This window comes from Camelus dromedarius, chromosome X (genome assembly GCF_036321535.1).
Source record: "Camelus dromedarius isolate mCamDro1 chromosome X, mCamDro1.pat, whole genome shotgun sequence".
NCBI lineage: Eukaryota > Metazoa > Chordata > Mammalia > Artiodactyla > Camelidae > Camelus > Camelus dromedarius.
In genome coordinates, this window is record NC_087472.1 from 726,851 (window position 1) to 870,250 (window position 143,400).

The 143,400-nt window shown below is 44.0% G+C and overlaps 4 protein-coding genes and 1 non-coding gene across 11 annotated transcripts in view; 2 read left to right on the top strand and 3 right to left on the bottom strand.

Annotated features, from left to right (window-relative positions):
* The first annotated feature begins 14,747 nt into the window (after positions 1–14,747).
* On the top strand, positions 14,748–99,150 carry GAB3 (GRB2 associated binding protein 3). Of its 7 annotated transcripts, none has more exons than XR_010379348.1 (11): positions 14,769–14,868; positions 46,275–46,956; positions 49,351–49,540; positions 49,968–50,422; positions 68,820–68,875; positions 69,309–69,528; positions 71,411–71,492; positions 72,601–72,703; positions 80,163–80,264; positions 81,706–82,835; positions 98,870–99,150. XR_010379348.1 is itself a non-coding variant. In XM_064482764.1 (10 exons), exons 1-10 carry the CDS (start codon positions 14,797–14,799, stop codon positions 81,820–81,822), a joined length of 1,701 nt encoding a protein of 566 aa, XP_064338834.1. In that variant the 5' UTR covers positions 14,748–14,796; the 3' UTR covers positions 81,823–84,689. The 7 variants fall into 7 exon arrangements, 3 of the variants coding, with proteins under 3 accessions (XP_064338834.1, XP_064338833.1, XP_031302046.2); XR_010379347.1 differs by lacking the exon at positions 98,870–99,150 and adding an exon at positions 83,517–84,689; XM_064482764.1 differs by lacking the exon at positions 98,870–99,150 and having other exon boundaries at positions 14,748–14,868; positions 46,653–46,956; positions 81,706–84,689.
* Positions 89,313–90,811, bottom strand: LOC135318493 (EKC/KEOPS complex subunit LAGE3-like). Its single transcript, XM_064482823.1, has 3 exons — positions 90,579–90,811; positions 90,135–90,263; positions 89,313–89,884 (listed from the first exon to the last, which is right to left on the bottom strand). The coding sequence occupies exons 1-3, from the start codon at positions 90,791–90,793 to the stop codon at positions 89,770–89,772; spliced, it is 459 nt and encodes a 152-aa protein (XP_064338893.1). The 5' UTR covers positions 90,794–90,811; the 3' UTR covers positions 89,313–89,769.
* A 14,896-nt stretch (positions 99,151–114,046) lies between the features above and the next one.
* LOC116150752 (uncharacterized) lies at positions 114,047–115,094 on the top strand. Its single transcript, XR_010379471.1, has 3 exons — positions 114,047–114,376; positions 114,685–114,810; positions 115,008–115,094. It is a non-coding gene; the product is annotated as an uncharacterized LOC116150752 (transcript).
* A 19,694-nt stretch (positions 115,095–134,788) lies between these two features.
* LOC105106570 (cancer/testis antigen 1) lies at positions 134,789–136,227 on the bottom strand. The gene is made up of 3 exons (XM_031446192.2): positions 135,786–136,227; positions 135,313–135,441; positions 134,789–135,116 (listed from the first exon to the last, which is right to left on the bottom strand). Exons 1-3 carry the CDS (start codon positions 136,175–136,177, stop codon positions 134,978–134,980), a joined length of 660 nt encoding a protein of 219 aa, XP_031302052.2. The 5' UTR covers positions 136,178–136,227; the 3' UTR covers positions 134,789–134,977.
* A 6,866-nt stretch (positions 136,228–143,093) lies between these two features.
* The window catches only part of LOC105106412 (olfactory receptor 10V1), a 936-nt gene continuing 629 nt past the window's right edge, over positions 143,094–143,400 (bottom strand). The window contains exon 1 of the mRNA XM_011000224.1: positions 143,094–143,400. This exon is cut by the window's right edge and continues 629 nt beyond it. Within this exon, the coding sequence (XP_010998526.1) occupies positions 143,094–143,400 (307 nt within the window).

Sequence of the window (143,400 nt, forward strand, 5' to 3'; positions counted from 1 at the left end):
GAGACATACTTGGGTGAATGCTCTGGAAAACTACTCTGGGAAAGGAGGTGGGCGCTGTTGCCATGGAACGGGCTTGCGCTCTCATGAGGTCCTAGAGCAGCAGAATCTAAGTGGTGTCACTAAGTCTCATACAGACAGGATGCGGATCACAGCTGGCAGCTGGAACCAGAATGCTTTCGCCCCACGGATCTTTGCTGGTGGCTAATCGATCATAGATAGTATTCCAGTAGTAGACATGCTCTGTATAACCCTGTCAACTGAAATAAATGCACAACCTTAAAGTTAAGAGTTACGTTTTATTCAGTGGACAATTATGAGGACTCAGCCCTGGATGACAGCCCCTCAGATGGCTCTGAGGGACTGCTCCGAAGAGGTAGGGGAGGAGCCAGGATACATAGGAACTTTACAACAAAGACCAGGTAGTTGGAACAATGAAAGATTACTTGTTATCTAAAGAAAACCAGGCATCTCAAGTTAAAGAATTTAGCGCTTTTCTATGTATGGGAGGAAGCAAACATTTGGGCTCATTGAATTCATTCCTTTGACAAGCACCTAGCTAGCTAGGGCCAGTATCCTGTCCTTTCTTATTCTGAGTCCCCTCAGAGGGCACCATTGTGAGTGGCTGCAGAGGCCTGGCTGCAGGCTTGTCTCCACTGGGGGGTGGCAGCAGCCACTGATGACTTGATGACTTCAGCACTCTGTTTACCGATATGGTTTGCAGTATTTTTCGTTCACAGTGCTCTCTCCCTTGGTCCTAAATTCGACCAATATTTTGGGAGACATTTCATGACCAATTTTGTCCCACGATACTAGGAAGGCTCATTCCTAGATCGGGCAGAAGATTCTGTCGACATGTCACTCAAAAGTGTTAACAGATATCAAGCCCTGTTGATACTCAAAAATTCTCTGGACCACCTGTCTTACTAGTCTGTCATGATCCAGGAGAATATTCCCTCTTGTTGCTTCTTCCCATATCTAGAGTTGCACTATTAGAATTATTGGTCTCACACAGAAGTATATATCTGACCTACTGTTTCAAGTTGTCTAGTCATTATTTTATCAGAGGCTCAGTCACACAATTGGTAATGCAAGAAACAATTTTGTAAAACAGGCAAAATATAAATAGTATAGTTAGCAGTATTGGTAAGGTCAAAAGTAAGAATTTAAGCCAAAAACTTCATTAGGTGCCCCTCAGTGTATCCCCAGGTCATCTGACTCAGTCTGTTCTGTACTGATCCTTATCTTTAAGGAAGATGTTATATACGCATTGTTCATAAGACTCCCAGCCAAATTTCCTAGTGTTATTACATTGGTTATCTTTAATATAGTTTGACTTTTTTCCAACTTAAGACAGCCTTTAAATGTAAATGTCCATACCCTGGTGTTAACCATATAAGTCCTTTCCATAATTGAGGGAGGTTATATCCTTTGGCTGAAATTTTGCTTGTTGCCTTGATTGAGCTCAAGTGATTCTTATATGAAAATTCATATTCATGGTCAGGCTCAGAGCAGGTATTATTAATTGGCCAGGTGAGGTCTCCCACCTTGTAATGTCAATAGTGGCCTAAACAGAACTATAATTTCTTTTTAGAATAAATTTTCTGAGGGCTATCTAGTTAGAGCCTTGGAGTAGGGAAACCCACCAAGATAACACAGAAGTACTAGATATGGGTAATTTACCATAAACCTAACAATTGGATTAGTTCATAAGCAAAGGTGTGAGCAATTATCAAAGTCATTGGTATACAGGCCTGGTCCGGTGTCTCGGGTCAGCTGTCTACCTCAGATGTCATCTTCCTCTCATCCTGGCCTGGTAGCTTCTTCTCCATTTGAGCATTGTTTTTAGGTGAGCAGTCCTCTATAGGCCAGTCCACTGCAGGGGCACTTTCAGACTGGAAATTAATCCAAAAGTCAGCTTAATTCAGCTTTGCTGTGTATGGTCTAGTTAAGAGTACCTGGTAAAGGGTCCTTCCATTCAGGTTGGAGATAATTCTTTTAGTCATACCTGTTCCAGTATGTATAATCCCCTGGTTGCAGGTGATGGGGCATCGGTCCTTCACCCAAGGAAAGATTACTGAGCTTCAGAAACAAACCTAGAGTGTCCTGTTAATAATTCAGTTAAACTTTGCAGCAATGTAACATAACAGCAAGGAATGATCTGGTGAGTCTTAGTAAATACAGACCTCCAGCTAAATCTGGGATGCCTCAGAGGGCCTGAAACATCCCAAAGAGAGATTTAGAACTAGAATTTAATATCCACTGAAATTTAGTCTTTTTCTCTCTAAGGTTACCCTCATTTTATCAAATATAGCCAAATGAAGATTAATTTGTCCGCAAGTCTGATTATTTGATCACAGAGGCTCTTTTAAATTGGCTGTGCTGGAACTTTTTATAAGGAGTCTCAAGCTGAAATTTTAACAAGGTCTCCTAAGGCCAGGAAAGCCACATTAAGGGCTTGTCATAGATTTTTGCCTTACCGATTTAGGTGAATTATTTTCTCTTTAAGGCCCTCAAAATACCTTGAGATTCCTACACCTGTTAGGAGGTGATTTTCCTAATTTATCTGATAGAGCCACTGGGGACCTAAGAATTTCCAGTCTCTGCAGGGATCAGATAGAGAGAAAAGATAACTGTTCCAAGTCTGCTTACATAGGTATAATTTATCAAATTTCTGTGAGTCATAATCAGCTTAAGGAGAAGGGTTTCTTTATATCTGGGACACACAGATTAAAAGGCAGTAATATTTCAGACAAAATAAAAAATTATAACCATATTCATCAATTTACTCAGTCCCATGTAACTAATCCTTTTTTGTTGTTGTTGTTAAGTTTTATGAAATCAGAGGCTCCATCAGACTTTTAAAATCTCTTACCCAGTTCAGTTCAGCGCTATAATCTGAAACTTATCAGAAAATAGTAAATCTCCTTGAAGAGAATGCATTATGCAAAGGCATCAGAATAAAACAATAACTGTCTATAAATGACAAAAGCCTTAAAGCATGGTTAGTTACACTGTAATCGATAAAGAAATCTGGTTACAATAACCAGAATTATGACTGGTAACGTTTCAGACATACCAGATTTTTAGGGACTTTATATAATTTCTAGAATATCTATGTTAATGACATTTTTTCATACAATATAACCTAAGAAGATTTATTATTCATTTGGCAATACTTCCCTAGTGATTTAACGTACCAAATGAAACTTATTAGTTTAAAATCTCTCTTTGGGATGTTTCAGGCCCTCTGAAGCATCCCAGATTTAGCTGGAGATCAAAAGAATTCTGATTAAAATTTGATATTCGGGAAGCTTGTTAAAAATTTTTCAAAATACTTGGTCAGATAAAAGCATAGATCATTGTGGAACAGTACTCATTCATTAACAAGAAAATATTTCAAAGATAAATGCACAACAGATCACTTAAGGGGTAAAAGAAACTTTACAATCTGTTACTAAAGGTGGATTTAACATTTTAAGAAAACTTTGTCCTCTTAACAGAGAGAAAATCAAATATAGCCTTGTACCAGCTTACCTCTAAGATTCATTTACTTCAACTAAATTTTTTCTAAACTTAGCCAACCCTGACCATATACAAACTCTTTCCTCAGGGTTCCTCTTTCACAAACCTTCCACCACTTTCTGTACCCATATTATTTTGTCCCTTATTTTCTCTTCAATTCAGAAGTAACCAGACTCAGGATGAAGTCACTATTTTTCCATTAACAAAATATAATTCCATTCCTCATGCCTTCTTTTATACGCTTGTCTTACTTTCCTAGCATACTGAGATGTTTCCCTTAATAGTAGAAAATATTTCAGGGTGGCACCAACCATTTATTAATATTTCTAAACACCTTTAGTTTCTCTGTAAGAGGAAGTCAATGTTCAGTAATTAATGTTTCAATCTTATTTTATCTGAAAATGGCATAGCCACTTAATAAATTCCCATCATTTAAGTTAATTTAGCACAACTCTAGAATTTTAAGATACCAAATATTTACAGAGATTATCTTAAGCATACATTTCTAAAAATATACTTATTTTTTAAATATTTACCCAAAAGCTCTTATCTCATTTGTGTTTAGTTTACTTATAAGAATTTTATCACATCAAATTACTATTATTTTTCTTTTGATAAATCTGCAACAGATATAACAAGATCTTATCTGACTTTCATTAAACCTAGGTATAGTAAAGGTATTAATATCAATGACTCTAAAGATGTCTAGATTAATTAGAACAAACTTAAACTAAACTTAATACCAGGTATTAACTTAATATTGAATATTTTCCAGTTCACGTGAACCTGAAAGTCAATTTGGCCAGTTTTTATTTTAGAAATATTTAACTTGTAAGCGCTTACTTTTAAGTCAATTAGAGCTCTTTTATAAATTTAATTTTGATATATTTTAGCAGTAGAGACATTTCACATCTATAATGTGTACACAGACTTATAAACAGACAAAACTAGAGATCTCATAGCTTCACTTTAAAACTTAGTTGAGAGTTAGGGGTTACAATATAAATTTACTGCTTGTAAATAACAGTTGGGATCCCAACTGTTTGCTTACTATTTATGGAAAAGACTTTCAAGATTTGTATTTATCCTTGACAAAGTCTGAAGGACCCATCAGAGTTCTGAGTTCTAAAATGCCAAAAATTTCCTTGGCCTTAAGTTTTACCTCATTGAGCTAATTAGGCTCAGTCTCAGGTCATTGTTTGCTGTATTTACATTTTTGATCTGCAAGACAAAGACAGTTGCTTCCAATTCCAGTTCCCCAAAGAACTGGTCTGTCACGTAGGTCCAATGGCAATGGCAATTTCCCCTCCAAACAAAGAATTCCATGTTTTAAAACTTTAGCGTTTACTTTACCGTGTCTTCAAAGGCTTGCATGAGGCATTTAGTAAGATCCCTCTTCCTTGAGTTCCAAGTTAAACCCAGGGAAATCTCATTATTTTTATTAGCCCCTGAATATTAGTTTTTAGTTTTACTTTGCATTGTATGGCTCAGGTAACTCTACTGGTTTCCTTTAGCATGTTTAATATTTCCTGAGGAGCACATTTATGTGCCCAGTCTTATAATACCAAGCAAGAGAAGCGTTCCCCATCGAAACATAGCTGTCCCACAAGATAACTAAGCAAAACAGGTTTACATAAAGTCCACTTAAATATAGCAATTTTTATAAACTTTTATCTCAATATTATCAACTCATACCTTTAATGTTAGTTTTTATTAAGTTTAATCAATAAGTCTCATTTTTAGAAGGAATCTTCAAAGCCTTTTTCTTTTATCTCTTGTCCATTTTATCTAATTTTATATGAAAGTCTCTGGGATCCCCAGAAGAGTTTGAGCCAAAGGACTTAGGCCCTTGTCAATCTTTAAATTTGATTAATTAATCTGTTGCCCCAATTGTTGATCAAGTATCTCAGTGTATATTTTTTCCAGCCCTATAATTATATATTTTTTAAACTAGGGTAAATAGAATGAACTTGTTTGAATGTTAATGTTGGGGACCAGTAGGTGGCCCCTTTGGCCTTTTTAATCTTACATAGTGTCGTATCAAAACCTTGTATCTTAATCCATAAATGTCCATTTTATTTATCCCATTTTAAATAACCATCTGAAAAATATTTATCCATTTGGGGTAAGCCCCTTATCTTTTTTCCCTTGTTAAGAAAAAAATGTTTTAAACATTTTCTACATCCCTTTTTCCAGTTACTCAACCTAATTAACACGAATTATTCTTATGTCTTTATTAGCACCTCTCAAACCCATTGAGGGGAAAGGGAAAGCACAAGTGTAGCCTTCCAGACCGGTTTTTGTTGTTGTTGTTGTTGTTATTGTTGTTGTTGTTTTAAACTAAGGGAGTTCTTAGGTTACCCATTAGATATATATTTTTCCACCTTTAAATTTGATTGGTTCTTATAGGTACCAATAAAACAGCTGTTTATAATGAGAGCTCTCTCAAGTTTTACCAATTAGAAGTTTCTCCAATTTAAAGGATCCATCATCTGGCCATCAATGAAATATATTAGTAATGATTTTAAACCAATAAGACAAAGAGACTTCCCCACAAGAGAGTGGGCGGTGCTGCCTAAAATAAAATTCAAAAGTTTACTCCCCCAAAAAGTAAAGGCCTTTGTGGTCCAGGCTGATGCAACAAAAGTTAAGATGGTGAAATGCCTGAGAATTGGTGCTATCAAAGGAGTGCTCAGAACCCCAGTCTATTTGCTTGGCTGCCATGTGTACACCATACTTGTACTTTTGGATGGCAGAGACCAAGTATTTTTTTTAAAACGCACACATAAACACATACACATAAAACGCCCAGAGAAAGACAAAACATTTACATTTCAAGGGCACAGGAAGAGAAATGCAAGTTCCTCCTAAAAGGGCTTTTGTTTTTGTAAGGTCAGAATTCTGAAAAAAAGGTTGTTATCAGGCCAGCATTTTTTTTTTTTTTTACATTTAACTGCGCACACAATAAAAGAGCCGTGGCTTAATTATTTTCAGGGTAAGATTTTCTTTAATTCCTAATTAAGTTGTAAGTACATAAACCTGGCTAGGGTATTAGTTGGAGGCTGGCAATCTGTGTTCCTTTTTCTTTTGTTCCGGAAGTTATATTCCCCATTTAAGGTCCGTTTGTCAGAGTGAAATCGCTAAGGGCTTTCCCTACAGGGACAGCTGCACAGCATGAGGTCTTCGCCTCCACCGCTCCTGCAAGTCTCTCAGTCACCTTAGAAAGTCATTGCCAGCCAGGAGGGTTCCGTCTTTGGAGCCAAATGGCTCTCACAAGATTTCACTTTTATCTGGACAAACTCTACTAAGGTAGCCAATTCAAGGAAAGATGACAGGCCAGTTGTCCTCCTTAATTACCCAGTCCAACACTACTTAGTGTTCTCTTAACTGAACAAAGTCTTCCCAGTCTTTCAACTGAGGATAAAACCACTCAGTGGCTAAAGTGAGCAAAAATCTCCCCAGTGGCTTTCACTGAGGATAACCCAGGTACCTCTTCTTGAAACTAAAAGCTTCAAGGATAACCTACTCCTCCAGAGAGTAGTGTAACAGCACCGAATAAAACTCAGGGTCATCGACCAATAACGGCAGATCCTAGAACCAGGAGAGACTCACCCAAATTCGTCTGGACTCTCCGAGGAGGCGGGTGAGCACAAAGGGCCTCTGCTCATACCGAGGCTCTGGATCCTCGGAGAGTTCATGTGAAGGAGCGGAGTCTGCTCTGGGTCCCTTTGTAGTGGTTGCCAAAACTGTCAACTGAAATAAATGCACAACCTAAAAGTTGAGAGTTATGGTTTATTCGGTGGACAATTCTGACGATGACAGCCCCTCAGATGGCACTGAGGGACAGCTCCGAAGGGGTAGCGGAGGAGCTAGGATGTATAGGAACTTTACAACAAAGACCAGGTAGTTGGAACAATGAAAGATTACTTGTTATCTAAAGAAAACCAGGCATCTCAAGTTAAAGAATTTAGCGCTTTTCTATGTATGGGAGGAAGCAAACATTTGGGCTCACTGAATTCTTTCCTTTGACAAGCACCTAGCTAGCTAGGGCCAGTATCCTGTCCTTTCTTATTCTGAGTCCCCTCAGAGGGCACCACTGTGAGTGGCTGCAGGTGAGTGGCTGCAGAGGCCTGGCTGCAGGCTTGTCTCCACTGGGGGGGTGGCGGCAGCCGCTTATGACTTGATGGCTTCAGCACTCTTTGTTTACTGATACGGTTTGCAGTGTTTTTCGTCCACAACCCCAACAACAAAGACTCTAGGTCTGGTGAATGGCAGCCTGCCTTGAATCACCACAATGGAAAATCATGGCCCCTCATTTAATTCCCAGACCCAGTCCATTCACAGACTCAGAGCCCTCAAGTGAAGGTGAGGCCAGGTCCATGGAACACTACTTTCCCCTGACACCACAGAATGCCACTGTGGTCCACTGGTCAGAAATGAAGTGTTAGTCTGTATCTCTCTCCCTGTACTCGCCTCCACCCTATGGCTGTTTCTCCAGTTCCCGATTGCCTAATTGGAATAAACACAATGGCAGCTGGAAAAATTCCCACAGGGGCTTCCTGATTAAAGGACTGAGGACCATTAAAAAAAGAATGGTCAAAAGGAAGCCCCAGACACTGTCCCTTCAATTATCTGGCACATTATCATAATGAAGTCCCAGGGGACTGACTTGATCATCTCATTGTCCCCCAAGACATGCTTCTCAACTACTTGAATGGCACCGGGCTGATGCGACCTGATGCACAGGAAACAGCAAATATTTCATCACGGAGTGAGAAATAAGCCCCCTGAGAATTCAGGGGCCCAAGACCTTCCGGAAGTTTCTGGGCACCAGTGGACTGAGGCATATTGAGATGGTCCCCTCCAAAGAGAAAAACAAGTTGCTGTACCTCAAACCCACTGTCCCTAGGAAAGAAGTACAATGCTTGGTGGGCCTCTTTCTAGAGGTGGCACACCCCATTCAGCTGCTACACCGAGGCTTTTCCAAGTCTTGATAACAGATTCACAGCTGAGGCCTCTGGAATTTGGGATAAGACCTACACACACACACACACACACACACACACACACACACACACACACACACACACACACACACACACACACACACACACACACACACACACACACACACACACACACAAATTTGCTGGAAGGAAAAGCCCCTGACTTGCTTTTTAGTCCTTGATTGAAACTGAGTGAATGTGTGATACAAGTGACCTGAACTACACATGACGAACTGGGGATTGTTTGACCAACCAAGTCTTGAAGTTAGGCGTGAGCAGCAACACTCCACCAGCAAGCATAGCGGTGCGGCTGCTGGGGAAAATCGTCTGGCAGTTCCTTAAAAGATGAAATATACAGTTGCCATATGACTCAGCAATTCCACACCTAAGTGTATATGCCCCAAAGAATTGCAAATAGGTGTTGAAACAGATGCTTGTACTTGTATATTCGCAGCAGCATTATTCACAATAGCCAAAAGGTGGAAACAACTCCATTGTCCCTCTACAGATGAGTAGATAAACAGAAGTGGCCTATCCAGAGAGCAGAATATTACTCATCATGAAAAGGAATGGGGCACCATTACCTGCTATAACCTGGATGAACCTCAAAATCATCATGCAAAAGGAAACAAGCCAGACACACAGGGACAGAGGATCTATGATTCCACTCACATGAAGTAGCCAGAATAGGTTTTCTAGCAAGACAACAGGTAAGTAAATGATGAAGCTTCTGGAAGATTATAGCTCCAGCCATCTCATCTCTTCCATCCATCCTCATCTCAGCTGAAGCCGCAGACATGATGGGGCAGAGAGAAGAATCCCCACTGTGCCCCGTCCACTATTTTTCCTTCTGTCAGAGTATAATCAATGTGTCGATTTCTGGTGTATAGCACAATAGTTCAGTCATACATGAACATAAATATATTTGTTTTCATATTCCTTTTCATTATAGGTTACTACAAGATATTGAATATATTTCCCTGTGCTGTGCAGTATAAACTTGTTTATTTATTTTATGTATACTAGTTAGTATCTGCAAATCTCGAGCTCCCAATTTATCCCTTCCCATCCCTTTCCCCCGCTGGTAACCACATATTTGTTCTCTATGTCTGTGAGTCTGTTTCTATGTTGTAAATAAGTTCATTTGTCTTTTTTTTATATTCCACATATGATTGATATCATATGGTATTTTTCTTTCTCTTTCTGGCTTACTTCACTTAGAATGACAATCTCCAGGTCCATCCATGTTGCTGCAAATGGCATTATTTTATTCTTTTTTATGACTCAGTAGTACTCCATTGTATAACTAACCTGCATTTTAAAAGTTTCTGATGATGAAGCTAATTCCTGACATTTTTCCCTAAGTATGTGATATTTCTTCTGCCTTATACATATAGTATAGTAGGAAGGTGAAGTTCGGGTGTTTCCACTTGGGTCTTTCCCCCATGACTGCCTCATTCCATGATTCAGGAAACTGACATGGGGATTCTGCCAATTTTGCATATTTTAGCCATTCTGATAGGTATGCTGTGTTCTCTCATTGGAGTGGTAACATGCATTGCCCTAGTGGCTAGTGATTTTGAACATATTCCCATATGCTTATTTACCATTTGTACATCCTCTTCAGTGAAATATCTCTTCCTATCTTTTATCTATTTTCTAATTGGATTATTAGTGAGTTTTGTTTGTTTGTTTTGTTTTTTACTATTGAGTTTTGAGAGTTCTTTACATATTCCTGATATGAGTCCTTTGATAGATATGTGGTTGGCAAACAGTTTCTCCCAGTCTGTAGCTTGTCTTTTTATACTTTTAACATGGTATTTTCTAGACCTAAAGTTTTACTTTTGATGAAGTCCAATTTATCGATTTTTTTTTTTCTTTTATGGATTGTGCTTTTGGTGTCATGTCTAAGAACTCAGCATCGGGTCCAAGGTCTCAAATATTTTCTTCTATGTTGTCTTCTACAAGTTACATGTATGGTCAACTTTGAGTTAATTTTTGTATGAGTTGTGCGGTTGTGAGGTTTTGGTTAAAGGGTTTTGTTTTGTTTTTGGCCAATGGATGTCCAGTTGTTCCAGCACTATTTCTAGAAGAGACTATGCTTCCTCCATTGAATTGCTTTTTATTGATTGATTGATTGATTGATTGAATTGCTTTTATACTTTTGTCAAGAACCAGTTGGGCAAATTTATGTGGGTCTATTTCTGGTTTGTCTGTTCCATTCTACTTATCTACATGTCTATTTCTCTACCAGTACTACACAATCTTGATTACTGTAGCTATATAATAAGCCTTGAAATTGTGTAAAGAAATTTATGTGTTGATTTTGTATCCTATAGCCTTGTAAAACTCACTTATTAGTTATGGGAGTTTTTCCTATAGATTCCTTTGGATTTTCTACAAAGACAAGTATATCATCTGCAAATCAAGACAGTTTTATCTTTTCTCCCCAATCCCTGTGCCTTTTGTTTGTTTCTTTCTTTCTTTGTTTCTTTCTTTCTTTTCTTATTGTATTGGCTAGAACTTTCAGTACTATGTTGAATAAGAGTAGTGAGAGTGGGTAACCTTGCCTTGTTCCCAGTCATAAGGGAAAGTGCCCAGTTTTTCCCCAGTATGTGTGATGTTAGTCATATGTCTTCCATAGATGTTCTTTAACAAGTTGAGGAAATTCCCCCTCTACTCCAAGTTTTATGAGAATTTTTATCATGACTTGGCATTGGGTTTGTCAAATGTTTCTTCTGTCTCAATTGATATAATCATATGACTTTTCTTCTTTTGCTTGTTAACACGGTGGATATCATTGAATGATTTTCATATCCTGAATGAGCCTTGCATTTCTGGGATAAACCCAACTTGGTCATGGTGTATAATTCTTTTTATGTGTTTGTGAATTTTACATCATTGGCTTTTCACACACATGTATCACTGTCTCCTCGTGTTTTCTCCCTTATCCAGAAATTGGAGAAGCATTTTCTTTTCCAATATTCTCTCTTTTCACAGAGAATAAGTTAGATGCATGGCCAGGTGCTAAAAAAAAACACTTGCTATTCAGACACTTATATAGTAAACAATTTTATGGTTACTGGGGGAAAGGGATAAATTTGGGAGTTTGAGATTTGCAAATGTTAACCACTATATATAAAAATAGATAAAGAAACAAATTTCTTCTGTATAGCACAGGGAACTATATTCAATAACTCATAATAACCTTTAATGAAAAAGCATATGAAAATGAATATATGTATGTATATGCATGACTGGGACATGATGCTGCATACCAGAAATTGACACATTGTAACTGACTGTACTTCAATTAAAAAAAATTTTTTTAAGACACATGTATGCCAGAGTGCAGGAGATAAAGCCTATGGAAACTCAAGAGACTACCCTTAATGATGTTTTGAAATTGTCCGGACCATGCTGGATAGTCACTAAGTTGCTGCACCTCATACCCCCTACCACTCAGAAAGAGTCACAGCAGTCGGCCGGGACTCCTTCGATTCTGTAGGCAACATGTACTACACCGAATTGTGCCAAAGCAAGGCATTCAGCAAGTAATCTGTGACATACATGTTTCCAGTGGGACCCAGCACAAGGCACAGGCCATGTGACCAACTGCAAGGCTACAGGGACTTCTAGAGTGTTTTTAAAAATTATTTTAAAATTTAAAAAAATTTTATATTTTATTGAATTGTAGTCGATTTACAATGTTAGTTTCAGGTGTACAGCAAAGCGCTTCAGTTATACATATACGTATATACATGTATTTTTTTTCAGATGGATTCCTAGAGTTCTGAAGCAAATCATGCCTTTCAATTAACAGCTTCTGGCTTGCTCTTGGGCTGTGGGCAAGGCTGAATGCCCGACCCCGTGGCACCAAGGAGCCATGTACTTTCACCTGCCCCTGATAAATTGGGTGCTAACTGATCAGGCTCTGGGAGTGGAATATTTGACACCAGACTCAAGCAAGTCCAGAAGTCACCTTAAAGTTGCTCGAGCAGGTGACTCACATCTCTACGGCCCCTGCTGCTGCATGCCACCCTTGCCCTTGACTCACACGTAGATCCTCACAAGTATACGGCCAAGGTCTCAGAAGGAAGCAAAGGGTAGACTCAATTGGTTGAACTGATGAGAGTATAATAAGGCGATTTTTTTTTTTACAAAGGTGGGAACAAGGTTAAAGGAATCAGCAATGAGCGGTGAGGTGCCCTGGGACTGACATCATCAGTTGATGTGGTCCCAGCCACTGCTGCGGCCACAGCATTTTGATGGCTCTTCCCAGCTGCTGTGTTGTGAAGACAGTATAGCTGGAAAAAGCAGAAGTAGGGGGAACTGCAGGAGGCGACTGGAAAAAATCTAGGAGAGGGATAATGATGGAATGGACTACAGTGAGAGCATTGAGACCAACCCTGAGCCGCTAGTAAGGTAGCATTCCCAGGAGGGACTAGCCCGCCACCTGGTGGCAGATTGATGAAATCAGCCCACATCCATCTGGCAATTTGTCCTCGCTTGAATAGGTACCTATTGTAATCCATCTTTCTGCCGACATTCCCACCCATAGACTGACGGTCCCTTATTCGCTTCCACAGTATTTCACATAACAGTGCTTCCGATCGAGGAAATCATTATAAGACAGAAGACCTGGGCCATGTGCTCTCGCGGAAGGATTGCACTAATATTACCGGGTGCCGCATGGCCCTGGAGTACCGGCCTGCTGGGATGGTGGATGGTCAGTCTATTGAAAACTCAGTTACCACACTAGTTGGGTGAAAATACACTGAGGGGGCGGTGCTATCTTACAGGGGGTAGATGCTTCGAGTTGGCGCTGGCTCTAAGGTGCTGTTTCTCCACAGCAGGGACCTCTGGGTCTAGGAATCCAGCGTGGAAGTGGGAATGAGTCCTCTCACTATCACACCTGACAATCTCCTCTCAAGGTGTTTCCTCCGCAGCCTTGAGCTCTGTTGGTTCCCAAGGGAGGAATGCTTCAACCAGGACCAGAATGCTGGTTCCAGCATATTGCAAGTTGGGACTGCTATCTGGCCATGGAGGGGTCTTTATGTCACTGGACCAACAGGCAAACCAGAGGTCTACTGAGCAGGCTTGGATGGTTGAAATGAGGTGACAGTGGGATTGGGAAGGACTGTGTCTTGAATCCAAGGGATAGTCTGGGGCACCTCCTGGTACTACCACATGCAGGCAGGACCGCTGAGGATTCAAACTCAGTGGGAATAAAGGTATGGGTCACTCATCAGGTAAAGAATTCTGACCTACTGAGGTCCTGGCTGGAAAGCAAAAGAAGGACAGGGAGGGCAGTGGAAGAAGGAAGTTGTAAAGACCAGCTATGGTCTCAAGACCAGTTACAGATGTGGGAATTGCACTAGCTGTGTGTGTGTGTGTGTGTGTGTGCGCGCGCGTGCGTGTGTGTGTGTGTGTGCGCGCGTGCGTGTGTGTGTGTGTGTGTATGAGAGCAAATTCTGTTCCCGCCATTGAACCCTGCCTGATTTGAACAGAAGCAATGAACCCTACGGGACAAGAGCTGGCCAGAAGGCACCCGACGTCGCATGGGTCAGCATTCTGGGCGATGCCCCTAACTTTGGTATCAGTGCTTTTCTGGTTACAACGTATGTTCACAAAGGGAGGAGTGTGCTTAGAAGAGTTGGTGCGCAGTCATTCTTGGACCCAGCTTTTGAAGCCTGAGTATTCGGGTGATTCGGGTTCCTGGGGACTTTTTCGCCGTTTTCAGCAGAGCTTATCACTGCCTACAGGGATCTCTGGGGGAAGGGCACTAAAGAACCATTAGTTTGCAAAACAGCCGGTGGAACAGGGAAGTCACAGAGCAGTCAGGCTTTTCTTTGTCCCTAAGTATGCACATCGCAGGTGCGGGCTCTGGTTTTCGGCTGTCGTGACCCTGGGGCCTGGGCACTCGGCTGGTCCGGGACTGGGTCGGGGCTCCGCGGGACGGTGGCGCGCAGCGCTGGCGCCGGGACGCCGGGCTCGGGCCCCCCGGCTTAGGGGCGGGGCGCCGCGCCTTCCGCAGCCCCCGGGGCCCCGCGCGGGAGCCCGGCTCCGGCTCCAGGGCTTACCTCGGGCCTCTCCTCGCGCCGGGGTGACGCCCGTCCCCTCCCGGGCGGGGGGTCGCAGCGGGCGCACGGGGCGGCGCTGGGCGGGCGGGCGGGCGGGCGCTGGGCCCGCCCCGCCGGCATCCCCGGCCGACTTCCTCCCGCCGCGGGCGGCCGAGCAGCTGGAGGAAGCGGCGGCGGCGGCCACGATGAGCGCGGGCGATGCCGTGTGCACGGGCTGGCTGGTCAAGTCGCCCCCTGAGAGGAAGCTGCAGCGCTACGTGAGTAGGGGCACCGCCCGGCCGGCCCTCGCAGCCCGGGGCCCCTCTCTCCGCGCTCGGGGCGGCGGGCCAGGCCGGCGGACGGAAAGCGACGTCGCCCGTCGGGCCGGACCGCCCGAGACCTGAGAGGAGCGGGCAGGCGGGGGCTCCTGCAGGCGGCGGGCGCGGCCGCGGCCGCGGAAGCGTCTCGAAATTCGAGCGCCCGGTCCCTGGCGGGGACTGGCCCCGAGTCCCACTGCCTGCAAGGGTGACACGGCCTGGGACAGGGAGAGGGACCGCGGGACGGGGCTGTCCTGGCCGGGCGCGCCAGAGGCTCCGCGTTCCCCTCGGACCTCGAGGAGTGTTCTTCTGGGTGGCTGTCGGGCTGGAGCCTCATTTTCTCGTGGTGTCGCCTCAGCTTTTTCTTTCTCCGGACACCCGACTTTTCTAGTGCCGGGCGGACCCCTGGACTTGGGCTAGGATGCAACAAGGGGCGCTCGGGGGAGCACAGCTCCCTACACAGGTCATTCCCGTTTGAAGTGTACTAGCGACCGCCGAACAGTCATTGTCTCCATCAACGTCCTCAGGACATGGGCTTTAAAACTTAGTACAGTTGCTCAGAGCCCTTTCTCCACTGACCCGGGACAAGACTAGTGTCACTCTCTCAGGAATCTTTAGGAAGTTTTTTAGACGAGTGTTCTACTTAGCACTAGATGCCATAGATCTATACATACCTACATTTTTCTGATTCACGACCAGTGTGCCCCCTTCATCATGCTTTTTGAGTCCTCAAGTCTAGAAACACCAGCTCCAATATTTCTCAGCCTCTGAATCACCCAACTGCTTCGCTCATAGTGCAGCTGCTTTGAGGACTAACTGATACTCAAAGGAGGCAAAAGGAGGAAACCTGCTCCTCAGGAGCTACATGGGCAGGTGAGGATTTGCCCCAGAGCAATACTGGCAAAGCCAACTTCACGTAGGTTTCCTTGTTGCCCTTTGGAATGTGAGACATTTTCAGTCTTCACTGGATATTGTCAGAGGGCGCTCACTTTTGAGCAGACCATTTAGAAACCAAGAAGGTGAGGTTTATGGCAGTTGTGTTTTTTTTTTTTTCCAGTTGTTTTGTATCTTGTCCCGAGCAGACTGGCTTAGGGAAATTTATTAGTATTTCATCAACTTTGCAAAGGCATGGCTCTATATATCTATCATCTCACATGTCTCATTCTTTCGAGGTGGAGTGGAGGTGTGGCGGGTTGTGGACTTTGCACAGCTTACAGGCATGTGGCATGTGTGATGGTGGGGGCGATGACGGACACTTAGATGTCATCTTACCAACACTCCAAGACACAAACCCTGACATCCTAGCCCACGGTTGGGGACTTTTTCTAATGAGGAGCATAGTCTTTTAAACAGTGAATGCTGATTGCTTGGAAGGCGTGCCTGGAACACACCTCAAAAAGTCAGTTTTCTCTTTTCTCTAAGTCCTGCAGGAATCCCTTGTTGCCACTAGATGGCGATCATTTGTCAGTTCAGCGGGGCAGGGACAGCGCTGTGACTCACCGCCACCTTTAACTCGGATCCTGTGAGGAGCAGTTATTCCTTCTTCCCTTAATTTGACCACCAACTGTGAACCAGGACCCATGTCACTGGTTAGAGCGAGAAAAAAGACCTGATCCCTGTCCTCAAGAAGTGCACAGCCTAACCTTTGTAACACAATAACATAATAGCTAGTTACTGGCACAACCAGGGCGATAACCCAGTTCTTTGTGCTGCCAGGCCAAGGAGCAGCAGTCCGTTAATGTTTGTGAAATTACAAATGGAAGCTGAGTCTGTTTTTAGGCAAGTCTTTCAGTCCCAGGTGACCTGTGTTTAATCCTATTGGATCCATGAGCCAAGGCAATCAGAAAGTTGTATCGCAGCTCTTTTAAAAGATAGTGATTCCTTTCTATTTTTTGTTTCACAAATATAGGAATATATTCTTGTAAACAGTCAAATGATCTAAATTTAAAGTTTTGATTAAGTCCAATTTGTCAATTTTTCTTTTCTGGATCATGATTTTACCATCATCAAATCTAAGAACTCTTGCCTAACCCTCGACCTTGAAGACTATCTCCTATGTTTTATTTCCTGAAAATTTTACATTTTTTACATTTTATATTAAGATCCATGATTCCTTTGGGTTAAATATTGTGAAACGTGTGAGAGTCATGTTGTGGTTCGTTTTCTTGCAAACCGATTCCATTTCTTGAATAGACTGTCTTTCCTCCACTGATTACTTTTGAAACTTTGTTAAAAATCAATTGGTCATATTTATCTAAGTCTATTTCTGTGTTCTGTAATCTGTTCCATGGATCTCTTTGTTCCTCTTGATGCTAATTGCTGTTTGATGACAACAATTTTATAATGATTCTTGAAATCAGGCACTTTTAAGCCCTCCCACTTTGTTTTTCTTTTCAGGGCTATTTTGGCTACTGTATGTCCTTTGCCTCTCCACTCACTTGATTTTTGTGTGTTACCCTTGTATCCTGCAACCTTGCTAGACTCACATACTGTTTATGTTAGAACTTTCGATACTATCAGTATTGCATAGAAAATCTGAGAGCAGGCATCCCGGAGTTTTGTGTTTGTTTTTTTTTTTATCTTAGGGGGAAAGCATCCTTGATTTTTCCTTTTGTAAGGGAGAAAGCATTTAGTCTTTCACCTTTTATGTCTGTTAGCTGTACGCTTTGTGTAGGTGCCTTTTATCAAGCTGAAGTTCCCTTGTATTACTAGTTTGCTGAGGCTTTTTAAAAATATTTATCTTTTAAAAATTATTTATTTACTTATTTGTTTTTTGTTGAGGAGAGGTAATTAGGGTTGTTTATTTTTTAATGGGGGTACTGGGGACTGAACCCATGCACACTACCACTGAGCTATACCCTCCCTCTCTGCTGAGGCTTTTTATCATGAACTAGATTTTGTTAAATGCCTTTCTTGCATCTATAAAAATAATAATACGCTTTTTCTTTTTTGTCTGCTACTGTGGTGAATTACTCTGATTTATTTCTGTATTTTGAGCCAGTTCTGAGCTCCTGGGATAAACTTCACTTTGCTGTGATGTATTACCCTTTTCATGTATTGCTGGATTTAATTTGCTAATATTTTGCTGATGATTTTTGTGTCTTTGTGCATGAGAGATATTGGTCTGTAGTTTTCCGTTTTTGCACTATCTTTGTCTGGTTTTGACATTACCATAATGCTGGTAACCACTACTCTTATCTCTGTATTTATGTATGTATTTTTGATTTATCGATTTATTGATTTATGTATTGTATTCCACAGATGATTTGTGTTTCTTTCTCTGTCTGACTTATTTCACTTAGCATAATACCCTCTAGGTCCATTTGTGTTTTTGCAAATAGCAAGATTTCTTCTTTTTATGGCTGAGCAATATTCCATTGAATATACAGACCACATCTTTATCCATCAGTGGGCACTTAGCTTGCTTCCCTATCTTGGCTTTTGTAAGTAATGCTGCAGTGAACATAGTGGTGCAGATCTCTTTTCTTTTTTTAAATTTTTATTTAGTTCAATTTATATGGGGGGGCGGTATTACATCTATTTATTTATTATTAGTTTTTTTGTAAGTGGAGGTACTAGGGCTTGAACCCAGGACCTCTTGCATGCTAAGCATGCGCTCTACCTCTGAGCTAGACTCTCCCCCCAACAGATATCTTTTTCTAACTAGTGTTTTCAAGTTCTTCAGTTCATATTTATATTACTATAAGGTGAGGGTATAACTTTATTTTACAAATAGTTAATCAACTGATTCAACACCATTTGTTAAAGAGTGCTTTCTCTATACATTTTTTCTTTATATGTTGCCAGAGAGGGTGTATTTTAAGGAATATGCATATGATTCAAAGTCAAAGCATATCAAAGTATATACAGTGAAAAGTAAGTTTCCCTTTTTCCCTTTTCCCCCAGCTACTCAGTCTCTGTCTCCAGCTGGAGATTTTCCTTCCAGATATATTGCATGCATATACAAGCGTATTTTTTGCACAAATGGTAGCGTGCTGTATTCACTATTTCATAACCCTCCTTCTTGGCAATATATTTTGTGGATTGCTCCATAGTAGCATATATAGATCTCTCGCTATTTTTAACAACTTCATAGTATTTTACTGTATGGAGATACTATGATAGAGCTTTGCTTGTTTCTAATCTCATGCCGCAGTGAGTATCTCTGTGCATTGGTCCGTGTAGTCATGTGCAAGTGTGCTTATAAGAAAATTCTTAGAAGCGGAATTGCTGAGTCAAAGGGTGTGTGAGTGTAAAATGCCAATAGATACTAAACCGTTGTCTTAAGAGTCAGTTTTCACTCCCAGCAACAGTGCATCAAAGTGCTGTCCCTCTGCAACCCCCAAATGCAGTGTTATCAGATGGTGTGATCTTGGCAAAGTCAGTAGTTGATAAACGGTATTTTGTTGTAATTGCATTTCTTTTTTTTTTTCTTTTTCTTGCTCACTCTTTATTTTTTTAATTGATTTATAATCATTTTACAATGTTGTGTCAAATTCCAGTGTTCAGCACAATTTTTCAGTTATACATGAACATGCATATATTCATTGTCACATTTTTTTCTCTGTGAGCCACCACAAGATCTTGTGTATATTTGCCTGTGCTACACAGTATAATCTTGTTTATCTATTCAACAATTTTGAAATCCCAGTCTATCCCTTCCCACCCTCCACCCCCTTGGCAACCACAAGTTTGTATTCTGGGCCTATGAGTCTGTTTCTGTTTTGTATTTATGTGTTTTTTTTTTTTTTTAGATTCCACATATGAGCAATTTCATATTGTATTTTTCTTTCTCTTTCTGGCTTACTTCACTTAGAATGACATTCTCCAGGGACATCCATGTTGCTGCAAATGGTGTTATGTTGTTGTTTTTATGGCTGAATAGTATTCCATTATATAAACGCACCGCTTCTTTATCCAGTCATCTGTTGATGGACATTTAGGCTGTCTCCATGTCTTGGCTGTTGTAAATAGTGCTGCTATGAACATTGGGGTGCAGGCGTCTTTTTGAAGTAGGGTTCCTTCTGGATATATGCCCAGGAGTGGGATTCCTGGGTCCCATGGTAAGTCTATTCCTAGTCTTTTGAGGAATCTCCATACAGTTTTCCACAGTGGCTGCGCCAAACTGCATTCCCACCAGCAGTGTAGGAGGGTTCCCCTTTCTCCACAGCCTCTCCAGCATTTGTCATTTGTGGACTTTTGAATGATGGCCATTCTGGCTGGTGTGAGGTGATACCTCATTGTAGTTTTGATTTGCATTTCTCTGATAATTAGTGATATTGAGCATTTTTTCATGTGCTTATTGATCATTTGTATGTCTTCCTTGGAGAATTGCTTGTTTAGGTCTTCTGCCCATTTTTGGATTGGGTTGTTTGGTTGTCTCTTATTAAGTCGTATGAGCTGCTAATATATTTTGGAGATCAAGCCTTTGTCGGTTTCATTTGCAAAACTTTTCTCCCATTCCATAGGTTGTCGTTATGTTTTACTTATGGTTTCCTTTGCTGTGCAGAAGCTTGTAAGTTTCATTAGGTCCCATTTGTTTGTTCTTGCTTTTATTTCTATTGCTTGGGTAGACTGTCCTAGGAGAACATTTTTGAGATGTATGTCAGATAATGTTTTATTGTATCTTGTCTTATATTTAAGTCTTTAATCCATTTTGAGTTCATTTTTGTGTCTGGTGTAAGGGAGTGTTCTAGCTTCATTGCTTTACATGCTGCTGTCCAGTTTTCCCAACACCGTTTGCTGAAGAGACTGTCTTTATTCCATTGTATGTTCTTGCCTCCTTTGTCAAAGATGAGTTGACCAAAAGTTGGTGGGTTCATTTCTGGGCTCTCTATCCTGTTCCATTGGTCTATATGTCTTTTTTGGTACCAATACCATGCTGTCTTGATGACTGTAGCTCTATAGTATTGTCTGAAGTCTGGGAGAGTTATTCCTCCAGCCTCTTTCTTTCTCTTCAGTAATGCTTTGGCAATTCTAGGTCTTTGATGGTTCCATATAAATTTGATTATGATTTTTTCTAGTTCTGTGAAATATGTCCTGGGTAATTGGATAGGGATTGCATTAAATCTGTAGATTGCCTTGGGCAGTGTGACCATTTTAACAATATTGATTCTTCCAATCCAAGAGCATGGGATATCTTTCCATTTTTTCAAGTCTTGTTTAATTTCCTTCATCAATGGTTTATAGTTTTCTGTGTATAATTCTTTCACCTCCTTGGTTAGATTTATTCCTAGGTATTTTATTACTTTGGGTGCTATTTTAAAGGGGGTTGTTTCTTTACTATCTTTTTCTGTTGATTATCGTTAGTGTAAAGAAATCCAACTGATTTTTGAACGTTAATCTTGTAACCTGCTACCTTGCTGAATTCTTCAGTCAGCTCTAGTAGCTTTTGTGTGGACCTTTTAGGGTTTTCTATATATAGTAACATGTCATTGGCATATAGTGACACTTTTACCTCTTCTTTTCCTATTTGGATCCCTTTGATTTCTCTCTCTTGCCTGATTGCTGTGGCTAGGACTTCCAAGGCTATGTTGAATAGGAATGGTGATAGTGGGCAGCCTTGTCCCAGATTTTAGTGGGAAGCTTTTGAGTTTTTCACCGTTGAGTACTAGGCTGGCTGCAGGTTTGTTATATATAGCTTTTATGATGTTAAATATGTTCCCTCTATACCCACTTTGGTGAGAGTTTTTATCATAAATGGGTGTTGAATTTTATCAAATGCTTCTGCATCGATTGAGATGATCATGTGGTTTTGGTCCTTTCTCTTGTTGATGTGATGTATTGCACTGATTGATTTGCATATGTTGAACCAGCCTTGTGTCCCTGGGATGAACCCCACTTGGTCATGATGTATAATCTTCTTTATGTGTTGTTGGATTCTATTTGCTAATATTTTGGTGAGGATTTTGGCGTCTATGTTCATCAGTGATATTGGCCTATAATTCTCTTTTATGGTAGTATCTTTGCCTGGTTTTGGTATCAGGGTGATGGTGGCTTCATAGAATTTGTTTGGGAGTATTCCCTCCTTTTCAATTGTCTGGAAGAGTTTGAGAAGGACTGGTATGAGTTCTTCTTTGTATGTTTGGTAGAATTCCCCAGTGAAGTCGTCCGGTCCTGGACTTTTATTTGTAGGGAGGTTTTTTATTGCTAATTAGATTTCATTTCTAGTGACTGGTTTGTTCAAGTGTTCAGATTCTTCTTGATTCAGTTTTGGTGGACAGTATGTTTCCAGAAACTTGTCCATCTCCTCTAGGTTATCCAGTTTGGTTCCATATGGTTTTTCATAATATTCTCAAATGATATTCTGTATTTCTATTTTATTTGTTGTAATTTCTCCATTTTCCTTTCTTATTTTGCTAATTTGTGCTCTCTCTTTTTTCTTCTTTGTGAGTTTGGCCAGAGGTTTGTCGATTTTATTTACTTTTTCAAAAGACCAGCTTTTGATTTGATTGATTTTTTCTATGGTTTTTTAAATCTCTATTTTATTTCCTCCCTAATCTTTATAATTTCCTTCCTTCTGCTGCCTTTTGGGGTTTTTTGTTCTTCTTTTTGTAGTTCTTTTAGCTGGTGGGTTAGATTGTTTATTTGCGATTGTTCTTCTTTTTTGAGGAAGGCCTGTATCACTATAAACTTCCCTCTTAGCACTGCCTTTGCTGTGTCCCATAGATTTTGAGTGGTTGTGCTTTCATTGTCATTTGTCTCAAGGTATTTTTTAATTTCAGCTTTGATTTCCTCATTGACCCAATTTTTTTTTAATAACATATTTTTTAATCTCCATGCTTTCCTTTTTTTCTCCTTTGTTTCTCTGTTGTTGATTTCTAGTTTCATGGCACTGTGGTCAGTAAAGATGCTTGAGATAATTTCTATCTTCTTAAAATTGTTGAGGTTTCTTTTGTGCCCAAGTACATGATCAATCCTGGAAAATGTTCCATGTGCACTTGAAAAGAATGTATATCCTATTTTGGGGGCATGTAATGCTCTGAAAATATCCACCAAATCTAATTTTTCTATTGTATTATTTAATTTCTCTGTTGCCTATTTATTTTCTATCTGGAAGGTCTGTCTAGTGATGTTAATGCGGTGTTAAAATCTCCAACTGTGATTGTATTCCCATCAATGTCCCCCTTTATCTCTGTTAGTAATTGTTTTATGTGCTTAGGTGCTCCTATATTGCGTGCATATATATATTAATGAGTGTAATATCCTCATCTTGTATCACTCCTTTAATCATTATAAAATGTCCTTTATCTTTCTTTATGGCCTTTGTTTTAAAGTCTATTTTGTCTGAAATCAGTACTGCAATACCTGCTTTTTTGGCTTTTCCATTTGCATGGAATATCCTTTTCCATCCTTTCACTCTCAATCTATGTGTGTCCTTCTCCCTAAAGTGGGTCTCTTGTATGCAGCATATTGAAGGTTCTTGCTTTATTATCCAGTTTGCCACTCTATGTCTTTTGACTGGAGCATTTAGTCCATTAACATTTACAGTAGTTAATGATAGATGTGTGTTTATTGCCATTTTGAACTTATCTTTGCAGTTGACTTGGTATTTCCTCTTTGTTCCTTTCTTATTCTTTTTGTGGTTTGGTCATTTTCCTTTGTATTACTATGGATTTTATTTAGTTTTTGTGACTCCCTTGTAGGTTTTTGGCTTGTGGTTACCCTTTTCTGTAAGTCTATTAGCCCATTACTATATCTCGAACCCATCCTACTGAAAACAAAAAATTTAAAAAAAGAAAGAAAAAAATACTCTATATTTCCCTGCCTCCCTCTCCCACTCTCATTGATTTGTAAGTCTTCTTTTATAATTTCGTGTTTATTTTCTTTGTAATTCATGAGTTATCACCTTCCCAGTTGTGAGTTTCTCATTTCTGTAGCATCCTGCTGCTTTTCTCTTTAGAGTAGACCTTTCAGTATTTCTTTTAGCATGGGTTTAGTGTTGCTAAACTCTTCTAGTTTTTGCTTGTCTGTGAAGTTCTTTATCTCTCCTTGTATCCTAAAGATAGCCTTGCTGGATAGAATATACTAGGCTGCATCTTTTTTTCATTCAGGACTTTGAATATATCTTGCCACTCCCTTCTGGCCTGTAGTGTTTGTGTAGAGACATCAGCTGAGAGCCTTATGGGGGTTCCCTTGTAACTCACTCTTTGCTTCTCTCTTGCTGCCTTTAGGATCATTTCTTTATCCTTGACTCTGGCCATCTTGATTATGTTATGTCTTGGTATGGGTCTGTTTGGGTTCTTCCTGTTTGGGACCCTTTGAACTTCCTGTACTTGGATATCTGATTCCTTCTTTAAGTTTAGGAAGTTTTCAGTCATGATTTGTTCAAAAACCTTTTCAATCCCCTTTGCTCTTTCTTCCCCTTCTGGAACCCCTATTATGCGAAGATTGGCATGCTTTATATTATCCCATAGGTCCCTTATGTTGCTTTCATTTGTTTTTATGTGTTTATCTTGCAGGTGTTCCGATTGGGTGCTTTCTGTCGTCTTGTCTTCTACGTCACTAATTCGTTCCTCTCCATTATCTAGTCTGCTTTGCACAGACTTTAGATCCGTTCTCATCTCAGCCAATGAGTTTACCAATTCTACTTGGCTCTTCTTTATAGCTTCGATTTAATTTTGACGTATTTTATCTGTCTAAACACTATCTCTTTTAGTTCCTTCAATACTTTGATCACTCCTTTTTTGAAATCTTGATCTAGTAGGCTATCGATGTCTATTTCATAGATCGTTCTTTCAGGGGATTTCTCTTGTTCTTTTAATTGGGAATGGTTCCTCTGCTTCTTCATGTTTCTCATACCTCTCTGGCACTGTGGCTTATGGAATATCAATTATCTATTGTGGTCCTTAAAGGAGTTTATTTATTTATCTATCTAATGCCTATGTAGGAATAAAACTTAAAAAGTAAAAAAAAAAAAAAAAAAAAAAAGGAGGGAGAGAGAAAGAATTTTAAAAGAAGGGAGAAGAAAAACGTTTGAAAACAGTGTATAATGAATTGTAGAAGCGCAATTTGAATCAGACTAGCATTCGAGTTGAGACGTCTTTTTTAAAAACCCTTAAAAAGAAAAGGAAAAAAGATCAAAAAACGATATTTTAAACCTATTTATAATCAATAACAGGAGATTAAAACCAAAAGAAATGAAAATGAAATCAGGTGGATTTTAAAAAAAATAATGATATAACTACTTTAAAAGAAAAATTTTAAAAGGAATTAAAACTAGAAGCATATACAATTGTTTAGAAAGAAAAATTTAAAAAGGAATTAAAGCTAGAAGCATATACAATTGTTTAGAAAGTAGAAATTTAAAAGGTAATAAAAATAGAACAGATAAAAAAAGATATGATAGAGGATTTTGAAAAAGGGGAGAAAAAAAGGTTTGAAAACAGTGTATAATGAATAATAGAAGAGCAAGTTGAAGCAGAATAGCAATCGGGTTGAGACGTCTCTTAAAAACCTTTAAAAAAGGAGGAAAGAGAAAAAAAGTATATTTGAAACCTGTGTTTAATGCATAACAGGAGATCAAAACCGAGAGATAAAAATAACATGACGTGGATCTTTCAAAATATTATTTTAAAAGAAAAGTTTTAAAGGGATTAAAACTGGGAGGATATATAATTGTTTAAGAAGTAAAAATTTAAAAGGTAATAGAAAATACAACAGGTAAAAACGATTTAAAAAAGGGGGGGGAGGGGGTGTTCTCCTGGAGATTGTGCTCTGAATGTGAAGTCTTTCTGTCTTCGTCCTGTTTTGGAAGCTCAGCTTGCTGTTTCCCGAGGCACTGCGTTGGCGCCCTCGTCTGTGCTGCTCCCGGTGCCTGTCGGCAAGCAGATCGCGCCCCCTCCCAGCACGATGTTCCTGCGGGAAAGGCGGGGGGCCACCCGCCCTCTCCCGGCGCCGGGCGCTCCGCAGCAGCTCCGCCCCTGGTCTGCGCTCCGCAGGCGCCCCACCCCCACCCCCACCCCCACCCCCACCCCCAGCCCGCGGAACAGCCCTGCCCCTGCTCCGCGTCCAAACTCAGCTCCTTGTTTGTCCTGGCGCCGAACTTTGCGAGGCACCAGGGCGGAAGGGTCCTATCTGACTCGGGCTGCAGACAAGTCTCCTTCTGGCCTCCGAGGCTGCCGAGCCCCCAGGCACAGATTCAGGTTTCATCCCCACCCCAACCTGGGTGCCGAGCGCCAGAGGATATGGCGGCCGCACCTGAGCCCCGCCTCTCTTCCCCCCGAAAACCTTCCGCGGGTTTTCAGAGATGGGGGTATGCACCCTTCCCCCCAGCGCGCATCAGCCGTGCTGTTTCATGGAGGGCCCAGGTGGTTCTGCCCTGTGCACCCACAGCCAGGGCACGCAGCCCCCTGCAGTCTCCCAGGGCCGCCTGGGTGCAGCTGCCCGCCTCCCCTGCCCTGCTCGGGCAGCCTGGCCTGGCCCCCAGCTGCCGGCCCGCGTCTCGGGCTGGGTGTCGCAGGGACCCTCTGTGCCCATTTGACTTAGTTCTGTCGGTCAAGCGCTGCTTTGTACAGATCCGAGCCTCGGAGGCTCCCCCTCCGTCCCGCTGGCCTCTCGGTTGGAGAGGGAAGACCCAGCAAATGAGCGCCAGTCCTTTGCCTCTCCCTCCTTCCCCGCGGGACCCGTCTCGCTCTGCTTTGCCTTTTCTTCTTTCTTTTTTCCTTTTCTCCTACCAGATTTTTGGCATCTCTGTCTTTCGAAGAGGGCGATGTTCTGTCGGAGTTCTGCAGGTGCTCTGGTTGGCTGAGTGGGTCTGTGGATGTGAGTCTTGGTGTATTTGTGGGAGAGGGTGAGCTACGTGCGTCCTTCTACTCCGCCATCTTGGCCTCGTCCCTTTTGTCTCAGTTTTTAAACCGTTATTGACTAGTTTACGTCCACCGCACAGGTAGTACACTTGCATGTTTCAAAAATTAAAAAAATACTTAAAACATACACTGAGATATCTTGTCCTCACGTCTGTCATCATCTATCTTAATTGTCCTTAGCCCTCAAGTAACCATTTTTATTAGTTTTTTCCTTCATCCTTCTAGTATTTCTTTATATAAATACAAGGAAATATGTATATAGCTTATTCCCCTTTTTCTTCCACAAAAGATAGCTTACTCTCTGTACCATTCTATATCATAGTCTGTTCATTTAAGAAGACATCCACGTGGCCAACAGGTTCATGATGGAAAGGTGTTCAACATCAGTAATCATCAGGGAAATGCAAATGAAAACTACAATGAGATATCCCCCACACCTGTTAGAATGGCTGTTAGCAAAAAGAAAAACTAACAAGTGTTGCTAAGGATGTGGAGAAAAGAGAACCCTCGTGGACTCTTGGTGGGAATGTAATTTGGTGCAGCCACTGTGGAAAACAGTATGGAGGGTCCTCCAAAAATTAAAAATAGAACTATCATATGATCCAACAATTCCACTTCTGGGCATTTATCTAAAGGAAATGAAAACACTAACTTGAAAAGATATCTGCACTCCCACGTTCACGGCAACATTATTTCCGATAGTCAAGGTATGGAAGCCACCTAAGTGCCCATCAACAGATGCCTATGGAAAGATGCGCTGTGTATATGCATACAGTGGGACATTACTCAGCCATGAAAAAAGAATGGCAGCCTGCCATTTGCAACAAGGTGGAAGGAGCTTGAGGGCGGTATGCTAAGTGTAGGGTCTCCACAACCTGGGTTGACTTGAAAAGTGGGACTCTCAGCTCCACCTGCCAAAGCCCTTGGACTCAAACATGTCTGCAAAGCAGGGGCGGTACCTTACTGCGCAGTGTGACCCCATTAGGGCAGCGTCTTGCCACATGTCTCACACTTCAGGGAGGCCTGTGACACTTCTTCCCCAGGGAGGTTACCTGCTTAGCGCTTGGGGCCCTGGGACACCATGACCCTGGGGCAGGGTCGTGCCCGGTGGGCAGGGCTGTGCGGGGGCCCACAGGAGCCCTGACTGTGTGTTTTATATTTAGACTTTATCCTGGTGCAGATGTAAGGAACGGGTCCGGTTTTCTTCCTTCCACTTGGCTATACAGTTGTGCTGGCACCGCTTGCTGAAAGCGCCCTCACTGGTTTGAGATACTGCCCTTCCTAATCAGATACGAAATTCCCACACTTATTTCCGGTTCACTTCTGGGTTCTCTGTTCTCTTTCACTGGTCTGTCAATTCAGGTGCCATCATTACCCTGTTCCAATTCTAGAGGTTTTACCATCGGCTTCAATACTGATATGGCTGGACCCCTTTAGAGTTCCTCTTTTTTTTTTTTTTTTTTAAAGAGTTTTTAGAGTTTAGAGGTTGGCTCTTTTTGATTTTCTTTTTCCCACATGAACTTTAGAATTAGCTTGCTTACTTGCAAAAGAAAACCTGCTCTTGGGAAGGCGGTTTCTGTGACAAGGGAGAGCTGACGTTTTGATGATGAGCCTTTCTGGCCAGGAGCATCTGTCTTTCCAGTTCAAGTCTGCTTTTATGTCTTACAGGAGTACTTCCAAGTGTTTTTTTCACTCTGGTCTTTACATAATTCTTTTTTCTTTTCTTTTTTTTTCACTTTTAATTTCTGCTACAGTAAAATAATATAAACAAAAGCTCTTAGGGTCTTCAATAGTTCTTAAGAGTTTTGGTCTTTACATCATTCTTATTAGGCCTGTGTGTGTGTGTTTGTTGGTTGGTTTTTGTAAACGGGGTTTTCTCTCCATTGTATCTTCTAACTGTTGTTTGTCTGTGTGAGGCTATTGATTTCTGTCTTCACTGAGTTCCTTTGAAAATAGAACTTGAGCCAAAGCTCCACTGGCCAGCGCTTCGTAGGGGTGAAGACCTCAGTGCAGTGACAGTGATGTTACTGACTTGGCCACAGTTTCATGAGAAGACACAAGGTCATGTGGACACAGCTGAGGGTTCATTTGGGTTGGGCCTGGGCGGGAGGGGAGAGACTGTCCACTGAGGCAGCAGGTGGGCCCGGATTCATTTAGAGATGCACAAAACTGGGTGCAGTATAACTTCAACATATTAATACTCTAACCTCTTACGTTTGCATCCTCTTACTGTTTGTAGTGTTTCAGCTGATGCTTTTGCAATTTCCTGGGTGTACAATGTCATCTAAAATAGAAAAAGTTTTACTTCTTTTTTCAATCCTTATGCATCTCGTTTTTTCTTTTCCCCTTGTTTTTTCCCTCAACAATCCACCCATGTTGGTTAACACTCCACTGTGAAACAGTAATATTGATAATGGGCAATCTTATTTAGATCTTGTCTTTTATAGGCATGCCTCCCCCTGTCCCTGAGCGACCACCACCCTAGTCTCAGTTTCTGTGAGTTTGACTATTTTGGGGACCTCATATAAGTGGAATCACACAGTATTTGTCCTGTGTCTGGTTTACCTCACTCAGCATAATGTCCTCCAGGCTTATCCATGCTGTCACAAATGGCAGGATTTCCTTCCTTTTTGAAGGCTGAATAATATTCCACCGTAGGAACACATTTTGTTTATTCATTCATCCATCAGCAAACACTTAGACTGTTTCCATGTCTTGGTTATTATGAACAATGCTGCAGTGAACACGGGAGCACAAGTATCTCTCTGAGATGCAGAATGTAATTCTTTTGAGTATGTACCTGGAAGCAGGATTGCTGGCCCATATGAGTATAAAGTTTCAGTTATGCAAGATGAGTTACTTCTAGAGATCTACTGTATAGCATCGTGCTTGTAGTCAGCAACACTATATTATGCACTTAAAAGTTGTGAGAAGGTTAGATCTCATGTAAGTGTTTTTACTGTGTGCACACACACATACACATACACACAGTAAATTTTTGGAGGTGATGGATTTGTCTATTACCTTAATTGTGGTGATGGTTTCACAGGTGTTTATATATGTCAGACTCATCAAATTACGTACAGTTCTTTGTCAGCTATACTTCAATAAAGCTGTTCTTCAAAGAAAGAAAGATACTGGCTTTGGGGCTAGGAGAACCCATTTTCTTCATGTTAGTGAAATATTCCACGATTCCTGTATTACCAAGTTTTTTTCATCAAAAATCATTATTAATTTTTAATAAAAAGTTTTTCACCATATGAATTTTGCATTCAATCTAGCAAAACAGTGAATTCTACTAATAGATTATCTAATATTAAACCACCTTTCCATTTCTGGAATAAGCCCTGGTTGGACAGGGTATATTTTAATTGTGTTGTTGGATTACGCATACTAGCATTTCATATTGGATATTTGCATCAGTATTTATAAGTGAGATTGGTCTTTGGCTTTAAGTTTGCCTTTATTTATTTCTGTACAATCTTTAGCAGATTTCGGCATAAATTTTATACTTGGCTCATGTAAAAATTTGGAAGTTTGCCATATTCTAGAATATTTTAAGTAAAGTTGGAATTAACAGCACTTTGAACTTTTGGCAGAATTCCCCCTCTAAACTATATCTGGTGCTTTTTTTGTGTGTTTAGATCTCTGTCAACTCTATTTCTTTTATGGAAATTGATCTGTTTAGTCTATCTCTCCCTGAGTCAGTTTTGTAAATTGTACTTTTCCTGGAAAAGTATTTATTTCATCCTGGCTATCAAATTAATTACATATAATTTTATGAAATGTTCTTATGATTTTTTAAAATTTGCTTTTACTCTTCCGAGAGGTACTTCTTCCTTATCATTGTGAATTTGCACTCTGTCCCCTTTTCCCCTGTTGGTTAGGTCAGCTGGTGGTTTTCCTTTGTTGATTTTTGTTTTTGGAGTTGAACCAGTTTTTTGATGATAGTTAGTACTACTTCTTAATTTCTCTAAGTCTTTAATTTCTCCTTTTTTAATGTATTAATTCCTCCGTTCGATTTTGGTGTATTTTAGAGATGAGGAAACGCAGAGTGACCACACACTCCTTCTAGCTATTGTACCAGTCAGGGCTTTCATTTGCAAGCAACAGAAACTGATCCTGAAAAAATAGACACATAAAGATAAATAAACAAATGTCTTCTGTACAGCACAGGGAACTATATTCAATATCTTGTAATAACCTTTAATGAAAAAAGAATATGGCAATGAATATGTATATATGTATATGCATGACTGGGACGTTGTGCTGTACACCAGAGATTGACACATTGTAACTGACTACTGCAATTTAAAAAAAACAAACACAAACAAAAAAACCCAACAAAACAAAATAAAACAAAACATATTGGGTATCTCACAGAAATGTTGAGAGTGCTGGAACCAGCTTTGAGGTTAAACAGCCAGGAAAAAACACCCAAACCACAACTCAGAAGTAGTTCTGGTGAGAAATCTGTTGTCACTACTGCCTACCTGCTCCTCTCTTATGTCAAAGAGCGTGGATGACTGGCAGGCTGAGTGATGCCACTTATCTCTGGTGTTGTCAGGAGCCGACATAAGAGTCTGTGAGCTGTGAACGAAACTGTCAAGTTTCTGCGACCTACACGAAATAGTAGGGAAAAGAAAGATGAAAGACAATTACTGAAATGTCACAGCAAAGCATAACATATGAATGGTTTCTCTGGTTCCTGATTCCTGTTTCCCTTTTGCTCAGCCAGTACCTTAGCCGATCAGGGTTCTTCACCTGGTGAGGTGACCTAAACCTTCATTGCAGAGAAGTCTGAGTCCTTGGTGGTCCTACCAGTGCGTTTTGGGAGTTGGGAGATTAGGGTACTCAGACTCATCTGAATGCCTTGAGATTCTCCAGTCCGGTTCTCAGGGTCCCAGCCTTTCTTAAGCATGCTCTTGATTCCACACGTGAGATCTGGTGGAATAATTTGGCAGTTTGTAGTGGTCTGAAACTCAGGTTAGTTCTGGGTGTTCACAGCCTGCGGATGTAAGATATAAGAGATTCTTTTAGCCCTGCCATAGAAAGGCGAGTGTTTCGACCATGCCTCTAGCCAAAAATTGGTCTTTGAGCTTGTCAGCCTTTTTCTTTAGACTCTCCAGCCCATTCCAAAGCACTTGGTGCCTCACAGCCTTCATTGCTGATCTGTAGTAGTGAACACTGACCGCCCTGTCTTCATGCCTCCCGCAAACCCTGACCTCCCATCAGTACGTCAGTGTGATCATTCAAGTGCTGTGGGGTCTGCAGGAGCAATCTGGAGGCCCCAGCTGTGAGGGAGACTAGGAAAGAAAGGGGATTGATGGGAGTGCAGCAGAAAAGGAATATGTGAGGATGATTTTAGAGTAATAACCAATGGGAGTTGTCAATTGCTTAATTAAAAGGTATGTGAGAGAGGGGGACGCTGAGAAGGTTGGCCAGTCACACCAGTTGCTGTGATTTGAAAGGATATTAATGGTATCCTCATTAAACACTGGCCACGTTTTCGACCCGTCATTTGTTATCCGGACACTTCCAGTGACAGGAAGCCAGTTATGTAACATGCTTCCCAAATAACCGTGTGACAGCTCCGACTGTGAGAATCCGGTCCTGCTGCTGTTGCCCCATCTCATCCTGGTCCACCTCAAGAGCCCGTTCATGCAGCCACCCCTGAGTTCCCTGCTCCAAACTGCCACCAGGACTGAGTCAAGTCCTCCGAACAGAGAATGTCTCGGGCAGAACAGAGGAGAGCCAGGCGATCCTGCCTCATTGGGATGCTGTGCTGCTGAGCGGGCAGCTGGAGACCCCATCAGCTCTGTTCTGGCAGCCGCATCACTGATGAGTCACACGGAGCTTCCTGTCAAGTGAACCCACTTTTCCTCTGTGCTCTCTCTTCTCTCATCTGTCCTTGTGCTGTAGAGGTTTTGTTTTGTGTCGGCCCAAAGCTGGACCTTACATTGATTACTGTTCAATTTCACCTTTTTCTTTGCAATCGGTCCTTTGTGCCAGTCTGTGAACATCTTTTTGGGCCCTGATTCTGTCATCTAGGGGACAGAGGGCCTTAGTTTGGGGGCCAACCCTCAAAGCCAGCACATTGAGGCTGGAGCATACTGAGTTTGAATCAGTAACTGGGGGGCAGACCACAGTCATTGGTATTGGGGTGTGTGTCCAGAGCTCAGCGTGGGACCTGGAGGGGAGGTAGGAGTTGAGATCGTGGGGTTGGGGGTGAGATGATCCAAAGAGAGTGTGATGAGGAAGAAGGAAAGGGACCTAAGACAGAACTTGGCAAAGGACAGCGAAGCGTTTTCTCTATTTGCAATGGAGAGCTGGTTGCATTGTCCGGACCCAGGGTGTGTTTTCCAGAGTTCTGCTCATGGCTATTTAAGTGACTGAGGCTAGAGTGCTCTGGGTAGAAGACCAGAAAGAACCCCCCTTTCCGCACTTAAGACCTTCTCCACAGTTCTTTCTCTGAATATAAGTAGCCACTTGTTCAGAACCTGCAGAGAGAGTGGAGAAATACACACCACAGAGAAGCAAAAGGAAACCAGCTCTTTCTCAGTTGGCCGCTGGCAGCTTTCACCACCATAGTGTCTCTGCATCCACTCGCCTCTAGATCATCACAGTCACCACTCAAATCTGGTTTTATTTTCTGAGACATTAATATGAGGAATCCATCACCAATCTCAGTAGGACACATGGCCTGCAGAGGTGGTATTCCTGTACTTCCGTAAGGAAGACAGTCCTATCTGGTTGTCTTTTTGTGCCTTAATACCTGCAGCCCCTATTTGAGGGACTGCTCTCAGCCTACTAGAGACCCTTTTCTTTGTACTTTAGAGATCTAGGAGTTTCTGGAAATTGGTACCCCGTACCCCTTATACAGGAAAGGCAGCAGTGGGGACTCATGGAGGCTCTTGGGGGCTACACACGGCCATTGGCTTTTCTTCTGAGCGATCACTCTGGCAGCTGGATTGAGAACAGACTGTAGGGACGAGGACAGAATCAGGGAGAGCAGGGGAGAGATGACAGGGGAGGGGGGCAGGGGAGGGGTATATTCCGAAGGTAGAACCAGCAGGGTTTTCGGATGGATTGGTTTTTCGACGATGGAGGTGTCATATAGTGTGGAGGGAACAGATTTAGCCTTTTGATGGCTCTTTAGTTTCTTTCTGATTTTTACCCATTAAAAATAATGACATTAGCATCGTTGTGTACATGGTGGAAAATTTTGGCCAATCTGATGGGCAAAGATATCATAGTTTTACTCAGCAATTTCTAGATATATGATTTGGGGCCATTGGTTTCTTCCATGAAATGCTTCTTTCTTTCGCATTTTTCCTATGAGGTCATTTATATTTATCTAAGTGTTTTCATAGAAGCTCTTTCTGGACTTGGTTTCTTAAATTGTAGCTCCCTACAAGTTCATTATTTCAACTTTGCTCAAAGAGTCTCTCACCACGGAGATTTTTGAATGTTTGGTAAGCAAATCTGTACATCAGTTCCTTTATAGTTTCTCATTTGTTTGGTATCTCGCAGTATATTCGTGTAACAATTAACCATCAAAGATGAAAAGCAAATGAAATGGAGAAAAATCTGTTTTATAATGTTGGCGTGGGGCAGGCCTCCCAACTTGTGTTATGCTGGGGTAGCGCTGAAGGGACAGCAGGGGTCGCAGTGGGTGTCCTTCTTGGGGTGGAGCACCCCTCCTGGTCCTGGGCCGTCCCCCGCCCCTTGCACTGGGAGCGCAGGGGCCACGGCCTGCAGTGAGTATCATCAAAGTTGGGGCTCCTTCCCTTGCAGGTTGGTGCCTGAAAGTGCCTGAAAATGCGGTAGCTTCCTGCCAAGTAGTGCCTGTCAAGTGTGTGGGTAAAAGCCTTCCTCTTCACTGCCCAGGCCGGGCCTGCCCCTTCCATCCATGACGCTGCAGCTGCAGGGCTTAGCAAAGCCTTCTGCTAGAGACCTTCTATTTGGGTAGCTCAACTTCTCTTGCCTTCTTTCCACATAAGAAGTTGGCCTGGCTTTATCTCCACTTGCCAGCATGGTCCCGACGGGCTGCTGTGCTGTCCCCTCCCAGGCCTCCTTTTCTGTAATTGTTTCGGTTCATCACCACCAGTTCCTATTTCACAAGAAGCAAGGCTGTTACATTGTGGCTTTCAGCGCTGACAAGAAGTCAGTGGTTTGGGGTCTTTGGCTGTGAGTGTGGTGTAACTCGAAATTAAACTGAAGTTTGAGTTGTAATTGCACCCCACCCAAATTTTCACACCAAGTGAGAATTCTAACATTGCCTGGCCCAAAAGCAGTACACACTTCAAAGCCTTAGACCCGAAAATGTGATTCTGATCAATGTAAATATGAAAGAAATGAAAAGCATTGTCAGAGAATTTCCTCCAAGACCGACGCCAGACTCAGAATGTTTCTATCTTTGAGATCTTTGGAACTTTAGAGACCAGATGACTCTCATACTCTTTAAACTATTTAGGCACAAAAAAAGATGCAAACTTTTTCAATAATCCTGATACCCAATTCATAAGAAGATCACAGTACAACAAATAAACCTGTAGGCCAATCTCAGTACAACAAATAAACCTGTAGGCCAATCTCAGTACAACAAATAAACCTGTAGGCCAATCTCAGTACAACAAATAAAACTGTAGGCCAATCTCAGTACAACAAATAAACCTGTAGACCAATCTCAGTACAACAAATAAACCTGTAGGCCAATCTCAGTACAACAAATAAACCTGTAGACCAATCTCAGTACAACAAATAAAACGACAGCTCAGTCTCAATACAACAAATAAAACTCTATATCCATCTCACTTAATGGAGATATGAGAAACTAATTCCAGATGTGTTGTATTTAAATAGAAGAAAATGAAATGTAATTTCTGGAAGAGAATGTTATCGAATCTCTGTCTGATCTTGGGGTTGGGAAACCTTTCTAAACATGAAAGCAGACCAAAAAGTGTAAAGGAAAAGACAGATTATTGCTGTATGAAAAGAAAACATTTTGGCTCATTCATTTATCCATTCATTCAGTCCTTCAACAAATATTTAGTGAGCATCCTGTATATGCCAAGCACGACTTTAGGCATTGGTGTTTCAAAAAACAATATTAATCTTAGAAGGCAAATGACAAATATGAAAATTTTTGCCTCATATGCAGCAAAGAGTTCATATCCTTTAGCTCTATCTCAATCATGAGAAAAAGAGCAACATGCCAATTGAAAAATGGGCAAAATATATGAACAGAAGTTTACAGAATAAGATCTGCAAAGGCCCCCCTGTTAGACCTTGGGCAAACACAGATGTAAACAGCAGGCTTTTGTGACTTCAGACTTTCTCAGAGAAAGAAAGCAACATATTCCTGAGTACATGTTTATATAATTCCCCTCCGTGAAACTCATCAAAAAGAATGAAAACAATCCCAAATAGGGCAGGGAAATCCAAGCAAGCCATGGAAAGACCTCACCTCCGCCCTGGAAGGGCGGTGTCTGAAGGGTTCCAGTGAAGGCTCCTCCACTCGGAAACAAGGGACAATGAGGAGAGCAGGAGGGGGGGTTGAGGCAAGAGTGGGGTGCAGACTAGAAAAGCATCTTAGGATGATGGTCTGCGTGCCCCAAGGCCTGCCTGACTCTAGTGCTGCATAGAAGCTGAGCCTCATTAGTGTCGGTGCTGGCCCTGGACCAGGGCTCATCAATTCACTCAACCAATGCGTCTGCATCCTGATTCGCACATGGGTTCCTGGGATGCAGACATACATTCAGCTCAGCAGGGAGGAGGCCAAGGGAATTTGCCTTGAACTATAAACAATAAAGGGTTCTTCCTTCTGACAGACACATGCGCTTTGAGCCAGTAATGAAACCAAGTTGACATGGAGGCCGTTCTCTTCCACTCCAGGTACTTGCAGCTAAGTCTGCAGGCAGGTGCCCTCTGGGATCTGAGCTTCTCTGCTGCTGAGACAGGAGCTTAAATAAACACTGATGTCCTGTGGTCTCTTGGGCAGAGTGGCTTCTATTGATTCAGAGTCTCGTGCTGGCCAGAGGCTGGGAGGCGGTTTTAGCAACTTCCTCCAACCAGAACAGCTCTGGGAGTGGGGACCCCTCCTCCTGCCCGCCATCCTCACCTCCTTCCCTCCCGCCCTCTGGCCCCAGCTCACATGCAGAGACATCTGTACTTTGGGGCAATGAATAGATGGCAGGGTTTTCTTTGTACTTTCTGCTGTAGTGCCACATTTTTAGAAAGCCTTTCCAGAGGCCAGTGTTGGGTAAATGTCCACCTCTGTTTTTTCAGTGCTGTTATAATTTCCTTACTTCAATATAAGACTTCAGTTCTGGCGGAATTTATTTTGATTATATGTGCAATGAGATAGACCCTTATTTCATCAAGGTTGCCTGTGCCCTCTCGGCGCCAGGCACTACTGGGACACCAGAAGGCTTTCCCTCAGTATTAAACCTCAGCTATCTTATATCTAATCATGCAAGAGACTAGGTTTTCCAAATGCTTTCCAAAGTCGTGTCTTTCAGGAAAAAGAGCAGGAAGACCTCTTGCTGGACAGTGAGCTCGTGCACTTTCTCCTTTTCTAGACCTTTTATCCTCGGCTTGGGAACCCAAATACACACCCTCCTTACTTCCTCTGGGGATGTTCTGAGCCCCTGGACCTGCATGTCTGTAGTCAGTGGACTGCAGCCGATGATCTCGCTGTGGCAGGTGGTTAAGATCCGGGGTCCTCGAGTCGACGATGCGAGTTCCACCCAGTGTGCTTCTCTGTGCCTCAGTTCCCTCACATGTATACAGTGGTATAAAGGGTATGGACCCCACAGGATCCATGTGCAGGTTAAATGACTTAATGTAATCCATCCAAGGCACTTAGAACTGTTCCTGGGACATGGAATTATTATTATATCCAATATTCTTGTCATAGTGACCTGTGACCCTTACCTATGGGTATACATATGGAGGGACCGGGGCTCTGTCAGGGCATCCTGTTGCTTTCCCGTTGTTGACGGAGACAGTCCTGGGAGCCCTCCCCACTGTGTTCACGGGTATGAGGCTGAGATTATTTTCATGTTTTTGTAGTAAAATATACATAATAGAATCTTGAGCACTTTAATCAGCGGTATTAGGTTTCACAAATCTGGGCCACACATTCTTCATCAGGACTTTCTGCCTCTGTTGACAAGCCATGGAAGCGGTTCCTGTGGGCCAGGCCATGTCCAGGACAATGACAGGAAGTTATTCCACACCTGGGACAAGTCCCAGCTCGATCTGGTAGCCAGCAGAAGGTTACAGGCCATCAAGCTGAAGGGTCACCTGCTCCTGGAAATTCTCGACGCACTGCCCTGGTGTCCCAGGGCTTTCATGGTCCCCCTTGGCAAGGAAGTAGAAGGCGCGGAGAAAATAGGACATTCACCAGAATTTCGTTTCTTCAGGGATGTTCACCTTTCCCGACACATCACCACACCCCAAACTTCTGGAGTGTTTTCAAGGTGAAACCCCAGGAAGAAGATGGGAGCTGGGCATCGATGAAGTTACCGAAAATCTCCAAGTTGTTACCAAATGCTTTCTCTCATCTCATGTTCTGGGACCACATCCAAGATTCCTGGGGGCCTTAAACCTGGCAGTCAGGGATTGAGTCGTTAGGTTTTGTAAACACTAAATAACATGTACGGAGTATATGTCAACAGCAACGCGACAGCCAGAAAAACAAGATGAGGGAGACCTGTTCTAGTCAGAAGGACAGAAAGATGTGAAAGGAAATGAAAAGTCCATAAATCAGACAAGAGCCAACCTTCTTCCTCTTTCCTTTCTTCCCCCGGTGTCTTCTGGACTCCAGAGAAGAATGTTTTTTAGGCAAAGGGACAGAAATGTTCCACTCCAGAGCAAAATGAGGGGAAACTGCTTTGACAGTTCTGCATCCTAGAACCATCTTTGCTGAACATGCTCTGACATGTGACTGTGAGGATACTAAGCTCTGTCACTGGGTTTCCACCCAGACCCTCCCAGTGAACTGCAGGACTAGCAGGAGCAGCCAGCTCAGAAACCTGCCTGGTAAAGGGTTAAGATATGGTACTAGGTCACCAAGCAGGTTGAAGGGCACAATCACACTTCCTCCTGTGGTTCTGTTTTCTTTCTTCTTTACTTTTAACTGATTTTTTTAAAAATTGAAGTATAGTCAGTTACAATATGTCAGTTTCTGATGTACAGCATAATTTTAACTGTTTTTTTTTAAAAAAAGTTTGTTTATTTGTTTTCGGGGAAGGTAATTAGGTTTATTTATTTTAATTTATTTTATTTTTATATGTACATTTATTTACTTATTTATTTACTCATTTATTTATTTATTTTAACTTTTTTTTTATTGAGTTATAGTCATTTTGCAATGTTGTGTCAGATTCCAGTGTAGAGCACAATTTTTCAGTTACACATGAACATACATATATTCATTGTCACATTTTTTTCGCTGTGAGCTACCACAAGATCTTGTATATATTTCCCTATTTATTTTTTAAATTATGTTTTTGATGGAAGGACTGGGGATTGAACCCAGGACCCCAGTGCATGCTAGGCCCATGCTCTACCACTGAGCTATACCCTCCCCCTACTTTCAACTGATCTTATTAATTCAAGTTCTTAAATTAAACAGTGTTCTTGAACCGTGAAAGGGAAGCCATGAAGAAGACACTTCTTTTTCTGGAAAATTAACTGCCTTGACTGCTTCAGAGGATTATAAATACAAGTTGAGAAAGCATCAGTGAAGCTCACTGTGCTTGTTCCATTTGGGGGACTCTAAGCACTTGATAACATTGTGCAATAATCGTACGTGCCCAGTCATGAACCAGAGCCTCCGGTTCGGCTTAGACCCCTCCCTCTCCCTCCATGTCTCCCTCTCGAGCTTCATCATCTGTCACTCCAACCTTCCTGGCAGTCACAAGTTCGTCCAGGTGGTACATTTCATCACAGTGCTTGGCCCATGAGACCGTTGTGAGCATTGTAAGAGCAGGGCCTGGGTAGCACTCATCTCTGTATCCCCCGCACACATCCCATTCGATAAAGGTCTTTTCACTGCAGCATTGAGTGCATTTATATTTAATGTAACTATTGACGCATTTGTATTGAAACCAAGCATCTCACTTTGCACTTTTGGTTGGCCCCGCCTCTTCTAGGTTTCCTCCTCTTTACTTTCTTGACTTCTTTTGGATTGTTCATCTTTTTGTAAACTTACTTAGAAATTTAATTAGATCCCCAGGAGGTTGGAAAGAAATAAGAGCTACTGTGCATTTCACCTGCTGTATGTGCGTGCGTGCGTGTGTGTGTGTTTGTGTGTGTTTGTGTGTGTGTGTGTATGTGCAATTTCATCACGTGTGTAGATTCATGTGACCACCACTGCAATCAGTATACTGAGCTGTTCCAGCACACGGGTTACTCTTGGTAACCCCTTACAGCCACTGCAGTCAGTCACATGGTCCACAGTAGTGCACTGTTCCCGATGCCGGAAGTATTTCAGGGACCAAGACAGGTGATGTTCCTGTTGTCACCCAGCCTATGGGCTAGATCGCCACAGGCTGAAGCGCCAGGAGAGCTAGAGGCCAGCTGGTGTTCGCTGGCTGTGTCTTTGTTCTGCGGTAACTTCAGCTGCCCCTCAGACTAGGTCCACTTGCGACTCTGCACCTCCGTTTACCTGTCAGAGGGAGCGGTCGGACACAATTGGAAGGCTTTTCACACCAGATCCAGGCCTCACTGTCCGTAGATTCTTAGCAACCAACGGCAGGTTGCCGACCCATCCTGTGCACATGCGAAGGAAATGATTTCATAGCTTTGAGATTTCACTAGTGCAGAGGGGGCAGGGGGCCAATTCTGCTGAAACAAAGGGACAGTGAGCACTCTTGCCAGAAAAGCAGTTCAAATCAGAGGTGTCTCTTTACAAGCCTCAGAGACACTCAGGATGTTTCTCAGCTCATGTCAGTGTCTTTTGACCGTGGATACAAGCCAGATGGGCTACTTCAGTTTTATGGGAGTGAATTCTGGAGGCTGAGAAGTGAAGCTTGCTCTAACCCAGCCAGGTTTATTTTCTTGTGCAAATGGAATTGAGTGCAGGAATAAAGTGCTCAAACTTCTAACCTTTGTCCCTTGTAGTCTTCAGCCTTGAAAGCCTGTTTTATTAACCGACTGAAGCGCCTAACTTCCAGCTGAGAGACTGCTTCTATCTGGCTCACTGTCCCAGCCCCAGTCCCAGCACATAAATGCGTGGCGAGTCCATCCGGGTGATGAGGTTTGTTATGAGCCCATACAGCTAGTCATGTTTTTGAAGAGGAGTGCTTAGTGAGCAGCCGTCCTGGGCCAGGCACCAGGGAATGAAGCAGAGATCGAGGCAGACGAGGACTCCGCTGACACGAGAAAGAAAAGCCCTAGGTACTGAAAGTGGTGCATAGGGCACTAAGACAGGGTGAGAGGTGGAGAGGGACTGTACGGTTGATTAGTGGTGGAGAGGGACTGTAGGGTCGGCCACCTTCGTGTGGATGATCAGTGGTCTCTCTGAGGAGGTGACAGTTATCTCAGTGACAGGAAGCTGAGATCTGAATGACAGCTGTGCAGATATCTGGTGAAAGAAGGAACAAGTAGGGCAAAGGCCCCGAGATGGAAATGAGATACATGTTCAGGAAAAGCAAAAAGAACAAGAGAAAAAAAAAAGAACAAGCAAGTACAGTCAACAGAACTTGCAAGGATCACTCTCCAAATACCAAAGAGTTGGGTTTAGAAAATGGATAGATGGCCATACTGTTTCCTGAGGTCCTGGAAGGCTGCAAGAGGAGTAGGTTTGAGGCATGTGCAGTGAGGAGCTTGGTTTGGGGCACGTTAAGTTTGAGAGACCTCTTAGATGTGTAAAAGTAGAGATGCCAGATTGTTGGTTACATGGATCTGAAGTTCCCGGGAAAGATCTGGGCTGGAAACATAATTGTGTAAATCAGCATCAAATGGATGGTAATTAAGAGAAATCATACCAGATGAAGGCACGCAGGGAGAGTGGGTAGTTCAATATGGGAGGACAGCCCAGAATAGTGTGTGTGAATGTGTGCGTGTGTACACGTCACATTTCTGATGAGAGAAGGTCCGTGAGTTTCATCGTGTTCTCTAAGGGGTTCACAACCATGAACGGTTAGGAGTTCACAGTAGTTCTGAGATAGACGTCTTCCATTTGTTTTTGATGATACACCTGCTTAGAGATGTTTCATGAAACTGCCTTTGATCTCTGTCTACCCTGAGGCTCCAGGTAGATTTTGTGTCCACACTGCCTCTTGACTTCTACCCTCTTGACATGCCTGATCAACTTCTTCCTTTCCCCTCATCCTTGGCGAGTTACCTTTACAAAGGGGGCTGCCTCTGTGCATCACAATCTGTAGAGATGCTTGTTACAAATGCACATTCCTGGGCCCCAAGCCAGGCCTGCTGAATGAGGCTTACTGGAGGTGAGGCCCAGAAATGCACACTTTCAGCAGCTTCGTGGGTCTTCTATTCATCGCCCACCCCTACACTGTTCCTTGCTGTGCTTCAGGCTCACAGACCACTTCTCCAGTGTCTAATGTGTTGTTCTGACTGTCCAGTGAATTCTTCATTTCACATATGCTATTTTTACCTCCACAAGTTCCATTTTGTTCTGTATAGATCTTCCATTTCTCTCTTCACCATGTACACGTTTTTCTGTAGATGTCCGACATTATAATGACTGTTTAAAGAAATATTCTCTGCTTCTTATGTCACCTCTGTCATTTTTAGGTCTCTGTCTATGGACTGATTTTTCTCCTGATTATGAGCCACATTTTCCCACTTCTCTGCATTTCTAGTAATTTGGGGGGGCATGCTTTACATCAGAAATATTATATTGTTGAGTGGCTGGATTTTGTTGTCTTCCTTTAAGAGTGTTGAATTTTGCTTTGGCAAGCAGTTCAAGACCTTGAAGTTCAGCGTGACCACTACAGGGCTTCTTAAAGCTTTCTGAAAGCTAGTTTGGCCTACTCCTAACTAAGGTGTGGCCTTTCTGTAGTCTCTGCTGAATGGTCCAGGTTTCTCCACTGTAGGCGGTCAGAACTCAAACATCTCCCAGCCCCGTGTGCGCTCTGTTGCTTACTCAGTGTGTGTGTGTCCAGTGGTTGTTTCTGGATTTGCCTCACGGGGCTTCACCCCACTCACATGCATGTTAGTGTTCAGCCAGAGTCTCAGCAGGAAATCCCTATGGAGATTTCTGGAGCCCTTTCTGTACAGAGCACCCCCCTCTTCAGTGCTTTTCCCTGCAGATTTCAACCACCTCAACCACTTAGAATTCTGATCTGTCTTCTCAGCTCTGCCAGATTGCTGTGTGGGCGGGGGTTCCTTCTAGACGTGTCTTCTCCCTGTGTCTTCTCATTGTCTTTCCTCGGTGTGTGTCTGTGTCTCCAAATTTTTCCTGTTGATCAGGGCACCAGTCACCTTGGATTAGGGCCCACTTTCATGACATCATTTTAACTTGGTAAAGACTCTGTCTCCAAATACAGTCACACTCTGAGGTCTTGAGGGTGAGGACTTCAGCATATGAATTTGGGGGCAGGGACAGAATTCAACCCATAACAGGGAAACTCAGATTCAAGTACTAAGGTGGTAGCACTTTCCTCAGCCTTTACACAGCGCTGCCTCACCCTCACAAGCACTTGGACCTTTGTTTAACCTGGTGGGTGACTATCAGGAAACCACCTGGCAGGTGTTTGTAAACTGTGGAATCGGCGCGTGCCTTTGCTCAGAAGGAGGAGATGCACTTATTCCTCTAACAATTCCATCCAAGTGAACAGGCCAAGGATCTAGACACATCTTCCTAGAGGAGTTCGGTTTGAGCCTCCTGCGTGTTCAAGAGACGAGCACAAACACTTTTCCACAAGGTTACAGGATGTTGCACGGTTTTGCTGCTGGAGGTGGTACTGCCGGGGTGGCAGTGCGTCACCCTGGTGGCTGTGGCAGGAAAGGCTGATGGGAAACCAATCTTCTTTTGATGGTCAGAGCTAGAGAAGCCCTCGGAGCCCATCCGTGTCGGGGGGGCAGGGGGAGCGCTTTCTTCTTATTATTTATCTGTTGAAGAGCCTTGGCCTTTGTCCAGAGAACTTCCCACCATCTGGCTTTGTTTCTCTGCCTAAGTTATCAACTGCGGATGCTGACTGCCAGGACCTCCTCATTCACTGGGGAGAGCAAATGGTGATGCTCTAATGCCATCCTTCATCTTCCTTCATCAGGCAGAATACCTTTATAAAAAGGTGTCTCCCTTCATATGCCCACTGGGACAGCTTAACTAGGAAAGGCAGGGTCAAATAATTAAGTGGTTTCCTGGCATCCTCTGAGGATGACAGATTCTTTTTTTCATTTTTAATATCACGATGAACTCATGGGTTTAAACATATTTGATGGATTTCGAGCCACTGTAATTATTATACTGATTCAAACTCAAATTCTCCTGTCTTCAGCCACTGGGAGCTGTTTCACTGGGAAGAGCTGTTGCACTGGCTGATTGCTTTCAAGAGTCTTTGTCACATGTCTCTCACTTCCAGAAGCCCAGAAGCCTGGTTCCACCTACTTAGCAAAGCGCTCCAAGAAGTACCTCCCCTTACACGGGCCTCTCAGCCATCACGTCCCCCTGGAGGAGGCCTTCCATGGATTCCCCTGCCATTCATTCAACAACATCCTAATATGCTGGACACCGTGCAGACACTGGGGAAGCGGAGATGAACCAGCCACAGGCCCGGCCACGCACAGTCTGGCGGGCAGCAGGGGAAGCGGGCAGATGGACACAGAGACGCAAGATGAGTGCTGTGACACTCTGGGAATCCACAGGCAGGGACTTCTTGGAGCGCTCTGCTAAGTAGGTGGAACCAGCCTTCTGAGCTCCGTTAGGGCCCGACTCTAACTCCCTTGTCCAGCTCCTTGTCCCCCCCAACACTGTTATTAAAGGCTAAGAAATCTGTTTCTGTGGAACTAAGAGGAGTTCACTTGAAACTTGTTTCAGCACCCAGTTTGACTTCCTCTTTCAGAATCATTTTTGGGAAGTACAACAACTTCCTGTTCACATTTCCCTGCCAGAGTGGCCTTGGGAAAGTTTGGGGTGCCCCAGGCTCCGCAGAGCGTATGAACATGCTGTTATTTCTCCCATCTGAAAAACAAGGTCTTAATCACACGGCTTTGTCCCTCTTCCAAGTGGCCACGTCTCTCCTCATGGCTTTATGCAGTCGCTAAAGGCAGAACCCAGCCCAGGCTCGCCTGCCTGGCACTGTTCTTCTTCCCTGTCCCAGCCCAGCATGGAGCCACCACCTCCCTCTTATTCTGAGCCGTGTTGCAGGTCATCAGTGACGAGTGGCCTTCCCATCTTCAGAGATTTGTCAGATTTCTCTGCTGCCTCAGATCTCATGCTCCCTGGGCAGGGAGGGCGCTGAGAACACTCCAAGAGGTGGCTTTTCCTTTGCCCCTGGCCTCCTGGGGAAAGCTGATGGGCTTATAAATGTGTCAGGTGTAGATGAAGCTAAAAAGATACGCAAGAATTCCCATCTAGTGGTCACCAAGCCTCCTAGTGGAACCCCGCACTTCCTGCTGTCACACAGGCCACTGGCCGGGAGAGCAAACCTCAGAGCTATAAATCTCTCTACTTGCATTCACCAACTGCACCATGGAGCACCTCTGATGGAAGAAAGCCCTGCGGCTGGCCCGGCAGCGGGGCCTCCTTGTCTGAGCGTCTGAACATAAGGAGAGAGGGACTCGAGGTGGGGCCTCCTTCCTCCTTTCTGCTTTGCAAGGAAATTTACAGAAACTGTTCTCAATTGCAAATACCGCTGTCCTGAGGCCTCATACCCAAGGCCTGATGGTCTTACTTCGGGACTTGGCTCTTTTCAAGATTCATGCAGCACTAAGGGAAGTTCCTTCCAATTGTTACTGTTTCTCAGCAGGGGACCGATAGCTTTTGGCCAGATAGTTCCTGCCACCCCCAACCCTTCAGCTTCTAGGACAAAGAAAACACATGTATTTTCAGGTGCCCCTAGGGCACCTCAAGTCCTTGCTGAGAAACACTGGCTTCCATCATTCCATCCCAATTCTCTGAACCTCAAAGTCATACATCAGATGGATGCGAAAACAGTTAACCTTTCCCAGAGGGGATAGTGTTGGAGATTAAATAGGTTATGGGACAGCACTTCAAAAACAGTGTCTCACATAGGAAGTGTAACCAGCCACATTACTTAATTGTCTCAGAAATCTACTTGTGTTTTACTCACCATTGGGGGCCTTATAGAAAAGACAGTCATATCGACCTCAGATAATGCTAATCTTCTCTCCTCTCCAAGGGATGTGATTTTTCTTTTGTGTTGAGCAATTCTCTACAGGGTAAATAACAATGTTGGGTGGCACTGACCACAGCAGGCACTTGTGATTAGCATCTGATTTTAATGTATGATATTGGCTTTGGGATTGAGACAATGGTAAGAAAGCTTCCTTCTTGTTCTTTTTTTGGTGGTGGTGGGGGTGTAATCAGGTTTTTGTTTCTTATTTTTTTATTAACAGAGGGACTGAGGATTGAACCCAGGACCTCGTGAATGCTAAGCACAGCCTCTACCACTGAGCTACACCCTCCCTCTTGCTCTTCATCGTTAAGATTTTTTTAAATTTTTGGATTACATGCCTTTGCGGCATCAATTGTGAGAATCGTATAATATTCGTCGACCTGTGGGGTGCATCCCCAAGCATGACCGATCCTTCAGCTCATCCAAGGAAGCCAACCTGCAGGGGATGCGCTCGGCCTTTCACGCAAAGCTGGCCGGGCTTGGGGTTTCACAGGGGTGGGCGTACTTCTTTTCTGCCCCTCGTCGCGAAAGGGGCTCTCGGCGGGGTCTGAGAAGCGCCCGCACCGCGCGCAGTAACGCTTGTTGGGCTGCCCCGCAGGCCTGGCGCCGGCGCTGGTTCGTGCTGCGGCGCGGCCGCATGAGCGGCGACCCCGACGTGCTGGAGTACTACCGCCACCGGCGCTCCGGCCGCCCGCTGCGCGCCATCGACCTGCGCGAGTGCGCCGTGCGCGCGCCCGCCGGCCCGGGCTGCGTGCGCAAGGAGTTCCGCGACCGCTTCGTGTTCGTGGTCCAGACCGCCGCTCGGGCGTTCTACCTGGTGGCCAAGACGGAGGAGGAAATGCAGCTGTGGGTGCGGAGCATCAGCCAGGTCTGCAACCTCGGCCACGTGGAGGACCGTGCAGGTGAGAACGAGGCTTGGGCGAATTTATTTTATTTTATTTATTTTTTGGTTTTTGTTTGTTTTTTGTTTGAAGGGGGGGTACTGAGGTTTGTTTGTTTGTTTGTTTGTTTGTACTTACTTTAATGGAGGCCCTGGAGATTGAACCCAGGACCTCATGCATGCATGCTAAGAACGCACTCTACCATGGAGCTACACCCTCCCCCTGGGCTAATTCATATCAGACCTGTTCCCACCGAGTATCATGCCAGGCTTCAGATCTGAGCGTGACAGGGGACTTCGACGGCTTCAAAGACACCTGCTCTCACCACCACAGACAATGCATACACTGAAAGTAAAACATGGCAGAGGATATCCTGGAGGGCTCCGATTTTTCTAGAAATATGAAATATCGCCACCTTTAAAAAATTCTTGGAAGTCCAGTTTTTCTGTTGCCTGTTGGATTGTTCAGTAGTAGAGGGGAGATAGACAGAACTCGGCTACTTATCATACGCAGGGAAGAATTCCTTGTATCTCCAAATAGCTCAAGGTCTCTGCGATGAAAATTAGCCCCAAGTTTGCTCTGAGCCATTTGTGGGAGCAGATGACCCACAAGGCTCTTTTTTTCTCTTTCTCTCTCTTACAACCCCACGCCCACCCCCACACGCCACCGCCGCGCGCGCGCGCGCGGGGACACACACACACACACACACACACACACACACACACACACACACACACACACTGTCGTTTCTATGTAATATACTCAGCATAAAACACTTAGGGGTATGATTAACTCACCTTCACGGACTTTGTTGCTGAGCCCCTGGCACCGTGCTCTGACCCTCAAACAATGAAACTTTGAATCTGGTTACTTTTAGCCTCTTCGTCCAGCAGACAGAACCTCACCCCTATGTCCCACATTGCTGAATGCTTCTTATCTGCTGCGGAAGTATCCGCATCCTGACGCTAGGTGGCGACGAAGAGCCAGTGTTGCATCTCCCTCTAGGGTGTGCCCCCTGCCCACAAAGTCCTTTTCTTCTCACAAACCAGGGAAGTTTAGTAAGTGAAGCTACTCAGTCACACTGAGGAGCTTTGAGAGCCCTCAAATAAAGGGAAATGGAATGATGGCAAGTGCTTTATTCTTACTACAGCAGATACCGCTTGCTCGCAAGGTTGCAATGAATCCAACACCATGCAAACAAAGCAGAGCCCCCTGACCAAGTCCTCCAGCCCCAACTAGATACAAATTTAGGTGTCATGTGTGTCCTCGGTCAAGTTCTTCATCTGGGAGTCATCCTAAAACATAGGTATGTAATATGTTTCCCAATATCCAGAGAGGAACAGAAATGAGTAAGGCGCCAGGCAGAAAACAGAAAGCTGTGGCATGAAGTTGCAGGAAGCTACAAACCCCCCATGACCTCTTTCATTCCCTGGAGCCCGCCTTAGTTTTTCGGAGGATGTGGGTGCTGAGTCCTCTTCAGCTGAGAACCACGCCTGCAGAGCTTTCTTGTGGCTTTTCACAGATACATTTGGTTCTGTCTCCAGCAACCATAGGTCGTCAGCACATTGTGGCCAGGAGCTCAGTTAGCGGATGAGCGCGTCTTATCCTCAGACCAGGAAACTTGGAGCAGGTGGGGAACTTGCCCAGCTGGATAGGCGAGCCTTGCCTTGCACCCAGGCAGTTCTGGGCCACTCAGGAATCCTGGATTCCTGCCCACTTGGTTCCAAAGGGACATAAAATTGTGGCTTTTCATTGGGAGATTCTGAACATGGCCTTCACAGCACTTTCTTTCTTTCATTCCTTTCCCTCGTACATCGTTAGCAGTCAGTCATGAACACTGCTCTCTGTGTGGTAGTTGGCCTTTGTCCTCCAGGCAGGGCAGGGTCGTAGTCTCTCTGTACTGGCAGAGGTATAACAGTTCTGGGCACACAGTAGGTGCAAAAAGAAGTATTCTCTATAGACATAAGCAGATGTATATATCTATGTGGGCATATATGCACAATGCACGTGTAGGTTTATGTATAGGTATTTGTTGTGCATAAATACATATCCAGATATGTGTATATATCTGTGTGTGTTTGTTGAGTGAATAAACAGTGATGCTGGGCTGGGGCTTTAAAGAAGCTGTGTGTGGACTATCCAACTTCAGAGTTTCAGGCCAAGAATGCTTGGCTTTTGGGGGGATGTTTTTGGTTTTTGTTTTTTGTTTTTTTACTCTTAATTGATTCAACACTTCACTCTGGGAACACTGGCCCTCTTTCCCAGACATTGTTTATAGCTTGGGGAAATGGGCTCCTCCATCAGTACAAACACCAGCTGCTATTCGCATTTTCTGTTGGGCCTCTTAGATGCTGTTTGAGAAATCGTGTTTGAGCCAATATGAACCGTTCAACTGGGAAATGATTTGTCCTGCAGATTCCATGGAGAGCCTCTCTCGCACAGCCTCCTCTGTGCAGCCATCCCCCGCCAGCGCCCTTCACACAAGAGATGACCCAAGCTCTAGTACTGTAGCCACTGAGGAGACCGGAAGTGAGTCAGAGTTTCTCTTCCTTCCTGATTATCTGATTCTGTCCAACTGTGAGACTGGAAGACTGCGCCATGCCAGGTACGCTTCTCTCTTTACAGAACGCACCCAGCTTCCTTGTGCTGCCCTCGTCACCGAGATGCGCTCAGCATCCCTGACTAAGTCCGTCCGTGCAGCAGGAGCACCTTCTAGTCAACCACTAGAAAGGCTGAAGCATGTAGGGTACCCAGCGAAGTGACTCAGGGATTTTAGCGTTGTGGCTTTCAGTTCTAACCTTGCATTTTCATCTGTATCTGACACTTACAGGGTGAAAAATATAAACCAACTCTTTTTCCCTCTGCATCGAGGGGTTGGTGTCAGCGAGGGTTGTAGAAGGAATGCGGCTCTTACAAGTTAAAGAAAGGGCTGGCTGTATTGGAGGAATGGGTTTTGTGGTGGGAAGATGTTTTCTTCCTCAGACTTCGACCCAGGGTCTATCAGTCATCTCTGTGTGCTTGTCTTCCCTCAGCCTACCCACCAGACGTGAGAGCTGGTCCAACTCCGACCGCTCCTTGGAGCAGATGTCATCTGATGACGTTTTCGTGGACAGCCTGCAGCCGCTGCCCCTCAGCAGTTTGATGTTCCGCTCACGCCAGGGCAGTGGCCCTCAGGCTGCTCTGGTCTGGACTAGAGACACCAATGGGCCACCCAGTGACCACTTTTCTTTACCATTGCTGGAAACTTCCTTAAAGGCCAGCATTCAGGTCGAAAAAAATCAAGGTTCCTTGCCCTATGGGGTAAAAGACCAAGACGTCCTGGCCCACACACCCCCTCCCCGGCCCCCTAAGCCAAGCCATCTCTCTGAACGGCGCCTGGATGAGCAGCTGGTGTGGAGTGGGCGCAGCAGCATCGAGAAACCAGAATGCACAATGGTCCCGAGAAGAATCTCTCTCTCTGGTCTAGATAACATGAGAACCTGGAAAGGTAAGTGTTGGATGCTCACATTCAGGTACAGAGAGAATCCCAGCTCCTCTTTACTCCTTGTGTTCTCGGAAGGACGTTGGCCAGTGTCCTTTGCTCAAGCCAGTCCTACCTCCCAGTGGGGTTAGGCCCTTGGTGGAAGCTTCCCGAATACTAACAACTCTCCCGCTCCCAGGGTGCCCCCACCCTGTACTCCTGTGACTCTGGCCAACGGAAGAGACAGTTGGGTCCCTGGAGATGCTGGAAGAAGTCCGAGCCCTGGTCCCTGAGCCATGTTCCTGCCCATGTGATGGGCTCCCTCTACTGCCCCCACCAACACCAAGCTCCTGGTGCTTGGAGCAGCTCAGGGACCTGCTTTTGCCTTTTTCTGTAAATCCATTGATTCTCATGGGGTTGCCTTGTCCTCTCTCTCTCTCTCCTCCCTCTCCATCCAAATATAATCACTCCTGCACTGCTACCTATAAGGCCATGTTTTAAAGGAATTATGGAAGTTTAAGGAATGCAAACTCATTTCAAATTGTATAAATCTCTCATTCTGACTGAGGCACTAAGTCACTCTGACAAAAACTCCCCAGTATCCCTAGTAATGTGACCACTACACATGGAACTTCCTTCTGAAATGAGTGAGATGACATGTGTGAACAGTGCACAGAAAAGGAAAACTGAAAGAATAGGTGAGCAGATTTTGGAAAGTGAAATGAACAAAACCAGTAAAACAATAGCATATGAAAATGAGTTAAAAGCCTGAAATTGAAGAACAAAAAAATTTAAATGATTGAAACTTTCAAAACAGACATAAAACAATTAGGTTGTGTTGTTTTACACGAAGGGAAGCAAAGGCTAAAGCTGATCGAAGTGGAGGTTTTCACCAAGAAGCAAAGACCAGGACCGCAGTGGCGGACAGACGCCGAAAGGGCCAGGTCCGGGGAGGGAAGGCGGCAAACCGATCGCTCAGCCTTCCGCCTCCAGGTCCCGCGGGAATCGGCGGCCGAGCGGGCTCAGGGCTCATTACTGTCCTGGCGGGTCCCCAGTGACCCGGCACCCTTGTTGGCGAGGCCGTCTGTCCCTGAGGCTCCCCAGCACCCCCGTCATAAATCAAGTGACCTTGTGTGTGTGTGTGTGTGTGGAGGGGTGCATCTCAGCTCCGCCCTCTCCCCTGGGGACCCACCCAGCCTGCATCAGTGCCACTCTTTTTGAGGGGAGAGGGGTGTCTACCAAATGACTTGATGTGAAGGAACAGGACAAATTAAAGATCTTAAGGATATGTTTTGGTACAACTTATAGAAGAGGTGAAGGTAACCTAGACGTGCGTGCCTCGCCTTTGTGACCTTCAGGAAGATCACCCTCAGGGCTACCTCTCGTGGCCACGGTCTCTTAGGGTGTGCTTGTCAAAGAGACTCTGACACACCAGAGTTGGGGACCCCACCTTGTGCCAGTCAGTTCTTTGGTCACCCGGTTCTCTGGTGGCTTTCATCTGCTCATCCAGGTGACCAGTCTTAATGAAATCACCCGAGTGGGGGTGGCTTGGTCAGTGGCCACTTTGTGCAGTTGCCCGAGGCCCGGATGCGCCCTTTTCCCTGAATGCTTAGCTTCTTGATATCCTGAGGAATCTGGGATTCAGCCACCTTGTTGATTCTGAAGCTTCATCGGGTTCTCAGCACCTTCCTCCTTTCGTGAGATCGCTGAGGAGAACCTTTGCAGAGTTCTTCAAAGCCACCGATTAGGTGGCCCCCCAATCCTGGTGGTCGTTCTGGCACTTGCGAGCAGGCCTCGGGCATCGTGCTGGGTGCTGGGTGCATGGGGGGCATCCCGAGTGCTCTGGGTACGTGGTGAGGCCCTGCTTCTGCCCGAGCAGCGCGGAAGCAGGAAACCACGATGGCTCTCAGTGCAGAGTGTCTGGCCCGAGGTGACTTGACTTAGCAATTCAAAAACCTTTGCAGATGCAATCTTGGCACCCACTAGATTGCAGATTCAACTGTGAGGCTGCAAGTAACGGTGGCTAAGATTGACATTAAGTGATGGGTTGGGGGAGTGAGGTCTGCCAGGTTCAGTAACTGGAGGGCGGGCCTGCGCTCCTCAGGCAGCAGGTCCCGCTGTGCCGCCGAGACAGCTGGGCTCTGGGCCTGAGCCTTGTCCGGCAGTTCCCGTCAGTCTTCAGGCAGGTTGTGTGATTTCTCTGAGCCTCTGTTCCCTCCGTTATAAAAGTCTGAAAGATGTTTAATTTCTAGGTTTGTGGTGAAAATTAAGTGAAACCAATATACAGTATCCAGCAGACCGTAGATTCTTAATTTCCTTCTGTGTTACATCTTTCCTGTTCAATATTCTTATGCCTGAATAAGGAAAGTACTAATGGTCTATCTCATACCCAAATTTCTTACTTCCTCAAGCAATCTGGACTCCTGTATTCAGTACATTGATCTGATCTTTCCCTTGAGAAAATGTAATTGGGAAATGTTTGAAATCTTCATGCTGCTTTGAAGACTGCTCCCCCCGCCCTGTACCTGTCAAGAGCACCCAGATAGCTGCCACCAGGCCCCTGTAAGTGACGGTGCCTGGTTCACAGCGTAGTGCCATTGCACCACGCTTTCTGCACACACGCTTCTTTGTGTGAGTGCTGCCTGAGCCTTTGTGGTTTATACTAAGAACTGTAAATGTTTATGGCTGTAGAGTTTATATTAGAAATTACCTTTAAAAAAATCAAAATGAACTATCCTTAACTTTTAATTTCCCCACCCCTAGTCCCTTAAAGGGATTTAAAATAAACCTCTATTATAGAAAACTTCACACATTTACAAAAGTAGGGAATGGTGTGATGACCTCCTGTGTACCCTTTCCCTGCTTTAACAGTTACCAACAGATGACTGATCTTAGTTTATCTATACCCAACGATTATTTTGAAACATTTTTCATGCTATCACTTCATTCATAAATATTTTAGTATTTATAAAAGATAAAGACTGTTTTAGATTTTAGACTCTGTATCATCTCCATTCCCTGCAGTATCTGATTATAATGCTATACCTTTGAACTACAGTTTAACAAAAACATTTGAGGCAGGGTTATTTTGCTTTTCTTTCCTGGCTTAATTTGTTGCTTAATTATAAAAATGATATATCTATAGTGTTGATAAATATTCTAAGAGTTTTCAATTGCAAGTGATTATTTAATCAGCAACATCTTTAACAAAACACATTCCTCAGCTTATTTTGTTAAGTTTTTATTGTATAAGGAGTGAGTGAATACTTCCTTCCTGGAAAAAAACAAAATTGAACAATCAGAAATCCCTACTATATCCTTTTCAAAGCATAAATGAATCTGAACACATCCACTGCAATGCAGCTGGCTCGCCTTAGATCATGTCAGCACAGGTCTTTCTTTTTTTTTTTTTTTTAACCCCTTTATTATAGTATAATTCCTGTACAGTAAACTACACATATTTCAGATGTACAATTAGATGAATTTTGATAGATGTCTACATAAATGAAACCACCACCACAATCAAGATAGCTTACGTTTCCATCACTCCTGCAGCCACAGTGATCTTTAAAAATGTAAATCAGATAGTCAGTTCCTTGCTAAAAACCAGTCTATGGTTTTTAGTGCAATGATTTCTCTTTGCACTTAGAATAAAATCTAAATTTCTTACCGTAGCCTGCGAGGCCCAGTGGTCTCTGTCTTGCTCAGATCTTTTTTCTTTTATTTTTCTTCCAGTCTTTCTGAGGTGTAATTGACATGCAGCCCTGTGTGAGTTTCAGGGGTGCAGCATAATGATCTGACCTACGTACATCATGAAGTGATGACCACAATAAGTTGACTGCGCACCCATCATCTCAAGTAGATATAACATTAAAGAAATAGAAAAAGACACTTTTGCTTGTGATGAGAGCTCTTAGGATTTACTCCCTTAACAACTTTCATATGTAACCTGCAGCAGTGTTAGTTATACATCTGTCCTGCTGTACGTTACGTTCCTAGTACTTACTATCTTATAGCTGGCAGTCTGTGCTTTTGGACTGCCTTCATCCAATTCCCCAACCCCTCAGTGCCACACTTTTAATCGTTGTAGCTTTCTGTCTTGACACCAAGTAAGAGCCCACCTGTTCTTTAAGAGTGCCATGCCTATACCAGGCCAATTTTACAGTCAGCTAGTCAGGTTCCAGACATACATATACAAATATATAGGCGATTTGAGGAGGATTGCACTGTATCTATAGATCAACTTGTGAAGATTTGGCATACTTACAATACTGGGTTTTCCAATTCGTGAAGGGGAACTGTCCTTCTATTTATAGAGGTCATATTTTGTTTCTGTCTAGAATGTTTTACAGCTTTTAGTGAAGACTTGTGTATCTCCTTAATATATTCCCTTGTATTTGTTATTTTTCTGTTATTCTCAATGGTATTTTATTTTAAATAACTTCTTTGCTGTTGCATGAAATAAATTAGCTTTGTATTTTGATTTTGTATCTACCTTTTCTAAACTATACATTTATTTGCATTTCCTTTGTATACAATCATATCACATGCAAATACTAATAACTTTTTTTTATAACACATATCTTTCATTTACTTTTTCTTATGTCACTGCTTGGGCTAGGGAGTCTGGGACATCTTTGAACCGTAGTGATGAAAACAGGGATCCTTGTCTTACTCCTGATCTTGGATGGAAAGCTTCCAGCGTTTTGCCATTGTAATGTGGTTTGCAGTTGATTTTTGTAGATAACCGTTCATTAGATTAAAGACATTCTCTGATATTCTTATTTTGCTGTGTTATTTTTAAAAATCATGAATGGGTGTTCAATTTATTGAAGCATTTTATGATCATGTGATTTTATTAATGTGAAGAAGTTTATTGGCGAATTTTTTTAAGTATAGTTCATTTACAGTATTATATTAGTTTCAGGTATATAGCATAGTGATTCAGTATTTTTACAGATTATACTCCATTAAAAGTTATTACAAAATAATGGCTATAATTCCTTGTGCTGTATAATCTATCCTTGTTGCTTTTCGGTTTTATACACTGTAGTTTGTATCTCTTAATACCTTACCCTTATCTTACCTAACCACTAGTATGTTCTCTATGTCTGTGAGTCTGTTTCTGTTTTGCTATCATATGTTCATTTGTTGTATGTTTTAGATTCTACATATAGATGATAATTGTACAGTACTTGTCTTTCTCTGTCTGACTTATTTCACTAAGCATAATATTTTGCAAGTCCATCCATGTTGCTGCAAATAGCAGATTTTTTATGGCTGAGTAATATTCCATTATATATATAATATATAAGTATATTATATAGTAATATTCCACTATATATATATATAAAACTTCTTTACCCAGTCATCTGTTGATGGACACTTGGGTTGCTCTCATATCTTGGCTGTAACTAGTGCTGCTATGAACCTTGGAGTGAATGTGTCTTTTTGAATTAGTGTTTTCATTTTTTCCTTATGTACACTCAGGAGTGGAATTGCTGGATCACATGGTAGTTATATTTTTAGTTTTTTTAGGAACCTCCATACTATTTTCTATAGTGGCGCCAACCAATCTACTTTCCCACCAAAAGTGTAGGAGGGTTCTCCTTTCTCCACATCCTCGCCAACTTTTGTTATTTGTGGTCTTTTTGATGATGGCCATTCTGACAGGTGTGAGGTGATATCTCACCTCACATTTCTCTATAATTTGCATTTCTCTAATAATTAGCAGTGTTGAGCATCTTTTCATATGCCTGTTAGCCATCTGTGTGTCTTCTTTGGAAATGACTACTCAAGTCTTCTGCCCAGTTTTTGATTGGATTGTTTGTGGGGTTTTTTTTTAATATTGAGGCGTATGAGATGTTTGTATGTTTTGGATATTAACCCCTTGTCAGTCATATCATTTGCAAATATCTTCTCCCATTCTGTAGGTCGTCTTTTTGTTTTGTTGGTGGTTTCCTTTGCTGTGCAAAAGCTTTTAGGTTTATTTAGGTCCCATCTGTTTTGTTTTTTGTTTTTGTTTTTTGTTTTTTTTGCTTTTATTTGTTTTCCTTAGGAGACAGATCCAAGAAAGTATTGCTATGATTTATGTCATTGTTCTGCCTGTGTTCTCTTCTGGGAGTTTCATGGTTTCAGGTCTTGCAGTTAGGTCTTTAATCCATTTTGAGTTTATTTTTGTATATGGTGTGAGGAAATGTTCTAACCTCATTCTTTTACATGTAAGTGTCCAGCTTTCCCAGCACCACTTATTGAAGAGACTGTCTTTTCTCCATTGTATATTCTTGCCTCCTTTGTCATAGATTAATGCACTGTAAGTGTGTGGGTTTGTTTCTGGGCTCTCTATTCTGTTCCATTGATTCATATGTCTGTTTTTGTGCCAATAGCACACTGTTTTGATTACTGTAGCTTTGTAATATTGTCTGAAATCTGGGACGGTTATACCTGCAGCCTTGTTCTTTTTTCTTAAGATTGTTTTGGCAATTCAGGTCTTTTGTGTTTCCATATGAAGTTTAGGATTATTTGTTCTAGTTTTGTGAAAAATGTCATAGGTATTTTGATAGGGATGGCATTAAATCTGTAGATTGCTTTGGATAGAATGGACACCCTAACAAGATTAATTTTTCCAATCCAAGAGGTCAAGATAGCTGTCCATTATTTTGTATCGTCTTCAGTTCCCTTCATCAGTGTTTTACAGTTTTCCGAGTATGAGTCTTTCACCTCCTTGGTTAAGTTTATGCCTAGGTATTATATTCTTTTTGATGCAATTTTAAATGGGATTTTTTTTTTTTACTTTCTCCCTCAGATAGCTCATTAGCGTATAGAAATGTGACAGATTTCTTTATATTAATCTTGTATCCTGCAACTTTGCTCAATTCATTTGTTAGTTCTAATAGCTTTTTAGTGGAGACTTTAGGGTTTCCTATATAAAGTATCATGTCATCAGGAAATAGTAACAGCTTTACTTTTTCCCTTCCAATTTGAATGCCTTTTTATTTATGTTTCATGTCTGATTGCTGTGGCTAGGACTTCCAATACTATGTTAAACAGAAGTGGCGAGAGTGGGCATCCTAGCCTTTTTCCTGAATTTAGAGGAAAGGCTTTCAACTTTTCACTGTTGAGTATGATGCTAGCTGTGGGTTTGTAATAAATGGCCTTGGTTATGTTGAGATATATTCCCTCTATGCCCATTTTGTTGAGAGTTTTCTTAATCATGAATGGGTGTTGAATTTTGTCAAGTGCTTTTTCTGCATCTATTGAGAGGATCATGTGATTTTTCTCCTTCCTTTTGTTAATGTGGTGAATCATGTTTTATTGATTTGCAAATAGCGAGCCATCCTCGTGTTCCTGGAATAAATCCACTTGATCATGGTGTATGATCCTTTTTATATATTGCTGGATTTAGTTTGCTAATATTTTGTTGAGGATTTTTGCATCTACATTCATCAAAGATATTGGCCTACAATTTTCTTTTTTTGTAGTGTCTTTGTCTGGTTTTGGTACCAGGGTAATGGTGGCCTCATGGAATGAATTTAAAGTGTTTTGTCCTTTTCAATTATTTGAAATAGTTGAGATGTATAGGTATTAGTTTTTCTTTATATGTTCGGTAGAATTCCCCTGTGAAGCCATTCAGTCCCGGAGTTTTGTTTGCTGGGATTTTTTTTTTTTAATAAAAATTCAATTTCACTACTAGTGATTGGTCAGTTCAAATTTTATGTTTCTTTTTGATTCAGTCTTGGCAGGTTGTATATTTCTAGAAATTTGTCCATTTCTTCTAGGTTGCCAATTTGTTGGCATATAACTATTCATACTATTCTTTTTTTTTAGCATTTTTTAATTGATTGATAGTCATTTTATAATGTTCAACCACAAGTTTGTATTCTATGAGTCTGTTTCTGTTTTGTATTTATGCTTTGTTTGTGGGTTTCTTTTTTAGATTCCACATATGAGCGATCTCATATGGTATTTTTCTTTCTCTTTCTGGCTTACTTCACTTAGAATGACATTCTCCAGAAACATCCATGTTGCTGCAAATGGCATTATGTTTTTGGTTTTTATGGCCGAATAGTATTCCATTGTATAAATACACCACATCTTCTTTATCCGGTCAGCTGTTGATGGACATTTAGGCTGTTTCCATGTCTTGGTTATTGCAAACAGTGCTGTTATGAACATTGGGGTGCAGGCGTCTTTTTGAAGTAGGGTTCCTTTTGGATATATGCCCAGGAGCGGGATTCCTGGGTCATACAGTAAGTCTATTCCTAGTCTTTTGAGGAATCTCCATACTGTCTTCCACAGTGGCTGCACCAAACTGCATTCCCACCAGCAGTGTAGGAGGGTTCCCTTTTCTCCACAGCCTCTCCAGCACTTGTCATTTGTGGACTTTTGAATGACGGCCATTCTGACTGGTGTGAGGTGATACCTCATTGTAGTTTTGATATGCATTTCTCTGATAATTAGTGATGTTGAGCCTTTTTTCATGTGCCTATTGATCATTTGTATGTCTTTCCCTGGAGAATTGCTTGTTTAGGTCTTTTGCCCATTTTTGGATTGGGTTGTTTGGTTGTCTCTTATTAAGTTGTATGAGCTGCTAATATATTCTGGAGATCAAGCCTTTGTCGGTTTCATTTGCAAAAATTTTCTCCCATTCTGTAGGTTGTCGTTTTGTTTTACTTATGGTTCCCTTTGCTGTGCAGAAGCTTGTAAGTTTCATTAGGTCCCATTTGTTTATTCTTGCTTTTATTTCTATGGCTTGGGTAGACTGCTCTAGAACATTTTTGAGATGTATGTCAGATACTGTTTTGCCTATATTTTCTTCTAGGAGGTTTATTGTATGTTGTCTGATGTTTAAGTCTTTGATCCATTTTGAGTTTATTTTTGTGTCTGGTGTAAGGGATATTTATACTATTCTTTATGATTTTTTGTATTTCTGTGGTATTTGTTGTCATTTCTCCTTTCATTTCTTTTTTGTTTATTTGGGTCCTCTATCTTTTTATCTTGATGAGTCTGGCTAACCATTTATCAGTTTTGTTTATCTTTTCAAAAAATCAGTCCTTGGTTTCATTGATTTTTTTTCTATTTTTTTAATCTCTGTTTCACTTATTTCCTCTCTAATCTTTATTTTTTCCTTCCTTCAGCTGACTTTGGACTTTGTTCATCTTTTTAAATTCTTTTAGGTAGTAAGTTAATTTGCTTATTTGAAATTTTTCTTTTTTCTTGTGGAAGACCAAAGTTCCCTCATAGAACTGCTTTTACTTTATTCCATAGATTTTTGGGTGTTGTTTTCCATTTTAATTTGTCACAAAGTATTTTCTAATTTCCTCTTTGACTTTTTCGTTGACCCATTGCTTTTTTAAGTAGCATATTGATTAGTCTCCATGCATTTGTGCTTTTTCACACTTTCTTTTCTGTAATTGATTTCTAGTTTTATACCATTGTGGTTGGAAAGAATGCTTGATATAATTTCTGTCCTCTTAAATTTGTTGAGACTTACTTTGTGGCCTACCATGTGATCTATCCTGGAGAACTGTTACTGTGCACTTGCAAAGAATGTGTATTTGCTGTTTTGAGATGGAATATCTTGCAGACATCTATTAAGTCCAACTGGTCTATTGTGTCTTTTAAGACCACTGTTGCCTAGTTTTCTCTCTGAAAGATCTGTCCATTGATGTAAGTCGGGTGTAAAAGTCCCCTACTGTTATTGTGTTACTGTCAATTTCTTCCTTTATGTCTGTTAATGTTTGCTTTATATGTTTAGGTGCTCCTGTATTGGGTGCATATATGTTAACAGGGTAATATCCTCTTGTGTTGATCTCTTTATTATTATATAATGTTCATCTGTCTTTTCTTATATCCTTTGTTTTAAAGTCTTTTTGTCTGATATGAATATCACTACCCCCACTTTCTTGTCATTTCTGTTTGCATGAAATACCTCTTTCTATCCCTTCACATTCAGTCTATGTATGTCTTTGACCCTGTAGTGAGTCTCTTGTTGGCAGCATATTGAAGAGTCTTGTTTTCAATTCAGTCAGCTCCCTATGGCTTTTGATTGGAGTATTTAGCCCATTGACACTTAGAGAAATTATTGATAGGTATGTCCTTATTGCCATTTTATTACTTGTTTTCTTATTGTTTTTGTAGTTCTTCTCTGTCCTTCTTCTAGTTTCTTCCCTTGTGGTTTATTTTATTTAGTGTTATGTTTGCATTCCTTTTTAGTTTTTGTGTATCTATTATAGGTTTTTGATATGAGGTTCATATATGTTGACCTATAACTATGTCTACTTGTTTTAAACTGGTAGCCATTTAAGTTCAAACAAATTCTAAAAGCTCTATATTTTTATTCCCCTCCCCCACATTTCATGTTCACAATTTCATATTTTCTCCATCTTCATATCTATCCCTTAACTGTTTATTACAGTTACAGTTGATTTTATAATTTTTTGTCTTTTAATCTTTGTACTGGCTTATTTAAGTGGTTGATCCCTTACTATATATTTACCTTTTCTAGTGGGATTTTCCCTTTCCTACAGATTCTTCCTTCTTTTACTCTTAGAGAAGACCCTTTAACATTTCTTTTAGGGTAGGTTTAGCATTGATGAACTCTTTTAGCTTTTGCTTTTCTGATAAGCTCTTGTCTCTCCTTCTTTCTAAACAGTAACCTTCCTGGGTAAGGTATCCTAGGTTACAGGTTCTTCCCTTTCAGCACTTTGAATATATCATGCCACTCCCTTCTGGCCAGCAAAGTGTCTGCAGAGAAATCAGCTGACTGCTTTACAGGGAATCCCTTGTAAATGACTCTTTTCCTCTTGCTGCCTTTAGAATTCTCTCTTTATCTTTAACTTTTGCCATTTAAATTTTGATATCTTGGTGTGGGTCTGTTTGGGACCCTCTGTGCTTCCTGTACCTGGATATCTGTTTCCTTCTTTAGGTTTGGGAAGTTTTCAGCCATAAGTTCTTCAAATACATTTTGATCCCTTTCTCTCTCTTCTCCTTCTGGAGCCCCTATAATGTGAATGTTGGTAAGCTTTTGATAGCACCTGGAAGAATAGAATTTTTTTATACGCTTTAATCCAAATCAAATTAGTCCCCTTTGGCAGCAAAGCTGCTGGTCTTTATGGCTTGCCTTGCCCTGGTAGAACTCCTGCTGATTGAGCTGGTGAGGTGGATTGGAGCATCCCATGCTAAAATACCACAGAGTCTCACCATTGTTAACTTATGGCCAGTAGTTTTTTTTTTTTTTAATGCTTCCCAATACAACATAAAATAATTTTATTGTATGCTTTTGGTAAATTTCCAGAGTCCCCAAATGGTGGTTTTTTTAAATAAGTTTGTACAGTTTTATCATTGCTTCTTGCAGAATGGCTTTTCTGAGCTCAATCACTCAGCCATTCCAGTAGTCTCATTTCCCTCTGTTTGCTAATATTTTATTTAGGATTTTGGCACTGATAATCATAATTGATATTAATGTATACTTTTCTGATATGTTTTATCTGTGTTAGGTTAACTACTAAAGTTATACATGTCATAAAAAGAATTAGAAATATTCCTTGATTTTCTAAACTCTGGAACAATTTATGTAGCATTGGGACTATCTGGTCTTTAAAAGTTTGCTAAAATTGCCTGTTGAAACCATCTAATATTGGTGCTTTGGGGAGGTAGCTCCATGGTAAGTTTGTCTGTTTTATTCTATGGAAATTTATATGTGTTAGATTTCTATTCCTATTTGTGTCAATTTTGGTATGCTATATTTTTTTAGGAAATTGTCCATTTCATCTAGATTTTTAAAAATGTATTTATGTAGAGGCATGCAGAATTGTCTCTTATAGCTCAGTGGTAGAGCATTTGACTGCAACAGAATTGTCTCTTATGCTTTTTAAAATTTTCTCTGTTTCAATGATAATTCCTTGCCAGTTCTTATTTTGTATATTTGTGCCCCCCTTTTTATTGATTACATTGGGCTGCCTTTTGGTTAATTTTTCCCCCAAGAAACCAAGATTTTGATTTTAAAAAATCTACTATTTCTCTGAACTCTATTATTTTCTGCTTTTAGCTTTATTTTGTAATTTCCTTTGTTTTTCTCTATTTTTCTTTTTCTAGCTTTGAACTGAGTATTTAACTTATTTTCATCCTATTATTTTTATCAATATAGCTGTTTTAATAGATTTTACCATTCTGGGTAGAATCGAGCATTCATTTATTCCAGATACTTGGTGGGCCCTTTCTTTATTTTTTTTAAACATTTTTTTTAATTGAGTTATAGTCATTTTACAATGTTGTGTCAAATTCCAGTGTAGAGCACAATTTTTTTCAGTTATATGTGAACATACATACATTCATTGTCACATTCTCTTTCACTGTGAGCCACCACAAGATCCTGTATATATTTCCCTAAGCTACACAGTACAATCTTGTTTATCTATCCTACATTTTGAAATCCCAGTCCCTTCCCACCCTCCTCCCCCCTGGCAACAAGTTTGTATTCTATGTCTATGAATCTGTTTCTGTTTCGTATTTATGGTTTTTTTTTTTTTTGGTGGGCCCTTTCAATATGTAGATTCATGTGTTAATTTATTTGTGGACCTTGGACTATGATTTGAATATTAGTAATGTACCACTGTTTTGTTTTCCTTTTGGGGAAATCTAATTAAATGTATATCACATCTTCTCTTCCTGAAGTCTTCTATTTCAACCGCTTTTTCTGTGATCCTTTTTACTTCCTTATTTTTTATTCTCTTAGTTGTTTTCTGTCCTTTCTTCAATGCCACCTACTAAATTTGAGTGTCTTCTTCCCTTGGAATCTTGTAACTTAGGCTTCATTTCTGAGATGGTTTTCTCTATTTCTTTAGTTTCTTTCCTGAGTACAGTTAACCAATTCTTATTTCACTTTTCCTATTTCCCATCCATTTCTGTCCTTTATTTTAAAGCAAAATGTTGGAAATAGACTTGATATCTAATGTTAAAGGAATACTCAAATTATGGTACATCTGTGGAATGAAATACAGTACCAGTGAATAAAAGAATGAAGAAACTCTTTACTGTGTTCTTCTGCATTGATCTCTAAGATATTAAGTGAAAAGAAGCAGGTTGCAGAACAGTGAGTATAATATGGTACCATCTATGACTGTATCTATGTGTGTGTGTGTGTATATATATATATATATAGTTAATTTTAATATATAACTGGTGACATTTTTTTGGCCTCCAGAGATAAGACTGGATGGCTGTGGGAATGAGGGAAGAGGAAGACTTTCCACTCTATACTCCCTTGTTTTTGCTTTTGAAGTTTTAAAATTATGAGTGTATTAACCTATTTCAAATAAATAAAAATAAAAAGTAATAATTCCTTCCTAGACTTTACATTATAACAGTGAGAGTCAGGCAATAAGCATAATTTAAAAACAAGGGAACTCATTACAGCTAAAAAATAAGATTGTATTAGTAAGTCCTTACCTATATAATAGTAATTACTCTAAATGTAAATGGGTTGAGTTCTCCAATCAAAAGGCATAGAGTGGCTGGATGAATTTTCAAAGACACCCAAGTATATGCTACCTACAAGAGACTCAATATCACCTTTAAGGGCACACATATTCTCAAACTGAAGGGATGGCAAAGATACTCCATGCAAGTAGAAACCAAAAGTGAACAAGAGTTGCTATACTTATATGAGACAAAATATACTTTAAGCCAAAAATGGTAACAAGAGACAAGGACATTATATATGATAAAAAGGACCAATTCATCAAGAAGATACAACAATTGGGAAAGAAATGCACCCAACATCTGAGCACCAAAATATATTAAGCAAATAATAACAGATCTGAAGACAGAAATAGACAATAATATAATGACAGGAGAAGACTTCAATACCTCACTTTCAAAACTAGATAGATCATCCAGACAAAATCAACAAGGAAATATTGGACTTGAACCATACTTCAGGCCAAATTGATCTAACAGACATATACAAACATTCCATCCAATAGCAGTGGAATACACATTCTTCCTCTCAAGCACATGGAACATTGTCTAGGATAAATCTTATGATAGGCCACAAAACAAGTTTTAGAAAACTTAAGAAGAAATCATACCAAGTATCTTTTCTGAACCACAGTGGTATGAAACTAGAAATGAATAACAGGAAGAAGACTGGAAAATTCACAAATATGTGGAAATTTAGCAACACACTCCTGAACAACCAATAGGTCAAAGAAGAAATCAAAAAGCAAATTAAAAATTTTCTTGAAACAAATGACTATGGAAACACAAAATACCAAAACCTATGGGATGCTGCAAAAGCAGTTCTAAAAGGGAAGTTTATAGTGAGAAACATCAATATTAGGAAAAAAGAAAGATGTCAAATAACCAACCTAACTTTACACCTTAGTGAACTAGAAAAAGAACAAACTAAGCCCAAAGTTGACATCAGAAAAGAAGCAACAGAGATCAGAGCAGAAATAAATGAAATAGAAACCAGAATAACAAGAAAAGATAAACAAAACTGAGTTTGTTTTTAAAAAAATAAAAATGAGAAAACTTTAGCTACACTAACTTAGAAGAAAAGAGCAAAGACTCAAATAAATAAAATCAGAATGGAAAGAGGAGACATTACAACTTATACTCAGAAACACAAAGGATTGTAGGAGACTACTATGAACAATTATATGTCAACAAATTGGATAACCTAGACGAAATGGATAAATTCCTGGAAACATACAATCTACTACAACTGAATCATGAAGAAATAAAATCTTATCAGATCATTCATGAGAAAGGAAATTGAATCAGTAATCAAAAATCTCCCAACAAAGAAAAGTCCAGGACCAGATGGGTTCACTGGTGATTTCTACCAAGCATTTAAAGAAGAAGTAATACCAATATTTCTTAAGTTCTTCCAGAAAACTGAAGAGGAGGGAGTACTTTCCAAACTCATAAGGCCAGCATTACTCTTTTACCAAAGCCTGAGAAGGACACTACAAAAGAAAACTATAGACCAATGTCCCTGATGAATAAAAATGCAAAAGTTCTCAACAAAATATCAGCTAACTGAATTCAGGTTCACATTAAGAGGATCATACACCACAGTCCAGTGGGATTTGTCCCTGGGACGCAGGGATGTTTCAGCATATAAAAATCAATAAATGTGATACCTACATTAATGGAATAAAAGACAAAGATCACATGATCATGTCAGTATATTCAGAAAAAGCATTTGACAGTATCCAACATCTTTTCATGATAAAAACCCTCAAGAAATTGTGAATAGAAGGAGCAGACATTAACATAATGCAGGCTATACATGACCAATTGACAGCTAACCTACTCAGTGGTGAAAGGCAGGAAGCTTTTCCTCTTAGATCAGGGGAACAAGACAAGGGCTCCCACATTCACCAGTCTTACTCAGCACAGAAGTGGTCAATGCGATGTCTAGCCAAAGTGATCAGGCAAGACAAATAAAGAAAAGGCACCCATATCAGAAAGAAGGAAGTAAAGTTGTTATTTGTAGGTAATATAAGGATACACACAAAAAACTTAGAACTAATCAACAATTTCAGTAAAGTTGCAGGATACAAAGTCAACATACAGATATCAGCTGCATTTCTAGACACTAAAACCTAAAAAAGAAATAAAGAAAATAATCCCACTCACAACAGCATCGGAACCAGCAAAATGCTCGGGAATAAGTTGAACCAGGGATGTGAGAGTCCTGTACGCCAAACACTGCAAGGCTTTGATGAAAGAAATTTAAAAAAGACACACACAAGCGAAAGAGATCCTGAATTCATGGATCGGAATTAATGTTAAAATGTTCATACTACCCAAATCATCTATAGATTCAATGAAATCCCTATCAAAATTGCAATGGCAATTTTTACAGAAATAGAAAATTCCTAAAATTTGTATGGAAGCACAAAAGACCCTGAATTGCCAAAGCAATCTTGAGAAAGAAGAACAAAGCTAGAGGCATTACACTTCCTGATACCAAACAACAACTACAAAGCAGTATTAATAAAAATAGAGGGGCCAGGAGTAAAGCCCCATGGATACAGTCAGCTGATATCTGACACGGAAGCCAAGAATACTCAATGGGGAAAGGATAGTTTCTTCAATAAATGATGTTGGGAAAACTGGATAACCACAGGCAGAAAAATGAAATTGGACCCCTATCTTACACCACTCTGAAGATTAGCTTGAAATGGATTAAAGACTTAATCATGAGTCTTGAATCTGTAAGACTCCTAGAAGAAAGCTTAGGGGAAAATCTCCTTGACATTATTCTCAGCAATGATGCCAGAAGCACAAGCAGCAAAAGCAAAAAGTCAATAAGCAGGACTACATCGAACTAAAAAACTGCACAGCAAAAGAAACAATCACCAAAATGAAAGGGTAACCTATGAAATGGGAGAAAATATTTGCAAACCACATATCTGATAAGGGATTCAAATTCAAAATCTATAAAGAACTCATACGACTCAGTAACAATGGCAGCAACAACAAAAGCAGACTGATAAAAATGGGCAGAGGAACTGAATAAACATTTTTCCAAAGAAGACATACAGATGGCCAACACATACATGAAAAGATGCTCAACATTACTAATCATCAGGGAAACGCAAATCAAAACTGCAGTGAGATAGTTAGAATGGCTATCATCAAGAAGACAGGAGATGACGGGTATTGACAAGGATGTGGAGAAAAGGTAACTCTTGTGCACTGTTGATATAAATTGGAAATATAAATTGGTTCAGTCACTATAAAAAGAAGTATGGAGGTTCCTCAAAAAATTAAAACTAAACTGTCATATAATTCAGTAACCCTATTTCTGAGTATATTACTCAAAGGAAATGAAAACAGGATCTTAAAAAAGATATCTGCACTGCCATATTCACTGCAGCATTATTCATGATAGAGATATGGAAACAACCTAAATGTCCATCAACAGATGACTGGATAAAGAAGATGGAATGGAATATCATTGAGCCATGAGGAAGAAGGAAATCCTGCCATTTGTGACAACATGGGTGGATCTTGAGGTCATTATGCTAAGTGAAATGTCAGAGAAAGACAAATATTGTGTGATATTTATATGTGGGATCTGAAAAAGGCAAATTAGTAAACAGTAGAATGGTGGTTACCAGGAGCTGGTGGGGTGGGGGAAATGAGAGATTGATCGAAGGGTGCAGACTTCCAGTTAGAAGATGACTAAGTTCTGGAGGCTCTAATGCACAGTAAATTGTGATTAAGATAGTAGATCTTAAATATTCACAACACGAAAAAAGAAATGGTAAACACAAATCTTATCTTTTTCTATGAGTATGTTTCTGAAGTATAACTAATGAACTCACTTAGTGTTGTAGGTCAGTTATACTTCAGAAACAAACAAACATAGAAAAAGAGATCAGATTTGTGGTTACCAGAGGCTGAGAGTTGGGAGGGGGGGAACTGGATGAAGGCGGAAAAATGTACAGACTTGCAGCGATAAGACAAATAAGTTCTGGGGATGCGACTGTGCGACACGATAAATGCAATGAACACTGCTGTATTTTACACATGAAAGCTGTTATGAGAATAAATCCTAAGAGGTCTCATCACAAGGAAAACTTTTTCCTGTTTCTTTAATGTACCTATATGAGATGATGGAGGTGCACTAAATTCATTGTGGTTGTCGTTTCATGATGTGTGGAAGTCAAATCATGATGCTATACCCCTGAAAATCATACAGTGCTGTGTGTCACTTATAGCTCAAAAAACTGGAAGAAAAAAAAGAAATGGCAATTATGTGATGGTACAGAGCTGTTACGTAACGTTATGATGGTTATTTTGCAGTGTATGTGTAGCCAATCAACATGTTGTACACTGTGAATTTACACAGTGTTATGTGACAGTTAGTTATATCTAAATAAAGCTGTGTAAATAAGTGTACGGCCTGTTAGAAGGGAACTGCAGGTGGGGGCAAGGTTATAATATGAAAAAGGGTAATTAGGGTAGTTTTGATTGAGAGGGAAGATGTGAAGAAACACTTGAAGGAACTGCGGGCGCAAGGGTGGGGGAGGGTAGAGCAAATTGCTTAGCATGCACGAGCTCCTGGGGTCAACCCCCAGTGGCTCCATTAAAGTAAGTAAATAAATAAATGAACAGAATTATCTCCCCTACAAAGCATAAGCAAAAATAACCCCAAAAAGTGAGGAAGAATAAAATATGCAAATTAAAATTTTGTTTTAATTCTTTAAAAAAAAAAAAACTAAAGCAAAGACCTTCAAGTGGGAAAAGCTTGGTGTCTTTGAACAACAGCAGAGTAAGGCCACTATGATTGCACTGAGAGAGGAAGGAGAAGTGGTGACTGATGAAGACAGAGCGGTAAGGCAGAGTGAGAGCACATGGTCCTTAGAGGCCATTTTTCACCACGCTGGCTTTTTTCTTGCAGCTGATGTAGAAGGCCAGTCTTTAAGACAGCGAGACAAGCGGCTAAGTTTAAATTTGGTAAGTTTGGCTCTTGCCTTCCTTCAATATTACCAAAAACTGGCCTGACCTGTATATGTCCCCTTGATGTCTTCTGAGACTCAGCACTCTGATTCTCTGAGAACCCTTCCACTCTCCAATTAAGGCTTCAACTCGCCGGGAGCTACTGGACTCAGTGTTTTATATAAGGACCCTGCCGGTCCTAGTGGCCTGGACACTTCTCCAGCTCAGGGTAGCTGCTCAAGTCCTCACATCATACTTAAAGCATCTGCATAAAGTCATCAACCCCTGTCATCCGGCAAGAGATCACACAATAAGTCCACAGGCAGAGCTTGAGTTAGAGGCCTGTCTGACTTTCCTAGGGAAGGTCAGAGTTATTCTTGGGTAATTTGCCCGCTGGTAGCAGTTTCTGTGACTGTTCCACAGTTCCTGACCTATACCTGGTCTCTTGCAGCCGTGCAGATTTTTTCCCACGTACCCCGCAGCCTCGGCCAGTGCCGAAGACAGCTACGTGCCCATGAGACCCCAAGCCACCACCTCTGGCCCCGGACCCCACGGCAGCCCTGATGACTACATCCCGATGAGCTCAGGAAGCCTCTCAAGCCCATTGCCTGACCTCCCTGCGGACCTGGAGCCTCCCCCGGTGAACAGAAACCTCAAGCCTCAGAGGAAACGTAAGCGCTAGAGAAGCCATCCCAGAACACTGGGAGGGCTAAGGGCAAGGGTTGGATGGGAAGAGCTGGGGAGCCTTGCTGGCCCAGGTTGTCCTGATCAAATGGGACTTACAGTCACTGTGGGCGTGCGCATGCGGCCGACAAAGCCAAGTCCATTCCAGCGGGCTCGTCTTTGGCCGTGTCTCTAACGAGGCCTCAGCAGTGAGTGGCGATGGGTGGGAATGGAATCCCCCTGGCGTCTCCCTATTTAAAGAGCACTAAAATGTAATCTCAGTGCTCTCCTTTGTTAGGTGGTCAACAATGACCTCTCACCCACATTCCTGAATGTTGCACCTGGTCAGATGTAGCATCGCTCACTGCCCTGCGCATGCCTGACAGCAGAGGTGTTTGGGGGAGGAGAGAGAGGACTTTGCAAATGAGCAGCATGAAAGAGGAAAAGCAGGTCACAGTCACTTGCTAACTTCATTCTTGCTCATTCGCCTGGTGCACGCCCACCTCTCTTTGCTCTTTGGAAAAACCATTGCTTCAGGTGCCCATGCCCAAAGCTGGTCCCAAAGTCCCCTACTTCCGTCTGACCGATTCCAGTCTCGCCCTCTTCAGTTTGAGTCAGATCACACTTAACGCTGTGTTTGCTGTGTGCAGAGTGCTGTGCTAGGCACTGGGGCTGGGCGGGGCTGGGGATGCTAAGATGAGGAAGCAGGCAGATTCTTCTGTTTGGTGGGGGGAGGGTATGTAAAAACCACCTGGAAGAAGGAGAATTGTGAAATAGCTACTAAATAGGAGAACAGACCCCATCTTACGACGTTTAGAAGAAGTTGACCATTCCTTCTGGTCAGAAAACAGTTTCACAGGGACCTGTAACTTTGAGGGAGTTATTATGGTTTTGCTCCATTAATTTTCTACAGCAACACTGTCCAACAGGACTTTCTGTAATGAAGGAAATGTGGCTGTTGAACAGTTGAAGTGTGGCTAGTGCAACCACCGAGGGACTGGATTTTAAATTTTATTTAATTTTAGTGCATTTAAATTTAAACAGCCATCTGTGGCTAGTGGCAACCATATGGGACACTGCAGTTCTACAGGACCTGGTGATCGAAGGCACAGAGATTTTGGATGGACTTGGGGTTGGGGATTCACTGGGTGGGTGTGAAGGGGGACCCCTGGGCTGGGAGGGGATGGTTCTAACAGGTGTGGCTGCAGGGATGGATCCTGGGGCCCAACCAAGTGCTTCTCTAGATGCCAAGGCCACTGCAGTGAACAAGCCAGAAAAAAAACGCTGTCCTCCCAGAGCACGGTCAACCTAGACCTGAATCAGATCATCACAAACTGGGGGGAGCTGTGACGGGGAAGCTCGGGAACTCATGAGAAACTATGATGTGGGGACTGATCTTGTCTGGAGGTCACAGGAGGCCTTCCTAAGCGGGGGACGTTGAGCTGACATCTGAAGGTGGCTATAACCAGACAGAAGGACCATCAAGTAGACAATGCACTGAGGGTGGGGAAGACCAGAAGCTGGGTGATCACCTCTGCCTGCAATAAGAGAGGCACAATGTCAAGTGTGAGGTAGGCACTGGGAGGCCGTGAGATCGGAGCCTTCATCTGTTCTCTTCATACTGTGCCTCTGACACCTAGAACCACGCCTGGCATGTAATGAGCTCTGAATAAATGGATACTGGCTAAATGTAGCCCCAGCCGGCCATGGGACCATTTGCTCGGTAGTTGTCCTTTCCACTCCTGGTGACATGCACGCTCGTCATCAGTGCTGCTTGTTAGCAAATTTGGATTTGATGTGCTTAGTAAGTGGAACGTCACGGTTTTACAATCTTTAGATTCTCGCCTTGAGCCCCTGAGAACTTACTGGAGATTATGTGTTATCTTGTAGTACGGCCGCCTCCCCTGGACCTGAAAAACCTCTCCACCATCCGGGAACACACATCTCTAAGCAGGACCCGCACTGTGCCCTGGTGAGTCTTTGCTCAAAGAGGCCTCGCCCAGCACACTCCCAGTCTTGGGTAGGCCTCCTTGATGAAGTGTGGTTGCAGCCCACTTGATCTAGCTTAAGCCAAAGGAGGGATGGGATTTATAATCATGAGCCAGAAGCGTCGTAGGTCACAAAGGAAGGGATAGGACTGAATCTTCCAGGATCGTGGACTCGGGAGCGGAAGTGCTGCCGGGAACCCCAGGAATCCTCTCTCTCCGTCTCTCACGCCTGCTTCTCTGTTCACATTTGCTTGTTCCTCTTTCTGGGAGAACTCTTATGGCCAAAGACGGCTGTACCAAAGATCCTTATTTACATCAGACAATTCTAGTACCAACAGAGATGGGTCCTTTCTCAATCACAATTCACCTTTCTTGGCAGAGGGAATTGTATTGCTCCAGCCTGGCTAGAATCAACTATGGTCCGGGGAGAAGGGCCAGTAGTACCCACACAGCTTCCAGAAGCCCAGTCGCGTGAATGGAGCAGGAGGAGGTAGTTGTCAGAGGAAGAGGGGTGGCTCACTGGCTTGGTCAGCAAACCCCCAAAATGTATCTGCAGTCTCTCTAGAAATTGCAATTTCAGATGTCCTGAGCCTGGCTCAGCAGTTTCTTAGTTCACTCTAAATGCCACAGGACACAGTTACTTTGGAAAGCAGAATTCAGCAATGAACTCGATTTTCAGACAAGGCTGCAGCATCTCAGCCTGTGCTCCTGACTCCGGACTAGGATGAGAGCTGATTTGCAGTCTTGTTCTCCTCCCATCAGAGGAATGGCCACACTTCCCCTCTTTTCCTGGTGACTTTGAGCATCTTTGTTTTGTTTCATTTTGTTTTTCTCTAAATGATATGATGCCTCGGTCTCTTTCTAGAAAGTTCATGAGCTGTGTCACACAGAGGACCTGTAAAAAGTAGCCTTTGAGAATTGGGAGCCATTTGCTCCCTAGTGGGACAGAAGCTGCTGCGTAGTGTCCACTGCTTCGGGAGTTGTATCTGGAAGGGGAGGGCCAAAAGCCCCCAGGGGCCATGTCCATTCTTGGCTGGCTTTCCGAGCAGCTGTGAGACATTGCTTTGACCTCATCTGTATTTTTGTTCTCAGCAATCGAACCAGCTTTTTCTCTCCAGAAAGAAATGGTATTAATTCTGCAAGGTTTTTTGCCAATGCTGTTTCCAGAGAAGAGGAAGAAAGCTACATCCAAATGGTAATCCTATATTTTTCACACTCTTCTTCCTCTTCATCCCCATCTGTGTTCTTAGGAGTCCACTCTAAAGGAAGCATGTTCTTCAAACAAGTACTCGATTGTCATACCAGGCGACAGTATTTTCTAGACTGAGAACAAATCAATACAAAGAGCACCCGGGGCTGACATGTGTAATGGGAAAACGGAAGTGCCGGCAGTTCTTTTCATCAGGGCTGGGATATCCTGTTTGAGCCCAATAGGTCTGTAGTTCCCCGGATGTCCAGGGTTTAAGCTGTGAAAATGCACACACTGGAGGTTCCCTTCTGCTGCACCTTGCAGCCCTGCCCTGCCCGCCTCTTACAGAGTCTTCCTGCACACCTGAGTGGCTGGGGACCTGGCATCTCCTACCCTCTGCCCTGGGTTCTACTGAGAAGGGCTTATTGAGGAGACAGAGGGGCTTTTAGCGCCTCTTGCAACTATCAGACCCTTTAGCCAGAACTGTTACCATTCTACAATTTTCAAATGTCAGGAACCCTAGAGAGAACCTGTCTGAACTATGAAATTTTGAAAAGAGATCTTGGAGGGACAACATTTAAGGCACAACGACTATATATACTTTTGAGAAGACACTTCTGCCTTCCTGTACATGAAGATAACAGGCAATTAAAATTCTAAAAAATGGCCACCTCCAATGAAACAGTAATTAAATGCTTCATTTGGCCTTTCTTTTTGATAGATTGTGCTGTAAGGACACTTAACCATGTGCAGGTGGAAAGTGACTTGTGCCAATCTGCTGTGGAATTCACAATGTTTTTCACACTTCATAATGGCCCTTGGGAGACTTCTAGAAGAAAACACTCTTATAAAAGATACTGACCAGCTGTGCTTTGTCTCCAGAGAACAGAAAAAGGAAGTGAATTCATAACCTAATGGAAGCCAGTGCAGAGTCATTCCAGAAACAGGCAGTTCATTTCTGATCTTTGAGGCTGTGAGAAAGAGCGCTGCGCCATTAACAATAGAGTTAAGGATTGGTTTCTTGCCTAAGTTTATGATCATTGGTTAATGACTGTCTCTGTACATTACTAGACAATGTGACACAGTAGATTAAAAGCCCAGAATACCAACTGAAGAAAGGTAGCTGTGAGGAAGACACCCTAGAAATGTGTTTAAAGTCTATCCCACCTCATTCAGTGTGTGTTTCAACTTCAGTATTTTCAAACAGCTTTGACTTCCATTATTTCAGTTGCTCCACAAAACAACCCTGTTTGGTGGACAGAATTCAGACAATTCAATTTTGATTTGACACATAATTATATGCATTAATTTTTTTCTCTCCTTGTGGACAACTTCTTATCTGCATGTGAAAATTTAGTCTAGGGGCTAAAATACAAGTTTTGTTTTAATGAAGTTATGTAACCTTCTTTAGTTGATTTTTTTTAATGAAATATACTTTATGTACAAGACTGTTAGTCTTGAGTGCACTACATAATGATTGGCATTTCCATACATCATGAAATGATTGTCACGGTAAGTCTAGTAACCATCTGTCCCCCTGCGGAGTTACTACAGTATTATTGATCCTTTTCCTTAGCTGGACAATACATTCCTGTAACTTGCTTATTATGTAGTGGAGGATTGCACCTCTAAGTCCCCTTCACCTGTTCTGCCTACCCCAGCCACCCATTTGTTCTCTGTACCAGTACATCTGTTTTCATTCTGTTTTGTTTGTTTTTGAGATTTCACATATCAGTAAGATCATGTAGTATTGTCTTTCTCTGATTTATTTCATTCAGTATAATACCCTCTAGATCCATTCATGGTGTCATAATGGCAAGATTGCACTTTTTTGTGGCTGAGTAATATTTCATTGTGTGTGTATACCACTCTTCTTTATCCATTCATCTACTGATGGGCATTGAGGTTGCTTCCATGTCTTGGCTATTGTAAATGATACTGCAGTGAACATTGGCATGCATGTAGCTTTTCAAATTAGTGTTTTTATATTTTGGGAGTAAATACTCAGAAGAGAAATTGCTGAATCATGTGGTAGTTCTGTTTTTAACTTTTCAAGGAATCACCATACTGTCTTCCACAGTGGTTGCATTAGTTTACATTCCCACCAACAGTGCACAAGGGTTCCCTTTTCTCCACACCCTTGCTAACACTTGTGATTTGTTGTCTTTTTGATAACAACCATTCTGACAACTGTGAGCTGTTACCTCATTGTGGTTTTCATTTGCATTTCCCTGATGGTTAGTGTACGTTGAACATCTTTTCATGTGCCTGTTGGCCATCTGCATTTCCTCTTTGGAAAAATGTCTGTTCAGATCCTCTGCCCATCTTTTAATGAGGCTGTTTGGTTTTTTTGTTTGTTTTGTTTTGTTTTTTTGAGTTGTGTATGTTTTGGATATGACCCTCTTCTTAGATGGATCATTTGCAGATATCTTCTCCCACTTGGTAGGCTGCCTTTTTGTTTTATTTCTAGTTCCCTTTGATGTGCAAAAGCTTTTTAGTTTGATGTGATCCCATTTGTTTATTTTTGCTTTTGTTTCCATTGCCTGGAGGAGACATAGGCAAAAAAAAATATTGTTAAGACCTATGTCAAAGAGTGTACTGTGTATGTTTCTTTTAAGAGTTTTATGGTTTCAGGTCTTACATTTAAGTCTTTGATTCATTTTGAGTTTATTTTTGTATATAGAGGGAGAAAGTCATCTGGTTTGAGTCTTTTGCATGTAACAGTCCAGGTTTCCCAACATCATTTATTGAAGAAGCTGTCTTTTCCCCATTGTATAATCTTGCCTTCTTTGTCATAGATTAATTGACCATATATGTGTGAATTTATTTCTGGGCTCTTTATTCTGTTCCATTGCTGTCTGTGTCTGTTTTTGTGCCAGTACCACACTGTTTTGACTGTTGTAGCTTTGTCGTATTGTTTGAAATCAGGGAGCATGATACCTCCAGCTTTGTTCTTTTTCTTTCTCAAGATTTTTTTTGGCTATGCTGGGTCTTTTGTGGTTCCATACAAATTTTAGTATTATTTGTTCTAGTTCTGTGAAAAATCCCATTGGTATTTTGATAAGGATTGCAATGAATAAGTAGAATGCCTTGGAGACATTTTAGCAATATAAATTCTTCCAATCCATGATCACAGTATATCATTCTATCTGTTTGTATCATCTTCAGTTTCTTTCATCAGTGTCTTAAAGTTTTCTAAGTACAAGTCTTTTACCTCTTTGACTAGATTTATGCCTGTGTATTTTGTTCTTTTTGATGTGATTATAAATGGGATTGTTCTCTTAATTTCTCTTTTGGATAGTTCCTTGTTAGTGTATAGAAATGTAACAAATTTCTGTATATTCGTTTTTGTATTCTGCAGTTTCACTGGATTGATTGATGAGCTCTAATAGTTTTTTAGTCTTGTCTTTGTGATTTTCTATATATAGTATTATATCATCTGCAAACGTTGACAGTTTTGCTTCTTCCTTTCCAATGTGAATTCCTTTTATTTCTTTTTCTTGATTGATTGCTGTGGCTAGGCCTTCCAATACTATGTTGAATAAAAGTGGTGAGACTAGGCATCTTTGTCTTGTTCCTGATCTTAGAGGAAAAGTTTTCAACTTTTCACCATCAAGTATGATGTTAGCTGTGGGCTTGCTATATACAAACTTTATTATGTTGAGGTATGTTCCCTTTATACTCACTCTGTTGAAAGTTTTTATCATAAATGGGTGTTGAATTTTGTCAAATGCTTTTTTTGCATCTATTGAGATGATCATATGGTTTTTATTCACATTGATTGACTTTCAGAAATTGAACCACCCTTGCATTCTGGGGATAAATCCCACTTGATCATGATGTATGTATTAAATATATTGTTGACTTCAGTTTGCTAATATTTTGTTAAGGATTTTTGCATCTATGTTCATCAGTGATATAGGCCTATGGTTTTCTTTTTTTGAATGGTGTCTTTGGTTTGGTATTAGATATTAGGATGCTGCCCTTATGGAATGAATTTTGAAGTGTTCCTTCTTCAAGTTTTTGGAATAGTTTGAGGAGAGGTGTTAATTCTTCTTTAAATGTTTGGTAGAATTCACCAGTGAAGCTGTCTAGTCCTGGACTTTGTTTGGAGTTTTTGATTACTGATTCAATTTCAATGCTAGTAATCCGTCTGTTCAGATTATCTCTTTCTTCCTGATTCAGTCCTAGAAGATTGTATGTTAGTGGAATTTATCCATTTCTTCTAGGTTGTCCAATTTGTTGGCTTATTATAAATGTTCATAGTATTCTCTTATGATTGTATTGCTGTGCTATCAGTTGTAATTTCTACTCTTTCATTTCTTTCTTTGTTTATTTGGGTCCTCTGTCTTTGTTTTTCCTTAATGAGCCTGCCTTAACAATTTTGTTTATCTTAAAAAAAAAAAAAAACTAGCTCTTGGTTTCATTGATTTTTTTTTTCATTGTGTTTTTTTGGTGTGGCCTCTATTTTATTTCTTTCCACTCTGATCTTTATTATTCCCTTCCTTTTACTGAGGACAGCAGCCAGGAGCTCAGTGTGGGCTGGGGGGCACATCAGGGCAGTCCTGGCAAGCCAGCCTAGAAGCTGCCCTAGGCAGTTTCAATCTGCTGCTTCCATGCTGGGACTGGGAGCAGGCAAGTCTGTGTGTGTTCTTCGAGAGTGGAGTCCAGTCTCAGTTTCTTACAGCCCTCTGGTAAGCCCCACTGGTTTTCAAACTGACTAAGGGGGCTCGTCTTCCCTGTGTCAGACCCCATGCTAGGGTGCTTAATGTCTGGCTTGAACCCTTCGTTCCCCAGGGAGGAGCCCCAAGCCTGTGACAGTTCCCCCTCCTCTTCTGTGTCCCTCACTAAGGGTAAAGGTCCCAACCAAATCACTGCTCTTCTCTTCTGTCAGACTCTGTGTGGATCTTTTGTTAAAGCCTTGGTTGTAGAAAAGCTGTCCAGCTATTCCCCAGGTAAATTTCAGTGAGAATCATTCTCTCTATAGCTGTAGTTTTGATATGTCCATGAAGAGAGCGTCATCCTTCTCCACCATCTTGATCCCACCTTTTCTTTTGTTTTTCAAGATTGATTTGGCTATTCAAGGTTCCTTGAGATTCCATGTGAATTTTAGGATGGTTTTTTCTATTTCCGCAAAAAACACCGTTGGGATTTTGATAGAGAATGCTTTGAATCTGCAGATTGCTTTGGTTAATGTAATCCTCTTTGGAGGATTTGGTGAAGTATCTGTTGAATCCTTTTGCCCAAGTTTTAATTGGGGTTTTTGTTTTCTTGTACTGAGTTTTGAGAACTCTTTATATATTCTGTGTATAAGTCATGCAATGGGTATGTGAGTCACAAATATTTTAAGTCTGGATCTTGTCTTTTCATTCTCTTCTGTTCTTTGAAGAGCAGAGATTTTAAATTTGATTAATCTCAATTTATTGACTTTTTTCATTCATGGGTTGTTCTCATGTCTAAGAACGCTTAGCCTAACTTTTGATCATTATGTTTTCCTCCGTATTTTCTTCTAAAAGTATGATGGGGTGATGAAAATGTTCTAAAATTGATTGAGGTGATGATGACACAGATATGTGAATATACTAAGCACCACCAAATTGTTCACTTTAAATGGGAAGATTGTATGGTATGGGAATTATATCTCAATAAAGCTGTTTGCAAAACAAATCCTAAAGATTTTGGCAAATGTTGACAAGCAGACCTTTACAATTGAGTCTGGAGATTGAACGATAGTTCCCTGGGCTACGTGAGCAGCCCAAGGGGCAAGACGAAGGTCATGATATCAGGGGTTCCCCAAGGAAACTGTCCAGCAAGATTACCTTGCAGTGAACCCCACAGCTGACAGACACCACCCATGTACTCAAAGCTTCCACTCAGCTTTTTGGTCTTTCACTCTTAAATATGAACAGCCAGCCAGTAATTTTATCAGACATCTCAGGAGAATTCTCACGTGAAGGATAGGGACCCAAGCAAACAGATTGGAGGAAACAAAACCTATGCCAGAAGGAGAAACCATTTTTAAAGAATCTATTATTACAAATATTCTCTGAGAGATGAGCTCTTACTTAATACATAAGTTAAATGAATCTATTAAGTCAAACAAGCACATTAACATATTAAAGGAGAAAATGATGTGATTGTCTCAGATGCAGCAAAAGAATTTGATAGAACTCAACATCTATTCACATATGGGAACGAGATATATGAATAGAAGTTGCATCACTGGGGAAAAGATGGTTATCCATATGGGGTACAAACAAAATAAAAATGAATGAATTGTATCCCTATTTCACCACCATAGGTTAAAATCAGTTCAGGCTAGATCGTTACTTAACCACTGTAGACAGTGATGGGCTATTAGCAACACACTTAACCAACAAGTGATTAATCTCCTGAGTATATGAGGAAATCTGAGAAAAATTAGAAAAGTACAAGTACTTCAATATAAAAAGTAGCAAGACAAAAACAAACCTGAACAGATAATTCACAGAAGAGGAAAAAATGACCCTTAAGCATATAAAAAGATGGCCAATTAGTTAAATTAGCAAGGGCATGGGAAATCAAACCGCAGTTAGATACCATTTTCCCCATATCCGGTGGGTGATAGTAAAGTTGAAGGTGCATACATCCCGGGGCCACACTGGAAATTCTTCCACAAGCTGCATGAAGGCTCAGAGCTGCATCGCTTGTAATAGCCTCCAAGTTGGAAGCAACTCAAATGTCTGTTGTTGGTAGAACAGTTAAATAAATTATGCAGTGGAATCCTCTATTCGAATGAAACAGAATGAAACGGGGCCAATGCTTTGACATGGGTGAGTGTGACATATGTAATAAGGAGCAAAAGTTGAAGTCACCCAAAATGCATACAACATGGTTCTATTGATAAAAGTTGAAAACAGACAAAACTCAAGATTATGTCAGTTAAGGATACTTGCACACTGATAAAACTATATTTAAAAAGACAAGGAGTGATAAGCACAAAATTCAAGACGGTGCTCAACCTCTCCGGGGCAGAGGAGGAAGTCGCAGGGGAGTAGGCACTCCCCACGCCTCAGGTGTGGCCGTATCCCACTTCTGAAGCTGGATGCTGAGTCCATGGGTGTGTCTTTGTATTGTGTAGAGTACCTTTAAATGCATTTGAGATGCCTTTACTAGAGCTTCAATAAGTGCGGTTGGTTTTTTCAGGATTTAATCTCTAAGGAATCATGGGCCTGCCCGATCCATAAAAAAAAAATCCTTCTTGGGGGAGGTAATCACCAGCTGTTTCGAAGGTGACTGAAGGTCTAGCTTCATGTGAAGCCCAGGTTGGCTCTGTTGTATTTCAAAGCCAGCTCTCATACAGGATTGCAGGCTGAGCTATTATCATCTGATGGCAGTTACCCAAGTGGAGACGTGACTCACTCTGCTTCCCCGGGGCCGCCCGACCAGAAATCGTTAACCTGCATCCCATGATGTTGGTTTCTAGGAAGAGCACAGAACAGCCAGCTCCCTGACGTGGACAAAGAAATTCAGCCTGGATTATCTAGCCCTGGACTTCAATTCCGTGTCACCAGCCCCTGTACAGCAGGTAGGAAGTACTTAAAATCAGCCCTAATCCTGCCTTCCAGAAGTCCTGGTGTATTTCCCTCTGGGGTATATTCTTTGGGTGGATATGTACAAATTTATGTGGTATTCATACTCCTTAAAACTTGGACCGTAAACTTTATTGAGTGTAAGCTGTGGTATGAATGAATAGTAGGGAAGCAGTGGACAACAGCTAAATATTCTTGAGCAAAGGATGCTTAACAGTGTGTTGTTTGATGAGAAAACCCACTTGCTGAACAGGATAGACAGTATGATTCCATCTTGTGTGTGTGCAGAAAAAACATCTGGAAGATTTCCCTTCTCCTTTACCTTTAATTTCATTCCAACAACCTAAAATGATACTCCAGAAAAGCGGGTCAGAAGGGGAGACGGATGACTACAAAAGGCACATTAGTCGGTTTTAGTAGGCTGTGCAGTGATGAGCACCCCAGATCTCCAAGTTGAAGGGAGCAGAGGTGAAGAGCGATCTGTACACAGACACACAAAGTGTAGCATTTCTTTCTGCAGGTAACTTGATAGCACTGTAATCTACCACACTCGAACTGCCATTTTCCTGACTTTTTCTTTTAATTTTTAGAATTTTTTTAAATTGAAGTATAGTCAGTTACAATGTGTCAAATTCTGGTGTACAGCATCATGTCCCAGTTATAAATACACATACATATATTCATTTTCATATTCTTTTTCATTAAAGGTTATTACAAGATATTAAACACAGTTCCCTGTGCTACACAGAAGAAATTTGGGTTTTTTTTTTTTTACCTATTTTTATATGTAGTAGTTAATATTTGCAAATCTCAAACTCCCAGGTTTATCCCTTCCCACTTCCTTTCCTCCAGTAACCATAAGATTGTTTACTATGTCTGCAAGTCTGTTTCTGTTTTATAGATGAGTTCATTAGTGTCCTCTTTTTTCTTTTTTCTGTTTTTAGATCCCACGTATGAGTGATATCATACGGTATTTCTCTTTCTGGCTTACTTCACTTAGAATGATGATCTTTAGGTCCATCCATGTTGCTGCAAATGGCATTTTATTATTTTTTATGGCTGAGTGGTAGTCCATTGTATAAATATACCACAGCTTCTTTATTCAGTCATCTGTCGATGGACATCTAGGCTGCTTCCATGTCTTGGCTATTGTAAATAGTGCTGCTATGAACATTGGGGTGCAGGTGTCTTTTGGAAGTAGGGTTCCTTCTGGATATATGCCCAGGAGCGGGATTCCTGGGTCATACGGTAAGTCTATTCCTAGTCTTTTGAGGAATCTCCATACTGTTTTCCACAGTGGCTGCACCAAACTGCATTCCCACCAGCAGTGAGGAGGGTTCCCTTTTCTCCACAGCCTCTCCAGCATTTGTCATTTGTGGACTTTTCCTGACTTTTAAAATTCGATGTAATGACAGTCTTTTTGTTCTCCCCCTTCAGAAACTTCTCCTTTTAGAGGAGCAAAGAGTAGACTATGTCCAAGTGGACGAGCAGAAGACGCAGGCTCTCCAGAGCACAAAGCAGGAGTGGACGGATGAGAGGCAATCCAAAGTGTAAGACAGCTGGGCTTGCTGGGCCTGAGACTTGGGGCTTGCTTGGAGGTTTTCACTAGAATTGCACTGATGGTCAACACAGGTTAAGATGCAGAGAGAACTTATGGTACCTGTGGGCTTGGCAGAACCTTTGGGAGAGAGGACATATTTGGACACATTGAACGGGGAGAAGAAGGAAGTGGTTTCCTGACAGAGGGGCCCTGGGGGAGCCCAGCCCTCCCCTCCCAACCCGTCGCAGCAGTGTCCCTCCCCAGCCACGCCTGCCCATGCCCAGAGCCTCAGGGAGGCTTGGAGTTGGCTCCACAGTCACAAAAGACAGAGATGGAGGATTCCACTGGGATGTAGAACACTCCACTCAGGCAGGGTAGGAACAAGAAAAAGAAGAGTTGGGAGGATAATTTCCCCAGTGTTTGGTTAAAGAGCTCTCCAGTGGAGCATTTGGAGTGCAGACTGGAAGCAGTATTACTACCAACAGGCTGACATCGTTTGACTCCAACGCCTGAAAGTTTGATCTGTCTCCTGTGCCTTCCATTGGACTCATAAATTATCCCAGGAGAGAGGCACCTGGAGAGTATCGTGTCCCCATCCCTGAAAGCGCGGTTGAAGAGATCAAGCCTAGTGATGGTGGCGGAATCTGCATTCCTCACTCCAAAGACTCCAGTGACAGAGGCGTCGAGTCCCGGGCTCCACGATGACGGTATCAGCTTACACTGGGGGCTCTAAGGATCATCTCTTCCCCTACAAGACCTTGGAAGCTAGGCTTGGCAGAGATTGGTGCTCCCACTTTGAAGAAAAGAATACTAAGAGCTGGAGGAGGGAACATTTGGCCCAGGATTACTCATGGAGCCGAGACATGGAGTCTCTTTCCACCGTCTCACGCTGCCTCTGAGGATGCTGATGAAGTCCATCAGTTTGGTTAATTCTGAAGATGTGTGGGAAACACACGCCAACCCGGGATGAGTCACCGTCTCCTCTCCCTTTCACAGGATTTTGAGCAGGTGCTTTTATACTTGAAAGGTATGCATGTCAAGCCAGGGTTTCTGTGTGTGGCGTTGAAACTGGGAACTCTAAGGTGATCAGTAGTTCCCTTTAAATACCTCTTGACAATCTGTGTGAATTCCATCCCTGGTTCACGTGGTCCCCTCGCAGCGTGTTTCCCATGAGCTGGCTAATGCTGGTGGAAAAACTTATGCCACCTCGGGGAGGGCTACCCCTGGCTATCTTCTGCTTGACTCAAGCTTTTGTGTGACAGTTATGAGCCGAAGAAAATGAACAAACCAAAAAGCAAGCCCCATTCTCAGGTTTCCTGGCTAATGTTTCCCTCCTGCTTTAGTGGCGCCTAGACCTTGAGGAGGGCAGATATTCACACTGTGCATTGAGGGCGGCTTGTCGCCTCTTCCTTTATGGGGCACTGGGGTTCAGGGGCCCCAGACAAAAGTCTCAATCTGACACAGAGTTTTACCTGATGCTCTTTCCTGAGCCTTCTGAGCACCTGCAGGCAGAAGACAGATCTGAACAAGTGGGTAGTAAGCAGATACTGACCTACTGTTCTGTCCCTGTGTCTTATACATGAGGCTAGATCACGTAGGCAGGCAGGTCTCTGACAGTTGGGGTTAGTCAGAGCAATTGTCAGCCTTATGCAGAGTTTCATGGTTTTGAACTGCTCCAAAGGTAAGTGTCAACATCTTGGTTTTTCAGACCATAAAAGAAGTAATTTTGATGTTCCAAGCAGCAGGATCTGGTGACATAATTTTCTTCCTGGAACAAGATGGGGGAACACTGCCAAGTGCTTTAACTGACTTGAGTCCTTAGTGAGTCTGGATGGAGCCACAAGAGGGCTCCTTGCACCCCACGGCCTGCTCCATGTCACCACACACAGAGTCGCAAAGAGTCACAGAGCCTCAGGCAAGAATCCAGGGCAACAGACGGCCAGTTCCCATGGATGGTAGCTTCCTCGTTTGTGGGCCACCTGTGTTTAGGTCGTCAGAAAAGTTGTACACCCAAGTGTCGAGAACCTCACCAGATTGGGGATGGATTGGAAAAGTAAATACAGCTGAAATGATGTCAGCAATGAAATGTCATCCAGGTGACCAAAAAAAAAAATCTGTTTCTACAAAACATTTCCAGGGCCATAGTTACTGCACGAAACAACAGACACTTGACTGGTGTGGCTTGTTTGGAAGTGATTAGGGATTTTTTTTTTAAAAAGATGACTTCACCTCATTTCCAGGGTGTATGCGATGATGTCTTGCTTTGATAAAACCGCTCATGGATGACTCCACAAAAACAGAACAATTCAGGGACACAAAATACAGGTGGTTTCTGAGCTGACAGCAGCGTATGCTCTTGAGAAAGGCACCAGCGTGGACTAGCTGTGCCAGCAGAGAGCCATGATTCTGAGGGTCTGTTTTTTTTAATAGAAAGGATCCCAGATACTGCTCCAAGTCAAGTGCACATGGCACAGCTGTACGCTGTGCAATACACCTTTCTAGAAGATTTGAGAATCATCAGGACAGTGTAGTGATTAATCCCACGTTCTTTTCTGTAGCTTCTTTTGGCTTCATTTCCTTCCATCTCGTTTTGTTGGGAAATACTCCCAGGTCAGGAGTTGTGTCATGCAGAAAAGGCGGCTGAAGGGTGTCAAGCCCGTGAGTCCCCAAGTCCTTGGGCCACCAGCACCAGCTGGATCATAGCCTTTAGGTCTGAGTTGCACCCGAAGGCTCCCCTAAGGCCCTGCTTTCTCCTGTCAAGGCCACCTCCTCTGCCCCCATTCACACCACCTTTGTATCCACAATCACGCTGATTTTTAAAAATTCACTGTGTTTTTACTGTTTCATTTCTGGCATTAATAAAAGTCTTGGAGGAATTGTGCCCGAAGTGCCCGCTTATTTGTTTTAAGTGACAACAGCTGATAAAAATAGGGACCACGGTTTGAAAGCTGAGTATGTGAAAATAGACTTCATTGCCATTTTGGAAATACAACAAACTTCACCTGAGTCATGTGGAATGACCTACATTCGTGGCATTTCACTGCAAACAGGTGGCTGTAATCAGCACTGCTTCTGGTCAGCCAAACCGCATCCTGACACCCTTTTTTTCTCTGACATTAAAAGCGGCAGCTCGTGACCTTCCTGTCCCCAGCAGGGGCCCAGCGCCACCACCTCCTCTTCTCCACAGTGAGGCTCCCAGCTTCTCTGGGCGCTGTGCAATCTCTGGGTGACTGTGCCAGGCAGAGGCCACTAGGGTAGCAGGGGCTCCGGAGTAGGGGAAACAGGCCAAAGGCAGAGACCCGACAGCCAGGGTGCTGAGGGGGAGGGGAAGCCACGTGAAAGTCCGCGCCCTGGGGAAGTATGAGGCTGGTTACCCATCATCCCCCGACCTGAAGAAGGGCAGGTTGTCCACGAGGCTTAACCAGAGACGCAGGGCCCGGGGACTAACCTAAAGCGGCTCTGAACCCCAGGCCCCTTGTGCTCCGGCCCCCTTCCTCCACCAGAGGCCTCCCCAAGTTTCCGGATTTCTTCTTTATTTTCCTCAATTTTAAACTGCCTTTATTGTTATCATTTCCTTATTTTAATTGTGCCATTTGTTTTTATAAATGTAATTTTTATTTTCTGCAACTGGGAGAGTGTGGCACTGGTGCAGGCTGGTTGGGTGCCCTCACGCCCCCCCCCAACACACACACAGGGGCACTTGATTTATGACGGGGGTGCTGGGGAGCCTCAGGGACAGACGGCCTCGCCAACAAGGGTGCCGGGTCACTGGGGACCCGCCAGGACAGTAATGAGCCCTGAGCCCGCTCGGCCGCCGATTCCCGTGGGACCTGGAGGCGGAAGGCTGAGCGATCGGTTTGCCGCCTTCCCTCCCCGGACCCGGCCCTTTCGGCGTCTGTCCGCCACTGCGGTCCTGGTCTTTGCTTCTTGGTGAAAACCTCCACTTCGATCAGCTTTAGCCTTTGCTTCCCTTCGTGTAAAACAACACAACCTAATTGTTTTATGTCTGTTTTGAAAGTTTCAATCATTTAAATTTTTTTGTTCTTCAATTTCAGGCTTTTAATTCATTTTCATACTTTATGGTGATAGAAGTCATCAAGTAGTTACCTGTATTTGGAAAAATTATTATTAATTAGAAGAATGATTATTAATTATAAGACGAGAATTTTCTGGAATGATGGAAATGTTCAATATTTTAATCCGGGTGGTGGTTATACAGGGGCTTACATACGTAAAAATTGATCAGTCCTTAAACTTAATATTTGTACACTTCCCTGCATGTAAATTATACTTCAACAAACCAGTTAACATGAGGGGAAAAAAGACTCCAGGGGAATTAAAAAGTTAATATTTAGAAACACAACCATACAACGTAGAAGAAACTAGAGGAAAACTTTTTATTATCTTGGGGTATGGAAGACCTTCAGCAGCAAGGCACAAAAGACAGAAGCAATAAAGGGAATACTTATTTCCTTTGATAACTCCATCTACTTCAACACATATTTCGGGAACACCTGCTACATAACAGGTAGTCTTGTAGGCACTCTGGAACTAAGAGCGTGAACAAAAATCCCTTTCCCTAAGGAGCTTATGCTCTGGCAGGATGTGGGGCACTCTTGGTGCTCCATCCAAATCCTCTAGGACACCTTTCACTGTTTGACGTGGCCCCTGGCTTTCATGTGCCTTTGCTGCCAACAGCCCGCACCTGGGACTCCCTGTCAGTGGAGAGCCTCTCCGGCACCTACTGGAGCTGCTTTACCTGCGAGAGCAGAGAACACCTCGGGATGCACTCCGCCTGCCCTCTGCACTGAGCAGGACAGCATTCTGAAATCTCAGTTCCTTTACCTCAGGTTGGGACAAAGTCTAAGGAGAAATTGCATTGCAGAGCTCCCCAGTGGAATGTGGCAGGATTCCTCCTCTCCCCGAGACGCCCCCTCGCTTGGACTCCGCCCCTTCCCCGTCCCGCCTTCCCGCTGTCGCCTGCCCAGCCTTCGGCGAACCCAGCTATAGCACACTGAGTTCTGGAAAAATGGCTGTAAAGAGATCTTCTGTCCCACTTGCTCGTCCAGAATCTAGCCACTCCCCATCAAGAGGTAGAGTCTCCGTCCTCTCCTCTAGAACTTGGGTCCTACAGGGGACAGAGCTTCTGCCTGGCCCTCTCTCAGGATACACACCCTTGGAATGCAGGCATCACGCTGTGAGGAAGCACATGCCACATGGAAAAGAGCGAAGGCCCTGGGCCCTCAGACTCTGCTGCCTTCCCAGCTGGTAGCTGGCACAAAATTGTCAGCCGTGTAAGACCCGTTGGAAGCAGATTCCTCCAGGCTGCAGTTTGACCACCCAGATGTGGTCCCATGCAGCAGATGTGAGCCTTACCCCGAGTGGCCGCCCAAACCAGAGATGTGTGTGCGAAGTAAATGACCATCGTTACTTTATGTCACTAACTTTGGGTGTGGCTTCTCATGTAATAGCAGTCACTAGACCACCAACCTAAGACACAGGTGAGACAGGAAGTTAAAAAAAATCAACTTGTAAATTATACTGTATCTTAGAAACTGATGAGTGGTATGGAAAAGAAAAAACAGCGTGAGGAGGAGCAGGTGTGCACTGTCTGGGGGGGCGGCCACATGAGTAAGGAGGGGGAGAAGATGAGACCTGAGCAGCCTTGGAGATGAGGGAGCCACAAGCTATGTTTGCGAGAGCCTTCAAGGCAGGGAGCACAGACTGCAAAAGCCCCAATTCAGCAGAAAACTTGCAATGCTGATGGCACAGCAGAGGAGGTGGAGTGGTAACTGAGGACTCGCAGATTATAATATAGGGCCTTATTGGCCATTATAAGGCCACTGGCTTATGTTCTGAGTGAGAATGGAGCCAGTGCAGGGACCTGAGCAGGGGAGACATGCCATCTGACTTACATTGTGAAACGATCACTGAGCCACCACAGCTGCTGCACGCGGTCAGGTGAGACTCTCCATCACCGTCGTCACATCACGACCACCGCCACCATCCCCACCGACAGCACCTCCCTCCCTCCAGCCCACGTCAGGGTGCTCCAGGTTCTGTAAGGCAGGCTGTTCACCTGTGTGGAGTGACAGGGACCGGATCTGCCCTGCCACTTAACCTGAAAGAACTCCCTAGAACCAGGCAAAATACATGAAACACAGGCTGCGAAGAGGGTGGCTGTCGGGCGGGGAAGGACAGTCAGGGCTCTCTGGGAGACGAGAAAGGAAGAGGGAAGCCGTGCACTGGCCCCAGCTCACTGTCCCAGAGACCTTCCAGACGGAGTCCAGCCGGCTCCCTGGGTCTGGGGCCAGCCTGGTGGGCGGAGGACCGGAGAGGAGGGAGCCCTGCACCCGGGCAGAGGGTCCCACGGGAGGACACACAGACCACCGAGCAGCACAGGCTCCTGAGGAAACTGAGGCCGGGGACTGGGCCACCCCAGTGGATGAAAGGTAACTGCCCAGCGCTCAAGCAAGACAGGGACTTGCAGCTGTCCCCACCGGCCAGAAGGGCAAACCTCGCCATTCAACAGGCATCGGGCCAGGGCTCAGAAGGGTGGACAAAAGATGGCTCCTCCACTGAAAGCCGCTCTGGTCCCAGGCAGCAGACCTTGAAAGACTCCAAGGGCAAAGGCTCAGTGTCTGACACTGAATCAAAAACTACCAGGGGATACAGAGCAGGAGAATCCAACCCTTAACTAGGAGAGAAATTCATCGCTGAACGGCCTCCAGATTGGAAAGGAAGAGGTAACACTGCCTTCATTCCGAGAAGACATGATCACCTACGGGGAACACCCAACGGCAGCTACAAAAGAGCTACTAGAATAAGTGAGTTTAGCAAGGCTGCAGGATATGACATCTTTTCCCAGGAGCCACCTCCTTCTAACTAAAGGCTTAAACCACGGTCCCAGCACTTTTTCTTCACTGGCCTGAGAGCAGGCCAGTGAGCCACAAAGCTCCTACTGTGGTGTTTCCGGGTTGTTTCCTCTTCTCAAGCAAACCAAGTTTTTAAAAAATTTTGCCGAGGTTGGGAGGGTTTTGCTCAGTGGTAGACTGCCTGCTTAGCATACTCGAGGTACTGGGTTCAATCCCCAGTACCTCCATTAAGAAACAAACAAACAAGCAAACAAACAAACCTAGTTACCCACCCCCCACCCCCCAATTTTTTTTTTTTAATTTTGCCGAGGAGACGCAGTGGTGACAAGGATGTGGGCAACCAGCATTCTGGTGGGACAGTACATTTTCTGGAGAGCAATTCCACACTTCAGATTGAGAACTGTAAACATTTAACCAATTCTACCTCTTTTAACCTATCTTAAGAATCATTCATGCAAAGATTTATACACAAGAATTCCACTGAATCTTTACTTATAATATGTCAAAAATTGACAGTGATTTAAATGCTCAATAATGTTATCTTTTACGTATCCCTTCAATAATGCTTTCGAAGAATTGTTAGGAAAAAAAGTTCACGTTAGTTAGATGAAAAATATCAGGAAAAATGCTAAGCTTGCAAAATATATATTATTGTTATACATTTGGTACATAAATACAACTATAAAACTAAGGAAATGTTCCAGAATGGTGACAGTAGTTAATACTGAGTGACAGGACCTCTCTTCTTCCACATCTTAAACTGTCTTCAATTATGTTGTGCTATTTGAAAATCTGGATCCCAGAACCTCCCCTCCAACCAGAGGACAAAGGCAGGAACATTTGGAGGTGCCACAGTTGAAAACGAATTCAGACACAGCATCATAGCTCAGTGTTATTTTCTGTAGTTAATAAGCATTTAAGCACCAAACAAACCAAGGGGACCCTGAGCGCCCAAGCGCCAGTACAGGCAAAAGAGGAGGCCCCACAGTGAAGCGGCTACTACTGTGGGGGTCACCCCCCTAGGAAGGATGCGCTGTCTAGGAAGGGACACAAGGTTTGACCTTAACCTCCTTCCCCCTCCCTGGCTTAGCGGGAAACAGGGGGCCCAAAGCGCTGCAGGGTCCGCATCACCAGAGCTAGCTGGTCCAGAAAGTTGACGATGGAAATTCGCAGGAGGCGGGAATCTTCAGCTCTCCAGCGGCTGAAAGGGAGGGAAAAAGAAAACCCAGTTGGAGGGAGGTGCTAAGTCCCACCGTCCCCGCCCTGCTCGTCTATGACCCTGCGCCCTTTGCCATCTCCCTTAGAGTGCCCCTCAGGTGGAGCTGGGTGCAGCGCACCGGGTCACCTCCCTAGGCCCAACCCTTGAGTGGCCCCACGTTGCCAATCGAGCGCCCCTCCGGGCAGACCCGGCCACCTGCCGCCCCTCCCCATCAGCCCCTTCTAGAACTTACACCGCCAGGAGGCTGCCGCTGACTGTGAGCTCCTTCCGAACCGCCCCTCGGTGGGGTTCGGCATCTGGGGCCAGGGACCCACGGGCGATCTCCGCCTCCAAGGTGGACGGGAAAGGCACGTCTAGGGCGCTGGCGAGATTCGGTTAAGGCACCATCCACGTAGCTTCTGTGCGCTGGGCCCTGTCTCCGGCCCCCCCTGACTAGCCCCAGCCCCTTCGGGGCCGCTTCCATCCCACTCCTGGCCCATTCTAATGCACCCCAGCCACCCCGGTGCCCCCTGCTCTCATTTTTTCTCCCCCCGCCGTGCCTGGCCCGTACCCCGCAGCCCGAGTCCCCCTTCTCCCCTTCGCTCCCTGGCTGCCCCTGACTCATCTGGTCCTCTGTCCCACCTCCCACAGCAGGCAGCCCCCAGCCCATTCTCCGCTGCCCCCTCGGGCAGGATGCAATTCGTGCAGTCGGCTTCTCGGCCTTCCGGCCGTGGACATGGGGTTTCCGCCCGGCCCCGAAGTGGGCTGTGCTGGCGCTACACGCGGAGCTCCGCCGGCTGCAGCGGCTGCTACCCCTGCGCCTCCGGGGCTGCCCAGGCCATCCTGACGGTCCCGGGCTCCAGCGCCGCCCGCCGCGCCGCCTGCGCTCGCCTCCGCGCCCGCCGCCTGCATGGCTGCCGCGCTCCGCCTCCGACTCCGCCCTCCGGACGCCGGTCGGCTCGCCGCGCCCACCAGCGGCCGAGAACCCCGGGCTCCCTCCCGAAGCCCCGCCCCCAGCGCTGACCCCGCCCCGCCCGCGGCCGAGAAACCCCGGCTCCCCCGTGAAGCCCCGCCCCCGCGCTGACTCCGCCCCGCCCGCCTGCGCAAGCGGTCCCTCCGCAGCCCCCTCCATCCTTGCCGACCCCACCCCCTTCCCCGCCAGACCACGTGTGAGGCCACCGGGTGCCTGGCCCGGTTCACGCCCTGTCCGTTCCCAACGTCCCCGAGACATGTGACTCCACATGGACGTGGAAGTGACTTGTGGAGGGGGGTGGGGTCGGATAGCCCCGGAGGGCTACCGCTCTGCACCCGGCCTCCGTCGCAGGTGTGAGCGGAAAAACCAAAGCAGGCGGTAAAGGAGCCGACCGGCCGGGCCGACCGGTTTGCTTTTTAGGAAGAACACTGAGTGGCTTGCGTGGACGTCGAGCCCGCCTGCGGGGACCCCCGCACAGAGGCAAGGAGAGAAATGACAGGGCCTGAACTAAAGTAGTGGCAGGGGAACAGGGCTAATGTCCTGTGTGGAACGTCAGAGTGCAAAACGAAAATCGCTGGGATCCCAATTCAGTGAGTGACTGTGGATGCGTATAGGAATCCCAGGACAACATGCCAGGGTGTAAAATTACTCGTTCTCTCTGTGTGACGCCATCGTGGGTGATTTTAACTTCTTTCTTCTGTCTCCCCGGCAAGGTTTTGAGAGCGACCTTACGTGGCATTTTTCATCCAAAATAAGGTTTTAAAGTGACGTGAAATTTCCGATGCTGATAGGCCTGTTACTTTTCTATTGTCCTCCTTTGTAATCACAAGGAAGGACTCGAAGCTGAACTGGATCATCAAATCCTGTTGGATCTCCCCTCAAAGTAGGCCCTCAATCAGCCCACGTCCCTCCCTCTCCATTGCTAGTTCCCAGGGGCAGCCCCCGTACCTCCCCGAGCCCTTTGACAGCGTTCTGACTAGTTTTCCTCTATGCCTGCTCCTCTGCAGCCTGTCCTCCACACAGCAGAATCCGTTCTGAATGTCTAGCATAAGTCATGTCACACCGTGTCCCTGCTTAAAATCCTAAGACACTTTCCCTTGGCCCTTGGAATCAGATCCAAACTCCTTGTTGTGGCTTATAAAAGCCGGGTGTGACCTGGCTCCCAGCTCCTCCACCCTCTATCTCCACCTGCCTGCTTCCTCATTCTGTGCAGCCTCTGGGGCCTTCTCTCTGCTCCTGATCAAGGGTGCCCCGCCCCCAGCCCTTTCCACTTACTTCTATTTGGAAGACTCTGTCCCCAGACTTTCCCACGGCTGGCTCCTTCTTGTCATTAGGATCTTGGCTCCAGTGTCGCTTCTGAGAGGCCTTCGGGGTCACCAATCTAGCACACTATCCCCAGGCACACTTCATCACATTTGCCCATTTCAGTTTGCTGCATTTCTAATAATCTGAAATTAAAACTTTGTTTTGTTCACGTCTACGTTGTTGATGGTACCTTTTCAGTGCAGTTTATGCAATAGGTGGTGTGTTGCCTGCCAGCTGAAACAGTATTAAGTACAAGACTCAACCACTGCCTTGGGCCTAGCACTCCCACAGGTAGGCGGTTCCTTCACACATATGGAACAACCTATGCGCAAAGTTACTCACTATAACATAATTCGTAATAGAAAACTGTTGGGTACAGGGCACATGCCCCACAGCAGCAGGGAGCTGGTGAAATTCATTATGGTACAGTAGTCCTAAGCAGCAGTAGAAAACCATGAAAATCTCTAGTGAAAAATGAACTGATTTCCAGGATATGTTGTTATGTGTAAAAAAAAATCAGAATGCAAAGGACACACACAGACACACGTACTTATTGGGGGGGAAAAAGATACAGGACAGACAGAGAACCTGGAAACTGATGAAAGTGACATGGGTATGGGACTTCCTGTAATACATCTTTTTGTGCAGTTTTGACTTTGAACCATGTAAATGATTTATATGTTCAAAAGTATATTTGAAAGAGTGAAAAAAATCAAGTGCTTACACTGAATAAAAACAAAAGCCAATGAGCCTAACTGCATGTCCAATCGATAACAGAACCACAGAGAGAAAATAAGTCTGGTACCTTTTAAACTCAGCCCTCTGTGCTCCCTTCACGGGGTATATTCCAGGGACAGACAGCATTGGCTTTACTCTCAGTGTGTCTGTTGGTGGCGGTGACAGTGCTGAGATGACTGTGAAGCTGTCCGGGGTGCACTTTAAGGTCGACTCTATCCGGTAGAGGAAGGGAGCAAGTACACCGACAGATCGAGCTGTGGGGAACATGGCTGTGGAATGAGGGGAGGTGACAAAGAAGTGTGAAGCTGGGTTGGAACTGGGGGTTGCAGTATGAACTCAGAAAATGTTTGCGAGTTTGTCCAGTGCAAGAGTCTAGAAACAACGACACCCCAGTAGCAATGAACGCACCCCGTACCAGACCTTGGTTCTCAACACCGTTCTCCACTGAAAGGAACCACAGCTCCTTGGAGAAATGGAGGATCCTAGGTCTGGGGCAGGAGAAAATACCAGATGAGCCTGAGGCACGTTTTAATGCTAGAAAATAAGGACATGCTTGAAAAGCAAAAAGATTTGGCATGTCAAAGGGATACAGGAGCCAAGCAGGAAGAACCAAAGCTAGAACAATTTGAGTGTCAAAAAGGATATTAAACCTTTGGAGAGGAGTGTGACTGGGAGGCAGCACCAGGGAAGGTCATATTATGTATTTATTATGTATATATTTCCATCTGGAGGAGACAGATACATGGGCATATCCATTTAAAGAATCCATTGAGCTGTACATGGATGATTTATGCATATTACTGTATGCATGCTGTAGTCCGATAAAAATGACCCCCAAAATGACACTCTTGGATTCTAAGTTGTTAAATGAAAAAGCAGTGCCATCCACTGTGATAACTGAGAAAAGAGAGCGGGGGGGTGAGGGGAAGGAAAGCTCTTCCTAGAGAAATACCAACTAATAATTGTAGAAAATCAGCCCACGTCTCTCCCTCTCCATTGCTAGTCCGACCGCATACTCACCAGAAACAAGTACGTGCTCAACAATAGCAACAAAAACCATTATTTTAAAAATGTGCCTACAAGTTCTTTGATATTCCTCCTTACAAAAAAAAATGGAGCTTAATTTCCCTCCTTTTGAGTGTGGGCTGGACTTACTGATTTGCTTCTAACAAACAGCACATGGAGGAAGTTACACTGTGGAAATCTGCAAACCAGGTCATAAAAGGCTTTGCAGCTTCAGTCCTTTTCTCTTTCTTGGCTAACTGTATCAAGGGAAGCCAGCTGCCACGTAATGAGATGAGATCCAGGTGTCAAGAAACTGATGCCTCCAGCCAACGGCCACGTGAGCTAGGCTAGAAGCAGATTTACCAGACCAGACAGGCTTTCAGATGACTGGAGTCCTGACCAACGTCACTGCCACCTCATGAAAGAGCCTTGTGGATGAGCTGGGACACTTTTTCATCTGCAAGGAGCCTTTGTACTTCCTTTTCTGTGAACTCTTTGTTCATATCTCTTTCCCATTTTTCTTTTATTCTTATCAATATTTATAAGTTTTTTTATATGTTGGGGTAGTAACTTTGGCTGTGACATAAATGGCAAAAGAGTTTTTCCTGTTGGTCATTTCTCTTTTTATTTTGCTTCTGGAGAGATGACATGCCAACTGTTTTAGTGTTATTTAATTGATCGATCCTAACTTTATTCTTTTTAAATATAAAAACCTACTCTTTTTAAATGTAAAAAATTCTGAAATTTACCTGGAGCAATATAATGAAAAAGTAACCAGGAACATGCTAGGAAAGGATAGTAATTGCAGAAAATAGCTCCTAGATCCATAAAATGCTTAGCAAAACAGATGCAATATGCAACACGCTACTGCACAGTGTGTTTATGTTAACAGAGAAAGTCCCAGGATGACTTAGAGCTGGATGGACACACGACGATTTCTGAAACCTTGCTGAGGAAAAATAACTCGACATGGGCAGAGGATGGCAGGACTAGCATCAGAAGCTTCACACATTTGCTTTGGTCACATTCTCCAAACGCTCTGAAAACAGCAAGATGTGGCTTAGGAAGACACAGCCATTCTAGCCTAAACAGAAAACAAAACAGCCCAAGGAGCCCAATCCTCTCAAGAGCCTTTCAGCTATTTCCTTCCTTTGTTCTAAGCATTAGGCTCCAGTCAGAGAGAACACCCTGCCCTTTCCGATGCTAAAAAGAAACTGGAAGAAGTGAGCAAATGATAAGGTTGTTCAGGTGGAGAGAAAAATCTAGGATGGATACTGTTGCATAAGCAGCTGACAGAAACGCAATGTAAAAAGAGAAAATGGACTTTGGCTTCCAGTCCAGCAGATGAGGCGCTTGGAAGTCTGTCTGTCCTAATAATCAGTAAAATGCTGAACAAACAAAATCAACTCTTCCTAGATCTGCCAGACAATGAAGGTCAGATACCAAGAATCACAACCTAACAGGACGAAGCCCCACAAGCAGAAACCTCCATGAGAACAGAATTGTGAACTAGAATTGTAACCAACAGCTGGAGGCTCAGTGTGGACAAGGCTGAGGGATAAAAAACTCCAGGGGGACCTGGTCATAGAGGCTCCACATTTTGTGAGCTTTACCTCAAGGAGCTCTGTCTACTAGGTCCTCCCAGGGAACAATGGAGAGAAATTCTCTCATGCTTCTGGCAGGGGGTAAGGAAAATACCCATAATGACACCCACTGTACGATCCCGTTCTTAATAAGATCTGCCCACCAGAGAAACTAACCAGAGCCTGAACTACTAGGGTTTTCCAGAGCCTAACTGCCTGGGAAGGGAAGGAAAATGCACAACTCCAGCTCACTCCAGCCTCACGGAACCTCCAGGGGGAGGGAGGACTGAGAAGCATAGGTGAAGTTCACAGCCCAGGGGTACAGGCTCACCAAAGACTGACACCTAATCGTAAGACAGACTGCTTCCCTCCCTCAGCCCTCACCACCACATTACTAAAGGACTATTTACTGCAGTTGCTTTTACCCAGTACAGCATGCCCAACTATCAAGAAAAAGTAGCAGGCTACTGAAGGCAGAAAATGCACTTTGAAGAGACAGAGCAAGCATCAGAATCAGATTCAGATGAAGGAGAAATATTGGAATTATCAGACTAATAAATTAAAACAACCAAAAAATATGATTAACATGTGAAGGGGCTCTAGTGGAAAAAGTAGACAAAGTGCAAGAAAAAATGGGTAATGTAGCTGTGAAGTAAGGGCCTCTGCCTCCCATTCAAGCAGAGCCACCAACTCAGCAAGCACCTGCTCTCAGAACTGGCTGGGAATGAGCCTGCCTTCCAGGGACCTGTCCCTGTCCCACGGCCCTCAGCACACTGTCTTATCATATGCCTGTTCACAGGGTTGTCTCCCCAGCCTGACAGGTAGCCCCTGAGAGATGGAGGTGTCCAGACTCCCCTCTGGATCTCCCGGGTCAGACAGGCAGGTGAGAGGAACAGGCATAGACCAGGTCTTACTGAGACCGCCTAAACAGAGCCAGTGAGGGATAGAGAGGAACTGGGAGGGAGGGACAGTGGGTTGGGGACGTCCCACCCAGGGAAGGGGCAGCTACTGCCTGGGCCTCTGCCCCTGGGGAGGGAAGGCTGCTGGGCCTGGATTTGGAAGGCCATGGGGCGGGGATCAAGTGGCCTGGATGGAAGTACCTGCCCCCTGCCCCCTCCCTGGGCTCCAGCCCTGGTCCAGTCACTTCCCACTGCAACAGTGGTCCCCGGCGGAGACACTCCACCCCTCATGCTGCGGTCCCTTCTCCTCCCCGCCCAGCCATCCCCTCCCCCCGCCTGCTGTACCTTTCCTGTTGACTTGACCCCCTTCCAGACACAGAAGTAGACCAGCACCCAGCAGGCCAGCAGACACAGGGCCACCTCCCAGTTGAGGGCCCCTGGCACCTCCAGCCCCCCAGAGAGCCGCAAGACTTTGTTCCTGGGGGAGGGAGAGCGCATGAGGGCTGTGCTGGCCGAGGGCAAAGAGACGCGGAGCTGGCCCGGGCGTGGTGCTCCCCCTCCTGCAGCCCTTGAGTCCAGCTGCTCCGACCTGTGCACCTGGGCCCAAGCCTGCAGCCTGGACGGTGTCCCTGCAGCACGTGTGCCTGGAGCCCACGAGCCCCTGGCGGCCCGGCCCCACGCCATCCCCGGCACGCGCGGCAGCGGCAGCGGCAGCGGCAGCGGCAGCGGCAGCCTCGCTCCCCCAGGCCGGCAGGCACAGCCGCGCCGCATCCCTGGCTCATCCCCCCGGGGCTGGGCCCCCACCCCCGCCCCTGCAGACTTGAGCTGTGGGCGGGGGGCCAGAGGGACAGGCCGGGCGTGGCCCAGAGGCGCCTGACTCACTCCCAGAACTCGATGACAGGGGACCGGCGGTCGGCAGGCTGGTCAGACATGAGGGTGGCCCGGCTGGCACCACGGCAGAGACTCCGAGGTGCACGGGGCTCGCTCTGGGTGCGCAGGCTTGGCGGGAAACGGCCACGTGCCCACAGACCTTGTTGGGCGCGCGTCTGTTTGGGCATGCGCACTGGGGCGCTCGAGCCACACCACGTGAAGGGGAGGAGCGTCGTTCGGAGGTCTCATTGGCTAAGCAGCTTACGGGGTGTCTGGGCCCGAGGCAGGGCCAGTCTAAAGGGACCAGACCGTGTGGGTGTCTGTTTGCGCAGGCTCACTAGGGTTACACAGCGCTCTACGGGCTGGCGCTTCATAAGGGAGCGCCCATTGGCTAGAGAGCCTACGGGGTCTCCAGGGTCTGTTGGCGGGAACCAATCACGAGCCAGGAGGCGGTGCCAGGGGTCTGTTTGCGCAGGCGCCCTGAGAATCCCGAGTTGCACTGCTTGCGAAGGGGTTGAGTTTTGTGACGGGGCACGTTGTCCTTCAGCTACTCCTCATAGCGACGGTGGGAGGATCCAAGATGGGGTCTGACGCGGATGGCGGAGGAGCCGTGAGGGCAGCAGATGCAGGCGCAGGTGCCGCGGTTGTTGCAGTGGAGGCAGCCGGTGGTGGCCAGGGCGCGCCAGGTGGCCCTGGCGACCTAGGTGGCCCCGGTGAACCCATCCACCCTGGTGACCCTGGAGACCCTGGCGACCCTGGCGACCTCGACGGCCCAGGTGCTCCCGGAGGCCCCGGTGTCGCAGGAGAGGCGGATGGTGCAGCCGGTGGCATTCCCCAGATTGAGCGGGCACCCCAGGCACCAGGGCCTGGTGGAGATGCAGCACCCGCGGCTGGAGGTCCGGGTAATCAGCTGCTTCAGTTGTATCCTATTTGAGGAGCCCTGGCGGGCTGGGTGGCCGGGGGATGGGGCTGGAGGTGGTTTGGGGGGGTCTTGCAGGCGAGTAGGGCCTGAAGTGTAAAAGGAGGGTACTCTTGGCTGCTGGGGGGTATGGGCCAGGGGTGGTCTGGGCTGACAGAGGGTGGCAATGGTGAGGCAAACCAGTCTGCCGTGAACCAGAGGGTAGGGGCTGTGACGTCCAGGCTGGCCTCAGTGTATAGGGTGGGAGGTTGGGGATGGCCTAAGGGGCGGCCTGGGAGGCAGGCGGGTCTCAGCGAGGAGGAGGCCAGCGGCGCAGGCAAAAATCAGTCGTGTGGATGGTGCCTTAACCATATCTCCACCAGCTTCTTCACTGTGCCGTTCCCGTCGCCCGTGGAGGCGGAGATCGCCCACTGGTTCCTGACTCCAAATGTGGAACTGCAAGGGCCAGTTCAGGAGGAGTTCAGTGTGAATGGCAGCGTCCTGGCTGTGTCAGTTCTACAGTGGGCCGGGGAGGGGCTGGTGGCAGGTGGCCAGAGCCAGTCTCCGCCCAGGTGGAGCTGTCATGGAGCCAGGGAGGGGTGAAGTCTAAGGAAGAAACGTGGTGCTGTGGTGCTCTGGGATTGTCGGTGTGAGGGGACAGGGGGAGGAATGTGCTTCCCCTCCTCCTAACGAATTTTATTTTTCCCTCCCTTTTAGCCGATTGACTGCTGAAGACCCTGGCCAGCTCCGAACTTCCATCGCCTCCTGCCTTGACCAGCTTTTCCTGGTGATGCAGGCCATGCAGTGCTTTGTGCCCCCGAGTTTTGCTCAGCCTCAGCAGGGCAAGGGGGGCTAACCTAACTGATGTGTCCCGCTCTAAGCACCCTTCCCCAGGGCACTGCTCTCTGCAGTAGTTGCCGCTTTGTTATTGGGTTCTGATCTTTTGCCTCTTCTGGCCCTTGCGCACTCAGGGCCCATGTATTTTGTTTGGCAATTAAACGTTTGTTAATTACAGAAAATAAACCTGAGCTACTGCTATTCTACTGCACCTCCTAGTAGTCTTGCGTTTGTCCTCAGGTTGGAGGGGAGGTTCTGGGGTTCAGATATTCAAGTAGTACAGTGTAACTGAAGACAATGTAAAAATGGAATAAAAAGAAAATTGTGGCCTGCCATTCAACGTGATTAGCTCCCTCTAAAATATCTTGTATCCTGCAACCTTGCTGAGCTCACTAATTAATTGTAATAGCTCTTTTACAGTCCCGTTGGACTTTCTACGTACACAGTCATTCTGTCGGTAAATAAAGGCACTTTTCTTTCTTTCTTTCCAGCCAATGCCATTTGATTGATTTCTGTCATAATGGATTGGATTTTCCTGCTTTTTTGCATGCCTGGTAATTTGAGATTGGATGCCAGGCGTTATAAATTTTCCCTTGGGTGCCGGATATTTTTCCATCCCTAAAGTTATTCTTGAACTTTGTTCTGGGATCCTGTTAAATTACTTGGAAACAGTTTGATCCTCTTGAATCTTAAGATTTACTATGTGGGACCAGAGAAGATCTTAATGTAGGATTAATTTAATTAACTTCCAGTCTTCAATGCTAGGGAAGGCTATAGTTAGAAACAAAGACTCTTACCCATGATTACTTAGGGTGGCAGTAAAATCTATCTGGACATTTCACTGGCATTTTCTATTAAAATTAAAGGTGTGCGTTTCCTTTAACCCACCTTTGGGAATCTATCATTAAAGAAAAAAGAAACACACACACACACACACACACACACACAAAACCTCTTGCATATGCGAACAAGGCAGAATTGACCACAATGTGAATTACAGCATTGTTTGTCATTGTGAAAAATGGGTCGAATGTACATCAATGGGGAAAACGTTTAGGAAATCATGGTAAGTCCGTCCTGGAGGAATAGCATATGGCAGTTGAAGAGCAAGAAACAGATATGAAAACAGATTAAACGAGTTGCATCATTTCCCCTGCTGATGTACATTCTACTAACAAGAGCTATGCTTCTGATGGAATTGACTTCACCTCTGATTCCAGGAGTGGGCATGTGGCTCAGGCCTGGCCCATCGGAGCACTGCTTTCCTCCCGCCATGGTGATCCCATCCAACTAGTGACACTTTCGGGGCTGCAGGGGGTAGCCTGGTAATGGACAGAGGGGAAGCTAGAGCCAGAAGAAGGCAAATCTCAGAGAATCAAATCCTGGATCCAGCCATGCCTGAAGACAGAACTACCTCTGGACCTTTGAGTTACACAGACTGAGAAATTCTCCCTTTGGTTTAAGCCAGTGTGGATATTTTTGATTCTTTTCTTTTCTTTTCTTTCTTTTCTCTACTTGCAATAGAAAAATCTTGACTATTATTGAGTTGAGGGATCATAATGTTATTTTTTATTTAACTACTGCGGTGAGAGGACTTTGCCCTCCTTTATTACTTCAGGAGAGAAATGAGCCTATTTTCTTCCTAAGGGATTGGCTCCTTGCTAAGAAACCATCAAGCCATATGGTAGGAAAGGGGACAAATTAGTTTTTGTGGGTAAGACTCCAAAGAAGAGAGGGAGGGACTTCAAGGGGCAGCTGGAGGAAAGGACAAAAGCTGGAGAAGGGGCACAAGACTCAGTCCTTTCCAGAGAGTACTCCCCACACTTCCCCAGAATTGTGAAGTTAATTCACCTGGGGGATGAGACCTTAGTCTGATTCTCCTTCCCTCACCCAGAAAAACCCAGAATCATTTTGCTGCTCTGGCTCTATAGATGGACTGCTGAAGCTGCTAGGTTTGCTCTAAAACCTCTCAGGTCTTATAATTCCTCAGATCCAAATCCTCCAGCGGGCTCCCTCTCACTCAGAGTTGAAGTCAAAGCCTTACAGTGGCTCCCAAAGTCCTATGTGATGGTGCCTGCAACCTCTCTGGCTTCATCCCTTCCCCTTTCGCCCTTGCCTGTTCGGATCCAGCCACACAGGGCTCCTTTCCCCTTCTGCAAAACTAGACCCATTCGTGCCCCCAGGGCCTTTGCACTGGCTTTTTCTTGTCTGGAACTCTCTTCACCCAGAGTTGCACCTGAATCACCGAAATGTCCCCCTATGTGAAGTTGTGTCCTGCTTTCTCCTCACTTGCATTACTTACCAGGTGTTGGGGGAGGTTAGAGGTAGGTAAATGTATCACAATGGAGGTACAGCTGGGCCAGCAAGGTGTTCCAGATTTTAAGGAGTTTGGGTGCAGTGAAGCCACTGAGGAGTTTTGAACCGAGCTGCGACATGATCTGCCTTTCTAGCTCCACTTCACTTAGTTCTGGGGTTTTATCTTGTTCTTTCATCTAGAACACGTTCCTCTGCTGCCTCACTTTGTCTAAGCTGCTATTTGTATTTTTTTAAAAAAAAATATATATATATATGTTTTTAAAGCTTTAAAAGGGTAATACACTATGGTCAAGCGTGGCTTATTCTAGAAATGCAAGATTGGTTTAACATCATCTATGTAACCTATCATATTAACAGAATAAAGGAGAAAATCCACATGTCCATCTCAGTAAGTGCAAAACAGCACACCGACACAATTCAGCACCCAATCATGATTTAAGACAAAATAGCAAACTAGGACTAGAAGGGCTACCTCTCGGTGTCAGAGCTGCCGAGGTAACACAAAGCAGTCAAGCACTGGAGGGAGCGGCACTTTGCTCACATGGAGAAGAAACGGGGCAAGATAGCTTCAGTAGTGGGTGCTGGCCTCTCACGGCCAGCAGGTCCCTCCTGGCAGCCTGTGCAGAGCCACTGACCTGACTGCACTTACCTTGTGCTGCAGAATAAACGAAGGCCCTTGTCCCCTCCCTTCAGGACACAGATACAGCAATGGGGTTGGCTAGTTGCCATATGTTGCACATACTTAAGCAGAACAAAGGAGTACACATTGAGTCTGAAACTGGGAAAGATATCCCCACACAAGGTAATAGGTCCAGCACAGGCTGTGAAGGTATTTTATTTCTTGGTAAGGAAGTGTTCCAGACCAAAGGCCCATTCTTATGTGGCTGAGTGGGGGTCAAAAGGCTGCATGCATGAGACTGCCTTTCCCAACACTATAGCTAGCATCATAGTGAAAAATAAAATGTTTTTCTTGTAAGATCAGAAACAAGGGGAGTGATGTCATCAAAATGGTGAAATAGGAGCTTTCTACCGTCTTCCTTATTAACACCACCAATTCTGACACCCATCCAAAGACGAGAATGCCTATGCAGAAGTCGAGGAGTCCAGCAGAGAAGTTCCAGCATGCTGTTGGAGCAAAAGAAACCCACGACTGGATGCACTAATGATGATAAGAGGAGCACTTTCACTTTACCTGTGTCATCCCTCCACCAAGGCAGCAAAGCTCAGTGCCGTCTTAGCCAGCAATTTCTCCCACAGGGGAAAGGGAGAACATGTGAGTGAGCACCTGGCTTCTCCAGCTGTGTGGGATACAGCCAAACAGACCCACTTCTTTCTGATTCCATCAAGAATACTGAGTGTGCTGCATGACCAGGGGGCAGGGAGCAGCTAGAAGAACAGTGCCCAGGGCTCTTGGAAGGTATAATAGGGATGTGGATCGTACTAACCACATCAAGGACTCAATCAGGAAGCCAGCTCATGAGCCGCTGGGGATGCCTCACCTGTGGGTACCCCTAGCTAGCCCGTGGGCACCCCTAATGCTCTGCTGACCTCGCCCACACACATCCTACCTCATGTTCAGCTCTCTGTGCGTGCACCTGAGGGCAGCAAGTGTGAGCCTTTGTAGACAGCTAGGGAGCATGTGCAGAAAGCTGTCCAGGCTTTGTGGATTGGGAGAAAGCATGCAAAGGTGAGCATTTGTCACTGCCTTAGGGAAGACGAACAGATGACTCTCAGCCCTCGGTGTGGCTTTTGAGAGAAGGCATGTAATCTGAATAATTCCCCCTCAAGAGGAAACAAGAAGTGTGGAGCAGGAGTATCCATAGAAAAGCTCTAAGAAAACCTCAGAACCCCTAACAGGGCTGATAAAATGTATTTCTCTCCTGAAGCCAGTCATTAAAGACTGGAGGGGGTGACTGCTTATTCAAATGTGAAGACAGCAATGCAAGACATAAAAACTCAAGGAAACATGACATCACCAAAGGAACACAATAATTTTCCAGTAACTGACTCCAAAGAATCGAGACCTGCAATTTTCCCAATAAAGAATTCAAAATAGTTGTTTTCATGAAACTCAATGAGTTACAAGAAAGCATAGAAAGAAAATTCAACAAAATCAGGAGAACAACACATGAACAAAATGAGACGCTTAACAGAGAGATAGAAATCATAAAAAAAGAACCAAACAGAAATTCTGGAGCTGAAGAATACAATGAATGAAATGAAAAACGGAATAGAGAGCATCAACATCAGACTTGATCAAGCAGAAGGAAGTATCTGTGAAGTAGAAGACAGGTCATTTGAAATTATCCAGTCAGGAGAGAATAAAGAAACAAAGAATGAAAAAGAGTGAAGAAAGCCTGCATGAAATATGGGATACCATTAAGAGAAACAACCTATGCATTATTGGATACCCAGGAGTTGAAGGGAAGGAGAAAGGAGCAGAAAACTTATTTAAAGAAATAATGGCTGAGAATGCCCCAAATGTGGGGAGAGATTTGGACATCCAAGTTCATGAAGCTCATAGGTCCCCCCAAAACTGCAACTCAAAAAATCTTCTCCAAGACACATTATTACAAAACTATCTAAAATCAAAGACAAAGAGAAAAAAAAAAATTAAAAGTAGCAAGAGAAAAACATCCGTACATAGTAGGGAACCTTCATAAGGTTGTCAGTGGATTTCTTAGCAGAAACCTTGCAGACCAGAGGAGAGTGGGATGATATATTCAAAGCACCAAAGGAAAGTGCCAATCAAGATTACTGTACCTAGCAAAGTTGTCCTTCAGAAATGAAGGAGAGATAAAGACTTCCTCAAACAAACACAAGTTAAGGGAGTCCATCACCATTAGAGCTGTCTTACAAGAAATGTTGAAATAATTTCTTCAGTCTGAAATAAGAAGATGCTAATTAGTAAAATAAAAGTTTATTAAAATACTGATAAAGGTACGTGTATAGTCAAATTCAGAATACTCTAATACTGTAATGAAGTGGTGTGTTAAATACTTAACTCTAGTATAAAAGTTAAAGTACAAAACTATTAAAATAGCTATAGCTACAATAATTTGTTATAGAAACACAATATAAAATGATGTAAATCATGACATTAAAAACATAAATGTGGGAGGGAGAAGTAAAACGTAGTGTTTTTGTATGCATTGAAATTAACTTGTTATCAGCTTAAAGTGGGCTGTTATATTTATAAGATGTTTTAAGTAAGTTACCTCATGGTAACCGTAAAGCAAAAGCCTGTGGTAGATACACAAAAGATAAAGAGAAGTGAATCAAAGCATACTACCACATGAAATCATCAAAGCACAAAGGAAGGGAGCAAGAGAGAAAGAAAGAAGCAGGGGAGCTACAAAACAGCCAGAAAAAAGTAAGATGGCATTAGTAACTCTTTACCTATCAATAATTACTTGAAACATAAATGGATTGAGTTCTTCAATCAAAAGACATTGAGTGGCTGAATGGATTAAAAAAAAAAAAAAAGATTCGCCTATACATTGCCTACAGGAGATTCACTTCAGCTTTAAGGACACACACAGGCTCAAATGAAAGTATGAAAAAATATATTCCATGCAAATGGAAACCAAAAGAGAGCAAGGACAGCTACATTTATATCAGACAAGATAGACTTTAAGTCAAAAGCTGTAACAAGAGACAAAGAAGGTCATCCTATAATGATAAAGGAGTCAACTCATCAAAAGGATATAACAATTGTAAATATACATGCACCCAACATTGGATCACCTAAATATATTAAGCAAGTACTAAGAGATCTGAGGGAAAAAATAGACAACAATACAGCAATAGCAGGGGACTCTAATACCTCACTTTCAACAATGGACGGAGCATCCAGATAGAAAATCATTAAGGAAACATTGGACTTGAACTATACCTTAGACCAAATAGACCTAACAGACATATACAGAATATTCCATCCGACAGCGCTAGAATGTGTGTTCGTCTCAAATGCACAGAACACGTTATCCAGGATAGATCATATGTTAGGTCACAAAAGAAAGCAAATTTTAAAATATTGAAATCACACCGAGTAACTTTTTCAACTACAATGATACGAAACTAGAAATCTGTAATAGGAGGAAAACTGGAAAGTTCCCATATATGTGGAAATTAAATACTATACTCCTGAAAAACCTGTGCGTCAAGAAGAAATTGAAATGGAAATAAATATCTCAAAACAAATGAAAATGGGAATACAACATACCAAAACTTATAGGATGCAGCAAAGTAGGTCCAAGAGGCACATTTATAGCAATAAATGCCTAAATAAGGAAAAAGGAAAATTTCAAAGAAAAAATCTTAACTCTACACTTCATGGAACTAGAAAAAGAAGAACAAAGCAAACCAGAATTAGCAGAAAGAAGGAAATAATGATCAGAGCAGAAATAAATGAAATAGAGACTAGAAAAAGATAAAAAGATAATAGAAAAGATAAACAAAACAGAGAGTTGGTTTTTGAAAAGATAAAACTGACAAATTTTTGGTTAGACTAACAAGAAGAAAAGAGATAAGTCTCAAATAAATAAAATTATAAATGAAATTTTATAAACGAAAGAGGCATTACGGCTGATACCACAGAAGTCCATAGGGTCATAAGAGACTGCAATGAACAACTGTATGCCAACAAATTGGATAATCTAGAGGAAATGAATAAATTCCTAGAAACAGGCAACTAACCAAGACTGAATCACGAAGAAATAGAAAATATGAACAGACCAATAACAGTAAGGAGACCGAATCAATAAGATGTGATAAGACACACACACACACACACACACACACAGAGGAATATTATTCAGCCACGAGGAAGAAGGAAATCCTGCCATTTGCTACAACATGGATGAATCTTCAGGGTATTAAACTAAGTGAAATAAGTTCAGATAGAGAGGGACAAGTACTGTACTGCATGATCTTACTTATATGTGCATTCTAAAAAGGTGGAACCTACAGCAATAGAGAATAGAATAGTAGTTGCCAAAGGTTGGGGTGTGGGGGAAATAGGGAGATGTTGGTCAAAAGGAACAAAGGTCATAATAAAGGTTATAACCAGGAGGTTATAAGATGAAGAAGTTCTGGGGATTTAACGTAGAGCATGTTGATTATAGTTAACAATACTGTATTATATATTTGAAAGTTGCTTAGAGAGTAGATCTTAAATGTTCTCACCACAAAAAAGAAATGGTAATTATGCGAGGTGATGCCTGTGCTAAGTAACCTTATTGTGGTAATCATTTCATAATGTATGTGTGTAGCGAATCATCACATTACACACCGTAAACTTACACAATGTTATAGGTCAACTGAAAAAATGCACAGCCTAGAAGTTGAGACTTACGTTTATTCGAGGACCTTACTGAGGACTATAGCCCGGAAACAACCTTGGATAGTTCTGAGGAACTGTTTCAAAGAGGTAAGGGAGGAGCCATGATATATAGGAGTTTTTGCTTAAAGAAGTATTAGAACATCAAAAGATTACTGCTAATCACAAAAACAGACATCTCAAGTTAAGATTTTTATTGCTTTTCTATGTATGAAGAATGCAAGAGTCTGGGTTTATTGAAACTATTCCTTTGATATGCATCTGGGGCCAGTATCCTGTTTTTCTCCATCCTAGATTCCCCTCACAGGGCACTGTTGGAGGCGGCTGCAGTGGTTGATGGCTTGATGGCTTGATGGCTACAACATCCTTTGTTTACTGAAATGACAGGCAGCATTCTTTGTGCACAGTAGGAAAAATAACAATGACTAAAACCTAATTAGTTAAGCCTTCAAATCTATGTGTTTTAAAAATGAACTGAGTGAAGCCAAAAAAAAAAAAAAAAAAAGTAAATGAGAGCTTAAAAGACGGAAATTAAGGAAATTAATAAAGAAATTTTTTTAAAGGAAAAAAGATTCACCCAGCATCTTTGAAAATAGAAACAAACAAGGCAATCTGCTGGAAAATCAATAAAGAAAAAAGATGTAAGTTACCAATAAAAATGTTAGGAATGAAAAGACATAATTATGGGTACAGCAAAAAGTCAAAAATAGTAAGACAATTGAATCAATAAACCCATTTCAATATATTTAAAAACAAATTATCCAGAATAGTTCTTCTAGAGAATAAAAAGAAAAGTGATTGCTATTAGTGAGTGAGCCTGTGTCTCTAGGATGTCCTTTTACAAGTCCTTCTCAGTTATCGTCTCAGTGTTCCTACCAGGATCCAGCAGCATCTTTGATTCCTAGGAAGCTGTGATTCTCTCTCCATCCATCTCTTCAGATTTTGGAGCAGCAGTTTCCCTGGTAACCTCTGTTCTCTGCTGGATCTAAGAAGAGTTGTTGCTTTTCAGTTTATTCAACTTTTTATTTGTTGTCAGGAGAGGAGTGACAACTTCCAAGCTCTTAACCTGTCAGACAAGACCTTTACATGTGGGTATTTATGCAACAAATTTGAAAGCTTACATCCACACAGAAACCTCCACACAAATGTTTATAGCAGCTTTACTCATAGGTGCCAAAAATTGGAAGCAAAGAAGATGTTTTTCAGTAGGTGAATGAATAAACAAACTGTACTATATCTCTACCATGGGCTATTATTGAGCCATAAAATGAAATGAGCTACCAAGCTATGAAAAGACATGGAGAAACTGCGCATGGATGTTGGTAGGTGAAAGAAGCCAGTCTGAAAAGGTAACATAGTGTATGACTCTATCGTTGTTAAAAAGACAAAACTATAGAGACAGTAAAAGACCAGGCACAAAAGACCAAATATTGTATGACTCCACTTATATAAATATATAAAATAGGCAAATTCATAGAGAGAAAGCAGATTAGAAGCTACCAGGAGCTGGGGACTATGCTAATAAAAAGTTATTGCTTAATGGCTAAAGAGCTTCTGTTTGAGGTGATAAAAAGGTTTTGGAAACAGATAGTTGTGGTGGTTACACCACCTTGTGAGTATAATTGATGCTAATCAGTTGTACACTTAAGTATGATTGAAAGGCAAAATGTGTGTGTGTGTGTGTGTGTGTGTGTGTTTATTTGCGTGTGTTGTGTGTGTTAGTCAGTTCGGGCTGACCGCTTAAGCCACATTCAACACATTTTCACAGTTCTCTCTATGGGCACAAGTTCAAGGAGTGCATCTTGTTGTTCACTCTGCCTGGAAGGAGGTGGATAAAAGTGTGTACCTACTGTGGTCATTGAGGAGTATGTGATAGCTTGTTAAAATGGTCAGGACTTTGAAGGAAGAGGACCGGAAAATTGACAGCAAGGTGGGCTGGGAAAGAGACGTACAACTGGATTTCCAGGAATGGGCCCACAGAGTGAGGAAATGTGCATCCCTTGGGAATGCTCACCAAGCAGTAGCCACCGCAGGGGAGTCTTTCAATAGTCAGGTAGATAAGATGATCTGTTCTGTGGACGTCAGTCACCTCCTTTTCCCAGCTGCCCAATTCTTGTTTGGTGGGCTCGTGAAAAAAGAGGACGTGGAGGACACAAGTGGAAGCTATGCATGGACTCAACAACATGGTCTTCACCTCAGCAAGGCTGACCTGGGTACTATTACTACTGCGTGCCCAACCTACCAAAAGTAGAGTCCCATATATGGAGTCATCCCTCAAAGAAATCAGCCAGCTACCTGGAAGAAGTTTGCTTATATTAGACCCCTTCCTCATGCAAGGGGGCGGCAAGTGTTTCTCTCTGGAATAGACTCCTTTTCTGTGTATGGACCTGCCCTCCCTCCCGCCATGGCTTCCAGCACGGCACGCTACCGTCCATGGACCTACTCAAGACCTAGTCACCATCGCAGTCTGCACACAGAGGCTCCACAGACCTAGATCTGAGGCATTTCCCTGGCCATCTGGGGCTCCGTGCGCTACTGAACCAACGAGCCAGGGGGTCGTGGTGTTGGCTGGGGTGACGGAGCCTGATGATCAAGAGGAGAGCCCTGCTGCTACGGAGCAGGGCTGGGGAAAGGCGTGCCTGGGACCCAGAGAATTTGGGGGAGTCCCTCCTAGTACCACTACGTAGGACAGTAACATTTGGCGGAAGGTGGGGGCAAGTCCTTCTGGACGGGACCCGCAAGGGCTCAGCCCCTCAGGAATGACGGCTTGGCGCACCCCATGCTGATCAGCTGGATGCTGGCTGAGGGCAATAGGTACAAGGGAATGGATAGTCCACGGCAAAAATGGAAAAATACCACCTCTGGCCTCATGCCTAATTGCAGAAACGAGGACTGTAATGCTTGTGCCCATTTTATTTCTTGTTTCATACGTTATAAAAGTTTGCGTTAGCCGGTCTCCTCCTCCTCTCCCTAACTTCCCTCTGCTGTTTTATAGCGGATGAGTTGGTGGAAGTTAACTTCATAGTTCAATCCACGGCCTATAGGCTGTCCCCACGATACGATGAATGAACTAGAGGTGGCAGGCGCGCCCCACTGAGAAGGGTAAGACTGTGAGCCGCTGGTGTCGGGGAGACAGTGGGTGTGTTTGTGTTTGTTTGGAGGAGAGACGCATCGTGGTAGACAGGAGACTGACTTTGGCATTGTTGTCGGAAAGCTTGCATGATGGATTAACACACGTTAAAGCCCTTGAAACAGCATCTGGAACGTAGTGAGTGTTTGCTGTTACTACGTATTAAAAGCAGAGGTATAGATGTGGAGGAGTCAAAGGGAGCACTGTGGTGGATTCTGTGGCCTGGCCCCTCAGCTTCTGGTCCAGCCTTCGTGTGGTGAGCCTCCTTCTGCTGCACACGTTGGAGAAATAAAAGCTGCATCTCCCTGGGCCCTTTTGGAACTGGCATTCTGGATGCGGTCAAGTTTGGCCAGCTCGTCGCACTCACATGTGGTCTGGAAGGCCACGTGAGACGGAAATCTGCTTCCGGGTGCTCTTGCCGGGAGTCACGGAGACGTGGGTTTCCGTGTGAGCATCAGAGTGTCTGTGTGGGGTGAGAGGCAGGGTGAGAGCAGTGGTGCGCTTCGCCACCTCGGACAGCCGACGGGTGGCATCTCTTTGCAGCTCGGCATTCGGTGACGTCACGTTGGTAGCCCGAAATCGGCCGCGGTGGGAGTGTGTACACCACGGAGGTCCGTGAAGCCTCTGGGGAGCCCATTGTTAGAGGTTCGGCAGCACGCCCCTGGGTCCAAGGCTTCCTGCCTTGTGGCCCGTGCGGGTCTAGCCGCCGCAGTGTGGCTCTGGAAGCCAGCCAACGTCCTGGGACTTGGACCATCGCCAGAGGCAGGGGTTCCCAGAACCACGGGTGGGGTCAGCAGCTTGCCGATTCTCCTCCTTCCTTGTGGCCTGGGTACCAGCTCCCTGAGAGGTCAGTTCTGTGGCGCTCTGGGTCGTCCCCAGAGCTCAGCCTACATTCCATTCTTGGCGCTCTTTAAATGATTCTGTAAGCACCTGGTTCTGTGTGTTCAATTCCCCGTGTAAAGCCAGCGCCTGGTTCGGTGTTCGATTCCCTGGGTAAAACCCGCCGGACAGGTTTGAGGTATCTGCAAATGAGCCCTGACTGATACACGAGGTGCCCCAAGTAATGCTCAGATGCCCGCATCTACCCTTGGAGTGCTAGTCGGGGCACCGGCAGGAAGATTAAAAGTGTTGAACCGAGGGGCGTTTAACGAAAGGACTGTCTGGAGATGTGCGAGGAGGGGAAGGGACCCGACCAGCAGTGCTGAGCGGGAGCTGCCTCATGCGGGCTCTGGGGAGCTGAGTGTTAAGTTGCCAGAAATCTGGGAGCAGTGTTCAATGCGGCCATTATTAGAATTTATTTTATTTTATTTTCTAAACCACTTCACTGACATATGCTTTATATATAAAAAACTGTCCATATTCAACATATACCACTCCATGAGCTGGGCCTTAAGTATACATCTGGGAAACAATCACCACCCTCAAGGCCATAGACATATCCATCATCAAGCACAGTTCCTCCTTCCCCTTTTATTATTTTGTGTGTGTGAAGTTGTAGAAAGAATACTTAACATAAGATAAACCCTCTTAGCAAATTATAAGTTTACACTGCAGTACTGTTGACTTATAGGAACTGTGCTGTTTGACAGATCTCCAGAAGTCATTTTCTAATTGTTTTAGCACTGGTTACCGTTACCCATGCTCTGGGGGTGATTTTTGCTTATTGGATGTGTGTATATTGGAAATACTGTATAATGGTGAGGGAGTACACATCTCTTCTCAACTCTGTGTTCAGTGACATCATGCTGGTGGTTTGAAATTGGCCAGGGTTCGAGTATTGATACCTTGGAGACTGGGAAATGCCACAAGTCAGGGCTTGGTTTATGATTTTGTTGATGCCTAGACTTAAGGAAATGATGAAAGAATGCACTTACGATTTCATGTCATATCTGTAGCTGTTCCATTGTGAGTAGCATAAGAATTTGAGGAAACTCTTCTCCAGTATTCCAACACTGTTGTTTGAGAAGTTTCTCATGTCACTGATTAATGTATGAAGGTCTGCCATATGTCTCCACTGTTTCATTTTTGCCATACTCATTAACATGAATGAAAATATCAACCAATATTCATATGAGGACCACACTCTTTCATCATTTGCGACCACAGATTGGCTATGGTTAACAAGAGTTTGGCTAAAAGCTAACTAAAGCAATCTGTGAGACTCCAAGAGGTATGTGGAATTTGCAATAAAGAATGTTATTGTTTTATTACTATTTGTAAATTGTGTGCCACACATTCTCTGTGTGACTCAGTTATAACAGAATTCTAAGGGGGAAAGTATAGCTCAGTGGTAAAGTGCATGCTTAGCATGCATGATGTCCTGGGTTCAATCCCCAGCACCTCCATTAAAATAAGTAAATAAATAAATAAACCTCATCCCCCCCCACCGCAAGATGTATTTAAAAAATTAGAAAAAAAAAAAGAATTCTAATAAACTTACATATGTATGGATGCGTACTTTCTAACACCTCCCTGCCCGCTGCCTGGAGAGCCCGTTGTCGGACGTTTACCAGCATGCTGCAGCCGACAAGAATGGGCAGGCACCAGGGGCGGGCATCTTCCCTATGTCAAGCCTGGGCCTAATCAGCAATCTCCTTAACTGGCACCCTGAGCAAGGGAGCCTCCTGAGTGACACCAGCCAGCTCGGGGCAGCCTCTAGAGGAGAGAACAGGGCTGGCAAAGGAGAGTAACCAGCACAGCAGGTAGAAGAGTGGCCTGGAAACAGCAGAGAGCAACCTAGACAAGGCCTGTGTCACTTCCTGGCCCTGAGATGTGAGGGGCGGGGCCTGGCACAGGAGCATGAGCAGTCATCACCACTGGCTAGGATAGCAGGGAGCAAAAGGAAGGGGAGGGGACACACCAAGTGGAAGTTGAGGGAAAGTAGAATAACCATCAGTCACCACAGGTATTGTGACCTCAGTACCTCCTTAGAATCCAGGAGCTTAATTAGGGCATTTGGATTTGAATCGATTTAAAATTTTTCTGTGACAAAATCTTAGCTTACTGTTTCCATCCTGTCCCTCAACTGGGAGGCCCTGTGAGTCCTTGGCTTATCTTCAGGTCATACCTCTGACTTCAGCTAACATGGATTATCAGTCAGTAAAGATGCTGTTTCGATGCTTGGTCATGTAAATCATTGGCTTCCCACTAAAAATATTCATGTGAACATGTATGGGGTCAGTTGAGTAGCACTCTCCTGTGGACTGAATGTTTGAGTGCCTACCCCAAACCCAATTCATATATTGAAGCCCTAACCCCCAATGGGATGGTATTTGGAGCTCTGTCTTTAGGATGCACTGGGGTTTAGTTGAGGTCATGAGAGTAGAGCCTGTACGATGGTTATTAGTGAAGGCACCCTTCAGTAATAACCTCCCAATTTGGGGAAGACCCATTTTCTTGGCAGCCATGTGCTTCCCCTGCTGTTTTACTTTTGGTTTTACTTAGGGAGGGTTGGGAGAGGTTTTTGGGGTAAGGCCGTAGCCCTTATTGCCTGGAGTAGATGGTTTCGGAGATGCTGTCAAGGCCTTGGGAGTGGAAAGCTCTAATTAATCTCTTGGTAGTGTCTCTGAGCACTTGGCCTCTTTCATAGCCCGCCTTCAAGGGAAGTGAGTTTCTGGGTTGGCCCAAAGAAGGTGGCTGCCTGTGGGACAGGAGCTCATTAGCATGTTTTTAAGAAATTCTCATTGTTCTTAGAATTTCAGTTTGAGAGTCGCAGAGACTTTTTCATATGATCCGCTGTCCCCCAGCCTGCCACCCTCCCCTGGCCATTTACAGATGGGGTAACTTAAACACACACACACACACACACACACACACACACGGACCACAGGCATAGTGACAGAGTTTCTTTCTCTCAGTGTACACCAAGTTGTAACCATGGTGGCCAGTGTCCCCTCAAGGCTAAGTCAGCCATGGCGTGACTCCATTTCCGCTGCCACATTTGCACCAGTTTCCTGCTCACCTTCCTCTGGACTCACTGTGTCCCCCTCCACTCCAATCCTTGGCCTCCCCTCCAAGCTGCCTGGTCCAGGGAAGGCGGGGCCTATTTGCGCAGGCGCACTTGGGGGGAGCGCGCAGTGCTCAGGAGCGGGGCTTCGTGAGGGAGCGCAGTCTCTCCAGCGACAATGCCGAGCCGACGGGGTCTCCTGGGCAGCCCGTGGGCGGAGGGGCGGGCTGGGCGGCAACCAATCACACGCCAGGAGGCTCGCCTGAGGTGAGTTTGCGCAGGCGCACTGGGCATCCTTGCGCACGAAGGGGCGGAGCTTCTGGAGGTGGCCTCAGTCTCAGCAGTTCGCGTTGGCCTCTGAGGGGGACGGTGCGGCATGCAGGCCCCAGAGGATGACGCCAGGGGTGCCACGGACGGTGCAGGAGGCCTGGGCAACCAGCAGAGCCCCCAGACTCCTGAGGGCCGGAGTTCAGGCAGTCTAGAAGTCAAGGGTGACCACAGTGGCCCGGAAGGCCAGGGCGGCCCTGGCAGTGAAGGAGCAGTGGCCGAAGCTGCTGTTGCTCCTCCCCAAGTTGAGCAGGCACCGCGCGCCCTGGGACCTGCTGGAGATGCAGCGCCCGTGGCTGTAGGGCCTGGAAGTGAGCTGCTGGAGTTGTATCCTTTCCAAGGAGCCTCCCTGGGCAGGGGCAGTGGTGCGGTGGCGGGGAGCATGGCGGCAGCCTGAGGAGGGACAGAAGGTTGTGCGGGGGGCAGTTAGGGGCAACGGGCAGGACAGGCTTGCCCATGCCTGAGGAGCCTGGGGTGCGGAAAAAGGACTGAAGGGTTCGGGTGGCGGCTTGGGTGTTACGACGTTGTGGAAGGGAGCTTGACCATCCTGGGGCAAAAGCCCCCCTCTGAGGTGTAAGGACGCCTGAGACGCTAGCAAATTCAGTAGCGGATGGTGCCTTAACTGCCTCCCCCAGCACACTTACTGTACCTTTCCGATCCCCCCTGGAGGCAGACATGGCCCGAAGATCTCTGATCCCAGTTGCCCGACGCCACCAAGGGGTGGTCCAGGTGTCTACAGTGAATGGCAGCGCCCTGGCTGTGTCAGTTCTGGAAGAGTCTGCAGTGCGCGCGGGGAGGGGGTGGGTGGTGAGCGACTGGTGCTGGGGTCCGATCTCCGATCTCCGTCTTAGTGCTGTGATGGAGGCGCTGTCGGGCTAGGTATAAGGACGGGGCTGGTGCCTGGACCTACCTGATTCTTCTCATCGTTAACCTGATTTTCCTTTTCCCTCACTTTTAGTAGATGGACTGCTGAAGACCCCATTCTCTTCCGAACTGCCATCAACTCCTTCCTTGATCATCTTTCCCTGGTGATTCGGAACATTCGGCGTTTTCGGCCCCGCCTCCCCTAAGCCTAGGCCGAGGAAAGAGAGCTGAGGCCTAACGCTGTGTCCCCTACTAGGCAAGGTATAGGGAATTCAGTCTTGGAGTAATTGCCACTTTGTTATTGGATCTACTTTTTTGCCTGTACTGGCCCTTGGTGTCTCTTGGTTCATTTGCTTTGTTCCTGTGTTGCATAAGAACTAGGATGTGTAAATGTTTATTACTGAAGGAAATAAAATTGAGCTACTTACCTTGTGTCAGTTTCTTTTCAGCTAATGCACTTCTGGATTTTCTTATCTTTGTCCTTGTGTTGGAGGGAAGGTTCTGAAATTCAGATATTCTAGTAGTACAAGGTAATCGAAGACAATTCAGGAAACTGAAAATCAAGCCCTATGTACACCACTAACTACTGTCAACATTTTGAAATATTTTCTTGGTTGTACTTGCACATTAAATGTACAATAACGTACATGTAGAAGTTAACAACTTAAGGGTTTAAAATTTTTTCCTGAATTTCTTGTCATTTAACATATTAGTTTTTACGTTTTCTAAAAGCTCTTCAAAACCATGTTATTGAATGGATGCCTATAAGATGCATTATACTGTAATTGTTGAATGTTTAAGTTGTTTCTAATTTTTTATTACTATAGTTAATGATTCAGTGGAATTAATGTATATAATTTGTTCCATGAATGGTTATTTCCTTAAGATAGATTCCAAAAGGTAGAAATATTGACCTCAATGTTTACTTTTCTATTCCTTTCTTAAGACTCTTGATCACAATTATTCTTTAGAAAATATGCCTACCACCAGATTTTTCATTTCCCAATATCCTTGTCACCATTGGGTTGGTTTCCTACTAAAATAAAAAGCTTAGTTTGCCTGAGAAGAGAAAAAACCCAGGCTGACTGGACTTGTTTGAGATGAGTGAGGAAAACTGCGGGGACAGTTAAGCGTCTGGGCAGGGAACTTAGCTTCCTCTAATATGTTTTTTATCCTGCATTCTTCTAAACTCACTAATTAGTTCTAGTCACTCTTTTGTAGGTTCTGTTTGATTTCCTACATAGACAATCATGTTTGCAGATAAAATTTTACTTCTTCCTTTCCAGTTGAGATGTATTTTATTGACTGACTTCAATCTCCTTTTAATGGGTTGGATTTCTCTGATTCTTGGCATACCCTTTTTATTGGGTGCTGGGTAGTGTTTTTTCCGTAAATATATTCCAGAACTTTTAAAATTGAATATTGTTAACTTACTTAGAAACAGTTTGATCTTTTTTAGTCTTGCCTTAATATTTGATCTGTGGGAGCAGAGCAGCTTTTAGTGTAGGAGTAAATATTTTCCACACTATTAAGGTCCCTCTGAGTACTATATATGATGTCACCTGAATTAGGAGGTTTCCATTAGGGCTCCCGTGGGACCCTCTGCCCGGGTGCAGGGCTCCCTCCTCTCCGGTCCTCCGCCCACCAGGCTGGCCCCAGACCCAGGGAGCCGGCTGGACTCCGTCTGGAAGGTCTCTGGGACAGTGAGCTGGGGCCAGTGCACGGCTTCCCTCTTCCTTTCTCGTCTCCCAGAGAGCCCTGACTGTCCTTCCCCGCCCGACAGCCACCCTCTTCGCAGCCTGTGTTTCATGTATTTTGCCTGGTTCTAGGGAGTTCTTTCAGGTTAAGTGGCAGGGCAGATCCGGTCCCTGTCACTCCACACAGGTGAACAGCCTGCCTTACAGAACCTGGAGCACCCTGACGTGGGCTGGAGGGAGGGAGGTGCTGTCGGTGGGGATGGTGGCGGTGGTCGTGATGTGACGACGGTGATGGAGAGTCTCACCTGACCGCGTGCAGCAGCTGTGGTGGCTTCAGTGAGGTTCTTTTTCTTTCTCCCTTTTTAAAAAATCGTTTTTTAAGACCTCGCTTCTTGATGGGGAGGTGAGAATTTAGCTCTTTCATGCCACTGCCCCGTTTCCCCTCCCCCTCCTCCCCAAATGGTTTTGTTCTCTTCATTTACTGGGGTATGAATAAGCTTGTCCCAAAGGAGGAAACCACCAGAGGTCACCAGGACACAGCAGGAGTGGAGTCATAGCAGAGAGCAACCCGGCACGACTGAATCAGGAAGTGTGCCTGTCCCTAAACCCTAGCAGTTCTACTCCTGGGGAACAGTCACCACCCCCTTAGGGGGATGTGTGGGGATGCCCATCATGGCATTGTCTGTGGAGGCAGGAGTCAGAGCCACCTGGGTGTCCCACTTCTGCGCTTGTCGTAGACCCTCAGGCAGGTCTGGTTAACTCAGGGTCTTCCTCCTGTGACATGGACATTACCAGAAGCCAACATACTAGACCACTGCTCAGTGTGTTCTTTGGGTGGGCTTCCCCTCACATATCTGACCAGACTGTCCCTGCCGCTTCTCTACTGACATGGTGTCATTCTCGTTTCCAGTGATGCTGAGTGTTCCTTTCCACCTCTTTCAAATAGGTTTCCTTTACCGTCCGCAACATTTCACATGTCTCCCTTGACATGTGTTTCGACCTAAATAGCATCTTTGTTACTGATAAAACTGATTGGGATGAATGTGGCTTAGGTGGGAGAGCCAGGTCAACTTGCGGACTTCCTTCTGGTCAGCCTAGACCTTGGGCCAGTCCTAAGAGAAACATAATGGCTTAAGACCAATGTATAGTAATACAATTCCAATGCTAACTGCCTGGGGTTAGGTCAGATTTCACGGGTTGAGACCACAGTCCTCTACAAGACACCTCTCACTTCAGACAACATTTGCAAGCTCCGGGATTCTTAGATGACCCACACTTCTGGCCAACTGGCAAAAAATGTGGGGGTTTCCACTACTCCCTGAGGTTCAATAATTCACTATAACAACTCATAGAACTCAGGGAAACACTATACTTGCTATTACATCTTTATTATAAAAGCTGCAAATCAGGCCCAGCCAAAGAAGAGATGCAAGTTCTGAGAGTCTGGAACACGAAGCTTCCATGTCCTCTGGACTAAACTGAATCTCCAGGCATCCTCTCTTTCCTGGAGGTCGATGTCTCCTGGCTCAAAGCCCCAATCCTCTAATCATATAATTGGTCTTTCTAGCGTGGCCAGCCCCCATCCTGAAACTATCTAGGGGTCCACCATGTGTTACGTGATTTAGCATAAACTCAGATGTGGTCCGAGAGGCCCACCATAAATAACAACTTATCACTCAGGGAAGTCCAAGGATTTAGAGGTTACCTCCCAGAAACAAGAATAAAGACCAGCCAAAGTCTTTATTATACAAAACATAGTTACCCGGGTCATTGCCTGTCCCTGGTGCTGGTGAAGATGGAAGGAGAAAGACAGCAAATTATTTGCGCCCAGCACTCCAGCCGCACTTGTTTCCATTGTGCTTAGCTTTATTGCTCTTCACAGATACTGCATTTTATACAAATTGAAGGTTTGTGGAAACTCTGCACAGAGGAAATGTATTGGCACCATTTTTTCCAACAGCATCTGTGTCAAATTTTGGTAATTCTCACAATATTTCAAACATCTTCATTATTATTGTATGTGTTATTGTGATCTGTGATCTGTGATCAGTGATCTTTGAGGTTACTTTTGTGATTGTTTGGGGTGCCATGAACTCCATGCATATAAGACGATGAACTTAATTAATGCTGTGTATGTTCTGACTGCTCCACTGACTGGCTCATCCCCCCTGTCTCTCCTTCTTCTCGGGCCTCCCTATTCCCTGAGACACAATAATATTGAAAGTAGGCCAATTAATAAACCTACCATGGCCCCTAAGAGTTCAAGTGCAAGGAAAAGTCACACATCTCACTTTAAGTCAAAAGCTAGAAATGATTCAGCTCAGTGAGGAAGGCCCAGTGAAAACCGAGACAGGCCAAAAGCTAGGCTTCTTGCGCCAAACAGTTAGCCAAGCTGGGAAAGCACAGGAACAGTTCTTGAAGAAAATTAAAAGTGCTACTCCAGTGAGCAGATGAATGACAAGAAAGTGTAATAGCCTTATTGCTGATATGGAGACGGTTTCAGTGGTCTGGATAGAAGATCCAGCCAATCAAAATATTCCCTTAAGCCAAAGCCTAATTCAGAGCAAGGCCCTAACTCTCTTTGATTCTCTGAAGGCTGAGAGAGATGAGGAAGCTGCAAATGGAAAGTTTGAAGCCAGCAGAGGTTGGTTCATGAGGTTTAAGGAAAGAAGCCTTCTCCATAACATCAAAGTCCAGGTGAAGTAGCAAGTGCTGACAAAAAAGGTATAGTAAGTTGTCCAGAAGCTCTACCTAAGATAATTCATGAAGGTGGGTACACTAAACAACAGATTTTCAATGTAGATAAAATAGCTTTATGTTGGAAGAAGATGCCACTTAGGACTTTCATAGCTAGAGAGGAGAAGTCAATGCCTTGCATCAAAGCTTCAAAGGACAGGCTGACTCTCTTGTTAGGGGCTAATGCAGCTGGTGACTTGAAGTTGAAACCAATGGTCATTTGCCATTCTGAAAATCCTAGAACTCTTATGAATGATGCTAAATCTACTCTGCTTGTGTTCTATAAATGGAACCACAAAGCCTGGATGACAGCACATCCATTTACGACATTGTTTACTGAATATTTTAAGCCTATTGTTGAGACTTATTGCTCAGGAAAAAAAAAAGATTCCTTTCAAAATACTGCTGCCATTGACAATGCACTTTGTCACGCATGAGCTCTGATGAAGACGGACAATGCAATGAATTTTGTCTTCACACCTGCTAACACTGCATCCATTCTGCAGCCTGTGGATCAAGGAGTCATTTCAGCTTTCAAGTCTTATTTAAGCAACACAATTTGTAAGGCTATAGCTGCCATACATGGTGATTCCTCTGATGGATCTGGGCAAAGTCAATCAAAAAACTTCCTCATTAAGACGTAGAAAGATGGAAGAGAATGCTTCTCCTAAATCACTACCGCCAACGACAAAATAAGCAGATAACATACAAAATAATTTTTCTTGAGCCCATCAAAGACCTGAGGTGACCTGGGAACCAGGTGACCTGAATCCCAAATAGTGACAAGCTCTTCTGAGGAGAGATGAGACTCGGGAACTCTTGCACTATTGGCAGTGCATGGAGTGGGGGAAGGGATGACAGCCAAACCCAGGTGGGAGGAAAGCAGCTCAAATGCTAATGAATGGAGCAGGTTCAAGAGAGGTTGTACCAAGAGGAAGCAGAGACAGCATGTACAGACAGCTTTCAAATTTTGCTGTAATGGGACAGAGAGAAACAGTAGCTGTGATAAATGATCAGAAGTTAAGCAGAGCCATGTCACAGGGTCACCACCAGCTGCAGGGGAGCTGGGAACGTGGATGTTAGCTTTCACATGCTCTAGTGTGGAGGTGGGCAAGGGAAAGGGAGATAGCCTTCAGGGTGTGCTACACTGAACTTAGTTTTTGACTTCCAGCTCTCTGGACCAGGTCCCATGACATCTGGTGTCCTGTTTCTCCTTATGATAAATAAATAGCCTTTGAGTAGAGCTGTGTCCATAGGTTTCTATTTCTTACACATGAAAGAGCTTGATGAGAAGGCAGGGGGTGGCACAGCTAGGCAGCCCTCAGCCAGTCCCATCTCAAAGGAGCAAGAGTTTCACCGGAGAGGTGGGAGGCATGTCTGCAAGCACCAGTGGGAAGCAAGGATAATGCCAGCCCTGCATCCCCAACCTGAAGGCTATGAGCAGCTTCCTTGTCGGTTTCAGTCAAAGCTGGGAAAAGATGCTGAGATGTAGGGGACCTTGTTGGTTATGGAAAGGGCCCTAGGAAATAGTTGGCACTAAGTGAACTAAGCGGACTTGCTCTGTTTCAGCCTCAGGTGTAGCAGGAAACCAGAGAGAAAGGTCAAGGTCACAGAGGCCTTCCTGTCATGCCAGTGGGGTTCCCTGGGAACCAGGGAGCCCTCCATCCCTCAAGGGCTCAGTCACAGATGATGGAAACACTTAGCAAGGCTTGTGGTATAAGAAATTCAAGCCTCAGGTGGGGTGTTCTCAATAGCTCCTTCCAGCCCTAATAGTCTATAATTCTAAGTGAAGTCTTTAAGAGTCAACTTAATTTCTGTTCTCTTGAATGAGTAGAGTGATAGTCACTCGTGGTCAGAGGAGTCTGAATCATGGTGAATTGGGGAAGCATGGACAAAATTGGCTACAAGACTGGAATGTGACCACAGAGTGACCCAGGGTGGGCACCGTGGCCCAGGGCCTGGCCCTCATCTAGGCCAGTTCAGAGTCCAGCTGCATCACAGCTGTAACAACACAGACCACTCTCATCAGACTGTAAGACTGATCTTGTGCAACCAAGTTCATGGGCATTGATGTTCAAAGCCCGGAGAGCAAAATATCAGTAGCCATGAGAACAATACCTGTCAGGTAGCCCTGCGGGTCAGCTGACCCTGGTGGAGACGCTCAGCGGCCAGTCTCCAGAGGGTGGTCCTTCCTGATGTTGAGCTACCTGTTCACCTCCTAACCTAGAATCTAAATCACCCCTTGTCTGAAATAAGGACTTCACCCGGGACATGGGCCCTGCTCCACCCACTACACTCCCCTGTAATCTGAGACCTCGCTCCCTGAGGATCCCAGTGCTTCCTCCTCTGTCTGGCTCGCTCTTGCATCATCCTTCCCCAAAGTGTTTCTTCAAATTATTATGCTGCCACTTGCTTCCCTAAAGTCACAAGCGTCATTGAGGAACAGAAAAGAGAGCTGGTTTCCCTGTGGTGGGAAGGAGAGATGAAGTAGACCTTCCTTCTGTCTTCCTTTGAAACATGCCCTTATTTCATGTGCCAGTGGGGCTGCGCACAGATTTAGGGGTTGGGGGGGCGTGAAGCCCTGGTGCAGACGCCCCAAAAGTTGAGTCCCTGAGATGGAGAGAGGAGGAAGGAAGCATTCCCTGAGGGAGAGTCAGCACTGTTCACAGAGAGATGCTGAGCTTCTAGAAGTCTGTGCCTCTAGGTTTCTGAGTTGGTACCCACGTACGTGCCTACAAAGACGTCTGCCAGAAGAAATCGGGAAATGACAGGCAAACCTTTCTGTCTTGTCGGTGAGGGTGGTGTGGAAGCAAGTGGGTGACTGGCGGCCCGAATGGCTTGTGTCTTGAGGAAGCATCTCACTGTCTCACTGAGCAGAGTCACCAGAGAGACCCCAGGGCTCAGTCTGTCTCTGTCAGTCCCATTCTTTGTCACTTTCTACTGGGCAATTTTAGAGTGGGGGGTTGTTTTTTGTTTTTTGTTTTTTACGAATGAATTCACTTCTTTTAATTAATTCATATTCACCGCAGCTGTAATCCCTTAGGCATGCACAGGAGATACCTGCAGCCAGAGAACAAGGATGATTCAACATATGCAAATCTATACAACACAGCACATGAATAGAATGAGAAGCCAAAGTCATAAGATCATCTCAATAGACTCAGAAAAAACATTTGACAAAATACAACTTCCTTTCAGTGGGAGGGTAATAGCTCAGTGGTAGAGTGTGTGCTTAGCATGCATAAGGTCATGGGTTCAAGCCCTAGTACCCCCATTAAGAAAAAATACGCTCATAAAATAACAATCTCCAAAGAGAAAATGTGATGTCAGAACGAATATCTTTTTCAAAAAGATGTTAAGTGATGGATCAAAAGTAAAAAAAAAAAAAAAAAGAGCTTTAAAAAAATACAACTTCCTTTCACGATAAAAACTCTCAGCAAATTGGGTATAGAAATAATATATCTGAATATAACAAAGGCTGAATACAGCAAACCCCCCAGCTCACACCATACTCAACAGTGAGAGGTTGAAAACGTTTTCCTCGAAGACCAGGAACAAGACAAGTCTGGTCAGAATGCATGCACTGGAAGCTTTCAACCTCTAAAATTTCAAATTTTTGGCAAATTGGTATTAGGCCCATTAAATGCTTTATCTTGGTGAACAAAGTATTTGTGCTTGAAAAGAACATGTAGACTACACACCTCTAAAATTCAGATTTCTGATTAAGTGTTCGAAAAAATATCAATTCAGTCAAGATAGTTGACAGATTTTTCAGCTCGTCTACGGCAGAGGCCAACAAACTCTTAATGTAGAAGAGCAGATGGTAACATTTTTCAATGTTTAAGCCACATAGGGTCGCTCTGCTGCTGCTGTTCTTTCTTCTCCTTCTTCCCCTTCATTCCCCTCCCTCCTCCTCCTCCTCCCACTTCTTCACAACCCATTAAAAGTGAAACACCATTCTTAGCTCAAGGGCTGTTTAAAAACAGGCCCTCAGCTGGATTGGGCCAGTAGGCATGTTTGCCAGTCCCTGTTCTATGTCTTAACAGATTGTTTTGTCTTGTTCTGTCACTTGCTGAGAGAGGATGTTAACATCAGCTGTGATTTTGGATATGTCCCTTTCACCTGTTAGTCCTAGAAATTCTTGCTTCATGTGTTTCGAAGGTATGTTATCAGGCAAAAACGTATTTATGACTGTTTTATCTTCCAGATGGATTAATTGCTACTTTTACTCCAAAATGTACCCCCTTCTCTTTGGAAATAGTTTTCCTTGAAGTCTGGTTTATCTAATGTTGCTGTGCCTACATCAGCCCTCACTGCTTACTATTCACTTGCATGTCTTTTGCTATCCTCTTACTTCCAACCTATTGATGTGTTAATATTTTAAGTGTGGCTCATGTAGACAGTATGTAGTTGGGTCTTTGAACAAATCCTTCTAACAATGTCTGCTTTTAAGTTGGATTATTTGACAAAGTCACATTTAATATAATTACTGATGAGGTTGGAGTTAAGTCTACCATTTGCTACTCCTTTTTTTGCTTGTCCTTTATCTTGTTTGTTTCTTCTCAACTTAGTTGAGGTGAAATACACATATAAAAAATTGCACATTTTTTAAGGATACGATCTTATGAGTTATGACAAAGGTATACACAACAGAAGTCGAACTACAGAACATTTCCATCACTCTCTATATTCTGCTCCCAGACAACAAATATAGCTTAGATTTGCTTTTCTAGAACTTCATTTGAACGAAATCATACAGTATGTACTCTTGTGAGTCCACCTTCTTTTACTTGGCATAATGATTCTGAGATTCATCCATGCTGTTGGGTGTATCAGTAGTTCATTCCTCTCTATTGCTGAGTGGTAGTCCATTGCATGGATGTACCATTATTTGTTTACCCATTCACCTATCGATGGACATCTGAGTTGTTTCCAAATTGGGGTTATTATTAATAAAACTGATATGAAAACTCATGTACAAGTCTTTGTGTGGACATAAGTTTTTAATTCTCTCGGGTAAATTGCAGAAGTGAGATTGCTAGGTTATGTAAGGTAAGTATAAGTTTAGTTTTCTAAGAAACTGAAAAACTATTTTCCAGTATGGTTGTACCAATTTACATTCCCACCAGTAAGGTATGAACTTTCCATCTTATCTATATTCTGTTTTACACAACCTTATATTTTTCAACTTTATTCTTCTTTTTCAAGTTTGATTTGCCTATTCTAGGTTCTTTGCATTTCAATATACATTTCGGAATCAGTTGGTCAATTTCTGCAAACTCAGAATTTTTATCGGGTTTGCAGTGAATTTGCAGAACAGTATGGTGAGAACATACATCTTAAAAATACTGAGTCTTCCAATCCATGACCATGATACATTTCCCCATTAGTGTAATTTTTCTTTAAGTTCTCTTATGAGTAGTGTTTAGTTTTTTACTGTAAATGTTTTGCACATATTTTATTAAATGCATCACTAAATATTTCATGTTCTAGGATAAACAATGGTGATTTTTGAAATTTCACATTTCTTTTTTTTTTTTGTAGATTACTTAGGATTTTCTACATACACAAACATGTCATCTCTGAATAAAGATAATTTTATTTTGTCCAATCTGTATAACTTTTATTTCTCTTTCTTGCCTAGTGCACTGCCTAGGATTTCCAGGACAATGTTAAATAAAAGTGGTGAACATCCATGCCTTATTCTCAGATTTAGGGGAGGGAGTTATAGTTTTCATCATTATCATGTTAGCTATAGGATTTTTGTAGGTTCCTTTTATCAGATTAAGGGTTTCTTTCTGGTCCTACTTTTCTGAAAGTTTTTATCTTAGTGCTTGTTGAATATTGTCAAATGCTTTTTCTGCATCTGTTGAAAAGATCATATGTTTTTCCTCCTTTATTTCCTTAATATGATGAACAACACTGACTGATATTTTAATGCAAAATCAGCCTTTAATTCTTGGAATAACTCTCATTTGGTCATAATGTATCATCCTCTTTATATGTTACTGGATTAAATTTGGTAATATTTAACTAAGTTTTTTGTGTGTAACTTAATGAAGGATATTGGTCTAGGTTTTCCTTCCTTGAAACATCTTCATCTGATTTTGGTATTGTGTAATGCTGTCCTCATAAATGATTTGAGAAGTGTTTCCCCTCCTCTACTTTTTGAAAGAATTCATGTAAGATTGGTAATAGTTCTCCTTTAAGTATTTGATAGTATTCACTAGTAAAATCATGCAGACCTGGAGCTTTCTGTCTCATTTCTTTCATAGATTTAGGGATATTCAGGTTTTCCACTTCTTCTTGAGTTAGCTTTGGTAATTTGTGTCATTTAAGGAATTTGTCCATTTCATCTAAATTGACAAATTTATTCACAAGTATTATTCCTAATACTCCCTGGTTACACTTTTTATCACTTTTATTGGTATTTTTAAACACTTTCAGTTTCATGGATTTTCCCTATTGTTTGTTCATTCTACACTTTATTCATATCTACTCTTATCTTCATTATTTCTTTCCTACTACTTATTTAGATTTTAATTTTCTCTTCTATATCTGATTTTCTGCAATTTTGTTCTCTCAATTACTAAATTAATTTTCCTCTTGATTGTGCCTTTATCTATTTCTCCTTTCTTTTCTGTGAGTTTTGTTTCATGTATTTTGAAGCTTTGTTATTATGTCTTCTTTATGAATTGACCCCTTGATCATTAGCAAATGTCCTCCACCTCATCATATGCCTTGTCTTAAAGTCTACTCTGCCTACTTTTAATATAGCCACTCAGACTTTCTTATGATTAGAGTTTGCATGGTATACCTTTATCCATCTTTTAACTTTTACCAAATCCATGTCTTTATATTTAAAATGGATTTCTTATGCTTAGCATATGTTTTATTTTGCCTTTTTATCCACCTTGACAATCTCTGTTTTTTAATCAAAGCATTTAGACCATTTACAATTAATGTAACTAGTGATATGATTGAGTTTAAATCTACCATCCTGCTATTTATTTTCTATTTGTCCCATGTGGTCTGTGTTCCCCTTTCCATCTTTTCATGACTTTTTCTAGATTGAATAATTTTTAAAATTCCATTTTATCCTCACTATACCTTTTTTTAGATCTAGGGTTTCTATATGTATTTTACCTCACCGTAGACTACCTTCAAATAGTTTAAAATCATTTCACATATAATGTAAGAACATTACAACAATATACATTCAATTACTCACCCGTGTCCTTGGTACCATTGTCATACATTTTATTTCCACAGCAGTTATAAACCCCACACTATGTTGTTAATATTTTTGCTTTCAACAGCAGTTTGCTATAATTGAAAGAAATATTAAAATGAGAAAAATTTATATTTACCTACATATTTTCCATTTCTAGGACTCTTCATTCTTTCGTGTAGATCCAGGTTTCTATCTGGAATAATCCTTCCTTGAGAACTGTCTTTTATATTTCTTGTAGTGTGGGTTTTCTGCTGATAACAGCTCAGCCTATATATGTCTAAAAATAATCTTTATTTGCTTTCTTTTTTATTGAGGCAAAATTGACGTAACATAAAATAAACCATTTTAAAGCAAACAATTCAGCAGCATTTGGTACATTCACATGTGAAAGGATTGCCAAGGACTGAGATGAGGAGAGCAGCTAGAGAAATTAGCCTTGGGTAGAAGGGCAGAGGCCTCTTCTACTGAGGCAGGAAATAAGCAAGGGTGTTTGCTGCTGTGGGTAAGTCTGAAGGTGTGATATATGGGACAAGGAACTGACAAAACTCTTGCCTGATTATTAGAAAGGAGAGAGAATATCACAGAGGGCTTGGTAGCCCATGAGGGGGACTTTGGCTTTGACTCTGAATGAGATGGGAGGTACTGAAAGGTTCAGAGCAAGCAAGAGAAAGGGGGACCTGATCCTTATCTTATCACTGATCCTGATCTTATCACTGATCCTGAGTTAGGATTCTGCTCCGTTGGTGATGTTGAAATAATGGGGCCATTTCAGATAATTACAAGGTCCAGGGCCACTTATTCAGGCAGAAGTTTCTGATAGACTGACTTTGATATCCTTATAGGATGTGCATGCACTGTGATTTCAAGGTCTGTGCACCTCTTCTTGGTGTGGGCACTGATGGGGTTACCACTTCCATTCTCCTGGCCTCTGCCTTACCACTGGCCTCCTGAGCCTAACTTCATTCCTCCAATTCTGAGTGTTATCCCTTCAAGCCTGAAACCTGTCTTCTTGGTCTCCGGACCTTTCCTCACCTCTGCTTCCCTTTTCTAAGTTGAAGCTCCAAACTTAAACCCTTCTCTGACTCTGAGTTGGGCTCTACAGGTGTGAGTTTCTGTGCATGGTTTCATGCTGCTGGCGAATGGGACCCTAGTGTCCCAGTTTCTTCTGGAAGGCTTAACCGACATAGAGGAGTTGAGGCCTTTGCTCCTTGCCATCTTTCTGTGGTCTGCATAGTGGCTGTGTCTGGGAACCTGGGCATTGTCAGCCTTATTGTAATGGACTTCTGACTCCACACTCCCATGTACTTCTTCTTAGCCAACCTCTCACTGCTGGATACCACCTATATCTCCAACACAGTGCTTCAGATTCTAGTGCATCTGCTGGCACCAGTGCGGGTCATGCCCTACCAAGCTTGCCTCACACAGATATTCTTTTGTCACTTCCTGGCACCCTAGGAGTGCTTCCTGCTCACATCCATGGCCTATGACCACTATGCAGCCATCTGCCAGCCACCGCACCACCTAGTCCTCATCGGCCAGTGGACCAGGACAGGAGTGGCTTCAATCTCCTGCCTGCTTGCTTTGGCCAATGCACTCACCCACAGCGTCCTCACAGCTCTACTCAAGTTCTGTGGGCCTCGCCTTATCACCCACTTCTGTGATCTCCATCCACTGCTCAAACTCTCTTTCTCCAGCACGTGGGCCAACGAACTTGCGCTGTTCTTCTTCAGTTTCCCGGTGGCTCTCGCACCCTGTGCCCTGGTTGTGATCTCCTATATACATGTTCCGGCTGCTGTCCTCAGGATTCACTCTGCTGAGGGCCGAAGAAAAGCCTTTTCCACCTGTGGCGCTTATATCACTATGGTCTATATTTTCTATATCACTTTAGTCCTGTGCTACATCCTTCCCAGCTCTGCATACTCTAGCTTGAGAGACCAGGTTCTCTCTGTGCTGTACATGGTCCTCACTCCCATGCTCAATCCTGTCATCTATAGCATGCAAAACAAGGCGGTGAAGAGGGCTTTGTTCAAGGTCCTTGGGAAAGAAAGTACCTCCTAGGCACTAGTCATATCAAATCCAGGCCACACTCCTTCTCCAAGGTGAGGCCAGCACATACCTGATGCTTTGGGAGTGAATCTAATCGCATAGGAGTTTGAAATTTAGTGTGGGTGATCCATTTGATGAATCCTATTTTGTGTGCCAGGTTTTCCGCCAGTCCGGCAAAGATCAAATATCTCTGTTGCATTTTTAACTCTAAAACATTGTTTTTTTATATTTAACTCTAAAACATTGTTTTTTATATTTATGGAAGTAAAAGATGGTTATTGGATAAGTTGTGCAGTTACAGAAACTTATAAAATGACCCCCAGAAATAGCCTTCACAATCTCACCACCGAGAGAGAACCACTGTGAACACTTTCATGGTTTCCTTCAGGTTTCTTTTTGAACTACAAATGTATGTGCATGTATATTTAAAGCAGGAAAACAAAACTGGAATCACTGTGTATTTATAGTTCTGGATGCTTAGAGATTTAAAAATTTTTTTCACCTATAATATATACCCAGTATAAAATCATTTATGCTTTACACAAAATATGTTATCAGAAAGTAAAAATTTCTCATAATCTCAATCTCCACACTAACTACTATTAACAGTTTTATGTGTATTCTTCTAGATTTTTTCCTAGGATATATTAACCAGCATTTACAATATTTTGTAACAGAAATAGGCTCATACCATGCACTAAACTGGCTGTTTATAATTCCTATTCCATGAACTCCACACTCTTGTCATTTGTACAACTCTCTGCTGGCGTTGTTGGTCTGTTCTGTATTGGTTTCTAAGAGTTATTTTTGCATTTTAAAGATACTTGCTTTAGTTTACTATTTGGATTGCTAATTTTTTCCTAACTTGTTTATCCTTTCATCTTATTTACAATGTTTCCTTGCATAACAGAGTTTAATACTTTTGTGTAATTAGACATTAGGTTTTTTTTATTTTGGCTTCTGCTTTTTGTATCCTGCTTTATTTACTCTCTGACTTATAAGTAATTATCCCAACTGAGTCCCAATTTGATGATTTCGTGGTGTTTTGTGCCATAAATATGTTCAACATTTCTTATATTCAGACATCGATTCATTTTTATTCATTCATGGCTTCTGGATTTTGTATTATGCATAAATTTCTTCATCACTTTTTCTCCTTTTATTTTTATGGTTTCATATTTTCTATTTAATTGTATGCTTTCATTTTTTACCATTTAAAGTTTAATTCTTTTGGAAATTTATTTTTCTGTAAAAAGTAAGGTCTAGATTAGCTTTCTTTTTCTCCTGAGTTGTGTGATCCAAGTAATTTCACCATTGTTCTAATTTCGGTTTCACTCTGGCTTGTGACTCTTAATTTTACATTTTTTCTCCAGTCACATCTCTGGCCTGGTCTCGTAGACACAACTGCTGGTGTCCTGGATGATAAACCCTACCTTCTCGTGAGGATATGGAACTTGATTTTTATTTTGAACGTCAATTTTGCAGCCACATATCTTAGCCTTTCTCCACATATCCTTCACTCTACTACATGGCAGAGTAAGTAGTGTTCCCTCATTCCCTAACTGGGTAACGTGCTATCATTACAGAGACCTGGATAAATACGTCATGGGGGAACACATTGTTCCTGCAAAATTATGAACTCAATAACCTGAAAACTCTCTCATCACTAAAACTAGGACTCTGTATATTTACACATGTGCATATGAAATCTTTGAAACAAAATATTCATAACAGCATTTTTTATAATAATTAAAAAATAGAAAAACTCAAATATTCAAGTATCCCCAACTCAACAGTCTTCTAGCCCACTGATGCCCTAACTTTCTCTCTCTCATCCCTTTCTTGTCCTCATGTTTCTCCCTGCACCCGTGGGAAGGCAACCTAACCTGAACCAATCAAATCTCTCTGTCTACATGTCTTTCTGATCCTGTCTCTTCTCCAACCCCCAATCCCGACTTTCTGTACTGTATCCTTCAGGTCATTTCTTCAGAGAGGCTATCCCAGATCACTCAACCCAAATTAGCTGGAAGGATAAATTACAAGAACAAACAAATTTGGGGGTTAAAAATTTTAAAGATGACATTTCAATTTAGTGGAGAAATATGAATTATTCAATAAATGATGTTGTGACACCTGACTAACCTTTGGGGACAAAACAAAATCAATGTCATTTTTTTGCACCAAAATAAATTTCTAGTGGATTAACATTTTAAAGTACTAGAAGATGTTGTGAGTGTCAAATTTTATAGTTTTACAGTGGGTAAGGCTTTCTATTGGACATAAATGACAGAAATCATAGTGAAAAGATCAATCAGTTAAACACATTAAAAATTTTTTTAAATCTCCATATAGAAAAGAAATATGAACAGTTAAAATGAAGCAATGAGGAAGGAAAGTATTTTCAAATTATAGCAAAGATTTGATATCTTTAACATACAAAGAGCACTCACCAATCAATAAGTAAAATATGACTATTACAATTAAAAAATAGAAAAAGGATATTAATGGGCTGTTCTCAGAAGAGGGGTTACCACTAGCCAAGTGTCATATGAAATGTTGTTAAGCCACTAGTGAAACAATATTGAGATATGATTTTGGTTACTATATGGGCAAGGATTTAAAAGATTGAGAATGTTCTTTTGGGGGTGTATTATGGGCTTAATTATATCCCCTCCATTCATATGTTAAATCATATTCTCTAATGTGATAGTATTTGGAGACAGAGACTTTAAGGAGTTAATTAAGTTTAAATGAGGTAATAAGGATGGGTACCCAATCAAATAGGACTGGTGTCCTTATAAGAAGAGGAACAGACATCAAAGAGCTCTCTCCTTCTCTCTTTACACACACACACACACACACACACACACACACACACAGAGGAGAGGTCATAGGAGGACACAGCAAGAAAGTGGCTGTCTGTAACTCAAAGAGGAGGCCTCAACCAGAAACCAACCTGCTGGCAGCTTGATCTTGGACTTCAAGTCTCCAGAACTGTGAGAAAGTAAATTTGTATTATATAAGCCACCTAGTCTGGTGTTTTATTATGTCAGCCTAAGCTGATAAATACAGGGTAGGAAGTAAGAAAATGGGCACTTTCTTACACAATTTGATGGAGTTAAATTGATGCAAACTTTTTAAAGGACAATTTGTAACATGTATCAAACACTTTAAAAAGAGCTTACTCTTTGACCCGACAACCCATTCCTTCTAAAATCCTGTTGTACATAATACATTACACAAAAACAAATTTACCAGGATATTCATTTTGGCGTTATTTATAAGACTGAAAAATTATGAACAGCCTGAAGGTCGGTATGTAAGAGATTGGTTAAAATAACTATGGTATATATATTCTGTGGAATATTATATAGCTAGTAAAAATAATGTGGAAGGCATAGGTTTCTCCACACCCACTAACAGCCCACTTCTGGGTCAGTTTGGGGAACCCTGTCTGGAAAGGGATGGTCTTTCTCCTTCTTCCTTTCCTCTAGCTGCCCCTTGCAGTCCCTCCCCTCCTTTGACTTATTTGCCTTCTTTTCTACGATAATATGGGTTGATCAACAAGAAGCCAATCCCTTAGTAACAAAATAGGCTTATTTCTCCCTTGAAGTAATGAAGGAGGGCCAAGTTCTTAGATTACAATAATAGGTTAAATAATAAACAAAACTATGTTTCCTTAATTCAATAATAGTTGAGACTTCTATATCAAGTAAAAAAAAACGGAACAAAAACGATCAAAAATACCCACTTTGGCTTAAGGCAAAGGGAGAATTTCTGAGTCTGTGTAACTGAAAGTTCCAGAGGTAGTTCTGTCTTCACATGGCTGGATCCAGGATTTGGTTCTCTGAAATTTGCTTTCTTCTTGCTCCAGCTTTCCCTCTGCCCATTACCAGTCTGCTCCCCTGCAGCCCCCAAAGTGTCACTGGTTGGATGGATCTCCATGGCCGGAGAAAAGTAGTGGTCCAATTGGCCAGGCCTGAGCCACATGTCCACTCCTGGAATCAGAAGTGAAGTCAATTCCATCAGAAGCATAACTGCTGAGGGGAAAGGAAGGGGGTGTGTCTAGGGGGGACTAAGGATACTGGTACCAGGAGAAAGGGACTAGATGCTGGATGACAAAACCAACAGATGTCTTCTGCAGGGCTGCAGACGTTTCATCAAGTTCAAAATCAATTTCCAATGTTTTAAAGGAATAAGACTAGGAAGGATTATTCCTTAATCTAATAGAGCAGACCATTATTTTCCCAAAATAAAAGTATTTGTTTCAAAAGTAATACACACATGATGAAAATATTTAAACAACACCTAAGTGAAAAATGTATAAGGTAGAAGTTTCTTTCCCTGACGCTATTGTCCAGAGATGAGCATCCCTGACAGCGGGGGTGGCCTACTCCAGGTAGTTACTATGCACATCCGCACACATTCACACGGTGGGGGCGTGCTGTGTAAACAGGAACACAGAACACCCCGCAGAGACTCTCAACTTGTCTTCCTCTCTGTCTTAGTACCCAGATACCTACCTTGCTCTTTCTTCAGCTGCCACATGCTATTCCACTAGGATGGACTTACTGTGCTTACTGACTCTTTACTCAGTTGATGTACATTTACTTTCTTCCAATTTTTTACACAATGCTATAATTAACATCCTGGTTGATTCTGCCTTGTCTGCATATGAAACAGTTTATGATAGATTCCCAAAGGTGGGTCAAAGAGTGAAAACAGCTTAGACTTTAGTATAAAATACCAAGTAACTGTCCAGATAGATTTACTACCACTCCAACTGATAAAGAGTGTACAAGTCCTTGTTTCTAACAAATACCAGAGGTTGCTAATTAGTTGAATTACTCTTACACTAAAATGAATTTGCTCCACTTTGTTCTCACTCAGCAAAAATCCTTTCAAGCAAGACTTGAAAGGATTGAATTGTATCCAAGTACCTTAACAGAATCGCAGAACAAAGCTCAAGAATATGTTTGGGAACACAAATATCCAGCATCCAAGGTAAAATTTCACAATGTGTGGCATCCAATCTAAAATTACAAGCATGAAAAGAAGCAGGAAGCTCCAATGCCACGAGGAGAGAAATCAGTCACAAGCAGGCATCTCAATTGGAAAGGAAAAGTAAAACTACCTTATCTGCAGACAACCTGACCCACTATGTAGAAAATCTAATGAAACTCACAGAAGAGCTACTAAAACTATAGGCAAATCAAGTAAGGTTGCAGGAAACAGTATACATTAGAGGGAGCTAACTTCTCCTCCATACACTTAACTAATTGTCCCCAAACCTTTTCTTCAGTGATCTGAAACAAGGTTAGTAGGCCACAAAACTCCAATTCTAGTGTTTCTCGGTTGTTGGATCTGCTCCTGCAAATTAAGCTTTTTGCTTTGGCAGGTATCAGACCTACTGGTACAAGGAGGTAGGCAAACTAGAATTCTGGCAGGAGGACACACTTCCTGAATAGCAACCATGTACTGTAGACCAACAGCCTTAAAAATAAATGGAAAAGTAAGTTTTTAACTCAATAAGTCTACCTTTTGGAATCTTGAAGACAACCTGTCAGATAAAGACTTACAGTGAAGAATTCCATTGGGTCATTACTTATAATAGGGAAAAATGGAAACACATTAAGTGTTCAACACTCACATTATGGTAGTTCTTTTACACATCCAAGTACATGGTTTTTCTGGCGGTGGGGGTAATTAGGTTTATTTATTTATTTGTTTGTTTGTTTGTTTATCAAATGGAGGTACTGGGGATTGAATGAACCCAGGACCTCATGCATGCTAGGCATGCACTCTATCGCTGAGCTAGACCCTCCCCCAAAGCAAGTACATGTTTTTGAAGAAATTTTAGGAAGAGGAGAAGCTGATATATTAAATGAAAATAATTCAGGGAAAAATTAATCTTGAACTTGCAAAAATTACATTATATTATTGTTATATATAAACACAACTATAAAACTAAGAAAATATTCCAAAATACTGACAGTAATCTCAAATGACAGGACATAATTCATTTTAATTTTCTTCCATTTCTTAAATTGTTTTCAATTACCTTGTACTACTAGAATATGTGAATCCCAGAACCTCTCCCGTGAAACCAAGGACAAAAGCAAGAAAATGTGGAGGCGCAGAACCAGAAAATAAACTCAGACACAGAATGATAATTCGGTTTTATTTTTTGCTGTAACAAACATTGAAATACCCTCCTCCTCCAGTAACAGGGCAACAGCAGGGCCAAGAGTGCCCAAAGGCCAAAACAAGCAAACAATAAAGTGGCAACTAGTGTAGGAATCGATGCCCTGGGGAAGGGTGCACTGTCTAGGCAGAGACCCTAGGTTAGTCTTAGGCCCGGTTTCCTGGTCTAGGCTTAGTGAAAAACAGGGGCACAGAGTGCTGCATGGTCTGAACCAACAGAGAAAGCTGGTTGAGACAGGAGGTGATGGAAATCCGGAGTTGGCCAGGGTCTCCTGCAGTCAGTCGGCTAAAAGTGAGGGGAAAAAAAAATCAAGTTCAGTGTGGTAATCCTGCACCTAATTCTTTCTGCCCCCTCAGGTGGTGACAGGCCCAGAGCACCATGTCCACCTCCTCAGATCTAAATTTCGGGTGTCTGCAATTCACTGTCAGAATGACCCCAGCCACCTGTCACCACCCCCACCTCGGCCCCTCTCAGAACTAACATAGCTAGGATGTTGCCGGACACTATGAGCTCCTTCTGAACTGCCCCTTGGTAGGGCTGGACACGTGGGGCCAGGGACTGGCCGGCCATCTCTGCCTCCACGGGCGACGGGAAAGACACGGTGAGGGAGCTGGTGAAGGGGCAGTTAAGGCACCATCTCATGGCGATTCTGCCTGTGCGTCAGGCTTCCTTTTCATTCCGAGAGCTGCTTCCCCTCAGGCCACTCTTAGCTGTCCCAATTCCCTGAGGGTTGTCCCCCTCCTTTCTGGTCTCTCAAGCCATCTCCTCCCACAATCTCTCCTGGCCACCACTGGGCCTTCCCCCCCAGGCCTTCCCCCCCAGGCCAGCCCCTCTAGCCCTCTTAACCCCTTCCCCTCCTCCCCCTATATCCCCAGGCTGACCACCTTCTCCCCATCCCATCGCCTCCCTTAGGTCCATCCCCATGGCTCTCTGGGCACTCCACAAATAGGATACAACTGGAGCAGCTGGCTCCCTGGTCCTGTGGCTGTGGGCCTGACGGGCCCGCCCAGCCTCGATGCAGCGTGTGTACCAGGCCACGGCCCAGCGTGTCCACCTGGTCCCGGCGCGGCGTGTCCACCGGGTCCCGGGGCAGCGTGTCCACCCGGCCATGGCGCGGCGTGTCCACCAGGCCCAGGCAAGGCGTGCCCACCCAGCCCGCGCAAGGCATCTCCGCCCGGCCCAGGGGCGTGCGGGGCCCGTTCGACTGGTGGGGCGCCACCGGCGGCGGCACCGGCCTCTCCCGCGCCACCTCCACCGGGGCCTTCCTGGCCGCCAGGGACATCTGGGCCGCCCTGGCCTTCAGCACCTCCGGCCACGCCGCCCCCGCCCAGATCTGCGGCCTGCATGGCTCCTCAGGCTCTACTCCAGCCCTCCGCGCCCAGGATGAGCTGCTGACGGGCCGGGGGCCCTTCGCAAAGCTCCGCCCCTAGCGGGTGACGTCACTCGGGCTCCCGGGGCGCCTGCGCAAACCGGCCCTCGCGCTATTCCCCTGCTGTCCCTCTGGGCACGTGACCGTTTCCCGCCAAGCCTGCGCACCCAGAGCGAGCCCCGTGCACCTCGGAGTCTCTGCCGTGGTGCCAGCCGGGCCACCCTCATGTCTGACCAGCCTGCCGACCGCCGGTCCCCTGTCATCGAGTTCTGGGAGTGAGTCAGGCGCCTCTGGGCCACGCCCGGCCTGTCCCTCTGGCCCCCCGCCCACAGCTCAAGTCTGCAGGGGCGGGGGTGGGGGCCCAGCCCCGGGGGGATGAGCCAGGGATGCGGCGCGGCTGTGCCTGCCGGCCTGGGGGAGCGAGGCTGCCGCTGCCGCTGCCGCTGCCGCTGCCGCGCGTGCCGGGGATGGCGTGGGGCCGGGCCGCCAGGGGCTCGTGGGCTCCAGGCACACGTGCTGCAGGGACACCGTCCAGGCTGCAGGCTTGGGCCCAGGTGCACAGGTCGGAGCAGCTGGACTCAAGGGCTGCAGGAGGGGGAGCACCACGCCCGGGCCAGCTCCGCGTCTCTTTGCCCTCGGCCAGCACAGCCCTCATGCGCTCTCCCTCCCCCAGGAACAAAGTCTTGCGGCTCTCTGGGGGGCTGGAGGTGCCAGGGGCCCTCAACTGGGAGGTGGCCCTGTGTCTGCTGGCCTGCTGGGTGCTGGTCTACTTCTGTGTCTGGAAGGGGGTCAAGTCAACAGGAAAGGTACAGCAGGGGGTGATGGTAGGGCTGGGGTGTCATGTCTGTCCCCACATCCCCCCTCCGCCCCCAAGTGGGCGGGGTGAGTGAAGGCAGCTCGGGCGGGGATCTGGGGCTGCTCACCTGGCTTGCTCAGGCTTGCCCACGCCCTGGCCCCTGGGCTGGGCGCTACTGCTACCTATGCAGGGATCTGAGGTGGGCCCCAGCCTGGGAGGGATCCTGGGCGTGGCGCCCACCTGCGAGCTTAAGGCTGATGCACCCGCCACGTCTCAAGTCCTCTGTGTAGCAGCTTCACTAAACCCACGTCTGTCACGTCCAATCCCCACACAGCCCACTGGGCCCAAGAGAGACTGGATCCCCCGCACCAACGTCGGCTGGAGGGGTGGGGCTGGGTGAGGGCGGGGGTCCAGCGGGGACATTCTTACTGTGCTAAAAAGCCACTGCAAACATAGCAATAAAAACATGCCGTTTTCCAAAGCCGGCTTCTGTCCCTCTGCTTGTCTTGTGGGGTGGGGGTGGGGGGAAGAGGTGGGCAGGGACTGAGGGTCAGGGGAGGTGCAGGTGGAGGCCTCCCACCTGAAGCTGAGCTGCTTCTGGTCAAGTGTTTGTTCTGAGGGTCTCTGCGCCAGGCTCTGGGGATAGAGCAGGCAAGGCAGCCGGCAGAAAGCCTTTTCCCCAGGGAGCTGACACACTTGGGGAGAGGGTAACAGTAGGCTAAAGACGGACACACCGAGCTGGGAAGGGAGATGAAGGGATTCAAGAGAAAACACAAGAAAGAGCTGTTAGCAAGTCAAAGCCACAGATTTCAGGAAGGACTGGATGTGGATGATGAAGATTGTTGTCAAGGAGGACCTCCAGGCTTTGGCATAACTGGGTGTTACTGAGATGAGGCCATCAAGGGAAAAACCAGGCCAGACAGGGTGCCAGATGACGAGCTCTGCTTTGACCTGCTAACGAGCTCCTCGTGTTTTCTGTATCTCTCTGGAATCTCTTCTTGGTCACTGTCACGTGCAGGCTGCCAGTCGTGCTGAGCGCCTGAGCCCATGCTCTCCCTTGGGCTCTCTGACTCGCGCTGCTCCGTAGACACCTGTGTAGCCAATGCCACTGCTCCCACCCACCTCCTTGCACACTCTCTGTTGCTAGTAGATGTAGCCAGTTTTGTCCCGTCCCCAAAGGAATTCAAAGACAAGACGCAGAGGTTAGGAAAGTAAAGTGGGGACTTATTAAGGGATGGGTAGGACACTCTCAAGGGGAGAGCAGGCAGGCTCATGTGAGCGGCTGCCCTGAGTTTCTCTGGCAGGTTGGTTACACAGGGTGTAAAAGTGAATGGCAGGATATTCATTGGGGAGGGAGGAGTTTGGGGTCCTATTCCGGGATTTCCATCCCAGCTCCACCTTCCTGAGGGGAGGAGGGATTTGTGTCTGTATTTAGTCTGGATGGAAGTGTCATGGCCTCGCTGCATGATGGGCACTTCTGATCTACAAGGCTAATTTTGTTCAAATGAGGGCATAATGAGTAAAAGGTTACATTCGGACACTGGAGATTCCTACCCTTTCCCACCTTTCTTTGTCAGCCTCCAGGCCACTCATCACCCTAAAATGTATGACCACTTATGAGCCCAGAGGTTCCTGCTTTTCTCTGCCCAGGGACCCCTGGTGCTTATGTGATGTGTGGTTTCCTGTATTTGGCCTGTGCCCGTCTTTTCTGCCCAATTCCTGCCATTTGGCCTGCGTCCCCCTTTCTCTGCTCATATCTAGCTATCTGCCTGCTCTAACACCTCCACTGTCTGCCTCCATCCAGTCTGTGCACAGGGTGGGCTGGAAGGGCAAGGGAGGTCACATCCCAGGACGTAGCTCTGTGCTGATGCAGCCAAGAGTCACCGAACAAATGCCTCCCTTTCTTCTTTCGAGGGACATTTCTGAGGTGCAGGTAACTGGTGAATGAATGAAATGAAATAGGAGTGGATGGATGAGCACTGGCCTCCTAAGTTGTTGTTACACATCTCAGTGAAGCATGGGGTGGGGGAGGGCTTTGTGAAGGGATACATCCACACTTATGCTACGTATCCCTGCGTCACATGAATTGCTTGTAATGAGAAGGTATTTATTAGGCACACAATAAAATCAAAATGAAAATATTACAGGAAAATTTAGATGAATTTTATTTGAATTTTGCATGGGGAGAGACTTCTAAGCCTGCTAACGATGGCATATTTATAAGCAATAACATTTATTGAGTGATTACCATGTTCCCATCACTGTTTGAAGCAATTACCATGAATGAGCTCATTTCATCCTGAAATATACCAGCATTTTTATTGTGGTTATCTTTAGTAGTGAGATGATGTGACTTATTTTTATTTCCTTTTCCAAACCTGCCCGTACTTTTTCTATTTGTGACAGTAAGCATGGATTGCATTTCTAAGCAGAAAAAAATTAAGAAACTCATTCAGAAATGGTTCAGAAAAACTTCTAATTAGTTCCCAAGTGAACTACTTTGCTGAAGTTTTAATTATCCTGTTTAATTCACTGGAGGCCAATCTTTCCTTTGAAAGTGTTTCTAATTGGCACCCTTTCTTGATGCAATTAGGAGTACCTTGACGAAGTCCCTGAGGTCCCTGAGCCTTGGGGCCCAGGCATCATGCGGGCCGGTGCAGAAGAGCCCTGCCTGGCTTTGTGACTTTGAGCTGCTTCCAAAAAAGCAAACCTTTCTCAATTCCACACATACTGCTCATTCTACCTGGAGTGTTATTCCCCGAGAGGACAGCTGCTTGTTAGCTTCATCAGCATTTCATCAGCGTCACACAAGGGAATAGCTTGCTTTTCTACCCTGCCAGGTACTCACGTATACGTGTACACATGTGTGGAAACACAAAATACACACACACACGCACACGCACACGCAGAGCTGGATGCTCACAGGGTGGTCAGCGCATCACAGCCCCTCCTCTCCACAGCACTAGTCCTACCTACCCTGAACACTTCTGGCTGAGTATTGGTCAAAGCCTTTGCATTTCTGAATCAGAGAAGACTTGTTTGGAATATAGTAAATGGATTTAAAACGCATTAGGCATAATCTGTAACGATTAAGGTGAAGAGGTGACGGGACCAAGGCATATAAATTCGAGGAAGTTGATGGCTAAATACATCAACAAGGCTCTCTTTGCCAGATACTCAACATCTTTTTTGAAATCCTGAGCTTCAAGTTGATATAGACGCCTAAACCTAAATGTCCTGAAGGACCCGGAATGCAGCCAGCTCCCAGCTGACCTCACTGTGTCTCCCCACTTCCCAGATGCTTCCCTCTTCCTCGCACTCCCATAGCCTCCACTGTCTCCTCTAACGTCTACGTCCCCAGTCCCCCTAAATATGTCCCAGTCACTCTCCCTAGGCTACCTCAGGCCAGGTTGGCATCATCTCTTATGTCACAGATTCTTGTACCCCTTCCCTCTGGGAACACCCCCCCCCCCCCCGCTGGGGAAGTCAGTGGGTTATCATCACTTCACCTCTGATGACCCTGCTGACCCCTACCGGGACCCTGGGCATCAGGTCAGACGCACACCCTGTCCCACCAGGCCCAGGAGAAGGTCTCCCTCCTTCCTGGGGCCCCCTGTGCTGCCAGATCCCCTACCCCATTGCCTGGGAGTGATGGGACTCCCTGTCTGCACCCTTCGCCCACCCTCAGGCTGTACTTGTCCGGGCACATGCGTGTGTGTGTGCATGTGCAGGGACACCTGGGTTGGTGCTGTCACTCCTTCCTGTCACAGACAGCAAGGCCCAGTGGACAGGAACCCACAGCTGTACTCCTGTCAGCGATGTTCCCTTGTCTTACGTGCGAACTGGACCAGGGCAGTAGTTACAAAGGGGTCATGGGCTAGAAGGCATTTGGGCTGTGCCTGAAGGGCCAGTGAAGGCTGGATAAGCGTCAGAGGTGCGGGAGGGCACTCCGAGCAAGGGGCCTGCCTGGGCTGAGGAGACCGATCAGTACCTTTGGTTTTCAGAAGTCTTTACTGCGGAAGCCCCAGCGCTACACACCTGCCCCTCACCCGGCTTCAACACCTGTCAACATTTCACTAGTTTATTTTGAAAGTAGGGAAGGACTTAGGGGTGAGAGCAGTGAGAGCTATATTTCTTTTTTGTTTTGTTTTGTTTTGTTTGTTTTGTAGGGTTTTAATTAACTCAAAATAAGACACATACATGAATAAGATGATTCAAGACCACAACTTGTCTCACAAACTTTCAAGCCTTTTTTTTTTTTTTAAAGTTCTCCTTATGCTGAGATTCCCTCTGAATCTCCCCTGAGGACCAAATGTGAATGCAACTTTGATTTAGTCTCTTTGCCTGAGTTTGTTTTTAACAGAGAGGTGTATTTCTTAAAGTGATAAAAGAAGAGGCACCACCTAAGCATGTACAAATAAAGGGGGGCCCATGCAGTGGTCCCCTCCCACCCTTCCAGGGTGCAAGCTTTTCTAGGACCCAGTCCTCGCTGCCACTGATTCCACCCCCTGCATGCTGGACCAGGCACGCTTTTGAAGTGTTGTCCTGTGTGATCCTCACCACAGTCCCAGGAGGTGTGGAAGAGGATTGCCCCATCTGCGGACAACCTGGGCCTATCTTTCCACACAGCATCGTCTGCAGTGGACTGTGACCAGGAATTTGCTGGTCTGTAAGCTCCCGGGCACAGCCTCTAGTGGATTCTTCCCTGCTGTCACCATCTTCTCTCAGTGACTTGCTGTGGCCTTGGCACTAGGAAAAATTATCCATGTCGTCATCCTCCAGGATCTACCACTCCAGTGGAGGAGGGCCCCTGCGGTGGCTCTGAGGGCCTCTTTGTGGTAGAAGATATGGTCGTTGCCCAGGGATGATGAGGGAGGTGGGAGGGCCACGAACTGAGGAGAGCAGGCGAAGCTGGAAATCACTGGTGCTTATGGAATTTTTCTGTATGTCCAGGGGAGCGCTTTGGGGGCTTAAACTATAAGGCAGTGTATTGCTGACCGAACACAAGGTCCAGAGGGAGGTGGTCACAGTGTTGGTCGCACTGTTCAAGGAAGGCTCATCAAGGACCCAGAGCCCTTCATCCCTGACCCTTTGAGCAGTGTGTGCCTGCTCCTAGGACTGGTGGTGGAATGACTCCGTCCTTCCTACGAAAGAATAGCTCGGAACTATTGTACTAACATAAGTTGCTTTACTGTAGTCTTTTTAATAAGGTGCCTAATTTCCCCAGCCTAATTTGTGAGTGTCTTGAGGGCAGGGACTGTGTCTTACGCTGTTTTACATCCACAGTGCTTGGTTCATGCGAGGAGCTCGTTCATCCATTCATTCAAGAATGCTGCTGAGTACTGTGAAGCAAAGAGATGCAGGGGTGGGAGTGAGGTCAGCAAACACTTTCTTGAGATCAATATACCTGATCTGAGTCCCTGAGTCACAGAGGCCTCAGCTCAGTGGGATATTGAACCCTTTCATTCCTTGAGCAACTGAAGTCTGAAGCTTATGGAACACCTGTTATGGGCCAGGTGCTGGGGTGACAGAGGTTAATCACAGTTCTTGCCTTCAAGGAGCCTCTACCCCAGTCGGGGAGATGATAGGTGAGGAGTAAGCATGAAGGGCCACACAGGGAGGACGCCTTCCCCAAGCTGCCAGGAGCAAGTGGCCCTTTAACAGATCAGGGGGTGCAGAGGAGTCAGCAGCCCAGCCTGGAGGCCGCAAGTGGGGCAGGTCCTGAGATGCCTTAGTGAGGACAGTGAGCAGGAGGAGGGTGGAGTGAATTGCAACCCCCAGCCACTGCTGCTTTGGTTTGCATCCTTTTGGCCAGACAAGTGGCTGCTTTAATTTCCTGTTCGGGCCATGTCTTCCTGTCAGTGTCTATGTCTCCACCAGTGCCCCAGGTGATAGATACAATTGTCCATGAAGGGACAGTGAAACATTCACAGACACCCCAGAGCTGCCCCATCTTGGAAAGCACTGGGATTCGGTCCCTCTCTCTGAGCACAGAAAAGGTGGGCAGTGCGGTGATGCGCTGAGCTCTGGGAAGCGGGCTAGGCTAGTTGTGGTGGAGCCCACCTCCCCTTCACCTCGTCTTGGACTGCCGCCTCATTCAGTTGTGGCTCTCGAGGAGTCTCTTGAGGGCACCCTTGACTTCCTTGTTCCTCAGACTATAGATCACAGGGTAGAGCACGGGAGTGACATTGGTGTAGATCAAGGAGACGATTTTGTCCTGGTCCGGGCTGTAGCATGACTTGGGGCGAATGTAGATGAATGTCGCGCAGCCGTAGTGCAGAAGAGAGACCAGCAGGTGCCCGGCACAGGTGGAGAAGGCTTTGCTCCTGCCTTCAGCTGAGTGGATTCTGAGGACAGCAACAATGATGAAGCCGTAGGAGAGCAGGATCAGGAAGAAGGGACTC

What these genes read in the sequence shown, in the direction of transcription:
- GAB3 (XM_064482763.1), top strand. Translation starts at nt 46,500, where the DNA reads ATGCGCTCGGCCTTTCACGCAAAGCTGGCCGGGCTTGGGGTTTCACAG. An exon ending in CCTCAAGCCTCAGAGGAAAC is followed by an intron (nt 69,529 to 71,410) that starts GTAAGCGCTAGA and finishes GTTATCTTGTAG; the next exon opens with TACGGCCGCCTCCCCTGGAC. An exon ending in CACCAGCCCCTGTACAGCAG is followed by an intron (nt 80,265 to 81,705) that starts GTAGGAAGTACT and finishes CTCCCCCTTCAG; the next exon opens with AAACTTCTCCTTTTAGAGGA.
- LOC135318493 (XM_064482823.1), bottom strand. Translation starts at nt 90,793, where the DNA reads ATGCAGGCGGCGGGCGCGGAGGCGAGCGCAGGCGGCGCGGCGGGCGGC. An exon ending in AGAAGCCGACTGCACGAATT is followed by an intron (nt 90,264 to 90,578) that starts GCATCCTGCCCG and finishes GAATCTCGCCAG; the next exon opens with CGCCCTAGACGTGCCTTTCC. An exon ending in AGCGGCAGCCTCCTGGCGGT is followed by an intron (nt 89,885 to 90,134) that starts GTAAGTTCTAGA and finishes CCTCCCTTTCAG; the next exon opens with CCGCTGGAGAGCTGAAGATT.
- LOC105106570 (XM_031446192.2), bottom strand. Translation starts at nt 136,177, where the DNA reads ATGCAGGCCGCAGATCTGGGCGGGGGCGGCGTGGCCGGAGGTGCTGAA. An exon ending in GGGAGCCAGCTGCTCCAGTT is followed by an intron (nt 135,442 to 135,785) that starts GTATCCTATTTG and finishes CCCCTTCACCAG; the next exon opens with CTCCCTCACCGTGTCTTTCC. An exon ending in TCCGGCAACATCCTAGCTAT is followed by an intron (nt 135,117 to 135,312) that starts GTTAGTTCTGAG and finishes CCTCACTTTTAG; the next exon opens with CCGACTGACTGCAGGAGACC.